This window comes from Carassius carassius, chromosome 36 (assembly GCF_963082965.1).
Source record: "Carassius carassius chromosome 36, fCarCar2.1, whole genome shotgun sequence".
In the NCBI taxonomy this organism is placed as follows: Eukaryota; Metazoa; Chordata; class Actinopteri; order Cypriniformes; family Cyprinidae; genus Carassius; species Carassius carassius.
In genome coordinates, this window is record NC_081790.1 from 18,909,086 (window position 1) to 19,053,264 (window position 144,179).

Consider the following 144,179-nt stretch of genomic DNA (forward strand, 5'->3'; position numbering starts at 1 on the left):
CGACTGATTCTGGGTTAAATTGTTATTAACAGATGTGGTGAAGTCATTACATAAATGACATTTACAACACACCTAAACTTCATGGTCATGTAAAAAAAAAAACCCAGGTCCAAGCTACACAAGTGTCTACTTTGTATAGGTGTTTAGGGATAGGCTTACTGATCAACACAAGCAAGCACACGTCATAGGATTTATGTGGTAAGTAATATCTCTAATGGATCTAATCCCAAACCACTTGATTGGCTCTATCTCTCTCTCCTATCCACCTGTAGCTGGTGTGTGGTGAGCGCACTGGTGCCGCCGTTGTCCTGTGGCTGCCGTCGCATCATCCAGGTGGATGCTGCACACTGGTGGTGGTTGAGGAAAGACCCCCCACCTCTACATGACTGTAAAGCACTTTGGGTGTACAACAATTCACAATAAAAAAGTGCTATATAAAATGCATCATTCATTCCTTAAAACCTGTTACAAATGTATTTATACTCAATGAACAAACTCAATGAAAGCAATCTAAATGTTGGGAGAAGAAACATACTTCCAAATCAATGGGACCATATTGTTTATATATTGGAGAATAGGCCATTCAAGGATGACCCACATGTTTTTAATATTAGTAGAATGTCCACCAACTCGTTCTTTTTGCCCAAAACCCTTTATCCATGAAATGTTTTATTAGGTTGTGCTTGATTTGATTGCCTTTATCTTGATTCCAAAAGCGTGGATTTCAGGAACAAAATGTAGTAAACTTTAAAACTGGCCAAATAATGTAACATTTGCATTATGTAGTATATGTGTTATTTATTTTTTGCATTTTATTTGTTGAACTATTACAGTGATAAAGTACACATTCTTTTGGACATCATACAGTACACACAATCCACCATTCACTGGATTGGATTATTAAAAAAAAAAGTTAATTCTGAGGACATTTACCCATTTCTTCATGTATGCAATAGTGGCCTCATATATAACATGAGGAAATTAAAGTCTTCGCCATTAGAAGTGCTTCTGCAAACTATATGATTTTGAGATACATCTATTCACACTGAGCACAACTGAGGGACTCAAACATTCACTGATGCTCCAGAAGGAAACAAGATGCATTAAGAGTTGGGGGGTGAAAACTTTTGAACACGATGAAGATGTGCACATTTTTCTTATTTTGTTGAAATATTTTTTTTTTTCATTTAGTTATGCCCTTTGTAAGCAACAGAAGATACTTGTATGTTTCCCGGAACACAAATTAAGTACAATTTACCTTGATCTTCAAATTCCAAAAGTTTTTTCAAAAAGCTCTTAATGCATCTTGTTTCCTTCTGGAGCATCAGTGAATGTTTGAACCTTTTTTAATAGTTGTGTTTGAGTCCCTCAGTTGTCCTCAGTGTAAAAACAAAACTCAAAATCATACAGTCAATGGTGGAAGGGGTTCAAATATGCAAAGATGCTGGAAAACTGAAGAATCTCCAGGACCTTAAAGATTTTTCTGAAGAACAGTGCTCAGTTTAACTGTTCAGAACAAACAAGCAACTCATGCAAAACCATCACAAAACAGAAAGACAGTCATGGATCATCCAGGTAACCACACACAGTATTAACTTTTAATGGGGTTATTTTAATAATTTCAGCAATTTTTTTTTGTCTTGTGGACTATATGCAACAATGTTTTATGTAAAATATCTTAGGACAATACTAAATAAAAAAATAACATGCATTTAGTATGATCTCTCTTATTTTTTGAAAATTATTCACATTTGCACAGATTCTGCAAGGGGTTCCTAAACTTCTGCATGCCACTGTACATTAATTACATCAATTACAAGCAAACAGCTTCTCCACATGAACTGCAATCTGGTCAGGCTGTCATGCACTTCCATGTGACATCTTTTTAAGGAGAATAAAATAAAATAAAAAAGTTGTTACTTCCGAAGAGTCTTAATATTGTTCGTTATTTTTCACCTTACAGTTTTACAATACAGTGAGCAAGTTTTAATATGCCACCATATATGGCTACACACCTTAACGAAATAGCCTACTTTTTAATAGCAAAACAGAGGAATATAGGACAATATTGTAACTATAAGCTACCTCTGGCAAATCAGTGGATGCAATTGTTGAATAAACATATAATACAGGAAAGCAAACTTCACCTTGACATTTTAATTGTGTGTTTGTGTGTGTGCATATATGATGAAAATCCGTGGGTCTGCCATCAACGAAGTGGAAAGAGCAAGTGTACGGAAATTTAGGTGGTTTCTTTAAGTTTAAGGTTTTTAGTTTTACCTAAGGCCGACGAGCTTGTCCCTTTGGAGGGGCGTGCATATCATAGGGTGCCCCATCCACATTCAGCTCTGGTAAATGGATTATAGTCAAAACAAATGTCTTGCAGGAAATCGGACACATTATGGTTCTAAAATGGCAGTGCCCGCGCTAACGTGAAAAATAAGGTGGATAAATTCTACGCACGCCTTAAAGCGCATTTTACATCCAGCCTAGTCTTACAACCGGGTGTTCATCCAGCTGGTTCATCCGGCCCCTGGTCTTGAAGAATTGTAAATTATTTGTCTGTTCTGAGTTCAATTGTGAACAAAGAAAAAAAAAATATATAAAAGTTGTTCAAAAATATTTTAATAAAAAAACAAATACTGATTCATTCACATATACATTTTTTCAGGTAATAATACTTCTTTACAGGCATATGTAAATGAATACACATCATTATCTTTATCAAGGTCTTCCACTTGAGAGATGCAACAGGTGCATTGGAAATGATTCACGGCCGATCACCACTACTCCATCTTTACCCTCTGGATTTTCCAGGCATTGAACAGAAGCCTGAAAGACATTACATTGGTTTTAATATGTAAAAACAACACTTAAGCTGCTCCTAACCATATTTATTTCATTCAAAGTTTTATAGTTGCCTATCACTTTTTTAAACTTTAGCCAGACCACAGCATTAGTACGATTACTACTAACTGTAATCTCGGGTCAAGCTTGTAGATCCTTTAAATTATATGAAAGCATAGCAGCATTATACATTACAAATAACCAATTGTGATCAATATGAGCAACTTCAGGCTGAATGAATTATCATAACATAGATTGTTGCACTTGAGACCATGCTGTGAATATAATATGACATGTAAGTATGATAAGGCTAATAATGTGATATATCATTCCAAAACTGTTTAGCCATGACTGTATTCACAATAAAGCATGACCTCTCATACCATATAAAATAATACAACTGAGCAAAATCAGGTTATGACTTACGTTTGGTTGACTGATGGAATGGAAATAACTGTGAAATGATTCAGAGTCAAACACCACTTGTCCATCTCGACCATCACGGTTGTCCACACACTGGACAGGATACTAAAACACAATAAAATGGATATCATGCAAAATAAAAACTTTTTAAAGATGTTTAATGATTGAATGGTTTGAATAAACCCGACTACCTTAAGCGGCAAAGTATCGACGACAGTTGGACACAACTCCACATCTTTCAAGCAGGAGAAGTTGTAGCATGTGTTCCCCTAATTTAAAAAAATATCATCATGTATATAATTAATGTAAAACCTCATGCCAAAAATACGAAGAACAAAAGAAATCTAATAGCAATGCAGTCTTTATCAGACTGAGGGCCTGGGCTCCAATGTTAACGTATTTGCATTCCAAACATTTTTCAATTTCTTTGCATTGTTAAAAGATAAAAGTAAAAGTTAAAATCTATTTTTAAAATCTCTGTATCCTAATTATTGAAAGAGACTAGTTATTAATTATTAAACCTTTACATTACAGGGAAGAGAAAAGATAACGATCATGAAATTGCTTCGTCACTTGGTAGCATGAAGCACTACTAGAGCCTCTATACAAATTACTTTTTTTTTAAAGATATGTTTAATAACTAAATTAATTTGCATTTATGACAGTATTATAAACTACAGCGTAAACAGTAGTTTATAATAAATATTTTAATATAAACTATTTTACATTTTGTTGTTTTCTTGTTGCCACTAGCATGCTAATCTCCATTTTATTCTTCCGGTCAGATGAAATGCTAGAGTTATAGCCACGGCAATCTTTTTAGGTTTATAAACCTTTGATAGGTATACGTGATTGCAAAATTATTTTTAGATTACGTACCATTGAAATGTCTTGTAGGTATGTTGCTGTTCTTAATTGTGTAGATTTTATCCTCGTAACAATACGATTAGCTTAGCTAGGTTTTAAACGCAAGCTCTCGATTGTTAGTATGTATAGAGATTTATTACGTAGTGCATACATTCATTCTGATTGGTGGAAAAATAAGACATATGATTGACATAAATATATAAGAGCTATAAATTTTGCAGCAAAATACACATGATGTTGACACATTATAAAAACAATGATTAATAATATGAACAGACATTATTATATTGCATAATGTTTGACAGATCAGTATTATATATTAAAATAATTAAACTAATTAAATACTTTAGAATTAAAATATGTTTTGATTGGAAGGTGTTTTTTAGCTGTCTTTATAATAAATGTCAATTGGCTTTATTAATTGACTTACAATGCAAAATCATTTATATATTTTTTAATTTGCATAAAGTGAGCTTCTTAAGTTACTTTTTAGGTCACATCACATTTAATGTCGAGTGTATTATTGTTAATTATGTAGACTTACTGTTTGAAGTAATTACAATATTGGAGTTATTACAAAATGTTAAGTTATTAGTAAAGTCATTGCCAGCCAGAACTACAAAAGAAGTCAACAGTGTAAAGCTTTCTAATAGTCATTCAAAGCAAAAAGTTCACATCACCTTTTTGTCCCTGGGTTCAACATGGTTAAATGAAGCCTCAACACTGTGAAATTCCTATTATCCAACTGCTCCACAATGTAGTCAAAAATCCAGAAAAATAACCCCTAATGGTAAAGCATACTTCCACAGGTAACTACTGACTTTGAATGAAAAACTTCGGAAAATAATGATCACACCTTAATGACTCCTGCTCAAAAATGTGAAAATACTTCATATTTTTCCAATTTTACTGACGTAATTGCTTACAAAAAAGAAAAAGAAAAAAGTTGACAGGCTTGGCAGGCTCCTCAACTTAAAGAATGCATTGCAAGATGTACCAGTATAAAAAACAATGATCCAGGTGGGGCTAGGCAAATAAAAGGAAAAGGAAATGCAAATATTCCATTGTTTGTACCATCAGTATGATTTAAATCCTTATAAGTCAAAGTTTTTCAGAGAAGAAAAGATACTAGGAGGTACATCTATTACTTCAGTAAACTAATTAATTACAAATACAATATCAGTACAATAATCATTCAACAAACTTGCTTGGGCATTAATGAAAGCTGGTCTACCACAGCCAACAGTGGATAAGGTTTTACATATAGGCTATTACCATATATGGCTATATTACATATATGGACTACTACCCACAACTACAAAACACAAACACAGTAGGAGTTCAGTCCCTAACTGTCTAGAAGCAGGAACCATTGATTAATGGCAGATTTTGTCTTTTGCACTCCTCCCATTATAGCTCCAAGGTATAATGTTTTTATTTTACTGGGCATCTGCATATGACTCCCCTAGCAAAAGAGTAATATATTCAAAATACATTTATTCCATACTAAGTATAGTTCAAATCTATTAACATAAATGCCAGATATTTAAAGTGTATCCCTGTAGTATACTTGCAATAGGTCCACTGTTGCACAATCAAATATGCTTCAGGATATATTGAAGGACAAGAACTCCAAGGCACTCGAATTGTAGTGAAAAGTTAAAAAGCCTTTATTGCATCACTGGCTTTATACGTTAAAACTCTAAAACCAAAAGAGTTTTAACGTATAAAGCCAGTGATGCAATAAAGGCTTTTTAACTTTTCACTACAATTCGAGTGCCTTGGAGTTCTTGTCCTTAAATATATTCTATCCCATACAACCAAAGAGCACCGAGATTTCATACCCCATGCAGCACTTCTTGATGCATTCAGTGCTTTGATGCTTCAGGATATGTTTAGTTTGACTTCAGCACTACTTCTGCACTGCATTAAGTACATGTACATAAGTAAATGTATTTGTAGTATACTTCACGGAAAATAAATGTATTTCAAATATATTTTTATACAACCCGAATTCCGGAAAAGTTGGGACGTTTTTTAAATTTTAATAAAATGAAAACTAAAGGAATTTCAAATCACATGAGCCAATATTTTATTCACAATAGAACATAGATAACGTAGCAAATGTTTAAACTGAGAAATTTTACACTTTTATCCACTTAATTAGCTCATTTAAAATTTAATGCCTGCTACAGGTCTCAAAAAAGTTGGCACGGGGGCAACAAATGGCTAAAAAGCAAGCAGTTTTGAAAAGATTCAGCTGGGAGAACATCTAGTGATTAATTAAGTTAATTGATATCAGGTCTGTAACATGATTAGCTATAAAAACTTTGTCTTAGAAAAGCAGAGTCTCTCAGAAGTAAAGATGGGCAGAGGCTCTCCAATCTGTGAAAGACTGCGTAAAAAAATTGTGGAAAACTTTAAAAACAATGTTCCTCAATGTCAAATTGCAAAGGCTTTGCAAATCTCATCATCTACAGTGCATAACATCATCAAAAGATTCAGAGAAACTGGAGAAATCTCTGTGCGTAAGGGACAAGGCCGGAGACCTTTATTGGATGCCCGTGGTCTTCGGGCTCTCAGACGACACTGCATCACTCATCGGCATGATTGTGTCAATGACATTACTAAATGGGCCCAGGAATACTTTCAGAAACCACTGTCGGTAAACACAATCCGCCGTGCCATCAGCAGATGCCAACTAAAGCTCTATCATGCAAAAAGGAAGCCATATGTGAACATGGTCCAGAAGCGCCGTCGTGTCCTGTGGGCCAAGGCTCATTTAAAATGGACTATTTCAAAGTGGAATAGTGTTTTATGGTCAGACGAGTCCAAATTTGACATTCTTGTTGGAAATCACGGACACCATGTCCTCCGGGCTAAAGAGGAGGGAGACCTTCCAGCATGTTATCAGCGTTCAGTTCAAAAGCCAGCATCTCTGATGGTATGGGGGTGCATAAGTGCATACGGTATGGGCAGCTTGCATGTTTTGGAAGGCTCTGTGAATGCTGAAAGATATATAAAGGTTTTAGAGCAACATATGCTTCCCTCCAAACAACGTCTATTTCAGGGAAGGCCTTGTTTATTTCAGAAGGACAATGCAAAACCACATACTGCAGCTATAACAACAGCATGGCTTCGTCGTAGAAGAGTCCGGGTGCTAACCTGGTCTAACCCCAGTCCAGATTTTTCACCTATAGAGAACATTTGGCGCATCATTAAACGAAAAATACGTCAAAGACGACCACGAACTCTTCAGCAGCTGGAAATCTATATAAGGCAAGAATGGGACCAAATTCCAACAGCAAAACTCCAGCAACTCATAGCCTCAATGCCCAGACGTCTTCAAACTGTTTTGAAAAGAAAAGGAGATGCTACACCATGGTAAACATGCCCCGTCCCAACTATTTTGAGACCTGTAGCAGAAATCAAAATTGAAATGAGCTCATTTTGTGCATAAAATTGTAAACTTTCTCAGTTTAAACATTTGCTATGTTATCTATGTTCTATTGTGAATAAAATATTGGCTCATGTGATTTGAAAGTCTTTTAGTTTTCATTTTATTAAAATTTAAAAAACGTCCCAACTTTTCCGGAATTCGGGTTGTATTTATTTTCACTAGGGTGTAGTCTTTTACCTGATCAACATTTTATGAAGTAATAGGGCTTGTGTTCAGCGGTTGGCTGCAGCAGTAACCCATCAGTCGGGATCATGGTTATTTGACTGGTTAAAGGGTTAATTCTCTTGAGAATGAAAATTTGTCCATCTTACCCTCGAAGCATCCAAGGTGTATGTGACTTTCTTCTTTCAGAATAATCCAATCAGAGTTATATTAAATATTGTCCTTGCTCTTCCAAGCCTTTCAATTGATGTAAGCGGGTGTTTGTAGTCAACAGTTCAGAAGATATGAAATAAAGTGTGCGCATCTATAATAAAACTTCTCTCACACAGCTCTGGGTGAATCCATAGCGAATCAAGGCATTTTTGTAAGATGAATATCCAGATTCAAACGTAATAAACACTTTTTCTCACTTTCGCTGACTGTTGGGAACCGGAAGACGTGCAGGCAGTTGTTGTAGTTCGTCAGAGATTCGTTTTTAATGACGAGCACGGAGAGAGAACAAGAGAAAAGCCGATCACTAATTAGCAGCACAAAACAAGGATTTGTAAAGAACAATGTCAGAGGATTTCGAAATAAGCAAAGAAGAGACTGGTTTTCGTTTTGCTAAAGTAAGGAAACTTAGTTTCCTTTGCTCCTACATTTCCCAGAGGCGCGCGCACAACGCATGTCTTCAATCTTCCACCTGCACTTCTTCTAAATCCCACAGTCAGCAGATGTTAGGAAAAAAGTTTGAAATTTGGATATTTATCTTACAAAAAGGCATGGATTTGCTACAGGGGACCTTTATTCACCCCCCGGAGGCATGTGAGGGACATTTTATTACATATGCGCACACTTTATTAAGCATATTCTGAACTGTTGACAACAAACATCCGCTTACCCAATTTGGAAGAGCAAGGACAATTTTTAATATAACTTCAACTGGTTTAAGAAGAAAGTCACATAAACCTAGGATACTTCGAGGGTGAGTAGCAGATGGGCAAAAAAAATAATATAATAAAATAAATAATAGATTCATTTGAATAGATGCGCAAATTTAAAAGCATGTATTTTCTTGCTGTGGGGTGGGTAGGGGATGTGTTAAATTTGGAGCTCAATATAGTGCTGCAGCCATGACATCAAAACCAAAGACTAATTTAAACATATGTTTGTATTAAGTAACTACATAAGCGTTTTGAGTTTGTGCAGTTTACATTGTAAATGTCACGGAGACGAACCCCGTGATTCCCTCTGCTCACCTGAATACTGACACACACGCATCCATCCATTCATTTACACTGACTACACTACATTTCCCACAAGCCCCGTCCTTGGACTCTGATCACCATCACAGGTGCAATTCATCAGGACTGTGTATATAAGCTGGACTATCACAACAGTTCAACGCGAAGTCTTGATTTGCTGTGTCTGTCATTTCTGAGCGTTACTACCCGTGTTTGTTTTCCTGTTGCCGATCCTGTTTGATATCCTTTACGTACCTTTGCTGCCTACCTACCGACCCTTGCTTGTTACTGGATTTTGATTCTCTGTTCTCCCTACATTGCTGATATTGCTGGTACTGACCATTGCCTGTACGACTACGAGTTTCTGCAATAAAGCCTGCATATGGATCCCATGTCAAGTTCTGGGTCATTACAGAAGACTTCGCCAACACCAGATCCAGCGGCTTATGAAGGTCTTCATACCACCATGGCGGCCCAAGCCAGTCAGACCGCTGCTAACCAGTTTCAGCTGAATCGACTGACGTCTATCACTGAGGAACTCGTCAAAGTCGTTCAGAGTCTCCATACAGCTCCCGCGGCCACACCAACGCAGAAGGCGTCCGCCATTGCCCACGCTGCAGGGACGCCGTCCCAGGTTAATTCCTGTCTCGCTTTCCCGGAGAAATTCAACGGTGACGCCAGCAAGTGTAAGGGATTTCTGTTACAATGCTCATTGTTTGTGGAACAGCAACCCACGCTGTATACTACTGATACTGGGAGAATCGCCTTTGTTTGTTCACTGCTGACTGAGAAAGCACTGGAATGGATTACTGCTGTATGGGGCTCCGATGGATCTGCATTCTCTTCCTTTCATGACTTCCTACATCAGTTCAGGGCAGTATTCGATCATCCTAAGGAGGGAAAGGGAGCTGGAGATCGCTTATTGGAATTATCGCAAGGCAGAATGACGGCGGCTGATTATGCTCTACGATTTTGCACACTGGTGGCACAAACCAACTGGGTGAACGACACGTTAAAGGTACTCTTCCGCAAGGGTCTAAATTATGATCTTCAAGCTGAGCTAGCATGCAGAGACGAGGGCAGAGATCTTAATAGCTTCATTGAGCTTACCATTTCCATTGACAATCTGCAACGTGCCCGACGATCCAGTTCTCGTCTGTTGAGGAGAGAGATCGACGCATCTCTAATAGACTATGCATGTACTGTGGCTTGCCTGGCCATCAACGTAACAACTGCCCTACTCGTGCATCTAAATCCTCACAAGGCTCGGTGAGTACTCCTCTCACCTCCATGTGTGATACCCAGTGTGTGAGCATTCCAGTAGAATTATGGATAAACGACAAACAAATTGTTACCTCTGCTTTACTCGATTCTGGGGCTGCTGGCAATTTCATTTCTGAGGAGTTTGCTAAGAGATATGACATTCGACTGATTTCATGCTCTACCTCTCTTTCAGTGAAGACAATAGATGGTCGGCCATTGGGTTCTGGATCCATCACCCACCTCACTTGCAAAATCTTGATGGCGGCTGGTTTACTTCACAAGAAGAGGCACATCTCACACTCCCGTGATTCTTGGATTACCCTGGTTACGTCTGCATAATCCACATATTTCCTGCAGAGAGGGCCACATCGTAAAATGGAGCAGTCATTGTCAACAGAACTGTCTTTCTCTGGTCAAACCCATTCCTGTCTGTTTCATGTCACACTCTCCAGCACGAGAGTCTATTCTCGACCTTCCAGAGGAATATGCTGATCTTATGGAGGCTTTCAGTAAGGAGCAAGCCAACACCTTACCTCCTCACCGCAAATATGACTGTGCAATCGATCTTCTGCCAGGGCATTCTCCTCCAAAGGGTCGCATCTTCCCCTTGTCTCAACCGGAGTCCGAAGCCATGAAGGATTACATCAATGAAGAACTCCAGAAAGGTTTCATTAGACCGTCCACATCCCCTGCTTCATCAGGGTTCTTCTTCGTGAAAAAGAAGGATGGTGGTCTCCGTCCTTGCATTGATTATCGTGGACTAAACGAAATGACTGTTAAATTCAGATACCCACTTCCGTTGGTTCCTTCAGCCCTTGAACAGCTTCGCACTGCCCAATACTACACCAAGCTGGATCTGAGGTGTGCTTACAATCTCATTCGCATTAGAGAGGGAGATGAATGGAAGACAGCCTTCTCCACAACCACTGGACACTACGAATATCTTGTGATGCCGTCCGGACTGGTCAATAGTCCATCTGTGTTTCAGTCATTCATCAACAAGGTCTTCAGGGACATGCTGAACAAATCTGTGATCGTGTATATTTACGACATCCTAATCTATTCCAACACACTCCTTGAACATGTACAACACGTCCGATCAGTTCTTCAGCGCCTCATCAAGTACCAGTTATATGCCAAGGTTGAGAAATGCGAATTCCACACGACTTCCACCACACTCTTTGGGTACATAATCAGCCCCGGAGGGGTGGCCATGGACGAGAGGAAGGTCAACGCCGTTCTTAACTGGCCTAAACCCGCAACCCTCAAGGAATTACAGCGATTTCTAGGATTCGCGAAATTCTACAGAAGGTTCATCAGAAACTTCAGTACGGTTGTCGCCCCACTTACTTCAATGGTCAAAAAAGGAACTCACCGACTACAATGGTCCGAACCCACTCACAAGGCATTTCAAACCCTGAAGCAACGATTCAGCAACGCGCCCATCCTCTGCCACCCTGACCCTTCATTACCTTTCGTTGTCAAGGTGGACGCATCAAACACCAGTATCGGAGCTATCCTGTCCCAACGTCCAGACCCCTCTGCTAAGCTCCATCCCTGTGCCTTCTACTCAAGGAAACTCAACTCAGCAGAACGCAATTACAGTGTCGGGGACCGGGAACTTCTTGCCATGAAGGCAGCCTTCGAGGAGTGGAGGCACTGGCTAGAGGGATCCACGCACCCGTTTACAGTACTGACAGATCATAAGAACCTGGAATACTTACGCATGGCCAAACGCCTCAACCCTCGCCAAGCTAGATGGTCCCTGTTCTTCACCCGATTCGACTTCTCTGTAACTTATCGACCCGGTTCCAAGAACACCAAAGCGGATGCTCTCTCACGTCAATTCGAGGAGGAGGACATTCCAATAGATCCAGAACCCATTCTGCCTTGTCATGTAGTAGTTGCCCCCATTCAATGGGATATCATGACTCTGCTGCAACAATACAGGGAGCAGAACGAAACCCCTGTGGCCTGCCCAGTCGACAGAATCTTCGTCCCTGAACATCTTCGTGATCAGGTCATCAGTCAAGTTCACTGCCATCCATCATCCGGTCATCCAGGTATCACAGCCACCACCATTAATCAGCTGGAGAATCACTTCTGGTGGGAATCACTACACAAGGACAAAACCAACTACATACAGCAGTGCAACAACTGTACCATCAACAAATCATCCAAACAATCTCCCGCCGGCCTCCTTCAACCACTCCCCATTCCACAAGGACCATGGTCTCACATTGCCATAGACTTCATTACGGATCTTCCCAATTCACAAGGCCACACTACCATACTTACCATCATTGATCGATTCTCGAAGGCCTGCAGACTCATTCCACTACCCAAACTACCCACAGCTCTCCAGATTGCAGAACATCTTTGCCATTGGGTCTTTCGGTTATACGGCTTACCCGAAGACATCGTGTCAGACCGAGGACCTCAATTCACCTCTCAACTATGGTCAGCCTTCTTCAAAGCCCTGAATGTCAATGTCAGTCTCCCCTCTGGTTATCATCCCCAGGTCAACGGACAAGTGGAGAGGCTCAACCAGGAATTGAATCGCTTCCTTAGAACCTACTGCAATCAGAATCAGGACGATTGGGCGCGATACTTACTATGGGCAGAATATGCACAGAACTCCCTTCTCAAACCCTCAACTGGTCTGACTCCCTTTAAATGTGTACTGGGGTTCCAACCGCCAATGTTCCCATGGTCAGGGGAGCCAACGGACGTGCCGGCCGTAAACGATTGGATGACGCGCAGTGAGGAGGTTTGGAATCGGGCTCATGTTCACCTTCAACATGCTGTTCGAAGGCAAAAGGAGCAAGCGGACCGCAGAAGGCGCCCAGGTCCCAACTACCAGCCGGGTCAATGGGTGTGGCTATCAACACGGGATCTTCGTCTCCGGCTTCCATGCCGCAAAAACTGAGTCCAAGGTACGTGGGTCCATTCCAGATCATCAGACAAATAAACCCAGTTTCCTACCGGTTAGCACTTCCTAACACATACCGTATTTCTCCTACTTTTCATGTATCCTTGCTCAAGGCTGCTGCTGGTCCCAGAGACGAGGGAGAGGGGAGGTCCCGTGAACAGGCCCCTCAACCCATCACCATTGAGGGCGAGGAGGCTTACCTAGTCCAGGAATTACTCGATTCCAGACGTCAGGGAAGAGTCCTGCAGTACCTGGTCGGGTGGGAGGGGTACGGTCCAGAGGAACGCTCTTGGGTAAATTCTGAGGATATTCTAGACCCCAATCTCATCGATGAATTTCATCGCTTACACCCTGAAAGACCGGCCCCTCGACCTCGTGGTAGACCCCGACATCGTTTGCCTCCTCGCGCCAGGAGTCGCTCGCAGAGGGGGGGCTCTGTCACGGAGACGAACCTCGTGATTCCCTCTGCTGGCCAGAATAATTATTTAGCATATTCCGAACTGTTGACAACAAACATCCGCTTACCCAATTTGGAAGAGCAAGGACAATTTTTAATATAACTTCAACTGGTTTAAGAAGAAAGTCACATAAACCTAGGATACTTCGAGGGTGAGTAGCAGATGGGTGAAAAAAATAATATAATAAAATAAATAATAGATTCATTAGAATAGATGAGCAAATTTAAAAGCATGTATTTTCTTGCTGCGGGAGTGGGTAGGGGATGTGTTAAATTTGGAGCTCAATATAGTGCTGCAGCCATGACATCAAAACCAAAGACTAATTTAAACATATGTTTGTAATAAGTAACTACATAAGCGTTGTGAGTTTGTGCAGTTTACATTGTAAATGTCACGGAGACGAACCCCGTGATTCCCTCTGCTCACCTGAATACTGACACACACGCATCCATCCATTCATTTACACTGACTACACTACATTTCCCACAAGCCCCGTCCTTGGACTCTGATCACCATCACAGGTGCAATGCATCAGGACTGTGTATATAAGCTGGACTATCACAACAGTTCAACGCGAAGTCTTGATTTGCTGTGTCTGTCATTTCTGAGCGTTACTACCCGTGTTTGTTCTCCCTACATTGCTGATATTGCTGGTACTGACCATTGCCTGTATGACTAAGAGTTTCTGCAATAAAGCCTGCATATGGATCCCATGTCGAGTTCTGGGTCATTACAGTAAAACAAAAAACCTAAGTATTATCAATTTATGTTAACCTTGTTTTACTTGTATATAAAAAAACATGGGAACCGATGGCAATTTAGTCTTCACAAGGATAAATAGAAAGAACATAGCATACAATAATATATTTAATAATACGTTTGATTGGGCCTACAGAGTATTTAAGTAACATGAAAAACCAACCTTTGCTCTTTTGCCTCGTCACAAGGGTCAGTATGACTGGCCAGTTATCAGTACAGGAGTAAAAGCAAAGGCTTGTCAAACATCTGGCGAGTGCAGCCAGTGCAAAGCCAAATGCACGGGACTCTAGACTAAAATCTCAACCATGGTGAACAGGAGGCGAAATGGGTCCCGTGCTAATGGCCGTGCTGCTCGAGGAGGGGTTCAAACACAGCAACAGCAGCAACGCAAACGGCCACCAATTAAGGTTAGTTTGAACAACTAACAATTTTATAATTTCAGAATTTGACCATGCAGCGTCTGTTTGGCTCTGAATAATGGACTTTCCTGGCCTTTCTAAAATATTTATGATTAAGAAAAACTATTAAGATTATGCTATAGCTGTCACTCACATTTTTGAACATAGACTTTATAGTACACGATCTAAACTTAAATTTTTTAATAATTCATGAATGAAAACATTTTGTAACATGATATTGATGTACCGTTTACATGGTAATGCAATGTCTGATTTTAAAATGGGTTTTAAAGGATGAATTTTGAGATTTTAAGTTTTCAGTCGATTTATAATTTCTGATGATTTCTAAAATGTGATAGAGAAAAAGGCAATGAAGATATATAGTTTGTCAAGATTAGATTCGATTTAATTGTAATATAGTGAAGTAAATGTAGGTGTCCCGTGTACGGGACGGGGTGACAGTTAAAGGGTTAAAAAGTTATTATTAAGCATAAAACTTCATGCAGTGATATATGTCAATTTTATATTAAGAAATTAAAAAATATGCATATATTTACAGACCCACTTAGGCAAAGATTTACATTAGTATAATATAGAGTAGTTTGATCACCCATGAATGCTTTAAAATACACTGAGGATGGAAATGATATGAAACAAGAAGAACAGCACATGGCTTTCCATTATTGGTAATTCTCTTATGTAACTCTGGAGTTTCTTATCTGAGTGCATGGTACAGATTCCAAGCACAATGCCTTCCTCTGCTTCCTCATGGCAATTATTATTTGTTTTATATGCAACTCATACTCATATCCACCATTTGATTTATCAAGCAGTGGTGTGGTGCTATTATAAATGTCTATATCTGTCTTACAGTGGCCTTCTGAGGTCTTCCCTCCTGAACAGGATGGTTCAAAGGGCAATTACAACATTATAGATAATTGGGAGTTTATCATATGCACACACTCATACATGCATGCTTATCGAACACCAGCATATTTACAGAGTGCTTATGTTCAGTGTCTCTTATCACCCTTCAGATAACTGAGAAAACAGTTCATTATTTCAACTTCGTTCAAGGAGGTGCCAAAAACTCATTGGACCTTCTGCGATTACATTTTTATACAGCATTTCAATAAAACATCTGATTACTTTTTCATTTTTATCAATACAGAAGGCTTCACCTGTTCTATTCCACAAAACGCCAGCATTCCACAGAGTACACATGCTTTATGCCAATAATTTTCTTATTATGCATCATAACAGACATTTCTCTCACAGGCTCTTAGAGAACCAGCCATCTTTGCGAAACGATCAGGCAGCGCCTCGGACACCCCTCATGACAAAGTGACTTTAGCCCAGGCTCGCCGTGGCACTCCAGGTAAGAGAAACAGATAAGTATTACTCCCAAGATTTTGGTGAATCCAAATTGCAAGTACAGTATGTTTGTTTTGATTTTGTGCAGCTCATCGACCGGTACGAGTGTACGCCGATGGAATCTATGACCTCTTCCATTCAGGCCATGCCCGGGCTCTGATGCAGGCCAAGAACTTGTTCCCAAATACACAACTGATTGTTGGCGGTGAGTCACACTGGCACACACTCGTGTCCAGTTTTGCAGGAAAACATACACATCTATGTCATCACCTTCAAAAGTGTCCAAAATCTGAAAAAGCCATTGTGTATGTACAATGCATTTTTGCATTATTTCAAACCATGTTTGATGACTGTTACATACCTTGATTGGCTCTTTTCAGTATGCAGTGATGCCCTGACACACAAGTATAAAGGCTATACAGTGATGACAGAGGATGAACGTTATGAAGCCCTTATACACTGTCGTTATGTGGACGAGGTGGTCCGTGATGCTCCTTGGACCATCACTTCTGAATTCCTGAAAAAACACAAGGTAAATTCATATTTAGTTAATTGTAATATATATATACACAAACACACACACATATACACTAACAGTCGAAAGTCTTTGGACAGTAATATTTTTAATGATTTTTGTGACTCCAGTCACATGATCCTTCAGAAATCAGTAATATTCTGATTTGATGCTCAAAAACAGTATTTTTTTTTTTCAGGTTAATTTTGATGAGTAAAAAGTTCAGAAGAAGAGCATTTATCTGAAATAAAAATCTTCTGTAACAGTACAAATGTCTTATTGTCACTTTTGAAAAATATTATGCACCCTTGCTGAATAAAAGTATTTAATTTCTAATTTGATTTTATACAAATTTTACATACATAAAATGTATTATTTAACCACAACCATTTTTGCGTGCAAACTTTTTATATTTAAAATTCTTTAAAATGTTGAAATCAAAGAAATAACATAATTTGGACTTGATGAGATGGGAGGACAACTAAATAATTTCATATTAACATTTTGTTTCAAATAGCAGCTAGCCACTCCTGAGTAAAACCTTAATTTAGGTTACATTTGTAACCCTGTTACCAGTGTTATTTTAGTATCTGATATATATATATACATTATATATATATTAAGAATTTTTATTTTTAGATTTTCTGTTTTCATTTTGTGTGTATTTTTGTAATGTTTATTTTCTATTTAATTTTAAAGTAATTTTGTTGAGCATTTTTGTCATTTTAGTACTTAGCAAAAAACTAAAAAGGTTAACTTGGCATTTAGCTGAAAAAAACAAAAAACAAATCTATTTTATTTTTATTTCTACTATTTAATGTTTATTTCATTTCATGTAATGAAGATGCTTTTATGGATTTAGCTTTGCTTAAAAAAAATAAAAATTGCAAATGACATCATAGAAAATAGAACAGCTCATATCAAAATTAATTTGCAGGGAAAAAAGAGGGTTATGCCCATTGAGAAGCTCAAAGGGATCACTGCAAAAAGGGTATGATCAGTGTCATGGTGTCACACCTGTTTATTTATTTTCCTATTGTCCTCAGATTGACTTTGTGGCACATGATGATATCCCATACACCTCTGCTGGATCAGAAGACGTCTATAAACATATCAAAGAAGCAGGTAAAGACTTAAATTCTAAATTAAATCCAAAGTGTACATTAATAGAACAAAGTCAAAGACTCAGTTATAAATATGAATTTCTGTTTGTAAGGAATGTTTGTGGCTACTCAAAGAACGGAGGGGATCTCTACCTCTGATCTCATCACACGTATTGTTCGAAACTATGACGTCTATGTCAGACGTAACCTACAGAGAGGATACACAGCACGGGAACTCAACGTTGGCTTCATCAAAGTAAGGAAGAATCAGTATGGCTTCAAAAGGCTTGGAATATAATGAAAATGGCATTAACTATTGTTACGCTCTTAAAAATAAAGGTTCCAAAAGAGGGATTTTGCAGTGATACTACGTACAGAATAACCATTCTGGGTTCCCAAAATAACCTTTGAGTGAATACTATAACACTACAAAGAACCTTTTGTCCAATGAAAAGTTTCCATTGATGTCAAATGTTCTTCATGGATATAAAGATGCCAATAAAGAACCTTTATTTGTATGGTAGTTTGGAGCACATCCCCAGCTCCCATTTGGTTTTATGATACAGAGAAGAGTTGCCAGGACATTCAAAAAAAAAAACAATGAAGACATTTATAAATGTATCTTTAAGTGAACTAGCTGTTTTTACTGACAGGAGAAGAAGTATCGTCTACAAGAGCAGGTGGACAGAATGAAGGAGACGGTGAGGACGGTGGAGGAGAAGTCCAAACATTTAGTGCACCGTGTCGAAGAGAAGAGCCACGACCTCATCTACAAATGGGAAGAAAAATCTCGCGAGTTCATCAGAAACTTCCTGGAGTTGTTTGGTCCAGATAAAGCCTGGGTAAATGAAGGACATTAACCAAAACTGATGCTTTACATGTACCAAGTTATTTTGCATTTCAAATTGATGTTCTTTTATGTTCTGCAGTACATGATCCAGGAGAGGAGTGGCCGTGTTCTCCAGGCTCTGTCTCCCTATCAGTCCCCAAGCACATCGCCCAGCTCCAGTCCCACCAGAGGACGCTCTACATCGCCCGTCACCCACTGGCCCCTGCTACGCTTCCGTTCACCACCGCCTAAAGGAGCTTCTGTCAGCAGCAGTGAGGGTGAAGAAGGGGAAATGTAGATGCCCTTAAATGAAGACACCCTTACGTTTAATTTTCTGTATTTTATGCATAATACAGATCTGCAAATGCATGCTGCTCAAAGTCAACACAGACTTTATAATTCTATAGAAGAAATTTTAAAAAAGCTATAATTTCGTATTCCCACAAAACTGAACACTTCATAACTCGTCTTGCGACTTAAAAGCCCATTCACGCCAAAAAATACAAATACCGCCAACTATATTTCACATCAACGTGTGACAACTTTGTGTGCACTACTTTCTCTATCGTTGTTATAGCTGTGATGTGAACTTCCCTATGCTCATAGAATTAGAAATATTATTAAAACTTAATAGTTATTGTTATAGTAATTGTCATTGTTGTGAGCAAATAAACATACTTGTCAGTATTTTATTAAACAGTATGTATTTTGATTGAAATTAAGGGTGTACCATTGACCTCATGTATTAAGACAAGAAATGTACACACATGCAACACAATGTTATTGATATATTACTCCATTCATGAGTCACATTCTATTACAAATGGGCTTTAATCCATAATACCATTGTGCTTACACTGGATCCAAAACTCACCTTTAAATAGTGCTATCAGTGCTTTTGCATCATGTGTTTCTTCAGAAGAATTTAGAAATGCACTGAAATGAAAATATCGTCCCGAAAAAATAGACTGGGTGGAAACCGAAACTAAAATCCATGTGCTGTTGTTTCATTAATCTGTCGAAATACTTGAAAAGTATTTTATAGTAGATTTAATTTCGTAATAATTTAGACGTCCATTCAAAATTAGGGGTCTCTTATGCCCAAGACTGCATTTTCATGCAAAGCACTTAGAGAACTTGGTAACACTTTCTATGAAGCCTGTATTTATAATACATTATAAGGGTATTCTTAAGGCGTTATAATGAATGCATAATGCATTATACAAAACCTTGTAATATGCTATATCAACTCATGAATAATCATAACAACAATTATAATACATCATAATACTTAACGTATATGTGGTTATAAGTTTATAAGTTTGATTATTTATAACACACAAGGAACACCATATTAAATCTATTTCATTTACAGTACAATGGACGGTATCATATCTTGACATTGTTTATTTAAGATCTGCACAGTATCTTACTACAGTTTGTGAGTGGTTAGATGTTGAATGATTCCTGAAGAGCTAATGTTAATTGATGTGAGCTTAATAATCCAACTGAAAAAAAATTCAATGTTTTATATGGTTACATTTTATTTTGATGGTCACTTTAATCAATCAACTATAAGCAACTTTGCAACTACATACCAATTAACTCTCATTAGAGTATTAGTATGCTCAAGAATGCTAGAATCTAGTATGATGGAATAAGTTGACGTACTTGCAAAGACACTTATATTCAGTTTATCTGTTGGTTGACCATCAAAATAAAGCATTAGCATACATTTATAGTAGCAGACACTCTAATGACTGCTAGTTGATATGTAGTTGCGGAGTTACTTATCAACAGCTGTCTAAAGGGTACCATCAAAATTAAACTGATATTACAATAAAAATAGTTTAAAGCAAATGTGTCATATTACACATTTATTTGATCTGTTATATGATCTTATGGCTGTTTGAGAGCAAAATTATTATTATTATTAATATTATTATTACTACTTATAAGTGGTCTTTGACCACTTTAAGTAGCATCAGAAAAATGCAAGATATGAGACTTATAATACATTATAACTATGAGAAATATAATCAATTGTAAAAGTGGATGCAACGCATTCATTGTGTTGTAAATCATCATACTCTTAAAAGCTATAACCACAAATAAGTAAATATTATATTAAAACTGTTCTTATTAATATTAATTAGATGATACAACATATTATATGTTTTATTATAATGCATTATGTATTCATTATAATGCTTTAAGAATACCCTTATAATGTATTATAAATACGGGCTTTATAGAAAGTGTTCCCGAAACATTTTCTAACATTATCGGTGTCTTTAATGATAATTTTGATCAACTAAATGTGTCCTTTTTAAATAAATAAATAAAAATAAACAAATGTCTCACTGACCCAAAAACTTAAAAAGTTATAGGCATTATAGGCATTTCTCCCCAAATAAACATAGCATACAAAAGCAAATTTAAAAAATGCCACATGGTACATCATACACTACTAACATTCTAGTTTACTAATGTTACTCCATATAACATTATTCCAACATCCTCCACACTCTCACTAATGTAAAACTATAATTTAGTAAGCAAGCCCTATAAAGGCCAAGAAAAAAATTCGGTAAATGCTTGGCGGCTGTAATTCCATCACTATTACTATAGTAGGTATAGTGAAGTCATCTGTTGGCTTTATACGTGGATGCATCTCGTGGGTCACTGCTCGGGTTACTCCAGTCATCAGCCTCGGGACCTGTCTGATAATGTCGCCATGCTGACTTATTGAAGACTGGAAGACGCTCAAAAGAATCACTAGAAAGAGCCTGGAGAGAGTGGGAAGAAAACCATTTCTAGTCGAAGCTAATGGTATTACTCAGTCTTATCTAAGTGTCTCACAGATAAAAACGTCAATGCAAATACCTTAAGATGAATTACTGCATCCGTCCCAAACCCTTCAATCGAGTACAGGCTCAATTCTCCCTGAAAGTAGCGTGCATAGAGTCTACAGATTGGCAGTCCGTAGCCAAAACCAGCCTGCATGGACAATATAAACAGGTGGCATGAATCTATGCATACAAATACAGACTTGTGCTGTCTGATGGGTCATTACCAGTGGCACAGCAGTTTGTGAAGGAACAAGATGTGGTGTTGGAGCAGTGGAATACGTGTAATTGAAGAGACGATCGATCTTTTGTAAGGGGACACCACCACCTTTGTCACTAATCTAGGAAGGCACATAAACATCAAATTAATAAAGTGCAGGTGTTACTATGAGCTTTTGTAATCGCCATAAGTATTCATGTTTTTGCTAAATAGTCTTGAATGGAACCTTTATTGAAAGATCCTCTTTTCCCAGAGTAACCATTGCTTTCACTGGAGGAAGCCCCTCACTGCTGTTTTCATAGAGCTCCACTGTTGCCCGCATGGAGTTCTGCACATGTACACATCAAATAGTAACTTACCCAGATGTATAGTAAGTAAAAGGAAGAAAATAGCTGGCAGAAGTCCTCATAAAACATCATTTGAGAAAGAGTTCATTGTGTTCCACTGTAAAGATCACCTAAGAATAAGAAAAAAACTTTTGGTGACACTTTAGGTTCAATTCATTAAAGGAATAGTTTACTCAAAAATTAAAATATTGTCATCATTTACTCACCCTCATGTCATTCCAAAGCTGTATACATTTCCATTTTTGGGTGAACTATCCTTTTAACTTCAGATACAATGAACTACCAATGAAAATACTTTTATAGCATTTGCTATTATCTAAGTTGATGGTAATTTCTACATACTGTATACTAATATTTGTATTTAAATAATAAATTAACATAGGTTATGTTATGTATTAAGAATTATTATCAGTGTTTTTAGTATCATTTAGTTACTATAACAGTTTTTACTAATAATTAGTTTTTATTTTTATATTTCAATAAAAAATACAGCAATTTTTTGTGATTGTCATTTTCATTCGTTTTTTAATGTCTATATAGTTTTAATTAAAATGTATTTCTGTTTTAGTGTTAGTTATTTTAGTACATAAAGTTGCATGCAATTAAAAAAGTCTGAAATTGTTTTTTATATTTCATTTAACATTTAATTATTTCAAACAACGATTTTTGATGGCTTAGTATGGGGTTACTTTTAGTTTTTCTTTACTATAACAATCCTGATGATTATTAATAATATTCAAACTTGCCTCCTTTTGATGAAAGTACACTTTGAAAAAAGATTAGTATAAAATGTTTGAAGAAATAATTTTTAAGTTTCCTTCTAAAATATAATGATTAAACAACAATTAACTAGGAATAATTGTTTATTTATAAATTAGCATTAAAGGGATTGTTCACCCAAAAATGAACAAGTGAACGAGTCATTATCTGGCTCGGCTCGGTGTTCATCTCTCTCTTCACAGCAGTTCAGTCAGTGTACTGTTTGAGTAAATGAATTACTCTGGGATATTGATTTGTTTGAACTCAGAGGAAGTGTCAGCCACATTAAAAAATTTAACAGCTTAAGTCATTTGCAGATTAATGCATATTGGAGATGCGAACAGTTTAAAACGATTCAGTTCGATTTGGTGAACTGTTTCAAAAAGATCCGGTTACATCGAATGATTCGTTCGCGAACCGGATATGACAAACTGCTGTGTTTTGAACTCTCTTACAAAAGACACGGAAGAGAAGACAATGCTGAATAAAGTCGTAGTTTTTGCTAGTTTTGGACCAAAATGTATTTTCGATGCTTCAAAAAATTCTAACTGACCCTCTGATGTCACATGGACTACTTTGATGATGTTTTTCTTACCTTTCTGGACATGGACAGTATACCGTACACACAGCTTCAATGGAGGGACTGAGAGCTCTCGGACTAAACCTAAAATATCTTAAACTGTGTTCCAAAAATAAACGGAGGTCTTACGGGTTTGGAACAACATGAGGGTGAGTTATTAATGACATAATTTTGCAAATTGGGCGAACTAACCCTTTAACCTAGATTATAAAATACTATAAAAAGTTGTTTGTGTTTGTTGTTTAATTTCTTCATTGTTTGTATCTGACGCATAAATTAATGCTTACAAATTAAACCTTATTGTAAAGTCTCACCCGGCCCTTCTTTCTCCTTTTAAATTAGCCAACTGTCTATTTTTCTTGCCTTGAAGAGCTCAAACAGCATGTGGAAAAGATGAGAGGGCACATAGACCACCTGTATAGGCTTCTTTGGAGCTTTGGCTAGAAGATGGGCAAGATGGAACAAGATAGGTAGGCGCATATACATTAAAAGAAAGTATAATTTCGACATATGTTATTAAGCACAAGTCTCACAGTTGATTTCCTCGATCTTCAGTTCAGGAGCTGTCATGTAGTACTTCTCACAGAGCATCTTTGCGCTCACATATGCATCTGAGATAAGAAATAAGAATCTTCAGAACCATGTTTATTTTATGTATCTGTGCATGTCTCTTTATCTCACCTCTCACCACCTCAGTGACATTGCACGCTGGGTCGATGCTTCCGATGTGTTTTGGTTGTCCAAGACAAGCGGTGTCACCAAACAGAAGAGCTGCAACAGAATGGAGAGCTGCTTAGACCCCAGTTCTAAAGACTATAAAGACATTCCTTCCATCAGATTTAATTCCTTAACATTAATCCAACATGAACATGATGTCACCCACTGTGCTGGTTGATGAGCATGCGGAAAGAAATGCGGTTGGTGTAGAAGCGGTCAAGAAAGTACTGCACATTGCTGGTGATGAAGGAGTCAAAACCAAACTTCTCTTTGTATTCGATGACACCCTGGGCCATAGTGGGCACCACGTCACTGTGCCTGTTCTGAATCTTAATCAGGATTTCTAGGAAGCTGAAGCCCACAATTATAAATCGTTTTGGGGTAAAAGACCATTTGGGTAAAAATAATAGAACATACATGCATTTTCTTTACAAATAACTATGTTTAAGGGAATAGTTCACCCAAAAATGAAAATTGGCTGAAATACTAACCCTCAGTCCATCCAAAAAACATGCAAATCTTCACTTAAAAAGACTGTCCCCATGAGGAAACAAACAAATCAATATCTTGGAGGGCCTGAGGGAAAGCACTAGGGTTGGGTATCGAGAATCGAGTATCGAGTGGAACTGGGACTAGCTTTGCGATTTTCCCGGTATCGTTCAAAAGTTTTAATTTCGATTCCTAGTTTCGATTCCTAAAGCTTAAAAGAAAGAGAAAAAAAAGTTTCGATTCACAGTCCGCCCGGCGCCGACCGGAAGAAGAAACCGCTGAACACCAACGAAGAAGCGTCCACCGGAAGATTTGGTATAACGAGCGATCGAACATGGACAGCGTGCGTCGGCGGTCCAAAGTGTGGCTTCAATTTTCGAAACAAAACGAAATCTCTGCAAAATGCAACATTTGCAGCAAGATTGTTTCGTGCATAGGAGGGTGCACGTCAAACATGATAAAGCACCTCCGATGTCATGGAGTGCAAGTAAATGTGTGCCCTGTATTTGACGCGCTGCGTGTACCTGCTGCTAATCTGGACTGAGTTTTAAAAGTTGTCTCTAATAGTTTATTTTCTATTCTGCACCAGGTTAGCCCATCAGTGGGAGCAAGGTAATGTTTAAGTACCTGCAGTATCATACACTGTCATGTGTAAATGTTTGTAAGGTTTTCAAAAATAAAGCTCTCTTGAGGAAAGTGTACCCCTGTGAAAATGTATTCATAATTAATAATATTTATATAATATTCAAGTTCATAGATTTGATATTTATATTGTAGTTGATAAAAAGTTAATAAAAAGTAAAAAGTTCATAGAATTCAAATCGATGGAGAAGGTCAGACTATTTTCTTCAGAAAGACAGTTGGTTAGCTAAGCTCATTTAAAAAATCTTAAACTTTTTTTGACCCTGTCTCTTAAAAGAATCGGAATCGAGAATCGTTGGGAACCGGAATCGAAACAAGGAATCGGAATCGGACTCGGAATCGTTCAAATTTAAACGATACCCAACCCTAGAAAGCACATTTTCATTTCTGGGTGAATAATTCCTTTAATGCTCATCCCTTCAAGAAAAATAAATAAAATAATTTTAGATTTTCCCTGGCAAAATTGTGTTAGTTGAAAAACAAGACAGTGTTTGCAAAGGTTGCAGACTCACTCTTTAAGGGTGCGGGGATCCTCCGGACTGCTTTTCTCATACTCTAACAGCTCTTCAAAGCTCTGGCTATACCTACGTAATACCACAGAAAGATATGTATTAAAGATGTTACAATAAATGGCAAAATGAATGTAATTCCTACTTACCCACTACAGCAAAAGACAGAAATAACAGATTTAAAACCATTTTCAAGCTGCTAAAAGTACAAGTGTTCTAATAATTTTGGCTACCACTACAATTGATACACAATGAATACAATGAATTATTACTATTTTTATACATTTTATTTTTTAGCTTTGGATGCTAAGTACTTCATAACAGTGTTGCATACAACAATTTTTTAATTATGGAATAATCAAGAAAATTCACCTTTATATAAATAGTGCTTTGTACAATACAGATTGTTTAAAAGCAGCTTCACTCTAATAAACAGAAAACTGACAACGTTGAATAAATGTGTGAATAAAACTGTGTTGATGTTGTAAATTCAGAAATTATGAAGAATTTCAATTTAGTTATGAAGCAGCGCTACCGAAGATAATATAGTCATTATTCAGCTCAATTCAGTTCAAGTTTTGTTCTTATCTGAAAGTGTCAGTGTACTGTAGAATGTATAATATTACTGAATAATAAGTGTCTTTTGAACCTCAACTAAGCAAAACAAAGTGCAACAGTGGCAAGGAGCCTAAACTCCATCAGATGAAATGGGGGAACAAAAAATAAAAAAAACCTTGAGACTGCAGGACTTCAGCTTCATTCTACATTTACATTCTGCTACATGATACTTCTTTGTATGCACACATTTCTTCAAAACAATCACTCTGTGCCCTTTACACCAAACCCAGTCACAGTTTACCCACAGCTCACACTCATCATCACACCTGACTTCCTCACCAGGACTCGAGCAGTTTGATGGATGGCTGGCTCTGAAGACTTGCGGGTAACAAGGAGACTTCCCTCATCGTGTTGGCCAACCTCACTGCTAGTTCTTTCCTCAGAAACATGTAGGAGGTTTTTTCACATGCATTGTCCCTGCCTGGTTAAACAAGAAGCAACAACAAAGTTATTCTTCGTTTTCCGATGCTGAGCCTGTTGAGTCTATGTATGCTATGCATGAGTGTGCACTTCTACTGCAGAATTACAACTATTGTATACTCAAAAAGATTATCAATCAAGATTATCAAAATAATTATCAATCAAGAGTACTTAAAAGGAATGTTACACCTCAGACATTAAATATCATACACTACCAGTCAAAGTATTATTATTACTTTCCATATTTTAGAATAATAATGAAGTCCTTAACAGTGAAATAACACAAATGCGGATATATTAAAAATATATAGGCTATATATATATTAAGCTTTTATTTTTATATAGGTAATTCAGATTACATATATATTTTTTATCTTCCCAAACTTTTGACTGGTACTGTCTGTTGGACATTATGCATAACATAACCACACATGGGGCTCTTTTGAGTTACATAAGTTGTGTAATAATGCATTTATTTATACCAAAAGCACATATTATCCTTTGCAAAACTGGACCAAGTTCGTTTAGTTATGACACAGGGTGATATGTAATGGAGAGTCTATTTTTATTCAGTTGATGGCAGTGCCAGCAGAGCTTTAGCGTTCCCTTGACTTAACAGTCAAGGTTGTTTATAAAGTATAAACATAGACGTGTTTATTTAATCGCAAGGAATATGTGGTGAGATAAAAAACTAAATGTTCAACATAAGACACAGTAGAAATCACTGAAGGCAGGTTCAGCACGAGAAAATTGTACATTAATAAAATATTATCTGTTGCAGCGGTTTATCACAATGTTTCATTACTCACCAAAATCCAGAAATTGCTTGATTGACATCGGTGAGGGCGAGAACCTTGAATAATATTCAATTTTGTGCGTGACATCTTTCAGTAAGTAGTTAAGCAGTTTCATGTTTAGAAAATAAGTCTGTCAACGACCATACAGCTCCAGTATAGCGCTCACTCCTGACTTTTATTGCGCTTGCTGTCACGCTGAATCTTGTGATCCTCATCACGTGACACGACAGCGCGTGCTATCACTTGTAGGGTCGATTACAACTGGTTGCCAGATTAGGGATGGAATGTAATATGCCAAATAGCTGCTTCCATTTTGTGCAAACTATTATACGATGCTAATGGGATATCAGCTAATAAAAAAATAAATCATATGTAGGCTAGCCTACTTCATTAGTGACCCTGGATTTGACTAGAAAAAATATTTAAGACAACACACAATCAGTAGAATCTGCAGTTGTTAGTAATAGACATTGCTTACATTGCTGTAGATCTATACCACAGCATATACTTAATTCAATTTTTCAAAGTTTTTGTGAACATTTTAAAAAGCTGCAAGTTCATTTTATAAACCAATCTGTGATCTAGAAGGAACATAAAAATAAACATTCAAAATAATATTTTCTGCAGAATAAATATTCTATTCAGTTACCAAATTAGATCAGATCACAGTGTACATACAGAATTATAAATTAATAGAACTAGGAGTTACTAATAAAGGAAGTGTTCTGTATTGTCATATTTGTAGTGTCAAATGTGGATTTAATGTTAAATAATTTTGTATGTAAACAGGTTAAAACTTATGTGAAACATATATTTGCTACATACTGTATGCTTAAAACACATATTTTAAGACTATTAAATTAATCCCAAGACTACATAAGCATCCTCCATATCCGTTTAGACAGTAACATGAGAGGTGATCTATAGGCAGTCTATAGAAATTAATGTACTGTTATCTGCAACCTCAGGAACTCTTAATCGCACAGTACAGAGATAAAAGTATACGGATCAGCTGTTATTTAGAAAGTTGATGGCCAGTGGAGGTGTTTGTAAACATTTGGAATCAATAACATTCTCCATTGTGATGTCTTATGGCAGGATAACAAATCATACTTGCATGCTTTTTCTTTTCATAAAAGTATACACATAAAAATGTACCTTTGTAACACACCCACTCCACAGTATTGTAGTTTAAATGTGGAGATCTCAAACAGTTGCAGACTTTTTCTGCTTTATCTTTTGTTTTTAGTTATCTCCAATCAATGCCTATGAAAAATATTTGTCTGTAATTAAGTTTAGTGCGACCTTCAGGTCAAATTGTGCTTTGTGATTCAAGCAGGTATGGCTCAATCCAATTTAAATTAAGAAATATTTCAGATTCTGTCAATAATCAAATAAATGTTCTATATTTGCCACCAGCAAGAATGCCTTGTAATTTTTGTACTTGTAATGACATGTAATTTTTCCATTAGGCTCTTTATGTCACGGTTGGTAAACCGTGATCTCGGGGTGTTTACACTTTGTGGTGAATTCTGTGTGCTCCGCGTCTGCACTGATTAGTTGTGGGCGTCTCCGTTAATTGTATCAGCAACAGCTGCCACTCATTACTCATCCATATAATGGCTCGTCTCACGTCTTGTGTTTGTGAGATCGTTGTCTAATGTTCGATGTGGTTCCCCTGTTCGTTTGGCTCTCAGTGTTGTTTTGCATTTGGATGTCTGTGTTTTCCCTAGAACCTCATCCACTCTCCGCACGTTCACTCAGCTACGGACACTTACCTTCGGCTCTGTTCACCGCAGTTCCTGTGCCACTCTCTCCTGCTGCCTTCACGCCGACGTCATCCGGATTACTCACCTTCTCTCCGCCCTCAACTGGATTCCTCACCTCTTCACCATCACCACGGATTATCGTTGTCTCATCGTCCCCGTTTGTTTGTGTACTCAGATTCATATCATCTCATTAAACTTGTTAACTCGCATTTGCTTCCAGACTGTCCTTTCACCCACCGTCACACTTTATAGCCTACATACTTTACATAATGCATCAATATATACATTTATTAAAAATAAAAAATACAAAAGGCAATCAAAAAGGGCACAATGTTAAGTCGTATATATAGAAGATATCATTTATAAAGTACACTGCAAAAATAAAACAATATTATTCAGATCTCTGAAATCTTTTACACGATCTCCCAAAGATACGTCTATTGTCTCTGAGTTATGAATTTACTTCCAGTTCAACGGAAGCAGCTTTAGAATAAGGAGGAGAAATATATTATGTGCATGGAAAATCTTACAATGTACCCATAATTTGGACCAAACCTAAACTTTGGTGTATTTAAATGAATAGGAGAAAGCAATATTATTGATAAACAACTCTTATTTTTGTCAGAACTTGCACAGCAACATGCAGCTTTTTACTTCCAAAGACGCTATTTGATGGACTGGAGTCATAGGGAGTACTTGTGGGTTTATCAGCTGTTTGGACTCTGATGGCACCCATTCATTGCAGAGGATCCATTTGTGAGCAAGTGATTCAATGCTACATTTCTCGAAATCTGTTCCTATGGAACAATAAACTCATCTTGAGTGACCAGTATTATTCACATAAACTTCTCAAATGTTAACATTTTACTGCATATGCTGTTTGCAATCACTCACCTATTCATTGTCAACAGTCTAACAAAATAACTTATTAAATCTATATGCTCACCTAAATTTAATGAACACAATCTGTCAAACACCACCTTACAGATACAATACACACACAAAATAAATACTGTATATAATTATTTCATTCAGGTGCAATAATGTTGTATAATTACATACTATATATAAAAGGAATCAAGAAAAAGTAGTTGTTGAAGCTATAGGGCTATGGCAAGAAATCTTGCACTTATATAATAACAAATAAACGATTACAAACAACACTTCTCACAACTAGCAAGATTTCACAATATCTCCTTCTACAGGATGAATCACAAATTGCTGTAAAGTTAAAGTAAAAACTGTAAAGAGAAAGAGTCCCCTTCATTTTTAAGAGAAATTGTTTGAGAATATGCAGCTTTATTTTTCACTTGATCTTATTTTGACAGATCATATTTTAGCAAGTAGCTAACTCAATGACAAAAAGAATGCCTGTCAACAATAAAGTAGGCTACATAGAAATATGTACGGATGTGTGGAGACTCATCTGTGTCAACCATAACAGATCTCAAGTTCATAAAACCAGTTTTGCCTGTCTGTCACATGTATGAGACAGCCCAGGCATGTTTTACATAGATATGGATACTTGTTATGCCACATTATATTGTACAGTGAAGCAGAAAGAAAAAGAAAGCAATGCTTTTTGGGTTAGGCTCTTTGAGTGGGCTATTATCTGGACAGTGTGGGAATATATGAATTTGGTGACCAGCGGGTGGCTTAGAGCTATTTGTGGAAACCAAGCCTTTATGTTAATCAGCTAAGAAGCTCAGCATACAACTGCAGCCTCTCACTCTCACCAGGATAAAAACAGTGAACAAGTACTCTGTTCTATACAAGACCAAACATTTCCTGCAAAACAGTGAGCAACGTCTAATAGCTTGGAGCACACTGATTACATTTATAACATGCACGATCTGGAAATACACTGTTTTTTCATGGACAGATTAATTGCTTAGAGCTTTTTATCTAAGCCTATCTATTCTGATTTTCCATGACAATAACGGTGCTGTAATAACTTAATACTACTGCAGTTACTACTGAAGAAGACAGCTCACCTCCAAAAGTTGTGAACGCCTCACTATAGTGATGTGAAGTCCGAATCATTCACACGAATCGGTTCTTTTGAACCGGTTCAAAAGAGTGATTCAGCGATCTTTTTTTTATTTTATTTTTTTTATCATGGCATCATGCATCTCTGACATCCCGGCGTTTCATGCTAAAAAAAATCCAAATAAAGCCACCAGCAGGCGCATACATATTTTTAATAAGTTTAATAGTAAGAGTGTTTATTTGGCCTAATTTCAAGTGTAGCTCACCATTTCAGTTTGCTATAGACATGCATCATAAATCAATTAGGGATTTAGAACCGTTTAAAATTTTATGTGAATGGTAATGCACTTTAGCATGTTTTAGCATGTTCAGACACATTTTTTTATTATTAAAATTCATGCCTGAGAAAAAAAAATGACAAAATGTAGTTGTATATTTCACTAGAATGTTAATATGTATTACATATAACACTGTAATTTTCAATAGAAATCCCCTATTCTGAAATTTCATGTGAGGCTGATTTCGCAACATTTACCAGCAAAAACATGCTGGGTTTGAAAGTGCCTTATGTAAATCGCTATTTTTTTAAATGGTGTTAATGTGACCGGACCATAATATTTCCACTAATCAGCTAATAAAGTAGTTTACTTCTCGCTTCAATATTAGGTATTATTATCAATTGATAGTTGATTTAAGATCCGCTCGAACCGATTTAGTCAGATTCGTTCAGACCGATTCAACTGATTCATCCAAAAGATCCGATTCAAAGGAACGATTGGTTCACGAATCGAACATCGCTACTACACTTGCGTTAACGGCCGCTGTGTTGTTTGGATTGCAGTAGGAGAGTGGCTAGGGCTAGAGAGAGAGTGAGAGGGAGGGAAGGAGAGAGAGATGAAAATCACTGCCCGGCCACACGACAGACACGCCACGCATGAAGAAATTCAACGGCCGTGGCGACACTGAAGGGCTGTCATATCTCGGGAGGTTGCGGGCAGCGTCCGTGGTGTAGAGAGCTAACGTTACCTTCAAAATTTCTCCCGTGTTTTCCACGAAGTGAAGGAGGTGAAAACTGCCCGCCGCCATTTTTTGGAAGTGACTGACTGGGAGTGAAGAGTTAGCTGTAAATTGTCCACAGCTGATTTAGTTTATATTTCCTGTGAGTCTTCACCTTCAACACTGTCAGCTCGGACGGCCTGGATACTGTACGTTAAATACACCGCTTCTTTTTCTCCAATATACGAGCTGCCGAATGTCCAAAGGAATAAACAAGAAGTGATTTTGTTTACACATTTCTCCTGAATTCTCACTAACTTAACTGTTCCTCCCAGGATAGCTGGTAATAGCACGCTGAGGTTTTCTTCTGGAGTCCACTCAAACCTGGCCTGGTGGACGGGTGAGTTCAACTAACGTTACACCCTCAAACGAGCCGTTTATCTGTTCTTGTCAGGACCTTACTGATGTCTCGCTGCGGTTGTGTCAGTATTTTGTCGTCGTAGGAAGTTGGCTATCATTCCACTAACTGCTCCGATCAATATATGGATAATATTGCTTGGGTTTGGTCTACAACTTTTGACGGTGTTTAATCTTGTGAAACAGACAGCCTACATACTTAAAACGTTTCTCGAATAGCTGTCACTAATGTTTGAGACTTCTGCTGCTTGGTAGGTAACTTAACGTTAAGCGTAATTTTATTTTGTGCCAGCATGTAGAATTGACAAACTTGGTTTAGGGTGATATTGGTTGGTTTATATTGGTAAATTTACTTTGACATTCATTAGTGTCGAATGGATTGCAAGTGTTTATATAAATATCAAAATCTTTAAACTTTGCAAGGTTGTTCCCTGCTTTGATGGATTAAACCAAGAGGTGAATGAAAACTATATAGTATAAATATCAACTAACCACATTGTTTTTACAACAACCTCCAGTAGGCTATGGCACATTATTGCAATGGCACTCCCTCCCAGTTTCACTGCACTGTTTTCAACAGCAGGCTTTGTTGACTAAACAAAAACAAGCATTTTAGGGCCTAGTAATTGTTACCTTCCTCATTATATAAATTAACTATCCACAGCTCTGTTATGCGAAGTAATCAGCTGATTAAAGCCCTGGTTTATCGAGCTGGGTATTCCCTTGTTGTGAGCTGCATTCGGTGACGCGCGCCGCATTCCTCATCTCAAGAGTGTTTACATTGCGTGACACACACTGGACTGGCCAGCAGCCCTTGTACTCTTCTCCATACCTAAAGCATAATTCATGATGGTCACCTGGCCTAGGGACAATACAGTTCACTTATTAGCTTAGCAATCGCTTTTTAATAGATCACTTCCGAACAGCATCGTCTCATTGCTGAAAGAAGCTAAGCCTGAATATTGATCGCCTATTGAGACTGCGCTGCTCTTCCCATTCTTTATTAATGTGGATCTATTGGTGTGCATACGAGATTCACTGTGCTTATATGGAGTTTGGCAACCGTTTGCATGTTAAAATGTCTTGAGATCTATCTCTGAATGATAAATATTTATTTTGTAGTTGTATCTTTTAACAAAGGGCACGTGCTTGTTTTTCTGTCTTGTTGCAAGGCCTTGTAATATGCATATTGCTTAAGCTGTGAATTAAATTCGTAGTTGTTGTTTTTTCTAATGATGTGATGACTAAATATTTTGATTAAAGCCCTGATTAAAGCCCTTATTTGATTAAAGTCAATTTTTGTGCACCTAAAATTTACTTTATTCCTCTGTTGTTTACCTTTTGTGGTGAAATGACAAAAGGGTGTGATTCATTTTGGTGTAATTTTACACCTTCATTTTAGGAACTATTATTACATATTTTACACTTTATAGACCAAGTTACATTTTATTATGCACATGCATATGAACAGCATCCTGCTATTATTATATTGTATAGTGTTATACAATGGTCATAAATTATTGATAAATGTAATCGGTTTAAGCTTTCAGGCACACATTTTCAGCCTATTGTCAGATAAGTTATAATGATTTATAATGGCATATTCAATAATATTTAAATGGGCTGCATCGCTGTAGGCTACCATCCAATCTAGTTATTGCAAAGGCATGACCAAGCAACACCAATTACTTCTCTAGATCACACATTATAAATCACTTCTTATTTGAACTCCTGTTCATCAGTTTTTTTTTTTTCATTTGAAAATTCGAAATGTTGATGTCTGTAATGGCCTCTTTTTCAGCTTTGTATTGTTGATGATGCATGCTATTCCTTTTGTCTTTTAATATTGTGACAGTTACTCTGATACTTGGATTGTGTTGAGTAGACTCATTTTTAGTTATTTATCTTGGTAATAAAAACAGAAGCCACCCTTCCTTGTCTAATATTCCAAGATTAATAGCCAATCAGAGCTGCAAATATTTTGCTTCATGTCAAGTGAAGATAATAATGCATGCCTATATCAGCCTATGTCTGCAGCACTGCTTTTGTACACAGAACTAATGGGACTGGGAGTATGACAGTCATTTATGAGAGAGAATGATCTTGCAGTGATTCGATTTACTCTATTTAACCATTTTGTGTTGAATGCACATAAATAAACGTCCTTGTATGGCGTGCACAGCATGTTTTAAACAACCTCACACAGGCTATTCTGAAATGCTATGGGTGGGTGGTTTTATTTATCTAGTCTCAGAACTTAAAACTAGTCATCAGCAATGAGTTTGTTTACCAACAACAAACTGTGTAAAATTAACTGTACTGTATGGAGAAGTCACCAATGATTGCTCGTTTTAGATTATCCATTCAACAATGTGTATATGACACGCATGTTTTTGGGATCAAAAGAAGATCCATCCACTAATATGCTTTTCATAATAGAATCCAGCAAAAACATTTTTTATTGAATTGTGCTGGTCTAATTTTAATGAGTCAACTCTGAATCAATGTTTTTTAATTTTTATCTTAAAATGTACAAATCCTATTAAGGGTTAATGGTTCTTTTATGCCATATGAATTTGTTAATCACCATGAAAATAGCCAAGGAATCTGGTATGGCATTAAAACCCCAACTAATGATTTGTCTAGCAGGTGGAAACTTGATTAGTGTGTGAGAATGTCACCTTTAGAGAATCAAACTGAAAACCTGTACCAGGAATGAGGAACCTTCTGTCATGTGAACAGTTTCAACAGCAGAGATCTCAATCAATACAGGAGACTTCCAGTGAAGGACAGTCATGCTTTTTTGCACAGACAAGCTGGAAAGAACACGTCTGGTGTTGTCTGGTATTTCTTTAACTCTTGAAGGCAGCTTCATCGTGACATTAGATGAGAAAATCTTTTCTTTGTCCAATAAATGGCAAAGAGATTTTGCAACATTGTCTGTCTGTAAAGATTTGTTCATGTGAATTTGATTGAAATCACCAATAATATATTGAATTGTACATGACAATACAGACAGTCTTCCACAAGTGATTCTTGTCCTTCCTGGTTAAAGGGATAGTTCACCCCAAAACAATCTGTTGTTCCTAAATCTTCTTGTTGTTTTGTGGAACAAAAAATGAGAAAATATAAAGAATGTATGTATTTCTCCCTGGGTAGAGAATGGTTAAGGTTTGGGGATTGACATGTCATGGACATTTGGTCGTCTGTTGACCAATTTAATGTACGTGTATTTCATGCTGTCCTGACAAAATGGCAATAAAAAAGATTGGAAATAAAAATATGACTGTACTGCACAAGTTGTATAAACTTTGCTTTTGGAGCTTGTCATGTCAGTCATGGTCACTAAACTGTCATTGATTGGAAGTAGCTGTTTCTGCAGCTTTTCTCCTACATGACATGAGGAAGGATGTTTGGAATGACTTGAATGGGAGTAAATAACAAACTATTCCTTTAAAGAATTAATCCAAGCATGTATAAGATGAGTTGGAATGCCATGGATAGTTAAAATACCTCTGTGATTGGAATGCCAATGGTACACACAGGAATGGCACAAAATTAACTTGAACTCTGCTTGATTTCACCCTTATTTTTTTGATTCTTTGGAGTTATTTTTTATTGTTTCAGCAAAATTCCTTCTTATCTTTGCTTGGTTTCTTACAGAACAACAGACAATTTAATTTAAACTATTTCATAACTTGCTGGCACAAACCTATGAACATTGATTGTGTCATTCAGCAGTTCATTCATTTACACTCCCTGGAAGTGTAATGTTGTCAATGTTTGTCAGTCAAGTTCTTTTTGTGTCTGTAACTCAAGGTAGGCTAGATGTGATGGATAATCTCTTTGCGCTTATAGAACTGTTTAATTTATACATTTCCTGTTTGTGCTGTCTGTAAGAATGTCAGTGTGCTTGCAATCATTCGGTATTAACGTGTCCTCAGAGTAAATGATATGCTCCAAAAAAATGTTTCTGTCCTAGTTGTTGTTTTGACAATTGGCCGAAAGGATTTATAAAATATGCTCTTCATGTCTGCTGTCCCCTGCCTGTGTCCTCTTGAGAAAGTAACAGTGTGTTATGTGACAGCGATTTAATCGTAGTGTGAATTCTTCACAGAGGTTAAGACCTGGAAAATTGAAACTTTTAATCACACTGCTTATCGAGAGATTAAGGCCCAACAGATCGCGCTCACTCATTTTTTCATGATTGTTGAAGGGAATTCCCACAGAGACTGACTGGAGAGATTATGGCCAAGTTCCTGTCTGTGTGTCACACTGGAGTTACTAGTCTGTGTCTCAGACTGTCTTGCTGAGCTTCTGTAATGTACAGCCCTGAAGCGCAACAAAATGTTGCTAATGCGAGACCCAGGCCCTAGTTGACAAAGAGCATTGACTGCTAGATAAAGGGATAGTTCACCCAAAAATGAAAATTTGATGTTTATCTGTTTACCCCCAGGAGAAACAAAGTCACTTACATCTTGGGGTAAAAGGATAAACATACAATTTTCATTTTTGGGAGAACATTCCTCTTAACCACAGTAAATATATACATTTGTTTCCTTGCATGCCTACTGTGCTCAGCTTTACTGAATAAATTTTTTTTTTTTTACGATATATTGTGCTTTAGTTACTATAATTTTCACTTCCATCTAGATCTCATCTGAAAAGCAATTCTTCAAATTACCACTTAAGTATAGTTTGTTATAGACGGTATCTATAAACGGATAAACCAGTATTTCTAATTCTAATGTAAGCAGTTTTGGGAAGTTGGAGTGCAAGCATACAGTGTTAAGATCAATATTGTACATTAGAAATATTCTCTGGTGCGTAAAAGCATTCCCCTTAGCCTAATGAATGCTGAGCTGTTTCAGTTTGGTCCCAGAGGAGCATCAGTAGTGAGTAATTCAGCAATTTTTCTCAGAGGCTACATGTTTTCTGTATGGAATAGGTTGATAGTGTTTGAAGTTTTTCATGAACCGAATCTTTCAATGAAGTCAACACAGTTAATTAAGCTTACTCAACCTTGTGAGGCAAGATTTTGCCCTGTGGGGTTTGTTAGTTTGATCTGAAAAAAGTAATTACTGTACATGAAAATATTGGGATTTATGTGAAATATTGACTTTCTGCTTTCAGCCAATTGCAACATGATAAAGTGTGCTTTTTATGCTGAAATAGCCTTATTTTTCTTAAAGGGGGGGGGGTAATCATTACTGAGTACACACATAATGTATTGACTGTAGGGTTGAGCCAATAGACGATGCCATCACAATGTTGCACAGGCATCGTGACCCGCCCCCCCCCCCACCTTAATGCATGATCACTTTTTAGTTTCACTATCACTTTCGAGATTTGCGATCACACATAGTCTATTTATACCAGTGGTTCTCAATTTCAGTGTGTGAAGACGTTGCGCAGTGCAAATCCGTGAATGCAAGTGCCGAAGTGAGGTAAACTTCAACAGATTTCCCCTGTAGTAGGGAGCAACGAACACTGTGTAGGGACCATGTCAATGGGAACACAGTTCATGCATGGAGCTAACTTCTAACGAGCAGATTATCTGAATAAGATGTGTTTACAAAGAGAGACATGCAAATTATTCCGAGCTGGGGAGCAGAGGACTGGAATTGAGAACCGCTGATTTATGGAGATGCAGTACTTAACAAAAGTTTTACAAGATTATATGTGTGTTAGTGTTATTGAGGGTCTGCAAATCATTCGCCATCTTCCTCAGTCATCTCTCCTTACACCGTGTCTACACCGGACGCGACAGTTGTCATGTTGTGCCGCGTCACATCTACTAAAGACTTCTTCACTGGACGCGACAAAGTTTGTGTCAGCACATCATAAATTGAACGCGTTTACTGACAGGGATTTGTGGTGTCACGCCGTGCCAAGCCGCATTTAGTGCAGACAGCATCACTGATTATATGTAGTTCTGTTGAGTTAACAACATATAACGAATCAATATTTTAGATAATCTATAGTATTTTGTCACACCACTCGCGTCCGGTGTAGAGACGGTGTTAGGAATCGTTAGTTGTTTTCCCTTATAAGGATTCACGCTTTGGGCAAAACTCCCCACCTCCCATTACATTGCCATGCTCCCCTAAAATGACTCGTTTCAAACACGCCCCCACTTCTAGGTCACTATGTGGAAATACTTTCGTAATGGCGCCCAAATATTCACGCAAGGAAAGAAGGTGTGGTTTCAGTAACCACAGTTAGTATTGAAGCTGCCATGTCAGGGAGATGCTGTGTGTATCTAGGCGACAGCAAATGCACTTTATTTGGCCTCTCGAAAGTAGATGCATTTAGGAATCTTTAAGATTACTTACAACAAAACAGCAACACATTTTATGGATTACCGTTTCGTGAACCTAGGAGAGAAGGTAATTCTGACTTTGCTACGACAATCTGGTGCTTCTGAATCAGCTACTGTAGTTATGTTTTGATATTAGTTTAAGTATTTGCTATTGAATGTTCCAATGTGGAGTTTTGTGCATCGCATGTGTGTGTGTGTGTGTGTGTGTGTGAGAGAGAGAGAGAGAGAGAGAGAAAGACAGGGTCACACAATGGAGTCAGCTGTCTTAACCATCCGTGGCTTGTGTACTGCAAACACATTAGGGCTGTCAAAATTGCTCAAAAATGACGTTCGAATATTCCCTCTAAAAAATACACGAATATTCGAACTATTCGAACATCTGGTTGCACATGTTGTCAATGACGCACATTACGTCAATAACAGGACAAAATAATACAAAGAGACATAACTACTTGTATAGATAGTCTATTTAAGTTAAACATATATGACAAAGTATTACATACACAAAAACAAGGAAATCAACTAATGGCCAAGACTGCAGACCTCAAGCTCTCTCACCCCTCACGTTCTCTGCGCATAATGGTTTAAATGAACAAACAAATTTTTGTGCAAGCAATTTAAGGTCGCGACTGTTGTCCCAAATATAGCAGGCTTCATTCAGTGATTGAAATAAATATTATTAATATTAATTGAAGTTTTACAGCATATAGAACTGACATTGAATGCTCCGAGCGAGCTGTGCTGTGGTAAACATGGAACTTTTCCTTGACATGAAACGATAAATAATCAAACCTCGGATCCATTGCTTGACAGAACTCCCCGAAGCCTGCCCCATCCGCGATACTGATCAGTATCTTATCAGTATCTATGACGAGTGCTTGTGGTGTTCGGCCAATCACAATGCACTGGTTCAGTTGGCCAATCTCAGCAGACTGCGCTTGTCGGAAGGAGGGACTTTGTAGAAAATGAGGACATAGAGGACCTACAATAATGTACAGTATTTGAAAAATAATGTGTTTTTTGAACATTATAGCTTGTCAAAAATTTTCTGTAGGCCAGAACTCGCAGTACACCAAAATACAATAGATTTCTATTGATTTCGCTCTCATTCGGTGGAGAATAGAACCCATTATAATTAGTGATGTTGTGTACACTGGATGCAGTAAACTGATGCCTCATTCTATTTATGACATGCCGACACAAAATTCTAAGTATTTTCAACAGTTGCATTGTCGCGTCCTGTTGCAGCACAGACACGGTGTCAGCATAGTCTGTAAGTACAGTCAGTAACATAGCAGAAAACGTGGACAAAATTGCGGAATCCAGTCATAAAAAAGGAATTTACTGAATAATGCAGAATTTCATGGAATTTATCTTATTTTTGATGAATAAAAAAAAAAAACAGGTCAGCACATATTGACTGTGTCTGTGAATATTAAACTGCTAAAAGACTTATTTAAATATGATTGTTCTGCACATTCATTTAATTACTAGAAAATCCACAACACAGAATTTGTGAAAAAAATATATATATATTATTCAATATTATTATTTATTCATTTTAGATGTTTACATTTGGAAAAGCTGTGCTTCCTGCATAAACCTGCCCCTGTTGGTTTGGCAGTAGCTTTTAAAGTTAATACTCATTTTTATAATAATGATGAATCACCAATGTATTCCTGAGGGCACTTCAGATGTTTCTCGCATTAAGAGTGCATGGATAAGTCACTGTTTTCACTCCAAATTTGGTTTAAAGGCAAGAGGGGCAGCGATCCTTGTACATAAGAACATTGATTTTGAACCAGAATCAGTGGTTTCATATCTGAATGTTCGTTATGTGATTGTGTCCGGAATTTTACAAACAATATATTTAGCATGTGTATATATGGCCCCAATTGGGACAATGATAAATTTTTGTTAATTTTTTTCTGTACTTTCTAATCTTGATAGTCACCACGTAATTATAGGGGGAGATTTTAATTTGGTTCAAAATACAACCTTAGATCAGTCTTCTTCAAAACAATCCACGTTGTCCAACTCTGCCAAGCTTTTAGAGTCTTATACTAAATAGATTGGTTTATCAGATCCCTGGAGATCAAGGTCTTTTTTTTTTTTTTTTTTTTTTATATATACATGTTCACCATTTATATTCACAAATCAATTTTTTTTTCTTTTAGATAATAGAATGATGTTCCCTGTCAATTCTTGAGGCTATCATAATATAGTCATCTCTGATCATGTCCCCTCCTCTCTGGATTTAATGTTTCCACAAGCCAGAACTTATTTTAAGCAATGGAGATTTAGTTCACATTTACTCTCTGATAACAATTTCAAATATTACCTCACATCTCATATAAACCTATATTTTGAAATAAATAACAACAATTCTGTTAGCAATAAAACATTATGGGAGGTATTTAAATCTTATATGCGAGGACAGATAATTACATGTCTTTCAGTTGAGGAGATCTGAGAACTCCAGGATGGCAGAGATATCGAACCACATTTCTTAACTAGACCTTCAATATTCTCTGACACCTTCACCCGCAATTTACAAAGAACGATTTCAATTTCTTTCAGAGTATCATTTACTTTTTGTTTTGAAAAACAACTGTTGAATGGTAAGCAACATTTTTTTTTTTGGTGAAAAAGCTGGCAAATTACTTGCATTTCAGTCTTGAACTGCCCACACATCTAGACTGATCTCCAAAATTAAATCTCCCAAGGATGACATGGAGGAAATTAATTAGATCTGATCTTTATTCCTCAGAATGCCCCAACCCCTTTGATTAAATAATATTCCCCTGTGTAAATGATGGATCCACAAATGATTTGGGCAGGCCTGTCTCTATCACAGAGGTACAAGAGGCAATTTGTTCTCTTCAAAATGGTAAATCTTCTGGCCCTGATGGCTTTACCATTGAGTTTTTTAACACTTTCTCTTCTGTTCTAGCCCCAATACTACAAAGATGATGCCTTTCTTTCAGGGCTGCTCCCAAAAACCATGTCTGAGGCATCCATTTCATTGTTGCTAAAGAAAGATAAAGATCCATTGCTCTGCAGTAGTTACAGGCCAATTTCTTTGTTAAATGTGGATTTTAAAATTGTATTTAAGATCCTTGCCCTTTGCCTTCAGCAAACTTTGCCTGCTGTTATTTCCTCTGACCAGACAGGCTTTATGGCTGGTAGGCACTCTTTTTATAACACCAGAAGATTATTTAATACCATCCTTCCTTCAAGTTCTGACACTGCAGAGGATATATTGTCCCTCAATGCCGAGAAGGCATTCGATAGGGTTGAGAATTTGTTTTTCATTTAAAATAAATTTGGTTTAAGCTCAAATTTTATAGCATGGATTTTGATTATTATATTCTTCCCCTGTAGCATCTGTGCACACCAATGCAACACATTCTAAAACCTTTCCCCTTCATCAAGGCACTCACCAAGGTTGCCCCCTCTCACCTCTATTATTTGCATTGGCTATAGAGCCATTAGCTATTTGTCAGCAGAGTGAGGAAAAGTTTGAAGACATTACTCTGTTTGGAACCTCTTATAAACCGTCTTTCTATGCAGATGACCTTCTTTTATATATAACTAACCCCACTTCATCATTGCCACAAATCCTCCAAATTTTTTATTAGTTTGGCAAATTTTATGGTTACAAATTGAATCTATAAAATAGCAAGCTGTTCCCAATCAATTTAGCAGCTGAGACACTTTCTCAATATTAGGGATGCACGATCATGATTTTTCATGGCCGATTCCGATACCGATTTTTTTTTATAAGCAAACTGGCCAAATCCGGTACCGATATCCGATTGTTTTTATTTTTTTATCTTTAAGCAACAAACAAGAAAGAAGGAAAGTATACATGAACAAGGTTTATTTGGTATTTAATAGGCCAAACTGGTTTATGGCTATTGAAAACAAAAACCGTAACCATCTGAAATTAACGGTAGTAACTGCACAGTAAGTAGCCTACATTCAATACAAACATAGATGGTACAGACATCAGCATTTAGCTTTTGTTTTTGAATTGGGTTGAGACTACAGAGAACTGGGCTTAAATTAAAAGATTAACTGTAACCATGTGAAATTAAAGGCAATAACTGCATAGTTCTACAATCCAAACAACACAATCAACACACATTCAATAAGAGGTTTCTTAATCGGCATTCAGTATTTGTATTCAGTATTTTAGTTTTTAAATTTGGTTTAAAAAAAAAAAGAAAAAAGGTCTTTACCAGTGAGACTAAATAAAAGTATGCTATATAAATAAATGATTCCAAAATGTTAAAATCAAATAATGTTGGTGCAAATAAAACAAACATGCAAAGTGTTTCATTCATCCATTTAAAAAAATAGGGTAATGATTCACATCTATATTTTTTTACTTGAGCCAATGAAAAATAAATAACTATTGTCTCAAGTTAAAAAAATATATAGATATGAATCATTACCCTAAAATGTTTTAATTGGATGAATGAAAACTTTTTTCAGTTTCCTACAGCAGGTGATTTTTAAATCAAATTAAGTCCATGTAATTTTAAGTAAAAATAAAAATAATCATCCTATACAGAACTGACGTTTACTTCTGGCTTTTCAAATGTGTATGCAAATTCTAATTTACAAAAAAACAAAATAAAACAAATTTCAGTTTTGTCACAGTTTAGTCCGTTTTGTTTCTTATCCAACACGCGAGAAGTTAAGCTGAACATCCTTCACTGTCTTCGCTTGTGGACAAATATATGTTTGCGCAGCTTCAGTGCGCGGTGCGCAGGAAAGACTTTTATTTGTGCACCAGTACACCAACGGCTGTTCGTTCGCTTCCTGCTATCTGTGCCTCAGACGTAGGTAGCTCTGCACTTTCAGCGCTGAACGGCTGTCCATGTCCTACGCACAGATTTCGAAATACTTCCACACAAACGACATGATAGCGAATGATTATGATGTAGTAGTGCACTACCGGACAAATCGGCCGGAAAAAGACCAAAACCGGCCGATCGCGTATTTTAAGCAAAAAACGGCCAGTTCCGATTTATGGCCGGTCAACCGGTGCGTCCCTACTCAATATCCTTTTTGCTTTAAGTGGGCTTAGGAAGGATTCATATATTTAGGTGTATTCATCACTAAATCAGTCAGTTTTTTTTTTCAGAAAAAAAATTAATTGCCTGCTAGATGCTTATAAAGAAGACTGTAATCTCTTCCAGTATCACTAATTGGCTGTATTAAATTGGTTAACACTACGATTTTTCCCAAATGCTTATATTTCTTTCAACATATACCCATTTATATTAACATGTCTGTTTTTGTTACTTTGAATCAGAAAACTAAAACTTTTCTGTGGGGCGGCCAAAATAAGAAAGGTTCTAGAACTTCCAAAGTCGAAAGGGGGCCTTGCCTTACCAAATTTTCAACAATATTACTGGGCCTGTAATATTACTAAGCTTTTGTATTGAACCAACACTTCAAGAGTTTGTGAAAAACCTATGTGGTCCCAAATAGAATTGTCATCCTCAAAATTTTCCCTTCATTCAATGATTTGCTCTCAGCTTCCTATAAATAGTAAAAATGTCTCAGACAGTTTAGTGGTGACCAATACTCTTAAAATATGGGGTCATTTCAGGAAGCACTTTGGATTAATCAGACTGTCAGCTCTTGTACCTATAGTTAACAGTATATCTTTTTTACCATCATGTTCTGATCCAGTTTTTCATGACTGGTTTTCTAGGGGTCTTAGGATTGTCAAGGACTTGTATGATAGATATATATTTTTCATTTTCAGAATTGTCAGAAAAGTTTAATCTTCCTAAAACCCATCTTTTTCGCTTCTTTCAGATCAGACATTTTGTACAAAAACATTTTGTTTCTCCTCAGCTTTCCTAATCTTCCTTCAGATTCAAAAATGGATACCATTCTTTCTCTTAGTCCAGATAGAAGAGGGCTAATCTCTGTAATTTATGAATCAATAGATTCTTAGAATTCTGACCCCTCTGAATCACTCAAGAATACTTGGGAACAAGAGCTGGGGTTAACTATAAGTGAAATAGAGTGGGATTATTAACTTGATTTAGTACATTCTTGTTCTATATGTGCCAGACACAGTTCGATGCAATGCAAGATTCTACACAGAGCACACTACACTAACGCTAGATTAGCCAAAATATACCCAGACAGAAGTAACACTTGCAGTAGGTGCAGACAATCTCCTGCAAATCACACTCACATGTTTTGGTCTTGCCCAAAACTGACAGTTTTTGTCTAAAATATTTGTTACTTTTGAAAAAAACCTTTAACATATCAGCCACTACAAACCCTTTTGCAGCTCTGTTTGGAATCTCTTTTAAGCCAAATTTGCCTTCAACAATACAATGTGCTATTGCTTTTACCACGCTATTGGCTAGGAGACTTATTCTCCTTAAGTGGAAACATGCATCCCCTCCTTCATATGGAGATGGATAAAATAAATTATTTTATGTTTAAAGCTGGAAAAACCTTTTATAAAACATAGAACCATTTGTTGAATTATATTGATACTATTGATCTGTCACTTGAAAATGCTGAAGAGTATTATGTTTTATTTATTTTTATTTATTTTTGTTATTTATTTATTTCCTTTGTACATTTATTGTATCATTTAATAGCTATACTTACAGTATTATTGTTATTTGCACTTGTTTCTGTTATGTGGTTGGGATATTAGGGGTGAAGGAGATGGGGGATTGGGAGGGAGAAAAGCAGAATTGTGGATTACTAATTTTGTATATGTAAAATGTTAAATGTCTGCACAAAACATCAATAAATACATTTGACAAAAAAAAATAAAAATTAAGTTCTTAAACGGAGATAAACCCAAAAATGAAAATTGTCATCATTTACTCAACATCTTGTCATTCCAAACATGTAAGAATTTCTTTGTTCTGTTCACCTAATTTGGAAATTTGAGAAACTTTTGTCCATACAGTAGAAATCAAGGGTAACCAAAATGGTTTGGTAACATTCTACAAAATCTTTTGTGTTCAACAGAAGAAAGTCACTTGGAACGACATGAGGGTGAAGAAATTATATTTATTAGCAGTAACTTTCCAGCAGTCTATCCTAAAAACAGTGCTTTACTGTCAAATGCGTTTCTATGTGAAAAAAATGCATTAAGTTGGTTGTATTTGTCATGAAATCAGTAATATCTGTCAGTATTCGTTTCTTAAATTTGTTTCTTATTCGTTTAAATACCACTGCTATGCTGATTACACTCAACTCTACCTCTCATTCCATCCTGATGATCCGATGATAGCTGATCCCATCTCAGTTTGTCTAACAGACATTTCTTGTTGGATGAAGGACCATCATCTTCAGCTCAACCCTGCCAAGACAGAGCTGCTTGTTTTCTTAAAAAAAAAAAAAAAAAAAAGGGAAAAAACCGACCTCGCTTAACAATCTTTTTATATTCTATGTTTTCTTTTCATTTATTTTACAATTAACAAAAGCAATAAAGATCTCTACACTAGCTTGCTCTATTCTTTTTCTTTTCTACCTGTATTATTTTTATTTATTATATGATTTAAAAAGCCCTTGCTATGTGTACTGCATTAAGCTGCATTAAACTGCATTAAGCCAACAAAAGAGCAATGATATATAAGTGCTATAACAAGTATCAGACTTGTAAGTTGCTTTGGATAAAAGCATCTGCTAAATGTGAATGTTTCTGTCCTATTTTATTTATTCATTCATTTACTCTAATTGAAGTCCCAATGCCCCATCAAAACGTTTAAGGGGGAATTTGTGGGCCAGATTGGCTCGATTTGTTACACAGTAACAAACATGTTAGTTTGCCATCAGCTATAGTCTGTGCAGTGTGTTCCAGCACAGCTTTTTGGTCCGACGCGAGGTGACAACACCATTGGCTTTTGTCACCGCTAGTTCTTTGAAGTGGGCTTGGTATGTCCGGGCATTAAGGGTAAGTTTAGGATTGGGGTAGGTCAGCGGTTCTCAATTCCAAAAATCGCTAAATTACCTCAAATGATTAGTATAAACAAATTGAAGAAAGTTATATTTTCTAATGCATGCGCGAATTGTATATATTCTATACAGCACTGCACGAGCTCGTGGTGCCAGGGTTCAAAGTCCAAAGCGTGAGGAAAATCTGCGTTAAACTTGTTACTCGTCAGTTGCTCAGTAACATTTTTGTGAATTTTTTTTAAAGGCATGTGACAGTGTGATACGTGTGACAAACATTTTCCCAAATTCATAATGAGAATCATTTATAAATCTTTATGCAGCTGTCAACAAAAAGAAGCACTGAGTCTGAGGTCTTCCTGTGGGTTTCTGCCAAAAAAAGCAGAGAAAAGCAACAACTCTATCGACATTCATAAATGATAGTATTTTAATTATACTGTTGTTCTGTAAAATAAAATAAAGACAATAATAATGATAATAACAATTACCCTACAACAGCTGTGTAATAACAAAATCTCCATAATCATCGGGAAGAAGGAGGCAGGAACCGGCGGACAATCAAAATGAAACTTTAATTACAAAATAAACACAAAACAGCGCATCAGCCCCTCACGGATGACTGATGCGCACAAAATAAAACCAAAACCTAAAATAAAGCCCAGGCCTGGTCCTCTCTCGTCCTTCACTGTCGTCGCTCCAGTTTTATATCCTTCCATCTCCTCTGTGGGACTCGAGACCGGTGGTGGGTCGCAGGTGTCGCTGATTTCCCAATCACTCCACCGGCCTCGCTCGTGTTCCCAAATCCCTCGGCCCCGCCCCACTCGTCACATACCCCCATCGCCCCTCGCAGGCCGGGGGGTACCCTCGAGACTGCGCTCTACTCCACCCCCCCCTCCCTCCGGGGGGGACCGCTCACGGAGACCTGTGGGAACCTGGGGGTAGGACAGACGAGGCAATAGAAAAGGAGATGGAAGGAGGAGCGACTGAGACGAGAGGGGAGAGAGAGGAAAAAAAAAAATTCCGGTTCCCAGACGCACTGCTGCTCGGCCCTCCAGCAACTGGGTGATCTCCTCCGCGGTGCCTGGCGGTGGCACTGGACGGCCCTCGGCGGATGGCACGACACTCCTCCGCCGCCCGGTTATCATCTGATCATGGGTGTATCTCTCTATTAGTTTTATTGGATCTTAGTCCTGAGTTTGACACAATTGACCACAACATTCTTTTGCATAGACTTGAACACTTTGTTGGCATCAGTGGAAGTGCATTAGCATGGTTTAAATCGTACTTATATGACCGCCATCAGTTCGTAGCAGTGAATGAAGATGTATCCTATCGATCACAAGTGCAGTATGGAGTACCTCAAGGCTCAGTACTAGGGCCGCTACTCTTCACGCTTTATATGTTACCCTTGGGAGATATCATCAGGAAACATGGTGTTAGCTTTCACTGTTATGCTGATGATACTCAGCTCTATATTTCTTCGCAGCCCGGTGAAACACACCAATTTGAAAAACTAATGGATTGCATAGTCGATATAAAAAACTGGATGACGAGTAATTTCTTACTGCTAAATTCTGAAAAAACAGAGGTGTTAATTATAGGACCTAAAAACTCTGCTTGTAATAACCTAGAACACTGTCTAAGACTTGATGGTTGCTCTGTCAATTCTTCGTCATCAGTTAGGAACCTAGGTGTGCTACTTGATCGCAATCTTTCCTTAGAAAGCCACGTTTCTAGCATTTGTAAAACTGCATTTTTCCATCTCAAAAATATATCTAAATTACGGCCTATGCTCTCAATGTCAAATGCAGAAATGTTAATCCATGCATTTATGACCTCTAGGTTAGATTATTGTAATGCTTTATTGGGTGGTTGTTCTGCACGCTTAGTAAACAAACTACAGCTAGTCCAAAATGCAGCAGCAAGAGTTCTTACTAGAACCAGGAAGTATGACCATATTAGCCCGGTCCTGTCAACACTGCACTGGCTCCCTATCAAGCATCGCATAGATTTTAAAATATTGCTTATTACTTATAAAGCCCTGAATGGTTTAGCACCTCAGTATTTGAATGAGCTCCTTTTACATTATAATCCTATACGTCCGCTACGTTCTCAAAACTCAGGCAATTTGATAATACCTAGAATATCAAAATCAACTGCAGGCGGCAGATCCTTTTCCTATTTGGCGCCCAAACTCTGGAATAACCTACCTAACATTGTTCGGGAGGCAGACACACTCTTGCAGTTTAAATCTAGATTAAAGAACCATCTCTTTAACCTGGCATACACATAACATACTAATATGCTTTTATTATCCAAATCTATTATAGGATTTTTAGGCTGCATTAATTAGGTAAACCGGAACCGGAAACACTTCCCATAACACCCTATGTACTTGCTACATCATTAGAAGAATGGCATCTACGCTAATATTTGTCTGTTTCTCTCTTGTTCCGAGGTCACCGTGGCCACCAGATCCAGTCTGTGTCCAGATCAGAGGGTCACTGCAGTCATCCGGATCTAGTACGTATCCAGACCAGATGCTGGATCAGCACCTAGAAAGGACCTCTACATCCCTGAAAGACAGCGGAGACCAGGACAACTAGAGCCCCAGATACAGATCCCCTGTAAAGACCTTGTCTCAGAGGAGCACCAGGACAAAACCACAGGAAACAGATGATTCTTCTGCACATCTGACTTTGCTGCAGCCTGGAATTGAACTACTGGTTTCGTCTGGTCAGAGGAGAACTGGCCCCCCAACTGAGCCTGGTTTCTCCCAAGGTTTTTTTCTCCATTCTGTCACCGATGGAGTTTCGGTTCCTTGCCGCTGTCGCCTCTGGCTTGCTTAGTTGGGGACACTTCATCTACAGCGATATCGTTGACTTGATTGCAAATAAATGCACAGACACTATTTAACTGAACAGAGATGACATAACTGAATCCAATGATGAACTGCCTTTAACTATCATTTTTGCATTATTGACACCGTTTCCCTAATGAATGTTGTTCAGTTGCTTTGACGCAATGTATTTTGTTTTAAGCGCTATATAAATAAAGGTGACTTTGACTTTGACGGCGACGGCTCCTCCGGTTTTGGGCAGCCGGCAGGAGTCCCCCGTTCCCTGCTCCTCCCCATTCAGGCGGACGGCAGCAGGCTCCGGCTCTCTGGCGAACGGCGCCGACTCCTCCACTCCCTCACGGATGGCAGCCGCCCCTCCACATCGCGGGCGGCCCGCAGCGAGCTCGCCCGTCCCCGGCAACTCACTCCAGCCCACCGCCTAGAGCGTCCATGGCGGCATCCTCCTCGCTGGCTCGATGGCACCGCGGATTCACCACAGCGGCGAGGGATCTTCAGCAGTGCGTCCCTCCTTCTCCCAGTTTTATATCCTTCCATCTCCTCTGTGGGACTCGAGACCGGTGGTGGGTCGCAGGTGTCGCTGATTTCCCAATCACTCCACCGGCCTCGCTCGTGTTCCCACATCCCTCGGCCCCGCCCCACTCGTCACAAGCTGTATTAATACATTTATTATAACCATCAGACAAATTGGGATCTGTAATATATTCTAATGTTTTAAAAGTCTCTTCTGCTCACCAAGGCTGCCTTTATTTGTAGAGTAAAAATACATGCCAGATTTTGTATTTTGTTTGTTTTGTAATTGATTTTTTTATTTTAAAAGCAGGACAAAACAGTAATTTAATTAATGAAATGGTGGAAAAATTGTGAAAAAGGGCTACATGGGGGGAGAACATTTCAAGTGGTTGGGCTTCGGCCTAGAATTTTCATTTTGGTGCATCCGTAAGAGAGACATGGAAATTACGCAGAGCTGGGGAGTGCGAAGACTGGATTGAGAACCGATGGGGTAGGTGTACATGTTAATAAAGGATTTTGCTTCTGAATTATGCTACCCTTTGATTTAATGGGAGGTACACAAATCGTCAGAACACTGGCGTGACGAGACAAAACCAATAAAACCCATTACAAATGAGGCATTTGTTGTATCGAGTGGGGACATAATTACGGATTTTAATGACTTGTACAGTTTTTTTATGCATTGCTTTGCATCTCGTCACGCAAACATAAAACCATGTCTGCATTTGTGTTTGGAGAAATGACAAACAACAAGCACTACTCTATACAGTGCTCAAAACTCATGTTTGCATTGTGTGGCAAATCCTTTAAATTTGAAAACATACTTAGTCTATGAGTCAGAACAGCCAGCATTTTAGAATACTGTAGCATTTTGATCAATCAGACACACAACTATTTGTTATATTTAACAAATAATATCTAATGCCCCCTCATCTAACCAAAGGGTCTATGGGCCCTTCCCCCAAAATGCAACTAACACCTTAAAAAGGCAGAACAGGCCTCTGGTTCCATAGTAACCAAAGACAAACTATCTGATAACACTAGTTTTATGGCTCCAAGGATGTGGGCAAAGCAACTCTTACCTAAAGTCTCTCTAAAACAGACACATAATGCCCATCATCTCTTTGAATGAACACACACGTCATTGTGTATATTATTGCTGTTCTTGTATATTGTCTGTTGAATTTGTTGTATGCATGCTTATGATAGAACCACTCATTCATGTAATTTTACCTATATGTAATCTAACCATGTTTAGTATCTATGAATTTGTCTGAATTCGATCTAAACGAGAGTGTATATTATATGTTAGTACAGAGGCAATATAGTCTACACCTTTCACACTCGGTCCCGGAAAATTGCCGGATTGCCTTCTGTGTGAACGCAAACATGTCCCAGGATTGATTCTGGGTAGCATTGCCGGGTTCAGTCCTGGAACGAGTGAGTGTGAACAAAAGCCAGAACCAATGCCGTAAAGGGTGTGTCATAGTGATTACACACATTATTGTGCAACTCTTTTACCGGGTGTTTTGAAGGCAGATCAATGTTTGCAAAGAATATTTATGTGCAAACTGTAATGAAGCAGAGATCAGTTAGCACCTCACTGGCAGTGTAAATGAACCAAAATCTAACGATCTGGGAACAATTGCCGGGACACATTACTCGTGTATTATCCGGAATCTTAGTGTGAAAGGCGCCCTGGTGTTCTAAGAATCTTTAGTAATTTTGCAACCCCCCCCCCACCCCGACTTGAGTTCCACTTGCAGATTACCATGCTTTCAGATAAAGGGTCGTAATCACGCACCTGATGGAATTTACCGCTGATTAGAGAACCGGCTTTACTGACGAGATGCGCATTAACGATCGGCCGATCGTGATCAGAGCACCCCTAGTGTGGAGAGCCTGAGTTGGTGTGGTTGTGTCCGGTGTCCACATAGCTCAGGCAGTCTGCTGTACTGTTCGCAGCACTATGACCTGGGAGAGTTTTCAGGAGTGATGATATTACTTTCCTGAGGTCAAAAGTGCTGCAAATTGCTCTTCCGCCATACATTATAGTCATAATTTTTATCCGCTTAGTAAATCGCCACTTTTTATTTTGTGTCACTATACTTACTCATGTAACTAGGGGTGTGCACGGATAGTCGAACATTCGAATATTCGTTCTGCTCTAATTATTCGATAAAAAAAATGATATTCGAATTTCGAAAAAAAAAGTTCACAATAAAACCTAACTTGGTCACTTTCTGTGATTCTTCACGGCATATTTGAAGATGTATGCAAGCAAAAAATAATGAATGAATAAGGGGCCGTTCACATATCGCGCCTAAAAACGTGTGGAAAACGCTAGGTGCGCCGCTTTCTCTTTCTTTCCAGAGCACTCAGGCAGAAGCGCTCCTGAGGCGTCTGCCGTTGCTAAGCAACAATGACGCGCTCTCTCCATGAAGACGCGGAAATTTCAGCAAAGGATAAATGGATTTGCAGCACAAAAAATTGCTTTCAGTAGCTCTGCTACTAAATTTATTTCAAAATGGCAATCCATATACAGCTATGATCTGCTGTTCCTTCATCTTGGCTGAGCTTTCAACGTTGTTACGGGAAAGGATGAAGCTGAATGTTTAGTTCTTGTCCCATGACCTGCTGTGCGCTTGCGGCATTCTGAAAAGTTGAGATGTTTTTAACTCGATGCGGTGCGCATCGTGACCGCGTCACTTCCATTATGAGCGCGCATACCGCGCGCCTACATTGGAAATAACGAACTTGAGCTCGCAAAAGACGCGATATGTGAACGGCCCCTAAGAACTAAGGTCTTCTACAGTACAGTACTTCAAATATGCCGTGGAGAATCACAGAAAGTGACCGAATTCAAGAACATTGTTGCGGCATCTCTCAAGCAACGAATAAACACCGCTAACGTGGAGAATGCAGTGAAAACGTACTCGGTTACTAACGTAACCTCGGTTCTCTCTAGAAGAGAGAACGAGTACTGCGTCTTAGCTAAGACGCTACGGGAAAAGTCTCTTTTCACGAAATACTGAAGCAAAAAATTATCCTTAATTTTGAATTGTTGTAAAGCGCATTTGCTTCGCGCCCTTCATGCCACTTACCGCCGAAACGGGTGTGGCCTTTCCCTATAAGGGGCTCGAAAAGGCTGACTCACCTGATTTATTTCAGCGCCGAAGCGAACCAGAGTGAATCGTACGCACGGCAGAGAACGCAGAACCGAGGTTACGTTAGTAACCGAGTATGTTCTCTTACGAGAGTTCTCTCGTACTGCGTCTTAGCTAAGACGCTACGGGAACCCCATGTAAAGCGCCGTGCGCACAGGGATCACACACCAATAAACCTGGAAGCAACGCCCAGGATTTACAGTACACAGTCACCCGAGGGACTCGCAGAGAGTCCAGGACAGGAGGGGGGGGGGCCCTCCATCCCATATCTAGCAGCGCCCGTAGACGCGGCAATATGACATCACACAGTCAAGGCAAGGCCTGACCAATGTGATAATGCGGGACTTACGCAATACTGCCCATATAACAGTCGGCAGCGCATAACGCTCGCGATCTCAGAGTTCCAATCAGGGCCCTGATTCGGCTATACCGACAACAGCCTTGCTTGCAAGGCGGGAACCTCCAGGTTATAGAACCTGATAAATGTAGACGGCGAGGCCCTACCTGCCGCCATACATATATCCTGCAAGGAGATCCCAGTAGACCACGCCCACGACAAGGCAACGCCTCTTGTGGAGTGTGCTCTGACGCCCAGTGGGCACTGAAGGCCCCTGGAAGCGTAAGCTAACGCTATGGCGTCAACTATCCATCTGGATAGGCTCTGTCTCGAAACAGCCATTCCTTTGGAACATCCACTGAACGAGACAAACAGCTGCTCAGTCCGTCTAAAGACAGCGGAGCGAGACACATAAACTCTTAAAGCCCTAACAGGGCAAAGAAGACTCGAGTCTCCATCCTCTCCTGACACCGACAGGGCAGACAGGGCAATAACCTGAGCCTGAAACGGCGTGTTGAGGGATTTCGGCACATAACCGTGCCTAGGTTTGAGTACGACCCTTGAGTCATTAGGCCCAAACTCCAAGCAAGCCGGGCTCACCGAGAGCGCGTGCAGATCACCCACACGCTTCACTGAAGCGAGAGCCAACAAGAACACTGTCTTGAACGACAGATGCTTGAGGCTAATTGTTAGGATAGACTCGAAAGGGGACCCTTTCATGGCCTCCAAAACCGTCGCGAGGTCCCATACAGGGACTGGCGGAGGTCTGGGAGGATTCAGCCTCCTAGCTCCTCTAAGGAAGAGGATGACCAAATCGTTCCTTCCTATTGACTGACCGAGCGCTGTCTCAGAAAACGCTGCGATAGCCGCCACGTAAACTTTGAGCGTGGAGGGGGCTCTGCCCTTATCCAACAGCTCCTGTAGGAAGGAGAGAACCTCCGTCACCTCACAACTAAGGGGTTAACATCCCCGAGCTGTGCACCAGCTGGAGAACACCCACCATTGCGAGGCATACAGCCGTCGTGTCGACGGAGCTCTAGCCTGAGTGATGGTATTTAGCACTCCCACTGAGAGATCAGCGGGTAACCGTTGAGCGCCCACACATGGAGGGACAACAACTCCGGCTGAGGGTGCCAAATCGAGCCGCCGGCCTGCGAGAGGAGATCCCTCCTCAACGGCTCTGGCCATGGGGCAGTGTCTGCTAACTGCATCAAATCTGGAAACCATGGTTGGTTCTTCCAAAATGGTGCTACAAGCAGTATTGAGCATCTCGTTTCCCTCACCCGTTCTATCACCTGCGGAAGGAGAGAGACGGGGGGGGGGGGAGCATAAAGCGGGCAGCACGGCCATCTCCGTGACAGCGCGCCTTCGTTCTTGGAAAAGAACGCGGGGCAGTGAGCGTTTTCGTGGGACGCGAATAGGTCCACTTCCGCCCTGCCAAATCTCTCCCACAACAGCTGGACTGTTTGCGGGTGTAGAGACCATTTGCCCATGGGAATGTTGTTTCTGGACAGCCTGTCTGGACCCAGATTCTTTAGCCCAGGCACATGAACTGCCCTCAGCGAGCGCAAGTTGCGCTGAGCCCAAACCAGGAGGCGTTCCGCCAACCTGTACAGGTTTCGGGACCCGAGACCGCCCTGGCGATTTATGTAGGACACCACAGACATGTTGTCCAAACGGACTAAGACGTGGTGGCCTTTGATTTGGGCACTGCCAGCATTTCCAGACAGTTGATATGTTGGAGCTTTTCCCGTTCTGACCACAGGCCAAAGAACGGTCTGCCCTCGAGCAGTGCTCTCCATCCCGAAGTGGAGGCGTCCGTCGACACCATCTTCACTTTCGAGGAAGTCCCCAGTCTTACACCTGATTGGTACCAGTCGTTCGCTGTAACGCAGCTCTGATTGACCCTGAGACGCAGCCGACCAGATATCCATGCTCCGCGCGGTACTCGCGCTCTCAGCCAGAACTGCAGGGGGCGCATGCGGAGCAGGCCCAACCGAAGAACTGGAGATGCTGAGGCCATGAGACCCAGCATCTTCTGAAATTCTCTGAGCGAGACGGTCGCGCCGCAGCGGAGAGAACTCGCTGCGCGCTGAATGCCCAACGCGCACTGTAGTGACAGCCGCGCCGTCATGGAACGTGAGTCCAGAGCTATACCCAAGAACAGTATCGTCTGACTGGGGTTCAGCGAACTCTTCGTCCAGTTGACACTGAGACCGAGTTTCTCGAGGTGATCGAGTAAAATGGCCCCGTGTTCCACGAGCTCTGATCGTGATTGAGCCAGAATCAGCCAGTCGTCCAAATAGTTCAGCACTCGCATGCCTCTGAGTCTGAGAGGAGCGAGCGCTGCGTCCATGCACCTCGTAAACGTACGAGGAGCCAAGGACAAGCCGAACGGCAGGACTGTAAACTGGTATGTCTGGCCCTCGAAGGCGAATCTCAAGTATCGCGTGTGACGTGACGCTATCTGTATTTGAAAATACGCGTCCTTCAGATCTATTGACATGAACCAGTCTCCTCTGCGAATATGCGCGAGGAGTTTCCTGGTCGTAAGCATTCTGAAACTGTGTTTCACCAATGCCTTGTTCAGCTGTCTTAGATCCAGTATGGGCCTGAGACCCCCGTCTTATCTTGGGTACTAGAAAGTATCTGCTGTACAGCCCCCCTTCGCTTTGAGCTTGAGATACAGGCTCCACAGCCCCTTTGCTCAACAGTTTTGATATTTCGGCCCGAAGTAGGTGTGCTACTTCTGTTTTGACCGTAGTTTCGACGCGCTGAAAAGCGCGGAGGGCGTTGAAAAAACTGTAGCGAGTAGCCTCTCTTTATAATGTCTAGCACCCAATCCGAAACCCCTGGAAGCGCTGACCATGCATCTGCATGAATGGCTAAGGGCTGGATGCAAAGCGCGCTCTGTTGACTGGGCAACGGCGGCGCTTCGATGTGCTGCACCATGGGCGTTATGCCTGTGGCATTTGAGGCGGGGAGCGCGCTGATCACAGCGGGCAGATCGCTCTTCCTCGACCCCGCCACGGTGCTTAACCGATTGAGGGAGGGCTGAGCAGGTCCCGTGGGACTCGTGATGTCTGAGAGTAACTGTGGGCTGTAAGCATGCACATTTACTGCTTTCGACTCGCTGTCTGCCTGGTCAGAGCGTACGTGCACGGGTTTAGTTTTTACAGAAACCGCGCGCCGTGTGTGACATAGTGTTTGTGGGCACTGAGGAGTGGGCATGTTTACTATGTAGCGCGCGACCGACCTGAGTCGATCTTATGGGCGCGAGCCCTGTGTGCAGAGCTGTGCTTATATGTGGAGATGGGCACTGAGGAGTGGGCATCGTCACTACATTAATAGCACCATCGGCCGTGGCCGGAACACCAGAAATAACACACTTTTCGGGAAATATCTGGGTAGCCGTGATAACGGCTTTTGTGTGCAGGCAAGCGGGCAACTGTGCAGGCTTGCGCGTTGCAGAAAACGCTGAGAGTCACAATTCCTAGAACTGCAACAGCGGCGCGCTTGGGTGAGAGCTCGGCCACAGCGGAACTTGTACACCGGCGCTTTCCTAGAAGTGCTAGGATGACTTCGGGGCTTCCGGCTTCACCGTAATCCTCTGCCGTGACTCCCGCGGCACGGGGCAACGGCTGGTAGAGCGAGAACGGGGTCCCGAGCTGCGTTGCTGACGCTGTCGCGATGAAGCAGCTGGAGGCGGGGGGCGTGACTGAGAGCTGTGTGGGGCCGGTCTAGCGAGACTCGCTGCAGAACCGGAGCGCTTCGGCAAGAAGTGCTTAAAGGCTTGTGACGCTTTCTGGTCCTCGAAGAATCTCTCGACAAACTCGTTGACAGACGATCCGAAGAGGCCAGCAGGAGTCAGCGGGGCGTCAAGGAACGCATCGCGCTCAGACTCTGCCATGTCCGAAAGCGTTAGCCACAAATGTCTCTCAGCCACCGTAGCGGAAGCCATAACCCGTCCCATGGCCTGTGCAGCTGACTTAGTAGCGCGGAGGGAGAGATCCGAAGCACTCCTCAGATCCGCGAGGCAGATAGCTTCAGGTCCCATCTCATCCAGCTTGCGGAGGAGATCGCCCTGGAAAATCTGCAGCGTGGCCATGGTGTGTAGCGCAGACGCAGCCTGCCCAGCAGCAGAAAAGACCCGTGCGAGCAGAGATGACGTCATGCGGCAGGCTTTCGATGGCAACGACACTTTCGTCCGCCGTCCAGCAGAGGGCGGGCAAAGGTGCGTTGCTATAGCCTGTTCCACCGGCAGAAGTGACTGGTAGCCTCTGTTTTTAGCATCGTCCAGTGTGGAGAATGCTGGTGAAACAGACAAACGAGTTCGTGCCGAGAATGGAGCGTTCCAAGCTTTTGCCACTTCTTCATGAAGCTCAGGAAGAAACGGGGCGGGCTTCGAGCTGGGAGAAATACGCTCATCCGGCAGAAAGCTACCATCCAGCCGGGAACGAGAGGGGGGCGCTGGTGCAGACCACTCGAGGCTCGCCGCGGCGAGCATGAGCACTCGCATCAGCTCTTTCTCGATATCAGCCCGTCTGCCGGGCCTCTGAGCAGAAGGCGCGAGATCCCCGGAGCTTGCCCAACCCTCACTGCCCGAAGCTAGCAGAGAGCACGTGTCCTCTTCCTCCGACGCGGCCCTGAGATCCACTTCCTCGGAAGACGCGGCAGCAGACAGCGGGCGCTGACCATCGGGAAGCAATGCAGGGGAGGCCGGTGAAGCAGGGAGAACCGGCGAGCTCGATAGAGCTGGAGGCGGTTCCGGTAATCGCTGGGAGCGGCGCTTTTTACGGCGCTGCGGCGCAGCGGAGGATGCAGGCTCGGAGAAGAATGCCAGGCGAGTCCTCAGAGTCCCCATCGGCAGTAGCTCGCAGTGAGGGCAGCCGCTGTCAGCGAGCGCGAGCACTGCATGATCCTCACCCAGGCAGGAGACACAGATGACGTGACGGTCTCCTTCGCTGAGCGGGGCTCTGCACGAGCCGCACGAGGGCATCTTTAAAAAGACGCAGCTCTTTTACGAGTGTGTGTCGCAGGGCGAACACACACAAGGATATAAAAGGATATAGGCGCCGGAGAGCGCAGCAGGAATGGCAGTGGAAGGCGGTGAAGGCCAGCGGCTTCAGAAGTGGCTCGTCCCGCTGAGATGCTTATCAGACGGCGCTTGCTTCCTTCGTGATCCAATGATGCGTGAGCTTCGCTGAAGAGATGAAAAATCAGGTGAGTCAGCCTTTTCGAGCTCCTTTTATAGGGTAAGGCCACATCCGTTTCTGCGGGAAGTGTTATGAAGGGCGTGGATGTTGAATCAGCCTGCGCTCGATAGGCTTGTGCAGTTGCCGCAGAGCAGCCAATGAGCGAGCAAGCCGTCTCACCTATGGCTGTTTGCTGCTGCAAATGCGCTTTACAACAATTCAAAATTAAGGATAATTTTTTGCTTCAGTATTTCGTGAAAAGAGACTTTTCCCATAGCATCTTAGCTAAGACGCAGTACGAGAGAACTCTCGTAAGAGAACTCCTCTTCTCGCATCTGCCCTAGACCCTCGGCACAAACATCTCAGGTTTACGATGAAAACATGAGAAGTAAGAAAAAACACTTTTTTGAACATTATCAGAACATTTTCCTTGATGCGAGTGGTGCGGATGCAGCCGCCGTCACCAACGATGAAGAGGATGCAATGCCCACTCGTCGGTAAAGGCTGAGCCAGTTCTTCAGCGATGATTACAGAGAGTCCAGCCGAGACGAGTGGGAACAGTTCTTGCTGGAGCCATGTATTCCACCAGATGAGGATCCCATTCAGTGGTGAAACGAAAACACTTCACTTCACACTTCACTACACTGCGCTTCACAAAACTTATTCGCTTAGCACACCGTTATTTGTGAGTCCCGACAACGTCTGTGCCATCAGAGTGCATTTCTCCGCGGCTGGCCTTACTGTTAACAGACTAAGGAGCCGACTTTCCCCCGATCATGTTTACATGCCCGTATTTCTTAACAAGAACATGTAAAACAATAAAAAAGCAAAAAAGGTTTGCTGACAGTTTAAAAGTTTCAAAGTTAAGTCTACGTTCTACAATAGCCTAATTGCTGCAGGCTGCTCTAAGTTTTTTCTTTGTTCACTTTTTTTTTTTTTGCTTTTTGCTTTTAATCTGTACTTTTGTTTGTTTGCACGCATCGTTAAAGGTTTTCAGCTACAAAACACGATGTGTAATGTTCAAGCTTATTGTGTGTAAGCTTGTTCAAAATGACGGAAACAAAAAATGTTGCTGAAAAATAACATCTCATTAAACTTAATTTAAATAAACGAATATTTGAATATTCATTTTTTTGTGAGCTCAAATATTCGAATGTGATATTTGCGGAAAACGCCCATCCCTAGTAACTACTCATGTAACAGTCTTTAAATAGGGAAAACATGGAAGTGTTTGGTGGGTTCTAAATTCATCCCTGTTTGGATCCTAAGGAATTAATGGTGCTAAACTAAACGCTAGCATAGTGGCGCCGCGCGCTACAGCAATTGAGTGCACACCCTGAGACGGAAGATGTATGTATCAACTAATCTAAGTTGAGGGAAAAACGTAGTGAAATATGGAAATTCTTTAATAAAGAATATCTCTTTGGGTTTGAGACTTTAGTCTTTGCATCTTCAGGAATCTTCTCTATTCATGAACAGTTTGCAACACTCCAAAGAGAAAGGAAAACTTGAAATCGCATCATATGACATCTTTTCTAAGACATCACATCTTTAAAGAAGTCAACACCACAACTATTAGGGTATTGTCACAGAGAAACGATATCGTTGGAATCACTTTCAAAAAGGATTTTTTCCATCTGATGAACAATACAAACACTGACATTCAATCAGAATCCATCCTGCTATCATGAGCTGGAGAGTTGAAAGCAGACAAGTTTGTGCTTAGTATAAACAGACAGATATTGTTCACTGGTGTGAATGCTAATATTGTTATCTTTATAGTTATCGTTCTTGGTGTGAACAGGGCTTAACTCTTTAAAAAAACAAAAAACAAAAAAAAAGGCCTACCTGAGAAAAGGTAGCTCACCAGTGTGCGATGTTTTGGATTCTGTGAACGGACAGGGTGCTAGACTTCCCAAACTGCAGAAAGCCAGATTTCGTGATGATATTATTGTGTACTAATGTCAAGCCCACTATAATATTGTAGTGAAATTGATATAGTGACATCCCTATTACATATGTTGACATTTATTTATTTGTTCCCTCTCAGGTCCCTATGCATACACTGCCTCCCTCTGGCAGATGAGTAACCAGCGGGGCACAGTCACACGGCCAGATAGTTCCCTGCGAGCGCGGCGCGTCCTCCGGCTCGCAGCATGCCCGTCACCAGCCGGGCAGGGAGCCTGAAGGACCCTGAGATCGCAGAACTGTTTTTTAAGGAGGACCCCGAGAAGCTCTTCACAGACCTTCGTGAGATCGGTCATGGCAGTTTTGGCGCAGTGTATTTTGTATGTATCAAATGTTGCAGTGTGTAGAATATGATTTATTATTTTGCTAAAGAACATAATGAGAGGTTTGGGAGACTACATTCTGAAATCTGATGTGAATCTTGTTTAGGCACGGGATGTGCGGACCGCAGAGGTGGTGGCCATTAAGAAGATGTCCTATAGTGGGAAACAGACTAATGAGGTCAGTTTTCCTACATTCCACAGTCATTACATACAGTCATGCAACAGTTTGGTTGTGGATTAAGCTTTTACTTCTAAAGGATGGGCAGAGTGATCGCATTATATCTCTTGTCCCATGGACTTGACTTTTCCACATTCACAACTGTGGCTTGGCTCTTAAATAATGACTTGGCACAGTAAAATTGAGCAAAATAAAAACAATTGCTGAGTCCATCCTTAAAAATATTTTGATTTGCAGTAACAGTAATTTTAAAAAAAAAGGGTCGGTAGGTCGGTCTATATTTTTTTTTCAAGTTTCAATGTAAAAAAAAAAAGTACATTTTTGTGATGCTGATGACGTAGGTATGAATTTAAACTAATTAGCATATCGTGACATCACTGACTGGGTCTTCAACCCGTGCCTTCGGGCGCATCATTGCAAACCTCATTTTGATGCAGGCTATATAGACCACAAACAAATTTGAATCTTTGTCAAAAACATGTTTATTGCATGAATTTAAGGTGAGAAAAAAAATGAGGTACTGTTTTACTTGCATCCACCGCTACGTGTCAATGCAACCTACAAATGAGAGACCGTTTACTTTGCTTTCTTGGGTTGTCACTTTTGTGAAAAAAGTTTTTCTCTGTTAGATTTCAGTGACAAGTGTTCATTGAATCGATTGTAAAATCGATTTTGCATGTCTTAATAAGTTTCATATGGCAAATAACACCAAATGTAGGTAAATCAACGGACAACAGGCAGGAGGAATGTAAAGATATAATATATTGGTAAAGACCAATATTTCTGATGATTTATTGGCGTGAAGTTATGTGCACAATGACAAACAGGAGTGCAACATTTTCGAAAAACAATAAGCAGAGTGGACTGCCATAATGCAAAACATTTACTGCAGGCTTCAACATGGCTGGGTTTATGATTAAATTTCAACAACAACAACAACAAATCGCATAGGCGATTTTTTAGGGCTGTTAAAAAAATCGTTTTTCGAATATTCGTCGAATTTAAAATAAAAATCCACATTCGAATGCAACGTTTTTGCATTCGAATGTGGATTTTTATTTTAAATTCGACGAATATTCGAAAAACGATTTTTAGGTGTAATTTTAGGTGTAATTAGGTGTGCATTAAGGAAGCTGCCTTATGAGCCCCGGTACTTCACAGTCCGTTTTCCATTCCATCTTGCCACACGCACAGCCGTGTTTACACAACTTTCAAAGGCGGACGAGCTCGACACGCAGTATCTGCGGTCTCATCTTTCACCTCGTGTACGCGCACCGTCCGCGGCCTCAAAAAATGCCCGCACGCGGATGACAAAAAGGACATAATGCAGACATTGTGCGGATGGTCGAAGTATACTTGATCTTTATCAGTGGCGCACGAGATGCGATGACGATGTATGTGTCATTGCATTATAAGGTTATGTTAGCCTATCCGGTTGAAGCCAATACAAAAAAAGGAAAAAAAAAAAAAAGAGAGAGAACATCAATGTGGAGATCATCTTGTTTACATCAAAACTGAAACCAAGCCGTTCACACAGAACGCATATTTCGCGCATTTTCTAGCCTTTAATCACTCTTTGGGGTCAAAATGACCCCAATGGACTTTTCCTTCATTTTTTAAAAGTGTTACCTTCATCGCAGGGGCATGAAACTCGGTGACATTTCCTAAATAATCTATCTAAACATGCACAAAAAAACTGGGCTTGATTTGGTTGTTCTAAAGGTGTGTAAAAAAAAATTAACCTTTTAAGGTCTTTGGGGTCAAAATGACCCCACATTGAAAATGAATGGGAAAATGCAAAAAATGACTTTTTAAAATTTTGTTTGTCAAAAAAATAAAACTAAATCCATTATAAATCTGAAAATTTCTACAAATAAACCAAGATCTGGTCCTAGAGCATAAATAAAAAGTAGAACGAACTTTGTATCTCATACACACACACACAAACACACACATGTATGTGACTGCAACAGAGAGCATTTTTACAGAAATTGGCAAATAAAATTAACTAAACTGGCATAAATCTAAAAATTTTTACATTTAATTCAAGATCTGGTCCTAGAGCATAAATAAAAAGTGGAACAAACTTTCTATCTCATACACACACACACACACAAACACACGTATGCCACTGCAACAGAGAGCATTTTAAAATCAACTAAACTGGCACAAATCTGAAAAATGTCACATATGCAACATGGAACAAGCTTGTCCCCCCCCCCCCCCCCCACACACACACACAGATAGAGAGAGAGAAAGAGAGGGAAAGGGCAGATACAAGAAAGATGAACTTTTGCACTCTGAGAAAGTTTACAGTTAGATGAAAGAGCTGCAGCAGCATTTTGAAAACATCCCAGTTAGAGTATAAAAGTGGCAGTCTGGTTCCCGCACACAGCTCATTCTGTGACAGCACTATGGCCAAAAGGTCTTTAGTTCATCCATCCACAAAAAGAAAGCGCTGTGAGGTGTGTCCACGCAGCAGAGACGTGGAGTTCAGATGGGACTGCACAAACTGGAAGAACATCTGCACTGCTCATACTGTCAACATCTGCCAGATGTGCATCGACTTTAGTTCATGATATGAAGTACCATTATCAGTGTTTTGCACTCTGCTTGTTCTTTCACATGTTTATTAGCCATGTGATTTATAAAAAAATTGTTCTGTGTACCCTTCACTCCTGTTCATTACAGTTTATTGGTGCTGTTGTTTTGTATTATATTGGTTTATTTACTTTTAAAATTCATCTTGTTCTAAAATCTCTTGTTCTAAAAAAATAAATAGTTGTTGATAAATAATTTTCTGAAATAAATAGTGTGTGATTACAATCATGTCATAGTGGTGACCTGTAATGTTTTTTTCAAATGTATGTATAATAATTTGCAAAAGCAGATAATTCAAAATATATTAGAAAACAAAAACAAATTCTAACTCTGACAAAACTACAGATTTTTTATGTATTTCAAAATGTTTAAATAAATATTCACAAAATATATATCATAAAGTTGTGAGGAGAAGTTGAAGCATCAAGAAAAATGAAGTGAAAATGAATGAGTCTCTATAGCACTCTAGTGGATACATGTGGCCATTGCACTTTAATTCCTAACCCATAAGAAATAAAGTTTTTTGACTAACCTTTTGATGGCAGTATTCTATCCCTAACACATAGAGCAATGTCCAGAAACTATTTAGATTTAATTAAGATCATCATTTAAGTGATTTTTTCTTTAAAAAATCATTTTTCATGAGCCAATTTATGGCATAGTTATGTAATTGTGCAGTAAATAGGTAAAAAACTTCAAAATTTCCACAAAAACACAGCATAAATGTATAGTTGAGAAGTAAATAAAAAAAAATGATATATAGTTTTCCATATAAAAAATGTATATTTCCTTATGCAATCGCTTTTTAAAAGTTTGGGGTCAAAATGACCCCAAAGACCTTAAGTGTTGTCCTTTTTTTGGAATGATTAAAGGCTAGAGGGACACCGTTGGACTCGCGTCTCGCACAAGAGCCGCATATTAAGAAAGACATGTAAAATGGATGTATTTAGTTTAATTTTCTAAAAATATCTCGAGACTTTATGTTGGGTTTTTGTTCCCCATCCCACTGCATCTCATGTTTTTAAAAGAAAAAATGTATTCTGTGTGACTGGTTTTCCGCCCTTTTTATTTATTTAACAATGCATGCATACATGACGCTGTTTTGCTGTTTATAGTTCTTTAAGCAACTTAATAATAATTGGTTCATAAAAATTATTTTAAATATTATGTTGTTTTTTCACAGTCATGTATTCTAATGCTTTGAATAAACGTGCAGTAATATTTTGCTCGATGCGCTATCTTGAGGCCTCAGAAGAGAAGCAAAAACCTTTTCTTCACCCTAACTGAAATTATGAATTTTAAATTCGAATACAATTCGAATTTTGATCATATTTAAGTAAAAAATTCGCATTTAGTTTTTCAGCTATTTTGACAGCCCTAGGCGATTCTAGCCCTAATCTGTATCTGTATGCATGAGACTGTCTGAATACCGGCAGAATTCACATTTCTGTTGTAAAAAGAGAAACATTGTGCTGAAGTATTTGCTGTTATGCGTGTGTGTCCTGGCTCAATAGAAAACTAAAGAGTGCCCAAGCTGCTTTTGCCCTGTGACGCCTGTTCAAAAAAACAAAAAAACACCTGGACGCGATCCAAGAGAAGGTTGTTAAAATAAATGTCCTATTTTCGTTTTCGAAACTTGTGTTGGTTGATTCGTGCAATCGATTTTCGAACATAAAGTGACAGTCGACACGACACGGTCACGGTTTTAGACTAGACATGAGAAGGGATGGGAAAAGATCTGGGCACAGTTTTTCCAGAACTTCGTGCCAAGTTAAAGCGGTATCGAGCTGTTTTAATTATTTTTTTTATATGTATTATGGTGCCCGAACCCGTATGACTTTGAACAGAGACCGGGAACATTTTGTTTACTGCAGCCGCAGCCATCTTTACCAAGCGCGAACCGTTGACTCTGACTGAGAGTATGAGACAAAGCGAACGCACAGGCCATAAGTGTGACATCCGTTAACCAATATTGTAAACATAGATGACGTCACGGGTTTTTTTTAATTAAAGAAGATAGCCTTCATTTGTATGTAGGACTAGGCAATTTATAGATTTACAATACTTAAATCTAATTAATAGTATTTTATTGCTTTTGTATTAGTTGTTTGAAGAGTAAAAAAAAATTGATCGGTCTTAACGCAAATTTACAATCGGCAAATCGGTCGGACAAAATTTGAGTCGGTGCTAAATTGACAGGGTCGGTCGGGTTACGGCAAACAAGAATATTTTTAAGGATGGCCTGAAGTCACATTAAGTCTTGTGTAACACCACAGATTGAAGTGAGGCACCACGGGCATTCATACTTTAGCTGGTGGCAGCGTTTCCTTTGTAATTTCAGATTAGCAGTAATCGGATTACACGTAATCTCTTTCAAAGAATCCTTCAGAAGCTTTTAGGACTGACTTTCCTTTTCAGGACCTGTACTAGTAAGTCAGTATGTCCTGTCTGCTCACGTCAGCAGTGGATGCAGTGATCTGGTGGAAAGGCTGTATGATTTAATGCTGTTTTGTCTTTACTTAGAAATGGCAGGATATCATTAAGGAAGTCAAGTTCCTCCAGAGAATACAACACCCAAACAGCATAGAGTATAAAGGATGCTACCTGCGGGAACACACGGCTTGGGTAAGATCTCTCTTTTTCTTTTCTAAATTCTTTATTCTTGCTCTCACTCTTTGGCATAACATGTTAATGAGTATATAAACAGTAACTATTTCATTTCTGTGAAAACAAGCTATATGAAACAAATCCTAGTGTAAGAATAATTTTATTTATTTTAAAGTTCCCATACTGTTAAAACTGAAATTTCCTGGATTTTTTCATGATAACTGATAATGATGATAATTCATGTCCGTCCACAGTAAAATGCACACAGCCTTTATGAAGTAGCTGTGACTTTTCACTTACTGTTGTGACTTTCGTAAAAAGCTGTCATCAGAACCACACAGTCACCGCCTTCAGTTACCACCTCGAGCTGCCCAACGTCCCACTCTACTTTTGTCAAACCCCCAGACAACATCACGTTCCTGCCATTGCTGAGCACTGAGCAACAACAACACTGAAACATGTCGAAAAGATTAACCTAAACCATGAAACCAGATCGGCAGACCTGTAACGTTATACTCTCAAAGGATGGACGATCTGACAGGATTGTTACTATGAGGTTGATCACATCTAACATTTCTAGATAAATTGTTAGTTTTTTTATTACACATGCACACAGACATTTTTTCATACATGACATAGTCGTGAGAAACATATGGCAAGAAATCTGTAGACTCGTCCATAACAACAAAAAACATACTTTATTGAACCTTTTATAATTTGTGTGCAATGAAGACGAGCATTTTTGATGATCGTTTCTGTCCAGTCCACTTGTTTTATCGTGTTTAACCACAGCTGTCTTTTTTTTTTTTTGACTGGCTGTGGCAGCAGATATGTGATCAAATTACAAATTTGAGGCTGTATTACGTTGATTCTGGCACCCAACATCACATCAAGATGATATTTTAAGCTGCTTACGTAGCCGAATCTGCGCTGGTTTGAATGGGCCGCCTCCAGTTTCCCCTTTGTTTTGCTGCCTAACCGCTAGCGCTGTGGTCGGCTGACCCTAGTGGTTGACCTGGCCGTGCGTCACTTAGAAAACAACAGGCCAATCAGAAGAGATTAATTAGACAGGCCAAAATCAACCTGTTCTTAGCAGACCTCCTGAGAAAGGAGCTGTAAAAATATAATGAGATGTTTTTTGGTACTTATACCACAAATATATATTCTTAAGGATGTCAAAACCTAAAATAAAACTCTGTAAAGTTCTACAATATGTGACCTTTAAATCTTGGTATGACCAAGTTGTTTTTACAAGGTGTCTTTTAGGTCATACAAGATTTAACCATGGATATTTATTAAAAGGTGAAGAATCACCATAATTTCTTACTTGTCAAACTAAAATTACTATGAAGCATATTTTATTGGATTGTAATTGTATACTTTGTAAAAATTATTTAGAGATCGCTATGAAAATAGCCTTGATTCTTGCATGGCATTAAAAGGTGAATAAATAATTAATTTCTTCTCTGTAAATCATCTTTTTTCATCTCTTTAGCTTGTCATGGAGTACTGTTTGGGCTCTGCCTCTGACCTTCTTGAGGGTAAGACACTAAACATTTACTTTCATTTGGAAGCAATATAAATATTTAATCCAAAATATGGGTTTTACTTATTGCAAAGATTTATGTGTATTATTTTTAAACAGTAGAATATGCCACTTGCAACACCAAGTTATGGGTTTGATTCCTAGGGAATGCATGAACTGACAAAATTTGTTTTCTGAATGCAGTGTGCATCACTTTACATGAAAGTGTCTGTCAAATGCATTAATGTAACTAATTGATTATCAGTTTGAAGAACATTCATCTTTGTCATTTTTGCTTAGTTCACAAGAAGCCCCTTCAGGAAATTGAGATTGCAGCAATTACCCATGGTGCTTTGCAGGGCCTTGCATACCTCCATTCTCATAACATGATTCACAGGTTTGTGGGTTTTTTGATGATTTTACATAGTGAGCACTTGCTCATTAAGTGTGGTGTTAGGAATCAAGAACAAGTTCCACTAGAACCAAATGATTTTCATGACACTGGTTCTGCTAACTGTTTTTGAACGTTTGCATTCTTGTGACCGAACAACTTGCATACTCTGACAAGGTTTTCTGCACCTTTATTCATTTGCGGCACAGTGTAGTGTCAAAGGAAGTTGTTAAAGCTTTAGTTGTAAGGTTGCAAGAATTAAATGCAGGAGACAACAAGCATACAGGCCACTTTATTCCAATTCACCAACATAGAGCTCTTAACATCCAATTCATTTGAATGAATTCTAAAAGACTTCTAGTTACAAAGACACACAGATATTTAACAATTATTAAGACACTGCCTGTGGAATCGAGGAAAACTACCTCTAATTTTGACTGTTGTGCATGTCATTTTCTTCACTCAGGGATATCAAAGCTGGGAACATCCTGCTGACCGAGCCTGGACAAGTCAAACTGGCAGATTTTGGTTCTGCCTCCATCGCCTCTCCAGCCAACTCTTTTGTGGGGACACCATATTGGTAAGCACACTGGTTATATCTGAGTAATAATGATTCCATTCACGCAGACTGGTTATTAACATGGCCACCTCCTTTCAGGATGGCCCCTGAAGTAATTTTAGCCATGGACGAGGGACAGTATGATGGAAAGGTTGACATCTGGTCTCTTGGGATCACCTGCATAGAACTAGGTGACAGAAGTTCTGCTCATTTTAAAATGAATTGTGCATCTTTCAGTTTCAAGTCAGTCTTACTTTTGCTTCTCCCTTTTGCTGTAGCCGAAAGGAAACCTCCTCTGTTTAACATGAATGCGATGAGTGCCTTATACCACATAGCACAGAATGAGAGCCCTATGCTGCAGTCAAGTGAATGGTGAGTCCACTAGTATATACACAAAAATAGCAGTTTGTATTACGGCTTGATAGTAAATAAAAAATTGGGGTGATTATTTCTTGTGTATTTTCTTTGCCCATTTCTCATTTGGTTAGCAAGTATACAAGAATTAAGAAAACTGTTTTAATCAAGTTTCTGATTCAAAGGGGTAGTTTACCCAAAAATGAAAATTCTGTCATTAATTACCAGTGTTTGGAATAACGGCGTTTAAAAGAACGGCGTTAGGTAACAACGTTATTTTTTCAGTAACGGGGTAATCTAACTAATTACTTTTCCCGTCGTTACAACGCCGTTAACTTTACTGAACGTTAAATGCGGTGCGTTATGCATTGATTTAATATGCAATCCGAACGCACCCCTGGCTCACACAGGTGAGCAGGTGGGTTAATAACGAGATAAGCGATTATGATTGGCTAAGGCAGAGTCATGTGTTTCATGGTAGCAATCAGAGCCAGTGTTTTTACACGCACGTGCCAGCGGCGCCCACAACACACACAGTCACACACACGCAGAGATTCGCAGCAGCAGCAGAAATGGCGAGTCAGGAGCAATCCGATGAAAAGTTGGCATTTTCAAGGTGGAGATATAAGCACTACTTCAAATTCATTGTAGTCAAAGGCAAGAACGTGCATGTAATGTGTACATGTAATGTGTTACACAGGCATCTACAAAGCTAGTGGCCAAAAACACTTTTCTTACAAAGAGTGCAGGATAAAACTCTTGCTGTCTGTTGACGAGCAATACATCTCGAAAGTTATGTACGAACGCCTGTCTGTTCTACTTATTTCAACTGACTTGTGAAAACTGCTAAAAAGAAAAAAAATTCTTTGACATATAGCAACTTTTTTTCTTTTTTTTTACAGTAACGCAAATAGTTACTTTCCCTGGTAACGAGTTAATTTTATTATAGAGTAATTTAGTTACTAACTCTGTTACTTTTTGGAACAAGTAGTGAGTAACTATGACTGATTACTTTTTTAAAGTAACGTTCCCAACAGTGTTAATTACCCATCCTCATGTCGTTCCAAACCTGTAAGACCTGTAAGAGAAAAACCTGTAAGATCTCTCAGACCCAGCAGCGCCATGCACAATTGTTGTTTACATAAACCAGAAGCCAGCAAATGTGATGTGATACTCTCTCCATAATGGCGGATTGCGCTGCAGACAGGATGAAGAATTGTTAAAGTTTTTTTAATTTGTTGTACGGTTGTACCTCTGATGTCACATGGACTATTTTACCGATGTCCTTGCTACGTTTCTGGACCTGGGAACATTGTAGTTATGTTGCTGACTAGAGAGTCTGAGAGCTCTCGGATTTAATCAGAAATATCTTAATTTGTGTTCTGAAGATTTACAAAGGTCTTACGGGCTTGGAACAACATGAGGGTGAGAAATTAATGAAACAATTTTCAATTGAAGTAACCCTTTAATTACTCACCCTCATTTCATTCCAAACCCACAAGACCTTCGTTCCTCTTCAGAACACAAATTAACATGATGAATTTTGATGAAATCTGAGAGCTTTCTGACCCTGCATAAACAGCAACGGAACTACCACGTTTAAGGCACAGAAAGGTAGTAAGGAAATCATTAAAATAGTCCATGTGACATCAGTGGTTCAAACTTAATTTAATGAAGCTACCAGAATACCTTTTTGTGTGCAAAGATAACCAAAAGAAGGACTATTTTCAACAATTTCTTCTCTTCCATGATAGTCTTCGACATGCATTTACGACAGTACCATGACATGGAATTTATTAATTTGTTCATTTTTTTTAATTAATTAAAAAGTAATGGAGATTGGTAGGAAGCTATATTTTCTTCAAACTTAGAATTTTTGCTAATAGAACAGATTGTGTGCTTCTAGACGTTTTAATTTAGAGAACATATTAATGTATTACGGTCCTTTAATTTATTGCTTAAATTTGCTTTACTTGATCTTAAATAGGTCTTATAAAATCCTTATTTTTAAAACTATTATTTTAGAAGAAATGCATGAAGATGTATATTATTGACAATTTCTGCATTAATGATGCTGTATCATTTCTTTCCTCAGGACGGATTATTTTAGAAATTTTGTTGACTCTTGCCTTCAGAAAATTCCCCAAGACAGACCACACTCTGAGGATCTGTTGCAGGTGTTTTCTTTGCACTGAATTATCAGCACATTTAAATAACCTTTTTGTTTGTTAGTCAAAATAATAATCCACCTGAATATTTACAATTGCTGTATATTCTGCACTCTTTACTTAAACTATAGCATGCCTTCGTCCTGCGAAAGAGACCAGAATCAGTTCTGATAGACTTAATTTTGCGGACAAAAGATGCGGTCCGAGAGCTGGACAACCTGCAGTACCGCAAAATGAAGAAGATTCTCTTCCAGGAGGCGCACAATGGGCCGACCACTGAGACCCAGGAGGGAGATGAGGTCAGATCTCAAGTCTTACCTAGTTCTTGTTTTAATATTGGCTAATATATAAAGTGGGAGTCAAAATCAGTGCATTCAAAATGTCCAATTTAAAATTGGACATTTTTAAAAAAAAAAATGTTTGTTCTTGGATCCTTATGAAGCACAATATTCTCAAATCTTGGTGTATAATATGACCATCAGGTTATTCACAAACTTCTGAAGTTTATGCAGCTTGAGTGCTGCTGTCAAACAAAAAACAAATGATGTGAAATCTATGTGCGTATTCCCACAAATCAATTTGAGTGATTTTTGATATTTATTGTTATGATGATTTTATAACTTGTAATAAATGTCTTTTCACTCTCAGAAAAAAAGGTACAAAAGCTGTCACTGGGGCGGAACCTTTTCGAAAGGCACACTTTTGTACCTCTTAGGTACTAATATGTTCACTTTAGGTACTAATATGTACCTTTAAGGTTCCAATATGGACTCTTTAGGTACTAACCTTTCTTTTCTGAGAGTGTTAGATCCCACTTCATTTCACTATGATTATCTTTGGTCTCTGAACTGCTGTTTTTGTGTATGTCTGTTTAGGAGCCAGAGCACGGTCCTGGTCGCACGGGCACAGTGAGCAGTGTGGGCAGTAATCAGTCCATTCCCAGCATGTCGATCAGCGCAAGCTCTCAGAGCAGCTCAGTGAACAGCATTCCTGATGCAGCTGATGACAAGAGTGACCTTGATCTAGAGAAAGACCATACTGTTATGTCTAATAGTTCGGTCATTCACCTGAAGCCTGTACGTTTACACACCTCTTGATAAAACATCTCCGAAATCTTCTGCCAAAAATCTGAGATTATTTACAGTATACTAAGTAACTGTGAACATTGAACTTCATGATACCTAATATATATTTCCTGCTTTTGTGTCCATCAGGAAGAAGAGGAGGTTTATCCTGAGGATCCTGAAACACGTCCTCGTCCCTCAGAAGCCCAGGCAGCACCCGCACAGCCCCCACAGCGCAAACACCACCGCAACCGCGAGCACTTTGCCACCATCCGCACAGCATCTCTGGTGAGCCTGTCACAGTGGACCTGTAGTGAAGTGTTTTTCAACCCTACAGATGTGTCAAAACTACATAACTCATTTGTAATCGATGAACCATGGCATTGGTTGCTTTCAGTGTAGACACGGTGTTAACTGAATGGCACCACAATATGTTTTTGTTCATTCTCAGTAATGTTCAAAATTCACAAGACGTCTCTTGATTATTTTTATTTCCTCTTCTTCACTTTCCTTCCATTTCCTTGTGTTCCTCCTCCTCTTTCTTTCAGGTGACACGCCAGATGCAGGAACATGAGCAGGATTCTGAGCTGAGGGAGCAGATGTCCGGTTACAAGCGCATGAGGCGGCAGCACCAGAAGCACCTTATGGCACTGGAGAACAAACTGAAAGCGGAGATGGATGAACACAGGCTGAGACTGGACAAAGAGCTGGAGGCCCAGAGGAATAGCTTTGCCGCTGAGATGGAGAAACTTGTGAAGAAAAACCAAGCATCCATAGAAAAAGATGTAAGTGTGCACAAGACATGTCACACAATCTGTTTAGACCCCAGGCACAATCAGTAATCATTTGTTAGGCAGCACAAAGATGCATTAAGTAATGTTGCTTATGAATTGGGTATTCCCCTCTTCCTTTATGCCATGGCCCTCAATTCCAGTGAAGACAAATCTTGATGTTATGTCATAAAATGACATTGTAAGGAATGATGTGCTTTCTACTTTGTCTGCTTCATTGTCTTTTATATTTTATTTATTTTATTTATTTATTCATTTGTTTATTTGTTTATTTTTGTCATTTTCATGAAGGCCAAGACATTTGCCAATGATGAGAAGAAATTCCAACAGCACATTCAAGCACAGCAAAAGAAAGAGCTTAGTAGCTTCCTGGAGTCACAGAAACGAGAGTACAAGCTAAGAAAGGAACAACTGAAAGAGGTAAACACATATGCAAGCATGGCTTTTTACCCATATATGAATATGCCAATTGTATTTTTCATCTCGGCATGATTCCACCTAAACTGACCTATGAGATCTGTGAGATTATTTTTGCTTGAACAGTGTAATTTATGAAGACAAAAAATAATACTAAAATTCCATGTATCTCTACTGTTCAGGCAGTTTACAGTTACACAGTTATACAAAAGGACAGTATACATTCCAGAGGAGGAGAGAAAACATCGTTAATAAGTTGATTCAAAATGTTTAAAGCAAAACAGTAAAAATGTACTTTAGTAAAAACCATCTTGTTAAAAACAGTGATGTTGAGTTTTTTGCTTAATGAATTTAAAAGAATGTTTATTAATTTAAAGCCTCCATGCAGCCACAAATTTAATTTGGCTTTGGTAATCAAAATTACATATTTAAACATTTTTCACATGAAAAATTCTGCATTATTCAAATTCTGAAAGGATTATAGCCTTGAGCTCATACAACCAGTACTCCCCTTATGATCACTCAAAAGTTTATCGCTCATCTTAGTTTATCTCAATCTAACAAAGTTTGTTTATAATCAGTAATGCTTTTTTGTACAGTTAAACGTTTTTTTTTACGTTGTGCTTAATCTTTCTTATAATGAGAGGATTCCAAAACGTGTAAAACTCAGTACTGAAACAAAAACTTAAATGTTTTGTGTTTTGAGTGGATTCTGACTGACTTAAACACCTCTGATTGGCCACTGCATTTAAGAACTCAACAGATAATGTCTGTGATTGGCTTAATTCCTCAGCACTGCAAAAACACATTGTAAATAGAAGCTTTCGACCAGGGGCTTGTAAAATGATGGTGGCTGAAAAAAGTTAAATTTTCAGTCTACAAAACCAAACCAATCCAATCCGGCTCCCACGTCACTCGCGCTAATGGCAATCCCCTTCACCATCTGCGTTTTGATTTCACCAAATCAGTTTGAGTGAATGCAAAGAAAGTGATTAATGATCATAAGCACAACATCCAGCTAGGCAAGAAAACATGCAATCTACCTGAGGGAAGACATCTTTAAGTTAATGTTGTTAAATAGAGAAACAAAATTACACATTTTTAAAATTGTAACTTCTAGCATATTCCTAAACCTGGACCACATTAATATTGAAGAACAAATTTAAGCATCAAAATCAGCCCACACACTCCAAGTTCTGTTTAATTGAAAAATATTCATTTTCATGAATTCATAGGCTACATGGTTGCAATAAACATTTTGTTTCATAGATGTTCAGTTGTTATACTTTCACATTTTATGCCATATTGTATGTCCTTTCACAGTATATTCACCTCCTAAATTACTACACCACTTGTGCAGTCACAATTCTATAGTGGTAAAATTTACTCAGGCCAATGCTTTGTATATAACATGCGTGACATTTTTTGTATGACATTAAACTTTATTTTTAGAATATTTGAACATAGGTTAAGCAAATGTGATTCTTTCTGAGAACCTTTTATACACAAAATTGGCTGTAGCCACGGAAATGACACTGTCACTGTAAAAAAAAAAAAAAAAAAAGTCCATAAAATGTACGTAAAAAAAAAACCTTCAGCTGTGGTTGCCAGAATTTTACCGTAATATGGTAGCAACATTTTAGGTTTTAAGGTTTTAGCTTAAATTTACAGTTAAATAATGCTAATAATAAATAATATAATGTTAATATGCCAACCTATAAGTACTGAAATCTTTTTTGTACCTTTGTAATACACTGATAACCACCAAATACAGGTGGTGATGAGAAAGTCACATGATGAACCATAGCCCATCAGTTTTTTAATACTAAGAAATATAGAAGCAGAAGCGGACAGAGCTTCATTACTTGTGTAAAAGTACAGATACTCATTGCTAAATTTTACTCAAGTACACGTACTACAGACAGTTGTCTACTTAAGTAAAAGTACTGAAGTACTTGGTTTTAAAAGTACTTGAGTATCAAGAGAACAAGAGTACATTTTCTAAATATTGCATTACTACTGCTACAGTGCTTCATTTATGTACAGAAATGTCCTACATAGAGTTATGAAAAATGTTAATACCTTGGAGAATGTAAAAGGAATTGAAAATAAAATCAAGTCATTTTTATCTTTTTACCATGTTGCTTTATTTAACATTTCTCACTTGCACACAAGGCAAAAGCACAATGGCAATTGTCTGACAAACCTCTGCTAGAGTTTTAATGGATTTTTTGCACCCACATTTGAACCTGACTGTGTTAAACACACCGCATACTCAAGAACATCAAAGCAAATGCTCAGCTTACATTAATGTGTAATATCAGAAAAGAAAATTCAGCTAACAATTGTGTGTACATGTGAGTTTCTCTGTTTTTTTATCAATAAAATCAATAAACCTAAACCAGCAAAGAAGGCAATATAGCAATGTTCTGACACACCTCTGAACCTGACCGTGTTATACACGCAGCATAGAAGAGAAAATAATAGTGATTAAAAAAAATCAGCTTATCAGCTGTGTTTAGGTCAGCTTATAAAGAAGGAAAAATAAAATTCAGCTCATTTGAGTGACAGTATTAAGCCCCTTCCTCTCACATTGACATACAGGCAAAGGCAGGAAAAAATACTTTCAGCTGAATAACACCAATCTCACACACACAATCTATGTGTGACAACTCTCTCTGTGTGTGTGAACTGTACTTCAATTCAATCAAATGTCATGAAGCCTTTGGCGGAAAGCTGAATGTGATTGCTGATAGGCTGTCCCAATCAGTGGCACCTGCACAATCCAATCATGTTTGAGAGGGAAACAACAAATTGAGGGTTTCCAAGATTTTTCTTTTTTTTTCGACCACACTGAGACGCGCACACATTTTTTATCGGATAGGCATTTCGTCCATACAGAATCCGGCGTTTTGGAAGAGTGAAACAGATATTTCTTTAAACTGGGTCCCAGAGTGGATACATTTGAAAACGGCGCTTTTGCGTTTTCGTGTGGACGGCGAATCCGTATATTTTCTGAAACGATGACGTCATCAGCCCATGGCTTGCCCCTAGTCAGACACCACTACGTCACGTAACAGCAACAAAAACATGAGCAAACACTGAACGATTGTCTTTTTATTAACTGACATTAACACAGATTAGTAAATGTATTGTTCCATGTTCATTTGTGTACCAGGCACAAGGTTTATGAGCATAGTCCATGTTTTCTTCTCCATTTTAAGTGTATCTCTGTGGCAGAATTACAGCGCCACATGCTGGTCTGGCATGTAAACTACATCCTTTTGTGGTTTCATGTGGACGCAGATATTTCTTGAGACGAGAAAAAGATCGGATTGGGGTAAGCTCCGTCTCTGTGTGGACGGGGACGAAGAACTAAAGGGTACCTACGGTTATGGATAGAAATGTAGTGGAGTAAAGAGTACAATATTTGCCCCTCAAATGTACTTGAGTAAAGTCATGAGTACTCCCCAAAAATGATACTCGAGTAAAGTACAGATCCCTCAAAATTGTACTTAAGTACTGTACTCAAGTAAATGTACTCCGTTACTGTCCGGCTCTGTATAGAAGTGCACAGTTTCATTCACACAAACACGAAATAACATCATGGTAATACACATGAAACTGAAATAATGCAATAAACATTCATTTAACAACATTAGGCGTAACACACAACCCTAATAAACAAAACTGATAAGAAAAAACTAAGAAGCAGCATAGTTATTTCAACAACAAAAAACATCAAATTTGAAATGTAACGCAGGGAATTCTGGGAAAGTCAATTTACGGTTACTCACTTTAAATTATACAGTCTTTTTCCCACTTCCAAAAAATGGTATACTACCATAAAATTACATGTACTGTCCAATACAGTTTTTCGCGTTTTCGTGTATATACTAGAGGAATTTACCATTATCCGTTTAACAGGTTTTTACTGTAGGGTTTTTACAGTTTTTTACTGTTAAATTCACTGTCATTTTTTACTGCATGGTACAGAAGAAAATATTTTGAGTGTCCCTTTTTCTGTCCCTTATTTTCTGTCCTTACAGTTGTCCCTTATTTTAATTTTCTGAAGTTAGCAACGCTAATATCAGTTAATTAGATCATTTTAGAATACAGTATAGGATGTTCCGAAAATCTCTCATAAGGCCAAAAATAAATGCAATTGTGATAGTTAGGGAAAATGTCTGTATTTCCCTTTACAACCTATTGATGTTTCCCATGCTGCATGTAGGAACTAAATGAGAACCAGTCCACCCCAAAGAAAGAGAAGCAGGAGAGGCTTTCGAAGCAGAAGGAGAACTTTCAGCACTACCAGGCAGAGGAGGAGGCCAACCTACTCCGTCGACAGCGGCAGTACCTGGAGCTGGAATGTCGTCGCTTTAAACGGCGAATCCTCATTGCAAAACACAATGTAGAGCAAGACCTTGTACGCGAGGTAACTTCACTTTTCCTCTAAGACATAACTAATGACTAGGGTTGTAATGGTATGCAAACATGAAGGGTTGGGTTTGTTTGGGGGTTACTAGATTTAAAAAATTGCTTTTTTAAATTTATTTTTATCAAACAGTGGTTTACAGAACAAATTGCTCCTTCTTTAAATAAATATAATTATAATAACATTTTCCTAGGGATAATAATAACTCAGCTTATGCTCTAAACTATAGGGAGCCCTTTACTATAAGGTTACAATTAACAACTGAGCCGAAACTTAAATTCATTAATATTTATTGTAAAAATCAACATTCAACTTAAAAAAAATTACGCATACATATAAATTACAGTTTTTTTATTAACTTAAAATTTTTGTTGAAATATATTAATTTACACAGTGGCTGTCATAACGGATTTATTTAAACACACATTAAATTACTAACAGTAAATTCAACTATAATGAGTATATAGTCTAATATTTTGCTAAATGCTCTTCTCGAGACTTGATTTCTCTAGTGAACTAACAAGCTGTGGACACTGATGACTTGCCCGAGGTAAAGAAATGCTACATGACATTTAGTTTACAAGCCGTTTTATTGACATCTTTCCGTGGTTAAAACACTGATTGAGCGATAACATGAGACATGAGATGTTCATTCATGTTTATTTTTATTTTCAAAGAGAACAAATATAAAGAAAAAGGTTTTCTTGATCCAGGAGCTAAATAAGCGGCAAACGCAGAAAGATCTGGAACATGCCATGCTGCTCCGCCATCACGAGTCCATGCAAGAGCTGGAGGTGAGACAGCTGGGCACCATCCAGAAGATGCGTACTGAGCTGATCCGCTTGCAGCATCAGACTGAACTCACCAACCAGCTAGAGTACAACAAACGCAGAGAGCGAGAGCTACGCCGCAAACACGTTATGGAGGTCCGGCAACAGCCCAAGAGCCTTAAAGTATGTAGCCTATGCTTGATTTTGTAACTACACAACTAGTATGTACTAGCTAGTATATGAGTCGGTAAGACTTTTCTCCTCTTTAGTCTAAAGAGCTGCAGATCAAGAAACAGTTCCAGGACACGTGTAAAATTCAGACACGGCAGTATAAGGCCCTGCGCAACCACCTCCTGGAGACCACACCAAAGTCTGACCACAAGGCTGTGCTGAAGAGATTGAAGGAGGAACAGACCCGGAAATTAGCCATCCTTGCTGAGCAGTACGACCATTCCATCAATGACATGCTGTCCACACAAGCTGTGAGTGACCTGCCATGTTTGGAGTAGGCATATGTATACGTCTTCCTATAAGCCATCAAAGAGTTTAGAACCAAGGTTCAGAAGGAGTTGAAACAGTTACTTTAACAATATTCAGTTGTAGGATAAGTAATGTACGAGGTGGAAAAACTGTTCTCCTAATTTAAATGTGGCATTCACTTTCTTGTTTTTAACACCATAATTTTAATTATAACTATGACTCGCATCTTGCCCTTCAGCTGCGATTGGATGAGGCACAGGAGGCCGCATGTCAGGTGCTAAAGATGCAGCTGCAGCAGGAGCTGGAGTTGCTAAATGCTTATCAGAGCAAGATCAAGATGCAGACGGATGCACAGCACGATCGTGAGAGGAAAGAGCTGGAGCAGAGGGTTTCGCTGAGGAGGGCTCTTCTTGAGCAGAAGGTATTTTATCTGATACAAACCACTACTAGAAACTACAGGACACAGCATTTTGTTTAAAAGAGTTTGAGTTTTTGACATTCCAGAATACGAATTATAGGTATAGCTCATACAAATATGAAACACAAACTTTTGAAGCATCTCCAAATTATGGATGGATGTTTAACCTAATTTTACATCTGAAAAAGACACATCATATTCACTTAATGCACAGGAACAAGTGTTTTGCCATTATGTTGACCCTCCAATTTAGAATTTGGATGCAATATTGAAAAAAGGCGGAGATTCCTCCAAAAATTTCTACTTTTGTGCTCAACAAAAATGTGCAAGCAGATTCAGAATGATGCAAAAGTGAAGTTTCCTGTTTGTATTCATGTAGTTCCCAGGATATTCTTCAATCATATCTTATATCTAATAAAATATACCATACTATCTCTGATTTTCATCAGCTAGCATTGATTCTTCCATACCTCAAATCTTGCCAAAAATCTTGTTGTGTGGTTCATTCTAGCCTTAGCCAAAACTACGTACAGTATCTTTGAAAAGGTAATGTCTTCAATGGTAATGTCACCTGATTCAATTTTGGTTTTTGGTTAGATTGAAGAGGAGATGGTTACCCTGCAAAATGAGCGTTCAGAGCGAATCCGCAGTCTATTAGAGAAGCAGGCCCGGGAGATCGAGGCGTTTGACTCTGAAAGCATGCGTCTGGGCTTCAGCAACATGGTGCTTTCTAGCCTGGCCTCATCCGACGGCCACAGCCACAGCTTCCCGGGGGCCCAGAGTAGCTGGGGCTCTCAGTACGGTGCAGGCTCTCAGGGGTCACACTGGGGAGGGCACCATAGCGGCAGCCAGCACGGCCACCACCACCACCCAAGCCACAGTGACTCTATCCAGCAGCCTTGGGGTCACGGCCTGCCTTCAGGGGGGCCACCTCCCTGGGGGCACCACGTGTCTGGGGGCAGTCAGCGCTCGAGCGGGGGAAGTGTTGGGCTACGGAACAGTCCCCAGGTGGTACGGCGGGCCACCTCAGGGGGCCGCAGTGAGCAGGGGATGAGCAGGAGTGCCAGCATCGCCTCTCAGATTTCCAATGGTTCGCACTTGTCCTACACATAAGACCACCCGCTGCTCTCCCACAACACCCATCTTGACCCAAAATGCCATAGGGGAAGGGACAAAGGGGCACCGTTTTTTTTTTTTTTTTTTTTTTTTTTAACACCCATTCCTTTATTTCTAATCCTCTACATTCATATGTTATACACATGTTAAGCACAAAATGCATCCATTGTAGTTTAAGTTCTAAGAATGTTAGCCGGAAGGGAACTGGCCAGTTGTATCAAACTACAGCTAGAATCCAGAATGTCATTTTCGCAATGATGTGAAAAAGTTTTGAATTCAGAGAAAATGCACTGCATATGTAGAGTGTGTTTATCTGATTTGAAAATGTTAGTGAGGGTGAGAATGAATATATGAATGCTGTGCATTACCTCTCACAGGTGAGACTGTAAGTCTTAATGCAGTGGGTTTTATCATGGTCTCATTAACAGCTGGTTTCGGTTGTATAGAGCAGGAGAGGAAAAACATTGATTCATAAGAAAACAATTGCCGAAATATATATAAATAGAGGGTATAAAGGTTGGATAGCAGATAGTGAAAGAATCAAGCTTTACAATGCACTTGATTTTGTCTAGCTTAGTATTTTATAAACAAGCACTAATTTTAATGTGTTATTAAACCATATGCTCTTTTTGTGCCAGAACAAATTTTAACTTTGAAAAGATACTGTGAAATTCCAAGATTTTGTTAGAAATATTTTGATTATTGAATTATCTTGATTTTGTTTTGTTTATGTTGCCATTGCCATCCTTCCACAGGTCCAAATAACCAAAAACTGCGTGGAGAGCAGGATGCCATTTTGCTTTTAAAACTTTGAAAACATAGCCTAAAATTGTGATAGTAGGTGTATGAACAGATGTGCTCGATTGCTATAGGCCAAAAGGACATAAGTTATAAGGTAGGTGAGGGATATGATATAACTATATTAACGTGGAGGTACTTTGGTGGTCTTGAAAGGTAGGGGTGTCTTGAACTGAATATGTAGAATGACACTTAAACAGGTTTTGCTGTGTGAATGTACGTAAGTGTTAAAGCATGCTGGCATGGTAAATCATCACTCCTGAATAACAGTATAAAAGCAGAAGCAGTTGAAGTATGTTAATGTTTGTTTTAGTCTTTTTATTTAGTGATGCCAAAGTTAATAATTGCAACTATGCAAAAGGATAATAGCCTGTCACATTCATGTCTTCTTTCACTAAGCTTAACATCACATAAAAGCACTTTACCATCCTTTTCTACTCTTAGTTGCTCACATACAAGCAGATCTCCTGGTCCTTGGGTGCCCCCTCCTCCCCTTTCTCAGGCTGGGTTTGACAAGAGCGTGTTGTGTGGATTTTAGGGGTGGGGAGGTCTGGGTTGGGTAGGCTTGAGACCGCTGAATGTTTTTGCTGGGCGGGTGGGTGCCGCTGCTGTCGTCCCTGCAATGCCTTTGTTTCTTCCATGCCCACCCCAGAGCTCCAGCGACTGCCGCCCACCCTCCAACTGAACACTTATCACAGCATGTAGAAAAAGTGATTAGAAATGCAATGAAAAAAGGTCAGATAGAATATAAAACGTGAAAACGTGTGTGTATATTGTATATTTAGAAATTTAAATCAATGAATAAATTGAAATCAATTTAAAGACCCAAGTTAAAACTAGACTAAAATTTATTTGCTTGAATGTGAAAATAAAAGAAAAAATAACTTGGTTTCTAATATTGATTATTTAAAAAGAGAAAAAATTCTATATATGTATACATGAAGCATATTCTCGGAGGTGTCAAGCTCAGCCAAAAAAAAAAAAAGAATATATAAATATATTTCCCCTGCAATTACACTTATACAGAGGATGTCACTTTCCTTAGTCCTCTCTTTGCTCCTTGCTTTCAAAAGTATGAATTACCATATTCACTAGTGCCAGTACTCATGTTCTGTTATCTGTGATCCAGCAGTGAACTTTCATTTTATAAAAGATAAAAGGCATAGGTTTTCATTCAAAAAAAGAGAGAGAGAAATGTCTGTCATGCCTATTTCAGAATGGCTTCAAAAACATTTTTCCAGTAAAAAAAAAAATTCTAGTTTGTAATATCAATGCTATCTATAATAACTATCAACTATGAACAGTATTTTGGCACATTTCTGGTATATGCATGGGATTGCAGATTTCATGAAGTTGCTTATCTCAGACTGACTAGCTAAAACCAACTGAGCCAATCCTAAAGATTTGGACCAAATGTAACAAATTAACAAGATTATTGACCCGGGTAAATGACTTATAACATGCCAATCACTTAATCACATTCAGTACTCTAATGGAATCACTGGACCAGAGGTACAGCCAAAGACTCAAAATGTGAGTTTACACTCGCAAACAGGGTCATGCAGTATTTTCCAAAGGTGAGAAGTGTGCCCTGTTATAAGAGAGCTGATTTCTTAAGCTCATAGCATCCTTGTTTTAATGACCCTTTTGACAAGTGTGAAAACAACAGGATGAAGAATAATCAAAGAAGGTGGTACATCTCTGTACAGTGTTTACCAGTATTTCAACCTTTTTCTTTTTTCTGGTTGTCTCGTTTTTTTTTTTTTTAGCTTCAACATTACCATAGCAATCCATATTTAGCCTGTATTAAAATGTATAGATTGTAAAAAACTGAATGTTGGAGAGATTACAAAAAATGTTATGGCTGTTCATAACAAAACACAAGTGAATTAAAATATACACAAATTATGAAATCCTAAGGGGACAAAGGTAATGTTTTGTTTGTAATTACTCCTTTTGTTGGCAGAGGGCTACTGGACAAACAAATCAACTGTAATAAAGTAATTTTAGTACATTTTGGTTTTGTCATTTGTATGCTTTAATATATTTGTCTGCAGGTGTAGTGTTAACTTTTATGAACATCCTTTTCATGAGGATTTTTTAATTGATTCCTTTTGAACATGGTACTTTTTGAATTTTGACAGAGCTTTTTATTTTTTGAGGGGGAAACTGTCTTGCACAGAGAGTTAGATCAACTTGTTGCAACTTGACTGAAAAAAAGGCTAAATATAGCATCTAATGCTATAGACCAAGCTGTCTACATAATTAAGCCCTTTACCAGTCAGTAGATGTCCCTTTTGTCTATCAACATGGTCTTTCCATTTTGTGGTGTCATGGTGTCATCATTTCTGCAAAACTGTGGTTTCCTAACTAAGGGCACCTTATATTTCTTAAACATGTGCTGGTAGGAAGCTTAGCACTGCCAATATGCTATGACCTTATGGTACCACCTGCTTCTCTCACTCAGCGTGTGTAGGATCTGTTCCAAGTAAAATCCTCCTGTTCCTCTTCAAATGTGAATTTGTCAGAGGGAGTTGAGATTTGCCGTCTTCGGATGGGTCTTTCTTTCCGGAGCAAAGTTGTTCTTCTTCTGGACAGCACAGCACTGGTGCTATGCCGCAGACTCTGGCCGCCACATTGTACAAAAACATCTTTGAAGCCTTTCTTATCCTCTACCCTGAAGAAATCGGCAACTACCCTAAAGTATTCCAGCACCACAGAATTACTCCAGGAAGTAGTACCTCCATGACCATCCTCGTGCATAAAGCTGCAGTGTCCTCCCTGTTGCGTCACAGCCAGCAGGAAGTAAGGGCTATTATGAAAAAGTCCCTCAGGTACAGTGGAGAGAGGTGGAAGAAGAGGGTCATCTTGGCTACACAAACAGAGTACTGGTACTGCCACTTCGTCTGCATCTCGTAAAGGTTCATTCCTCTCCCAGTAACTTGGCCAGTCAGGCTTCACTGATAATCTTGAATTGTCCTTTCCAACATTGTCCACTGAGTCTGATATTCTTTCTTCAGTCTGCTTAGGAGCACAGAACATGAGCTCTTCCATATCTCGCAAGGAGTTGCAATGTAGAATTTTTGCTACATCCATCTCAGAGCTCAAAGCAGTGGCGTACCTGTGGAAAGGGTTAAATGTATAAATTCATAGTTGCTTTTTTCAGATGGTAGTTTTGCACTGTGGCATCTTGTGATGCCCCAACTTGGAATGCAGTTTTTCTATTATCCCATTCACAAGATTCAGTTGACCCAAAAATGAAAATCTGGTTATCATTAACTCACCCTCGTAATTTTCAAGCCACAGACGTTCTTTTGTGAAACACTATAATGCTGCCTATACAGTACACTATACAATTTAATGTAGCCTGCAAAATATCTCTTGGGCAGGGCTGGCCCAGGCTCTGTTGGTGATCTACGCGAGATTTTAGATAATATAACACAACATAAATACTGACAAGTATTACCATAAGTAGTAAATAAATTGTGATAATATATAAATGGAGATGTTGAAGCACCTTGAGCAATATGAAATGCCTAAAATAGTCTTAACAGACAACAAAGGCAACAAAATAAAGGCTACATTTTGTAATATATTTGTAGATATTAGCCAGATATTTGGGGGAAGTCGTGGCCTAATGGTTAGAGAGTCTGACTCGCAATCAAAGGGTTGTGAGTTCGAGTCTCGGGCGGCAGGAATTGTAGGTGGAGGGAGTGCATGTACAGTTCTCTCTCCACCTTCAATACCACGACTTAGGTGCCCTTGAGCAAGGCATCGAACCCCCAACTGCTCTCCGGGCGCCGCAGCATAAATGGCTGCCCACTGCTCCGGGTGTGTGTTCACTGCTCTGTGTGTGTGCACTTCGGATGGGTTAAATGCAGAGCACGAATTCTGAGTATGGGTCACCATACTTGGCTGAATGTCACGTCATTTTCAGATAGTTAGCTATTTAGTCTAATTAGCATACCCATACCTTTAATTCAATAATTTCAATTTGTGAATGCTAGATTATAGTCCTAGTCATGGTCTTTTTTAAAAGACATTTAGACACTTTTTGGTGAATTAAAAGCAATTGGTAATGTTACTGAAATCAAAACAACATTACAGAAGCTTACATTTATTTTAAAGAAAATAAGGTCAAATAAAATCGGTTAACAAACAACCAGAAGATGTTCCCAGACCGCTACTTCAAAATACAACATAAACATCAAGAGCTAATACACGTCGTTAACTTGTGATTTTTACTTGTATATTGCTCTTGTATATTATATATCTGCTCTTCTTTGCATCGCTTCCTGCCTTATATCCCTGATAATTTCTTTTGATTGATGATTTCTTTTTTCACTCATTTAAATATCAAAAAAAAATTAACTGCATGTTAATAATTTATGATGTATTATAGTTACCTAATGACGCAGAAAGTTTTTAAATTAGTACAACATAACTATAATTACTTACCTTAAAATTAAGTTAACTGTCAGAAATTATTTTGCTTAATATATGGGTGTAGAAGCGCACGATTGTCACGAGGGTGCACTTCTGACCAAAAAAAAAAATATATATTTTGTGTGGTGCCCCCCAGTCATTTTGCGCCCTAGGCAACTGCCTATGTTGCCTATGACACGGGCCGGCCCTGCACTTGGGCATCAGGGACACTTTCAGGTCTTGTCTTTGAAAAGCTATACATAGTGAGTGTTACTCACATAAAAGAACACAGTGCCATGTGCAATTCAAAAATAGCTAAAACTAAAAATGTGTAGTTGGCAGCATAAAAGAAAAGGGATGGATTGGTGCTGTTGCTCTTCAAAAATGGCCATAAAGCACCACAAATGTCCATGTTGCTTGTGTGCCAAGTGATGGCAAGATTGAAATTAAGGCTTTTAAATGCAAACTGTCAATTTTAGCACAGGATATAAATTGCATAATCTAATTTAAATATGGGTTCTTTCATTTGTCATTTTTGGATTAACATATCTTTAACCCAGGGGTCTCCAGTGGGGGCTGTGTCCTGCAGAGTTTAGCTCCAACTTGCCTCAACGCACCTGCCTTTAAGTCCTGCCTGCCTGTTTAGCTCCAACCTCCAATTAAACACACCTAAACCAGCTAATCAAGGTCTTACTAAAGGCATACTTGAAACATCAAGGCAGGTATGTTGAGGTAAGTTGGAGCACAATATGCTGGACAGTGCCACTCCAGAACCGAATTTGGATACCCCTGCTTTAACTTGGACTTTCTATATCAGTAGGATTTTTTTACCTGTTTATTTGAAACTTGCGGTAGATGAGGGCTATCCACTGATAAAGCCAAGGTAGCTCATACTCAAACCACAGTTGTCCATGAAACACAGGAGAGATGCAAGCAGCGGCCGTCAGGTAGGATGAAGAGCCACATTCCCCCAAATAGGAGAGCAGTAGCCCTGATCCCGAGCTCTCACTTACTGCAAGCAAAGTTGAGGATGGATGATGATTCCGCAGGTATGCTACTGCTTGTGCAAGGTCAGAAGTATTTCCAAACTCCTGGTAGTGTGGAGTAGTCAGTGGGCAGCCACCATGACCACGTCGATGGAAAACCACTGGATAGAAACCCTGTTGCAAAACCTTGTGGCACAACATGAGCAAGTGTGGTGTTACTCTGCCTAGGGCATTGGGAATTATAACAACAATAGCAGGATTACTAGAGTGATGGCCCAGAAATCTTCCTCCAGGATGATGATCCCTTTTGCCCTGAGCTTGTTGATCCATTAGACTCACAGCCCAATCCAGGGCCACAATACCCCCATCCTTTAGGAGAAGGTTATCCCGTGTAAAGTGGACTCCTCCTTGCAGTTCAGCACGTTCCTTTGTGGGCCACATGAGATTGGTAATTATCTGAAAATGAGGGTCAGCCTGAGGCCATCTTGCCAGAGGAGGCTGGGCCAAAGTATAGCAGTGTTTCTTCAGGTGGCTGGCAAGGGCCGTGGATTTACAGATCAATCTGACTTCTGCCTGGCATTCTTCTGTGGATCCTGATACTGTAAAGCATGGCAGTTTCAAAAGTCTACAGGCAATAATCCACATACAGTGACCCAATTGCTGAACAGTGCTATCTGCAAGATGACGGATCCAGTTCCATCGACGCAATACTGTAACCAGGACCAGCAGCAAAGAAGGTAACAGGCTGAAGAATACGTTCCACATTGCTCTCAAATTGGTAACCTATAGGTCTAACCAAATGCACAAGGAACCTACCTTAACACTGAGGTTGGTAAGCAATGGTTTTCTCAAGTAAGCAAGTGGAAAAACTCAAAAGAATTTTAAACCAAATGATCTGTTCTACTGTCAGTAGCATGTCAGGCTAAATGGACTTGTACCTCCTCCCCTACCCACAGTAAACATCGCTGCTCCCCCTCTTTCAGAAATCATTAACAATACTTTAATCCACAGACCGTTGTTAGCTGCAGGAAAGCAGTCCAATAGCAGTCTAATGGAACTAATGGAGGTTTTGCCACTTGAAAGTCTAAGATTCAAGCACTTCTTTCTTTTACTGCATTCAAAATACACTTCAAGTACTAGGTGGAACACACTGAAAAAATGTAACATCTCACCATCTGACTAGGTAAGAGACCTTGAGGATATTGCACCCAAATTACTACCCTTTGTTCCTGTGTTGTTTATATAATAAAAATGTGCTAGCTGTATGGTCCTTATGCTATGTGCCTAGAAATAAATTTGCAGAGAGTAATTAACCATGGTGGACGTGTCGTGTGTCCATGCATTTTTATGAGCAAGTGACTGCGTACAACAATGGCAACTTTTTTTTTTTTTTGTACAAAAGGTTTTATTCAAACCATAATATCCTCTACATAAACATAAAACAATGTCTTTGGTTTTGATATTTTGCTTTTTTTTCATGTTTTTTAGAATAATATATACATTTTGAAGTGTTAATTTCAGAAGCCACATGAGTTTTAATTGTGTTGGTCAAAGCTGGAAATGCAGATGTGTGTAAAGTGAGAGGTTAGTAGCAATTTAAGAGTCAATAATGCAAGCAGTCTTACAAAGAGAGACAAATGGAGATAATCTTGTCTATGCAAACATACTTTGCTCATTAGATTTACATTTGATATCTTTATATAAAGATTTTCCCAGGAGCCACCTGCATCTGCCTTAAGGAATTGTTCACCCAAAGATGAAAATTAAGTTCTCATTTAAATACGTTTTAATCTAATCTAGAATTCAAGCTATTCAAGATGATTTTTTCCATGCATTGAAAGTGTGTTTTGATTCTGTAAATCTTCAAAATATCATATACAAAAAAAAAGATAGGTAACGCTTTATTTTAAGGTGTTCCTGTTACACTTTACATGTAGTTACTATTATAATAATAACCATAACAATAAATGATGCATAATTACATGCAAGTAACTCTAAACCAAACCCTAATCTTAACCCTTGCCATATTCTAAGTACATGTAGTTAATTAATATTACTCACTACTTAAATGTATAATTGCAATGTAACAAGGACACCTTAAAATAAAGTGTAACCAAAGTATAATACTAATACACACCAACAAACACATACACTATATGCCAAGTCTTCTGAAACTATGTGATCTATACATTTTCTATGAAAAACAGACCATTATTATTAATTCCTTCCGGTTTAGATCTCAAATAAATTTCATGTGCTTGCTTTGATTTAAAGATTTAAAGGTTTATATTTGTGAAATCTGCTGTGCAAGAACCAAATATCTTCCATGGCATTGATGGCATGATGCATCTTGTGATGCCATGTTTGTTCCCCACAAAATGTTATTGTAAGTCTTCAGAACATTTCGGAATATAGCGCACGAGTTTCATGTTCCACTTTTGTTACTTTTTTTGTTGTCACTTTTGATTACTCCACTTAACATTAATCAATCACATTCAGTGTATGGAAAACAGCAGCTTGGACATTTAGCAATAACTTTAATATTTTACCAAAAAACAAACTTTAATATTTTGGATCAATATGAGGATCAGTATATCAAGAAAAGTACATAATTTTTGGGTGAACTATTCCACTGTGATAAAATGGCAATAAGTTATGTGCAGAAATCACAAGCCGGATATACACTACAAGATTTTAGGACCTATTTTTTCTGGAGATCCCCAACAAGAAGGTTTTTCTGGAGGGCAGCCTTAAATCTGAGGCAAATTAATGCTTGTTCACATGAGTGACTATCATATAGTGCAAGGTAATAAAGTGGAGCAAGACACAATTTGAGAAAAGCACTAATGCCTGGGAATTAATTAGCAGGCTAAATATCTGGGCCACTATGAAATCTTGCAGTGTGAAATGTGTTTTGACAGGAAATGACATTAGCGATGACCTACAGCTAATGTGAGGAGAACAAAATATAGTGCAAGGGAAATATTGAGAAGTCATCTTCTCAACCAATCTCTTCTCCATATTCATATTTTTTTCAGTTTTTGTAGATTGCAAGCTTCTTGATAACCATTTTGATTTGAAGAAATACCAGTTACACGCCATAATTCCGTTCATGCATGATATTACGTGAGATCCTGTATCACTTCTCGCAAATGCATTTTGTAAATGAGAAATGGGGATTCTTCCTACTGAAATTGTTTGATGTGTGGCCCACAGTCACATATCTATTATGTTATGTGCAAAGCACAGCAACTTCATGATACCCCAAAAAGTTAGCGTAGTGTGAAAAGAACAGCACTGATTATTTCAAAATTGTGTAGTGAATTGGCAGCATTACTGAGCCCGCTACTGTCGCATGACATATTATAGTCATGCTATAGATGTTGCTTGTCCAGAGCTGACCAAATAAGAGCTACATATGCTACCATCTGATCCCAAGTCCTGGTTTTTACAATGAGGTATGTTCAGACAGAGACTACCAAAGACACTGTGACTGTTAACCACTACAGAAAGCTGTAGCTACATTTCTTCTGTCATTCTTTGTCAGCATTGAATAGTAAAAAGCAGTATGTACATTAAAGGATTTGTAAATCCTAAAATGAAGGTGGTTTTGCCTTACTTTTGCATAGCTGACATAAATTCTTCTTGGTATGATTCCTTAAGCATTTAAGGAATATGGCTAATATTGTGAGCTACTACACAATATATTTAAAAAAAAATCTACAAAGCATCAGCACGAGCATTATAAGTGCCTTTGCCAAATTAAATCACCTAATGAACTGAAATGTAACTAGTGTATATGTGGTTCATTCATATTTAGAAAAAGCCTGTGAAGTCAATTAGTCAAGTGGCGGTACAGCCAGTTGAACCGGAGTTACGGTGTTGATAAAAGCTGGGGTGAGCTGAGGTGGCTTGGCCTATCTGTGCTCATACTTTAGTTGTAAGGGGTTAGCAGTGAGTTGGGCAGTGTGCACAGGATGAGAACTTTATTCAGACTGTACCATTAGTGTATTTAGAGAGCTTATTCTCTAAGTCACAGATTCGTTTCTCCTGAGAAAGAACTGTGGCCTTCAGATTTTGGATCTCCTCAACAAGCTTCTCCAACAACTGAGGCTAGAGTTTGAAAGAGATTGAGAGAAAGCAAAGAAGAAGATGGCAGTTGGAAAGAGGAAATAGAAGAGAGAAGCGTAGTGACAGTAAGAGGAGGATGAACAGGAGCAAAAAAGAGAGGGAAAAAAGCAAAACAGCAAGTCAAGGACAGGCTTAATTTGGAAATGGAAAATAATGTTTAGCTTCTAGGGATGGGAATCGAAAGAAATTGAAATTGAAAAAAATGATCCAAAAAATATTAGGTAAAAGAGACAAGTCACTGACTGACTGATTCAGTGATAGAGTTGTGATACATTTGTGATTCAACCAGTTCAATTAAGTCATTCATTTGTGATTTGAATTGATACACTGTATGTTTTTTGTTCCAAGGACAAAGTATCAAAAAACTTGAATGATATAATTTAATGGTGCTTTTTCCTCATATTAGACATCAATTTACAGCTAAAACATTAATATGCCATAGCATTATAGATTCAAAACCGCGCCAAAAAACATTGTAAGGATTTGTTGTTATAATCTTATGTTGTTATAATGTTAATGTATTTTTTTTTTTAATGAATCCGATAAAATTCCCAGCCCTATTTGATTCTTAAGAAATGTAAGTAATAAAGTTGATGAAGGAACAAAGTTATGAAGAAGGTATTTTAAGGCCAAAGATAAGCAAGACATTCTACTTACGGGCAAACTACTTCCATCTACGGCAGACATGCTTCTACGTGTTGCAGGTCTGCTGTCTAGAACATTCTTCTTGGCCACCTTTAGCTCTCTAGTCTTTGGAGGAACATAACCATCCCTCATGGACACTAATAAGGGGTCTGCGTCTTGTCCTTGCATCCATTCTTCAGGTTCCAGAGCCGGCTCTGGGCCTGCTGTGTCTGGGTACAGATCATCCTGGAATAGGTCTGACTGGAATCATAACAACAGAAAGAGAATGATGTAACTGGACGCACAGATTTTACATACAGTGGAATGCGAAAGTTTGGAAACCCCTTGCAGAATCTGTGAAAATGTGAGTAATTTTAACAAAATAAGAGCGATCGTACAAAATGCATGTTATTTTTTCTATTTATAACTGTCCTAAGATATTTTACATAAAAGATGTTTACATATAGTCCACAAGACCAAAAAAAATCATGTTTATGTATGAGCTAATGTATTAAAGATTTATTAACATCGTAGTATGAAGCTGAAAGTCGTTGAAGCGAAACGAGGCTGTTGCTAATGAGAGACAAGCTTGACACACAGCTTGAAAGCAGCGGAGCTTTTACTAGATTTGACCGCTTCCGCTACTTCCGGTCGTGCATATGTGGGTTAAAGCAGCGCTGTTTTATCATACTAGATACATCTGAAAGTCCTGTTATAATGCTACTCTGTGCGCTTATTTCTCTGGATTTAAACATTCTTCAAAACATTTGGGATAATGTGTACACAAGTCAGCAAAATATACAACACTGTTGTAGTGGTTTTTGGTTATTTCAATTAAAAAATTGTACATATTGTACCTTTAAGAGTCGGGGGGAGAAAACTTTTTCAATTTTTTAAGATCAAGGTAAACTGTACTTAATTTGTCTTCCAGGAAACATGCAATTATCTTCTGTTGCTTCCGAAGGGCAGTACTAAATAGGAAAAAATATATATTTCAACAAAATAAGAAGAAAATTGGACATCTTCATCCTGTTCAAGCTCTTAATGCATCATGTTTCCTTCTGGAGGACCAGTACTGTATGTTTGAACCTTTTTTAAAAGTTGTCCTCAGTGTAAAAAGATTGATCTCAAAATCATACGGTCACTGCTGGAAAGGGTTCAAATATGCAAAAGATGCTGGAAAACTGAAGAATCTGCAGGACCTGGAGGATTTTTCTAAAGACCAGTGCTCAGTTTAACTGTTCAGAACAAACAAGGGACTCATAAACAGCCATCATAAAACTAAAAAAAAACAGTCATAGATCATCCAGGCAACCACACACAGTATTAAAGGGTTAGTTCACCCAAAAATATCCATAAACCGGATACGCTGTTTCCATTCAGATCAAATCACAACAACGTAGGAAATGGATCTGGCGTGATGCAGCTGACACAGAACAGCATATGTTTATGGATAATGGGTGATGCGGAGGACATGAATTGTTGAACAAAGGCATTTTTTTTTCTTTTGCACACCAAAAGTATTCTTTCAGCTTCGTATAATTGTGGTTGAGCCACTGATGTCACATGGATTATTTTACAAATCTCCTTACTATGTTTCTGGACTTGGGAACATTTCAGTTGCATTGCTGTCTATGAAGGGTCAGAGAGCTCTCAGATTCCATCAAAATATCTTAATTTGTGTTCCGAAGATGAACGAAGGTCTTATGGGTTTGAAACGACATGAGGGTGAATAATTAATGACAGAATTTTCATTTTTGGGTGAACTAACTCTTTAAGAACGAAGGGTTCCCAAACGTTTAAAGGGGGTTATTTGAATAATTTCAGCTGATTTGTTTTTTGTCTTGTAAAGTATATGTAAACATCTGGGCAGTACTAAATAAAACAATAACATGCATTTTGTATGATCATTATTTTGTTAACATTTTTCACATTTTCACAGATTCTGCAAGGGGTTCCCAAACTTCCGCATGCCGCTGTACTTCAGCATCATATAATCAATTTTTGGTTTTCAGTACTTTAATTTTATGTTCATAGTGGTTCAGGTTTGAAATAACCCTACACAAAGAGTATGTGCTTACCTTTCTGGGTACTGTCATCATAATAGGCTCACACTTTCTTTCATGGAGTTTATATAATCTATGAGAAATAATAAAGGTTCAGCTTCAGGAATGCTCAAAGCTCAAAGTTTAAAAGAACAGTATTTACTTGAAATAGAAATCTTTTGTGTAATCTAATGTGTCCCTGCTGAATAAAACTATAAATCACTGACCTCAAAAACTTTTTAATGGCAATGTAGATATATAGTATTTCTGTACACTGTACATATTAAAGTAACTAACACATATTCTAATCAACCAGTATAACCATGCAAAACTGACCTGGCAATCTCACACTTGCTGACGTCCACTCCTCTCTTGGGCATGAAGCCCATTCCTCTCTGTGGCTCCTTGCTACTGAATGTGCTGATGTAATGCACATAGGGAGGCTCCTCTGTGATCTCAAAATACCGAATACTGCTGTCACCCTGTGGGGACACAGAAGCAACTTTACAGTGCCAGCCTGAGTATGATAACAAATGAAGATGAAACATGAAGTCATACCTTGCCACTGAGATACACAATGTTAGTGTCTGGATCATAAAAAGGCAATAAAACTCCATTACTTGTGTCCAGCTCAAGTAGTGCTATGGGCTCTTCAAAATTAGTCTAAACAAAGACAGAAATGAACACCATCAGTGATTTGAAAGTTAACAAGGGAAATTAAATAAAACTGATTGAAATGAATAGAATGAATTCAATTACATTTGTTATTAATGAGTAAATGCCTAAATGAAATTCCTTTAAATGCCTAAATGAAATTCCTGTCACCATTTAATCACCCTCATATGTTTTGGTTACCTGCATCTTATTGGGACAAACGGTTCTCAGGATTCATTAAAAATATTTCAATTTGAACTGAAGATTTACCATAGCAAAATGGGTATGGAATAACATGAAGGTGAGTAAATATACTATCCATTACCGGATCCCACAGGCCAAGCTCTCTCTGGCTCATCTTGGTAAAACCTGTGGTGAAAATGTTTCCCTCTTTGGTAAAAATTGCTCTCATTGGCCGGATACCCTCATGTGGGCACAGTCTTTCCTACAGAAGAAAAAATGTCCATAATGTTCATGTTTACAAAGAGCTGTGAGGTTTTTCTTCTTTTCTCCGCTATAATACTTACCGCCACCACCTCGTTTTTCCGGGGATCGCACACTCGGAGGCGACGGTCCTTGCAGGTGGTGCAGAACAGGCTACCGTTGTAGTTCCAACTGACGTTATAGATGAGGTCAGGATGGTCATCCAGTGTCATCAAGGGTTCTCCAGTGCCCACATTCCAGATGATGATCAGATTATCACTGCCTGAGACAAATGCAAACTGAATGGAAACAAAGACTTTCCACTGCTCCAAATTTATTTTTCTACGAAATGAAGTAATCTTATTTTTATACACTTTTAATGTAAGAAGTTGGTGTCTATTGTACTGATCTTTACCTGCAGTGAGGAGTATGTTGCGGGCAGTGGGGTGCCATTTAATGATGCCCACGCGTTTAGAGTGACCCTCCAGCACCACAATGGGCTCGCTGATGGGACGAGAGGGAGTGTGGTCAGGGATCTGCCATACCTGAGTAAACACAATTCTATTAGAGCAATGGTTCTCAAACAGGGGGGCCTCAACAAACTTCAAAGTATTTAATATTTGATTATAATTAATTGTAAAAAAAAAAAAAAAAAAAGTTTAGACCATCCTGCAAGACTTTAACACTTTTATATTTATTAACATAATTATTCCAAATAAATTTAAAAACACATAAAAATACATATTGTAAGGCCATACATACATGCTCAACTGCTTTAAGCATGTTAGAATGTAGAAAAATCCCGCACACTACTCAAACTTCATCAAGTCTGTGGAAGGTTGATTGACCACAATGTTTTTAATAAAAAATGTTGTAATGATAGTAGTTGTATTTATTGCAAATTCTTTTTTGTTAATTTTGTTCTGTAGTATCCTAATAGTACTTAAACAAAAATAATCTTTCAGCCTAGACCAAAAAATTATATTATATATTATATATATTATTACAGTAAATGGATTAAACTATCTTATATATTGGCTTGCAGTGCATTGTAGCCAGAGTTCCTTTGGTAACCAGTGAGCACAGCAGCAATGCCAGCACAGATGACAGCTGCAGTTAACCTCCTCTAACAGCAGTGCATACAGTGCATGCCATTCATGTTTGTAATGTAATGAAACAGCACTAATATCCTTCATATATAATACCTCTATATCGTCTTGCTTAACTTTGGGCAAAAGCATCCTATATTTGTTTTCAGTAGACCGTATAATACTTTCAGCATTTATACTCACATTTAAAACGTGTGAATGCCACTGCAGTACTTGGATTACTTCTAGAGCTTTTCTCAGAAGCAGCTTCACTTTTCTGAACTGCACATGTGTTCTAAAAGTTGTAGTTTTATTTATCTTAATTTTTGAACAGTGACATACACTGAAAATAAATCTGGTGTAGGATTTACTATGATACAATTCTCTTTTTTTTCATAAACTACAAAAAAATGTTAATGTAAAAAGAAAATACTATTTCAGTCTATCTACTGTGTATTGTTTTATAATTTTAACTAGAAATTATTTTGTGTTACCTTTAACATAAATGTAACTTTGATTTTATTTATTTATTTTTATCTAATGCAATGACATTTATACACTTTTAAGTGTGGCTTAGGCGTCCAAATACTTCATGAGGTCACTGTATACAGAAATGTTTGCATATGTTTCAGTGTGTTCTGAAAATGAAATGACTCATCTCTATAGACAACTTAGACCCATCTTTCCTTGTCTGTCATTCCAGTGGCTTATTTGTGAACAGGTTTCTGGCCAAGAGTGCCTTTCTAACATGTTTATAAATACCAGCTCCAGTCCCATGCCTGAACCGTTAACTCCAGTCATCACCCTTCATATTAACACTATTGTCTGTCACCTTGATCGTTCCCTCCAGTGCGAGTAGGTATATATGGAGACATGCTTCATTTGTTTGTAAAAATGCAACCGAAACATGTTCATGACTACAAGGCTATTGGCTGGCAGGCAATGGAGATGTTTATGAATGTCTGTCAGGATGATTACCATGGCAGTGGTATCTTCAGAGCAGCTGGCCAGGATATTGTCATTGTGAGGACACCAGTCAATGTCTAGAACAGGCCCTGAGTGTCCAATCACTAGAGGATAGTTTTTGTCCACTCGACCCACCTATAGCATATTAAAACAAAGAATAAAAGATAATGTTAAGTATTGGGAGGCATATAAAGTCAGTATATAGGTTGGTAAGACTTTTTTCTTAGTCTGCATGTATTTGATCAAAAAGAAAAAAAATATAAAAACACCATTGTAAAATGCAGAAATTTTAAAATGACTGCTTTCTATTTCAATATATTTTAAAATGTAATTTATTCCTGTAATGAGAAAGCTGAATTTTCACTAGCCATTACTCAAGTCTTCAGTGTCACATGATCCTTCAGAAATCATTCAAATATGGTAATTTGATGCTCAAGAAACATTTTTTCTTATTTTAAATATTGAAGAGTTGCTTAATATTTTTTGAAAACCATATTATATATATATATATATGTATAATTATATATATATATATATATATAGTAATTTATTTTTTACCAGTGTCATCTTTTGTAATCCAAAAACTTTGAACTTTTTAGCTGCATGCATATTTAAATGCACATGCACAGCCCTGTCACTGTATAATTTCCCCCATATTAGAAAACATGGAAAATTATTTAAAAAGTGACACCCAGGAAGCAACACCCAGGCTCATTCCATTTTCTCAAATTTTACAGAAATTGAAAGCTATATTCAACCATGTTACCACTGTTTAAAAAATATCAAACAAGATTTAATTAATAGGAAATATTTATTTATTTAACAAATATTTATTTAATGTTTGGTGTTACAAAAACACATAAACCGGGGTTTTTTACGTAGATATATCCCATGATTTTTGTAATGTGAATAACATTGTCAATGTTGAAAAATAAATAGAAAATTAATTAATATTTATTTTGACCTTTTGAGGTTGACGAGCAATGTTTTCTGAAGGTTAAGCTCTGCTTTTCACTGACACAAATATTTAACTTCTTGTTTGTCCCTGGCATGTATTTGTAAACTGATGTTATCAAATCATAATTATTCTTTAGGGATTCTGATGTAACTTCTTCGAATGTTTTTTTGTTATTTGTGTGGAGCTGGTGTGAGCACGTGTTGGTTCTGTGTTCGGCTGCTCCTCCTCCAGTCCCTCCCGTCCTCATTCTCCTGGTGTGTATTTATAACTCTGTGATGAGGCGTTGAAAAGGGAGTTTTTCTTTTGGCCTGTTGAGACTGAGTGCAGAGGAGATGGCTACCTGGGTATTTATAGGGTATCTTTCAAAGCCTGCTGATATATGCTCGTGACTCGACAGAGGCTAAACTAAAAGGGCATTAACTGACCATGGACCCATAGAGAATCAAGACAAACTCACACACACACAAAAAATAATGATGTGATATACTGTGTGGCTCAATATATTATCAATATATTAAGGTCACACATGCATTAGCAACAACTAGAAGTAATTTAAGATGCTTTTTAATGCCAAACTAAATATTTCTACAATTGTTTCCATTATGGAAGACCTGTTTAAGTGTGTAACTTACATCAAAATTATATTTTTATAAGAACTTTAAGTTACACTTTATTTTAAGGTGTCCTTGTTACAGTGTAATTATACATTTAAGTACTGAGTAATATTAATTAACTAAATGTACTTACTATAAGGTTAGGGTTAGGATTAGGGTTTGTCTTAGGGTTACTTTCAAGTTATAATGTATAATTTATTGTTATTACAATAGAAGTACATGTAACATATCAAGGACACTTTAAAATAAAGCATTACCGATCTTTATACAGTAGTCCCAAACATAACTATTTTAAAGACAGTTAGCACACTCACAATTTTCAAGCAAAATATTAGACAAAATTACTCATTTTGTGTAATATAGGGGCCAAATAATATAGAATAGCTCATTCTATTTTCTCAAATGTTACAGAAAATAATAATAATAATAATAATATATAATATAAAAAAATAATATATATATATATATATATATATATATATATATATATAAATGTATATATACAATTTGGTATCAGGGTTGAATTTGATGAACACAACCTTATCAAATTAAATTAAATAGTTGCTCATTACACATAATCTAATCTATATGATAAGTGAAATCACATCAGAAATGTCATGGTTATGCTTAAATTTGTCAATGTCAGTTTAATGATGAGCCCATTATTGAGCCCAAAAACGCTTACTTATCATCTCTAAACTCAGCTTCGGTATGTCACAGAAGAAGATTTAGACAACATGCAAGTTGTGTACCCTGTTTCCATGGGGTTCAAAACTTTGCCTCTATGAGGATGAAATGGAAGCCCTGTGGGGGATGGGCCCCCTTAACATGAGCCACGGCTGAGGCTCTTGAACAAACATACCCATAAATATAGACCCATAAAGATGAAAGAGTAGACAAAGGCTGTAAGATTGTACATGTTTTAGTAGTTTTCTCCTCAAGCCACTCACCTTTGAGAGCGGCATAACCAGAAAGGCCCCGCCTCCACTGGACTCCACTATAACTGCCAGAAACTTTGGGTTAACTGCACAGAAGGAACTGTCCCATGTCACTTTGGAAACCCGGATGTCATCATAACTTTGATCCGCTTTCACCGATTGCCCAAAAACATGCCGGAATTTACTCTGGCGCACAATGCTGCGACTCATGGCTGTGAAAAACAGAGACACATATTGAATATGCATAAAATAGCCTAAATAACACATCATATTTAAGAATGATTTGGTGTACACACTGTGGAAAAGCTGCTTAGTAATCCCTATCAAACTGTTAAATGTATTTTAAATTTAATTAAATTTAATTAAATGTATATTTGACTGCAACTTGCTTAATAATGTATAATTCAATTGTAATTATCGATAATTTAATAAAAAACATATTTGTTAATGACATTGACAGTAAAATATTGCTTTGCTTTATTAATGAATAATCTATTTTCTATAATAATCTAATAATAATGAATTTTCTGGTATTAATTACTCCCTAAATAATGGCCTGTTTAAAGTTTTAAATATACATCTTCATATAAAGATACATGAATACACATCGCTATACACATTATGCATAGTTATAAACATTAATAATGGTAATCATAATTTGAAAATAATGAGGAAATTTTATGGTGACAGGTATAACTGTAATAAACATTAATGTACATTGTAGAGGAATTATTTCCTTTAAAAATCCTTTTCACAGTTGTAGAGATAATTATTTGTAGAAACAATAGATGACTGACACAAACAAACAGACACACAATCTGCTTCAACACAAAATGTCAATGTTGCAAAATAAATAGAAAATTAAGCAGCTTGTTTAATATTTATTTTGACTTTCTGAGGTTGACAATCAACATTTTCTTAAGGTTAAGCTCTGCCTTTCACTGACACAAAATATTTAAATGAAATATTTATAAAGTTTATAAAGACAGCAGAAGTTAATATAAAGGACAAAAAAACAATGCTGAGCTAAGAAAGTAAAACTTATAATTTGCAATCATGTTAATTAGTCACCCAAGTATGAGAGATCTTTGATAAAATCGTTGCATGGCAAACAATTACATGCAAATTTTCCTTAAAATATTTTTCAAGACAGATACTACATATATAGACTCTGACAGAACATTGCTATGCAACAAGAACAATGACAACATTTTTGGTGCTGCACAGTGACACAGCGAACAGGTGTTTCAAGCTGGAGCTGTCACTACATCACAAATTTAAGGAACAAAAATATCAATTTTTAATTAATGTTAACTAGAACTGGTATCATCTGATTCAGCCAGTTTTTGTTTAATTTGATATGTAACAGTCACATATGTTTCTTTGATTTACATGTTAAAGTATCATATTTTATCTGACATGTATTGCTTGGTTTTAAAGATTTTAGTGTATATTTATTTATTTTACATATTTCTATGTTTGTTTCCAATCTTGGCTGTTTTTGATTAAAATGTTTCCAATTTGTTTATCATTTTGGGGACATAATAAAATATGTTGAACAAGCATGTTTGTACTCAATTTAAAACATCCATACTTACTCTTAGTTTTACAATCCACGCGGTAGTGAAGTCAACTAACAACAAGGTTCTTTGCACTTATCTCTAATTTATACATCCACAAGTTAGAATTTTAACTAATTCATAGCAGATGAAAAGGTTAATATATAGTCTGAGACACATACATACATTTTGGATCCCCACGGCACAAAATTTGTGAAATCACAATTAACACTTATTATTCATTTTAAACTGACAAAACGCAATTGACACTGATACAACACCACATGGGTAGCTAGAGCTGTTAAATCCCCATCAGAATGCAGTATCTTTAAACCACACAATAGTTTGTCCCATGTGAGAAGGCCCCCCTCACTGTCTACAGACTCGATCACTTTCCAAATATAGTCATACCAAACTGCCCAAGTGTCTCCCCCTCTGTCCCCTCCAGACGTGATCCTTCCATATTTACAAAGGGACAGAATGGAAATATACACTGCCAACGTATACAGCGTGTGCTATTCTTCACAATAAGCTTTGCGCACACCTGGCCTTTAATTATATATAGTCCTACAGCAACTCACTGAACGAGCAGAACGTGCTGCACTGATACGTTATGATGATGTCACAGCCTGTTCCGAACAATGTCACAACACAACTTTACAAAAAATCTAAAAGCGCGTGTCGTCACAATGCAGCATTCTATCATGAGGAACTGCGTAACTGTCAATCAAATTAATCACTCACCGCTGTCTTTGGGGAATATACGTCTTTAAATCTGCTTTTCCCCTGTCTCTAGAAGGGTTAAGGCTCTTCTCGACGCTGCGCTTTTTAGAAGTCTCTCGTTTATTTCAAGTCACAAACTTGGTGTGGACTCGCAGAACTAGCGCGCGTTACTGCTCACTAGTCGTTCCTGAATATCGAGCGAGAAGAGAGAGAGAAAACGGTGAACAGGGGGCTGGAGAAGTGCGCAGACAGGGGTGTATATATGGCAAGCTATTTTAACAATTAGCCCTTAAAAACAAGTAGGCTACTACCTGGGTCATTCTACAGAAACGTCCATTTTTCTGTCCCAAGCCTTTACAGAAATATTACAATTGAAAAACACATTAGGGTTACAATTTTTCATATATTTTAAAATAAAACAATGTGTTATTTTAACAATTAGACGTTGTTTTGCCATAAATGTGGCATTATTTGTTTTTAATTAATTTATAAAGAATTCCAAGAACCATTAAACTGCTTGTCCCCACAGCCATGTGGAAAGTGCTTTATTTTGCAGTCAAAATCAGGGTTTTCTACCATTTAAATTACAAAAATTTATTCAGAACTATCAAATATATAATATAAATGACATAATAAAATAAAATGCTCAATAAATATTATAAAATATATAGTGAAAACAGTGGTCCTCTGGATTTGTGTCACTGGTGTTACCGTTTGACAAAAATCTGTCATTTTGTAAAAAAAAAAAAAAAAAAAAAAAAATCACACTGATGACATCACTTGACTTCCTCCTTCCTATTTTCTAAAGATCTATGAAAAAAGCCCATGTTAAGTCCACTGTTTCTTTTCAATTATCAGAAATTTTCTCATTTAACTCACGATTTCATATGAAGATTTTAGTTGACGTCACTGGTATGTCCTATTTATTGTTAGGCAATTTAGTTACTCAATTTAGTGAATATGCAATGATTGACAATATATGGTTTGATACCTTACAGCAGACATTTTGTAAAATGCTTTTTTCATGAAATTGTCACTGGTGTTACCTTCCTTATGGTTAACACCAGTGAAGATCATTATATCAGGTCTTATGTCACTGGTGATTCATTGTGTCACTGGTGTTACCGTACTGTTTTTTTTTTCTTTTAAATTAAATAAATAAAACAATCTCCTTATTTCTTGCATTTTCATTATTTTTCTGTAACTCTGACTACATGTGCTGAAAAACATATCAAGAAAAGATATTTAATAAAATCTTTTTTATATTGATAAAGAAGGTAACACCAGTGACAAAAAATAGTTCATGTGGTCTTGAAATAATTGTAAAAAAAGATAAAGAGAAAAATAATTAAGCTGTCATTTATATGTATTCATAAAGTCAAAAGGTAATCTAATAATGCGGTCTAAGTTTAAATGTTAGAAAAATAAATAAATTTTAAGACATTTTGCCATACCAAAAGTGGACGTTTCTGTAGAATGACCCACCTAAAATATTTAGGATACTAGTAAGAAGTCCAATAGTGTGTAACATCTGTCTTTAAATGTAATTTTTTAATTTTGTTTTTTTATTCGATTAAATCCTATCACTTACTACAGTAGTGAATAGCATCAATTCTATTTGTTACTAATACATATTATATAGTAGTACTTTTTCCTTATCTTCGAATACCTAATTAGTACTGTGTGATATAAATGCTAGTAACTATTTGAACATTACAGTATCTAAGTCAATAGTTAGTGCAGCGGTTAATTTTGTTATAACTGCTAGATAACAATGAGCAAGCCAAACAAAACAATGTTACAATAAAATTAAATGCATTTTTTATGGCATAATATTTTTGCAGATATTTATGAAAAAAGTTTATATACTTGTTTCTCTCTGAAAAACAATGTTACAGCTAGTTATTCTCTTTTGCAATTTGCATTCTGTGTTGGAATGTTAGTTTTTGTTTTGGTGTGTGTGATTACGCACATTGACATTTTACTCAAAAGCATTTCAACACATCAGGTTACCAGTAGGTGGAAAACACTGGGGACTGCAGCCATGGAACCCAAAAACCAACTAGGTAAAAGATAGCAGATACTACCTGACCCAAAAAGCCAAGAAATCCATGTTAATAAAAAAAAAATAATAATAATAATAATAAAAATAAAAAAGCTTGATGATGAGAAGAATAATAAAACATGGATAAAACATTTACATTACATTTAGTCATTTAGCAGACGCTTTTATCCAATGAGACAAGTGCTATATGATATGCAAGTGCCATAACAAGTCTAGCCGTAGCAAGGTTTTTTTTGTAATTATATAATAAACAGAAAATATGTAGAATAGAAAAAGAATAGAACAAGCGTGTTAGAGGCCTTTTTTTGCTTTTGTTAATTGTATAATAAATAAAAAGAAAACAAATCGATAGAATGCAAAAATACTAGTTTTTTTTAATTAAGAAAACAAGCAGTAAATGAACAGAGTGCAAGTCTAAAAGGAAAGTTTTTTTTCTTTCTTTTTTTTTAAGAATATAATTAAAATAGAGAGTGCTAGAGTTATGGGCAAAAAAATAAAAAACCTTGGAAGATATGTGTTTTCAGCCGTTTCTGGAAAATGGCTAAAGACTCGGATGGCTAAAGCTGCTCAGATTGAGTTGGGCAGGTCATTCCACCAGAAGGGAACATTTAATTTAAAAGTAAATTAAAAATGTTGTGTTTCTTTGCGATTGCACAACAAAGCGACGTTCACTTGCAGAATGCAAGCTTCTAGAGGGCACATAAGTCTGAATAATGAATTTAGGTAAAGGGGTGAAGAGCCAGTGGTGGTTTTGTAGGCAAACATTAATGCCTTAAATTTTATGCAAGCAGCTATTGGTAGAAAGTGCAAATTGATAAAGGGAGGTGTGACATGCATTCTTTTTGGCTCATTAAAAATATTGCTGACGCTGTCTTGATTCATTGTAAAGGTTTGATAGAACTGGCTGGAACACCTGCCAAGAGAGCATTGCAATAGTCCAGCCTGGACAGTACAAGAGGTTGAACAAGCAGTTGTGAAGCATGTTCCGAAAGAAAGGGCCTGATCTTCCTGATGTTGAATAAAGCAAATCTGCAGGACCGGACAGTTTTATCAATGTGGTCTGAGAAAAGTCAGCTGATCATCAATCATAACTCCAAGGTTTCAAAGTTTTTAAGGAGTTATGGTTGATGTGTCTAACTGGATGGTGAAATTGTGATGAAACGATGAGTATACATTCGAACCACAGGCAGTTCTGTACTGCCAAGGTTGAGTTGAAGGTGATGGTCCTTCATCCAGCATGAAATGTCTGTTAGACAAGCTGAGATGCAAGCAGCTATTGTCGGATCATCAATATGGAATGAGAGGTAGAGTTGAGTGTCATCAGCATAGCAGTGATATGAAAAGCCATGTTTCTGAATGACAGAACCTAGTGATGCCATGTAGACAGAGGAGAGAAGTGGTCCAAGAACTGAGCCCTGAGGCACCCCAGTAGTTAGATGTTGCGACTTGGACACCTCAACTCTCCAAGATAACTTGAAGGACCCACCCTTGAAGGAACTTGAAGCAAAATAGCATTTGCTTTTGCAGGAAATTAAAAAAGGAAGTCTGTGGTGAGATACAAAAACATGAAAAAAGGACCTGCTTTCTGTAGCCTGCAGAAAATAGCAGAGCTTGGGATGTTATAACAGACCAATCAGAATCAAGTATACCAGAGAACCATATAATATTGATTTATATATGATATAATATATATTAATCACTATAGGATTAATAACTAGAAATTCAAATTAATGTTAAATCATAATGTTAAATGTGAAATTGGCTTGCCATAGTGATGGGTAGGGGGGTCAAGGCGGTCTGATCTATTTTCGAAAAGGCTCTCAGTGTCGGGCTATTTCTCTCTGGTCGGTGACAGGGCTATAGATTGAAGTGAGAGCACACACTGAGGTCAGGTGGCCATAAGCACACAGTGTAAACCCCTGCATTTCACACCCTTGATTTAAGTATACATCAGTTGCATGGACGTTTAAAATATACAATCAATCCTACAAATAGTCAGGTGATACCTTTGCTATAGCCCCCCTGACATTTGTTGATGCTTCCTGAAGCTGGTTTGTTGTAACTCCCTTGCATTAATTTACACTGTAAAAATAGTTTTTTCAGGTTTAAGTTAAATTAAAGCTGCAAGCAGCGATCAAAAGGTCCTCGCACCCTTGCTCACCACCACTCTGTGGCTTTATGGAAAACAGCTAATGGTGGGCAACATGCATTCAAAGTGATAATTATCAATAAATTATTTATATCTGCCAGCTGGTGGCGCTATGACTAATAATAATGATAATGTGGTGCAGATTGAAAATGGTATATCGCATGGAATCGATCTTACTGCTATAGATATTGTACCCCAAAGTGATGATATTACAGACCATTTTCTTGTATCGTGCATGCTGCGTATAACTGATATTAACTATATGTCTCAGCGATACCGTCTGGGCAGAACGTACTCGGTTACTAACGTAACCTCGGTTCCCTGAGATGAGGGAACGAGTACTGCGTAAGCTAGCTTACGCTATGGGAAAGGTCCCCTTTTCTCGAGAATATGAAGCCAAAAATTATCCTTAATTTTTAAATAATGTAAAACGCAGTGCTGCAGCACAGCAGACCCAAGCGAAGCGGCTCGCGCGCTTATTGGCTGTGCTGCGGCAACTGCAGCAACCTATGGTGAGGCGGCGGAGAGTAACGAACCAATGGGGGCGCTTCGCGCCCATTGGACGTCAGAGCGCGCCAAAATAGGCGTGGCTGGAACTATATAAGCCACCGCTTCACCATAGGGATCAGGTTTTAAATCGACTGAAGCGATCACCCGGTCCGAGCACATAGCACGGCAGGTTACGCAGTACTCGTTCCCTCATCTCAGGGAACCGAGGTTACGTTAGTAACCGAGTACTTTCCCTTTCGAGAGTACTCTCGTACTGCGTAAGCTAGCTTACGCTATGGGAACACAATGTAAAACGCCGTGCGTGCTCGGGAACTTCGACCTGTCACAGCCCAAGGCGAGAGCTCGGGGCTTTATAGCAGGAGAAATCCCAGTCCCAACAGCCAACCTTAGTGAGCTTTATATAGGGAACGAAAAAAGGGGGACGTGATAAGGCTTAGCACGTCTATATAGAAAGTACCCTGGCCTGCAGGGCAGGGACTTGCAGATTATAGAATCTAATAAATGTGGACGGAGAGGCCCAGCCTGCCGCCGCACAGATATCATCCAGTGGTATCCCGCAGGACCACGCCCATGACGAGGCCATACCTCGGGTGGAATGGGCTCTGATGCCGAACGGGCAGTGAAGGCCCTTAGATTTGTAAGCCAGCGAGATAGTGTCTACTATCCATCGCGATAGGCTTTGCTTCGTGGTGGCGAGACCTCGGGTGCGCCCACCAAAGCATATGAAGAGCTGGTCCGACCTCCTGAATAAGGCGGAGCGCGCAATATAGGTTTTAAGAGCCCTGACGGGGCAGATGAAGCTCGCGTTGCTTTCGTCGCTTTGCGAGGAAAGGGCTGACAGCGAGATTACCTGCGCTCTGAACGGTGTTGAGAGCACCTTGGGGACATAGCCGTGTCTTGGTCTGAGAATGACTCTGGAGTCATTAGGCCCAAACTCGAGACAGTCAGCGCTTACAGATAGCGCATGTAAATCCCCCACTCGCTTGACTGAGGCCAGAGCCAGTAGAAAAGCGGTTTTGAACGAAAGAAGCTTCATATCGACAGACTGAAGCGGTTCAAAAGGGGGGCCCTTTAAGGCCTCTAGGACCGTGGACAGGTCCCAGGAAGGGATTGAAGGGGGTCGGGGAGGGTTCATCCGACGAGCTCCCTTAAGGAAACGAATGACCAGTTCGTTTTTTCCCAGTGATAGGCCGGCCACCGGAGCATGAGAAGCTGCAATGGCTGCCACATACACTTTGAGCGTAGACGGGGATCTGCCCGCATCTAAACGCTCCTGTAGGAAGGAGAGTATCTCCGACACGTCACATAAGTGAGGGTCTAGGTTCCGTGTCCCGCACCAGGTGGAGAACACTGACCATTTCTGCGCATATAGGCGCCTGGTTGAGGGCGCTCTGGCTTCCGTAATGGTCTTTAACACTCCCTCAGGGAGGTTCCCGGGTACCCGTTGAGGGGCCATACATGAAGGGCCCAAAGTTCGGGGTGGGGATGCCAGAGCGCGCCCTTCAGCTGCGTGAGGAGATCTTTCCGCAGCGGTATTGGCCATGGGGCTGTACTGGACAGCTGCATCAGCTCGGAGAACCAAGGTTGGGTCGTCCAGAGTGGGGCTACTAGCAGCATAGCGCATCTGCTCTTCCTGACCCGATCGATGACCTGCGGCAGCATCGCGACCGGTGGGAAGGCATAAAGCGGGCGTCTGGCCCAATCGAGGGCCAGCGCGTCCCTGCTCTTTGAAAAATATATTGGGCAATGAGCGTTGTCTTCTGAGGCGAAGAGGTCGACCTCTGCCCTGCCGAAGATGCTCCACATCAACTGAACCGTCTGTGGGTGAAGAGACCACTCCCCAGGGGGAACATTCGCCCTGGAAAGCATGTCCGGGCCCCGGTTCAGGATGCCAGGTACATGCGCTGCCTTTAGCGAGCGCAGATTGCAATGTGCCCATGTCAGAAGACGCTCGGTCAGGGTGTGCAAGGTTTCTGACCTGACACCACCCTGGCGATTTATGTAGGCCACCACTGACATGCTGTCTGATCTGACCAGAACGTGATGGCCCTTTAAAAATGGGAGGAAAGCTTTCAGGGATAGTTCGACCGCTATCATCTCCAGACAGTTTATGTGTAACAGTCGCTCCGGGCTCGACCAGAGGCCGGAGGCAGACCTGCCCTCGTACAGGGCGCCCCAACCGAGGTTGGATGCATCTGTCGAGACTACTTTCCATTTCGAGACAGCGCCCGTGCTTACGCCTAACTGATACCAGTTGGCTATTTTCCAAGGGGCCAGAGCTGCGATGCAGCCGTGGGTCACCCTGATGCACGCGCGGCCGGAAATCCAGGCGCGCGGTGGAACACGGTCTCTCAGCCAGCGCTGTAGTGGGCGCATGCGCAGCAGGCCCAGTTTGAGAACCGCAGAGGCTGATGCCATCAGACCTAGCATTTCCTGAAATCGTTTGAGCGGGTAAAGAGACCCGGCTTTGAACGACACGGCTAAATGCTGAATAGTGAGAGCGCGCTGTGACGTCAGACGCGCTGTACATGTCACAGAGTCTATGTCTATCCCCAAAAAGGAAATCCTCTGGCTGGGAGACAGAGCGCTCTTGACAGTGTTGATCGTGAGACCCAGGCATTCTAAATGGCTGAGGATCCAGGATCTGTGTGTCGTCAGTAGTTCTTCGGAATGGGCTAAAACTAGCCAGTCGTCGAGGTAGTTCAATACTCGCACTCCCCGCATTCTCAGGGGTGCGAGAGCGGCATCCATGCACCGCGTAAACGTACGGGGCGCTACGGAGAGGCCGAATGGAAGAACCATGTACTGATAAGTCTGCCCCTCGAAGGCGAATCTCAAGAATGGCCTGTGATGGGGTGCTATTTGAATGTGAAAGTAAGCGTCTTTCAGATCCACTGAGAAAAACCAATCCCTCGGGCGAATTTGCGCGAGTATTTGTTTGGTAGTTAACATTTTGAACGATCGCGTCATAAGCGCTTTGTTCAAACGTCTGAGATCTAGGATGGGTCTGAGACCGCCATCCTTTTTTGGTACGAGGAAGTAGCGGCTGTAAAAGCCTGACTCGCGCTGCGCAGGGGGGACAGTTTCTATCGCCCCTTTTGCAAGAAGGTTTATCAGTTCGGCGCGAAGGACGTGTGTCATTTCGCTTTTCACTTTCGTTTCGACCACGGCGCGAAAGCGCGGCGGTCTGCGAGGGAACTGGAGCGAGTAACCTCGTTTTATTATATTCAAAACCCAATCTGATATGCCGGGGATGGCCTGCCATGCAGCGGCTCGTGCGGCTATGGGTTGAATGTGCTTCGGGCACTGGCCGCCTGTTATGAGGGGACCAGTAGCTCGAGTATGCTGTGCTTGTGACACTGTGGTGACAGTGCTTATTTGTAGGGTTGCGCACTGAGAAGTGGGCACGCGCGCTACATTTAGAACACCTCCGGCGCGAGCGGGAAGGTGGGCATGAAAGGAGACCCGAGTGAGTCTTTGTGACACTTGGGGGAGTGTGTATACATGTAGGGGTGCGTACTGTGTAGTGGGCACACTGCCTACATAGAAAAAGCTCTTTTTGTGCTTTATTGAGGTCGCCGTGAAAATGGCGTTTGTGTGCAGGCGTGCGTGCATTGTAACAGGCTCGTTTACTGCAGTATAGACATCTCCAACCGCCTTTAGTGAGGGGATTGGAGGAAGCATGTGAGGTTTCTTGTGTGGTGGTCCGGCCGCAGCGGGACTTAACCACGGTCTTTTCAGCCTGAAGGTCAGGAGGGCTTCGGAGGCTCGGGGTTCAGCACAATCCTGGGCCGAGGTCCCCGTCTCTCTGGCGGTTTGCGGCTCGTAGAGCGAGAGCGGTGCTGGGTTTTGGTCGCTGGGCGAGACTGTAAGTCTGGCTGCGATGGCTTCGAGGTCTGAGGGGGCGGCGCGTTTCTACGGCGTCCCGCAGCAGAGCTAGAGCGTTTCGGCAGGAAGTGTCTCATTGCCTGCGACGTTTTCTGAGCCTCAGTGAAGCGTTCAGCGAAACCCTTAACCGACTGGCCAAAGAAGCCGGAAGGCGAGATAGGAGAGTCGAGAAAGGCGGATTTGTCGGCGTCTTTCATCTCCGTGAGCGTGAGCCAGAGGTGTCGCTCTAAAACAGCGAGGCTTGCCATGCTTCGGCCGATCGCTTGTGCTGTGGTCTTTGTCGCACGCAGGGCTAGATCAGTAGCGCTGCGGAGATCTTTAAAGTCATAGGTATCTGGGGCAGACTCGTCCAGGTTACGGAGAAGTCTGGCCCGAAAAACCTGCAGCACAGCCATGGTGTGTAGAGCCGAAGCGGCTTGACCAGCGGAGGTGTAAGCTCGGCCAGCGAGAGCTGAGGTGGTGCGGCACGGCTTGGATGGATGCACAGGCTTCGACCGCCATCCAGCGGCTGAGGGCGGGCAGAGGTGTGCAGCAATAGCCTCCTCGAGAGGGGGGGAGGCTCTCGTAACCGTGGTCTCGGGCGCCGTCGACAGAGGAGAGCGCTGACGAGACAGAAGTCTTCAAGCGTGCGGAGAATGGGGCTTTCCACGACTTCGTGAGTTCATTGTGAACTTCCGGGAAGAAGGGGGCGTTTCTTTGCGGAGGGGCCGAAGGGCGCCCCTGCAGGAACCATTCATCCAGCCTGCTTTTAGCGGGCTCGTCTGGAGGAGACCAGTCGAGCTGAAGGTCGCTGACAGCCCTTGTAAGCACGCGAGTAAGCTCCGCGTCGATATCGGCGCGTTGTCCGGTGCAGCTGGGTGCTGTAGAGGGGGGGGGGTCCACAATGGAGCCCGACCATTCCTCACTACTGGACGCGGCGAGAGAAAGTCTGTCGTGTCTGTCCTCTTCCGCCTCAGGCGCTCCGAAGGAGAAGGGGGTGCTGGTGAGCAGGGACTGGCGCTGCTCGTCCACGAAGAGGACAGGCGAAGGAGCGAGAGCGGGCGAGGCACGCGGGGAGTGTTCCGGCGTGAGCTCGCGTGTAACAGTATGCTCAGGCATTCTCTGATCGCGGCGTTTCTTACGCGGCACTTGAGAGAGAAGAGGCGGAGCGGGTGGAGCATCGTGGCTGGTTTGAGCTAATCGAGCCCGCAGGGTCGATATAGCCATGTCGTCGCACTCAGGGCAGCCGCCCTTGAAGAGTGCGCTCTCAGCATGCTCGCGGCCCAGGCAGGAGACACAGATGATGTGGCGGTCCTCGCCGGGCAGAGGGCCTCGGCAGGAAGCGCAGGCCCGAGGCATTTGAAACAACGCCTCGAATTCTGGAGGAAAAAAGTGTGATGCAGCTGCAAACACACTAGCTTTGAAAAGGATATAGTCACGCCGGATGGCGCAGCAGGAAGCGAGTGCTGAAGGCGGCGTCGAGATGAAGCACGAGCCGGCGTCCTCAGATCTGCGTTGCAGTGCTATCCCGCTGAGAGGCTTTTCGACGCCGTGTAGAGGCTTCTCCGGAGAAGACAGCGAAGTGCAGGTGAGATCGCTGAAGGAGATGAAATCTGATCCCTATGGTGAAGCGGTGGCTTATATAGTTCCAGCCACGCCTATTTTGGCGCGCTCTGACGTCCAATGGGCGCGAAGCGCCCCCATTGGTTCGTTACTCTCCGCCGCCTCACCATAGGTTGCTGCAGTTGCCGCAGAACAGCCAATAAGCGCGCGAGCCGCTTCGCTTGGGTCTGCTGTGCTGCAGCACTGCGTTTTACATTATTTAAAAATTAAGGATAATTTTTGGCTTCATATTCTCGAGAAAAGGGGACCTTTCCCATAGCGTAAGCTAGCTTACGCAGTACGAGAGTACTCTCGAAAGGGAACTATTGTTCCAGCCACCAAAGAAAGATTCGCAAATAACCTGCCTGATCTATCTCAACTGCTATTTGTACCCATAAATACACAGGAATTAGACAAAATTACTGACAACATGGGCACTATTTTCTCTAATACATTAGAAGCTGTTGCCCCCATCAAATTGAAAAAGGTTAGAGAAAAACGTACCATGCCATGGTATAACAGTAATACTCACTCTCTCAAGAAAGTAACTCGTAGTCTTGAACGCAAATGGAGAAAAACTAACTTGGAAGTTTTTAGAATTGCATGGAAAAACAGTATGTCCAGCTATAGACAGGCTCTAAAAACTGCTAGGGCAGAGCATATCCACAAACTCATAGAAAATAACCAAAACAATCCAAGGTTTTTATTTAGCACAGTGGCTAAGTTAACAAATTACCAGACGCCACCTGATTCAAATATTCCACCAACGTTAAATAGTAATGACTTTATGAATTTCTTCACTGATAAAATAGATAACATTAGAAATACAATAGCGAATGTAGATTCTACAGCGTCTAACACTTCAGTTTCATCCATCGCACCCAAAGATAAACTGCAGTGCTTTACAACTATAGGACAGGAAGAGCTAAATAAACTTATCACTGTATCTAAACCAACAACATGTTTATTAGATCCTGTACCCACTAAATTACTAAAAGAGCTGTTACCTGTAGCCGAAGAACCGCTTCTCAATATCATTAACTCGTCGTTGTCTTTAGGTCACGTCCCAAAACCATTCAAGCTGGCGGTTATCAAGCCTCTTATTAAGAAACCAAAACTAGATCCTAGTGTACTGGCAAATTATAGGCCTATTTCAAATCTTCCATTTATGTCTAAAATTTTAGAAAAAGTTGTGTCTGCTCAATTGAGCACCTTCCTGCATAAAAATGATCTGTATGAAGAATTTCAGTCGGGTTTTAGGCCCCACCATAGCACAGAAACTGCACTTGTTAAAATTACAAATGACCTGCTCCTTGCGTCAGATCAAGGCTGCATCTCATTTCTAGTCTTACTTGATCTTAGTGCTGCTTTCGACACCATAGATCATGACATACTCATAGATCGATTACAAAACTATACAGGTATTCAAGGGCAGGCTCTAAGATGGTTTAGATCCTACCTGTCCGATCGCTACCATTTTGTTTACTTAAATGGGGTGTCATCTCATTTATCATCAGTAAAATATGGAGTGCCACAAGGATCCGTCCTAGGTCCCCTTCTATTTTCAATATACATGTTGCCCCTTGGTAATATTATTAGAAAATACGGAATTAGCTTCCACTGTTATGCTGATGATACTCAGCTATATATCTCAACGAGACCACATGAAACTTCCCAATTATCTAAGCTAACAGAGTGTGTTAAAAATGTAAAAGATTGGATGACAAATAATTTTCTCCAATTAAATTCGGATAAGACAGAGATATTAATTATTGGACCAAAAAATACTACACAGAATCTTGTAGATTACAATCTGCAACTAGACGGATGTACTGTTACTTCCTCTACAGTCAGAAATCTGGGTGTTATATTAGACAGCAATTTGTCTTTTGAAAATCATATTTCCAATGTTACAAAAACTGCATTCTTCCATCTTAGAAACATTGCCAAGCTACGAAACATGTTATCTGTTTCTGATGCAGAAAAGCTAGTTCATGCATTCATGACCTCTAGACTGGACTATTGTAATGCACTTCTAGGTGGTTGTCCTGCATCTTCAATAAACAAGCTACAGGTAGTCCAAAATGCAGCAGCTAGAGTCCTTACGAAGTCAAGAAAATATGATCATATTACCCCAATTTTACAGTCTCTGCACTGGCTACCTATTAAGTTCCGAATCAGTTACAAATTATCATTACTTACCTATAAGGCCCTAAATGGTCTAGCTCCTGCGTACCTAACTAGCCTTCTACCACGTTACAACCCATCACGCTCCCTAAGGTCACAAAACGCTGGACTTTTGGTAGTTCCTAGGATAGCAAAGTCCACTAAAGGAGGTAGAGCTTTCTCACATTTGGCTCCCAAACTCTGGAATAGCCTTCCTGATAATGTTCGGGGTTCAGACACACTCTCTCTGTTTAAATCTAGATTAAAAACACATCTCTTTCGCCAAGCATATGAAAAATTTATCTTTTAAATTGTGAGTGTAGTTGCATCTGATCAAATGTGCATTTTTATTCTTTAGCTTGTGTTAAACTAATTTTACTTTGTTGGAACATCAGCTATGCTAATGATGTCTCTATTTTGTTTCTATGTTTCTAGGTAACTAGGATTTACACAAGCTCCAGTCTGGATCCAGAACACCTGAGAAGAGATGATGCTGACCCTCAGAGGACCCCAGATGATCCTAACCTTGAATCAACAACAGAACTAAATAATTATTGCTACATGTGTGACTGCATCATATGATAACTATTAATTAATAATATTGATAGTTCATGTCTAGCTGACTACGTCTTGTATTATTATTATTATTTTTTATTTTTTCTAAAATCCTGTCAAACGTGCACAAACTACTAGCTACTACTAAATATTGTAGAAACATAATTTTCTGTAAAGTTGCTTTGTAACGATTTGTATTGTAAAAAGCGCTATACAAATAAACTTGAATTGAATTGAATTGAATATGTTTGAGTTAGTGTAAAACATGAAATGTGCTGTTGCCAGCAGGTGGCGCTATACTTATAACTAAATATTGGCTTTTAGATTGTTCATGCCAGGACTCTTATTAAACGTGCAATTTGGGGCAGATAGGTCATTGTATAAGAGTTACAGCAACCTCCAGTTTCATGGCATTAAAAGCATGCTTTAGCACTTAGTAAGTGTTGCTATCCTGTTTGACCATATTTCTAGCATGTTTAGCACACAATGGCATATTTTACTTTATTGCTAATAGTGCATCACAGCATTAAGCATGTCAATTACTGTTGCCAGTAGGTGGTGCTATAACTATAACGGAAAACTTGATGCTAGCACTTCGTGGTCACCTTGTCTGATGCACTCAGCCAAACATTCTAACCACTACCTCGCCCCTCCCCACCCCCCAACCATTGCAATTTCTGTAGGTGGGATTTATTTTAATGATGCTCTAAAAGGCCGCTTTGTGACATCACAAAACCCAGAAAACAACACTGCAGTCCAAACGAGCTGTTCGTTGTAGTTCTTGAAAAGGGATTAAAAAAAAAAAATAAATAATGAAATATCTCCCTTTGGAGATTTGGAATTTTTGAGATTTGTAACTTTCAATATTTTTAATGCCCAAACATACACACTACACATGGACTAAAATAATTTTTTTTAAAAAGCATAATAGGATCCCTTTAACTATGTCCTGAGCAGTAAGAATAAGTACCGTAATACATTCAGAGTAATACAGGGCTCCCTCCCTGGGAGCAATAGACTGGACCAATAGAGTGGACTCACAAAGGGCAATTTCTACCTGACCAAATATTTCAGATTTTAGAGATAAAAATAACTAGAAATATATATATATATATATATATAAATATATATATATATAAATATATATATATATAAATATATATATATATATAAATATATATATATATAAATATATATATATATAAATATATATATAAATATATATATATATATATATATATATATATATATATATATATATATATATATAAATATATTTATATATATATATTATATATATATATATACACACCTCCAGAATCCAAAATATATATATATATATATATATATATATATATATACACACCTCCAGAATCCAAAATATATATATATATATATATATATATATATTTATATATATATATATATATATATATATATATATATATATATATATATATATATATATATAAATATATATAAATATATATATATATATATATTTTTTTTTTTTTTTTTTTTTACGGTGGGAACCTGGTAAAAAAAAAAAAAATTAAGTATTTTTGTCCATTTGAAATTTTCTTTAATTGTCACAGTTTAAGCACAATGAAAAGATATTTTTTTCCAGTCTGACGACAAACAGACATATTTCAGTTTTCTTTCTTTTTTGCACTGTACAAATTAACAAGCAACTCTAAATACATACTCTTGCGAACATGCTTCCAGAATACAAACCAGTTAAAAAAAACAAAACAAAACTTAAAACAATATTAAAAAGTGCATATTAAAATCCCCCATGTCTCTTTTTGTCTTCTTTCACAAAACAGAACATTAGGAAGGAAGAAACTGCACCGAAGTCGGAAACAGACAGAAAATGCACACACACCCATGGTAAAGTATACATATCATACACATCCACAAACTATACATACACAGACAGAGGCCCATAAACTCTACATTCTACAAGTATCACAGAACTGTTCCCATTCTCATTTAAACCACCTTGAACACACAAAATAATCTCACATCTGTAATAATTTTACACTCACAATTACATGTCATTCATTTCTGAATGCATTTAAACATCTATGCCTCTCCTTCAACCCTTAACTCTCTCTCTCTCTCTCACTATCACACACATACACACACACACCTCCAGAATCCAATTCAGTAGAGGACATTATGGTTTTCATTAATAGACTGATAATGTAAAGGATTAAATGGTAATGGGTTACCATAGTATGCAAAGAATGACCTGATAGACACTGTGCAAAAGGTTTATCAGTCATAACATTTCATTGTTCGTTAAGAGCAGCAATTGTTTTCTACTCAAATGATGGATCAGGATAACATGATTCCATTTTTATGGGCCATCAACCCCACCAAAAACATTCAAATCACATTGTGCTCTAAAATATCCACATTGTTTGATTTCCAGTTGGATAAGGTATGAGGTATGTGTGTTAAGTTAAACTGATAGTTCACCCAAACAATATAATTCTGTCATCATTTACCCACCCTCAGGTCAACCAAAACCCATATAACTTTGTGTTTCTTTTGTGGAAAAACAAAAGACATTTTGAAGAATGTTTTTGTCTACACAATGAAAGTCAATGGGGTCAATCTGGCCCGAACCGTTAATTTTAAGGGGAATTTTTTTTTCTTCCAAAATAAATTCTGTGTTCCACAACAGAAGAATTCATAAAGATCTGGACAGCCAAGAGACAAATGACAGAATTTTCATTTTTGGGTGAACCATCTCTTTAATCACAAACTCACACTGGCAGGAACAAACACACGTACACTCACACATACAGAATAAAAAAGTCACATAGTGTGGTAAGGGTCAATGGTCCGTTTCTTCAGCCTCTGCAGGGGATGTGTCCTCCCATACTGTTGGCGTGTTGCCACGGGTATCAAGGCAGGAGCAGGCAACGGGGCGTAACCTGCTGTCTCCTGTGCATTCTCCCTCCTCCAACACTGATTGGAGGGTGGGGAGAGTGGCAGTGGTATGGGCATGACATCACAGTCACTATATTCTGCCTCTTCAGTCTCATCATCATTCTCTGCATGTCCGAGCCTATGAGATCCAGCGGAAGGATCAAGAGAGGCAGAAGAGGAAGGGAGAGCAGGAGTGCAATGGGGCAAAATGCGTTTCTTTTTTGAGGTATCGTCACTAAACAAGTGGGAACGTGGCTTACTGGTGGGAGCAGAGAGTAAGGCAGGACTTAAGTCAAGCTCGCTCAGGTCAACAGGCGAGAGCTCCAAAGACCCCAGTTTGGCTAACGAGGCCGAGCGCTTCATCAATGAGGGTGGGGTCAGGCCAGCCTGCCGGATCCGAGCCTCCACCTCTTTGGTCCTCTGTCGCGCAGCCCGGCCCTTTCTTTGCTCCCTTCTGGACCATGGTTGGCTGAGCCATCTGTCCGAGCAGCCACTCACCTGCCAAAGGAACGCCCCGAGCTCTTTCAGGGTCTCCCAGGTTTCCCTCATGTCTTTCGGACAGCGTACCGGAGGAAAGTCGGAGTCTGTGTAACTCTCCTGCTCGGTGATTCCCTCCAGCTGTTGAACCATGGCCAGAGAGGAGCCAGATGAAATGGAATGGCTTTGTCTTGAGTGCGTGAGGTCGGTGTTCATGCACTCTCCCTCCCTGAGTGGTCTCTTGCTCTCTCTTCCTGTTCTGTCCTCATCAGCCAAAAGACTCTCGTCTTTGTCCACCTTGTCCGTGTTGTTCTGAGGCTGGTGATGGCGTGTTGACACAGTGCTTGGATCAGGTGTGAGGTGTGTGTGTAATGAGGTCTCCTCAGTTTTCTCTCTGCTGCTGGTGTTGACGGGGGAATGTCGTGTGGGACATGTGGGGACCGAGGATGCCGGTGTCACTGACGAGACCTTCTGCTTGATCTTCTGCTCAAGCTCCCTGGTAGCTCGGCGCACTGTGCCCTTTGGCCAGTCACTTTGCTGGTCCTTCCCATGCTCCACCTTCTGCTTTTCAGCTTCCGCTGATGTGGCTTGTGTGAACTCCTCTTCTTCAGTGCTGCTACTGGAAATAGGTTGGCAGGTAGGAGGGGGGGTAGGGGTTACACTGTGCAGTATGGTCTCCTTTTCTGAAACTGTGTTATGGACTGAGACACTGCAGATCTCCTATAGCAGAAAAACAGGAGCATAGGGTGGTTATTTGCATTGAATATATACCTTCATTATTTTGTGTTTAAAGGTGAAGTGTACAATTTCTATGCCTCAGGTGGCGAAAAGTGGAATTACACAAATGTGAGCGGTGCATGACTGTGCTAAACTCAAAGCCTTGATACTAGGGTGTTTGGTAGTTGCCAGTAAGTTACTGTGTAATTGCTATGGTACTCTGGGTGGTGGAATAAATTCCTAGATCGATACAAAAAAAGCCATAAGGTTTGTGTCAACGAGTCCTGTGACTGTATAGTTTGCTTAGAGAATAAAAGAAAACATGTTTATCGAGTCATTTTGAAATGCAAGAGCCAAAGCATGTCAAATGACTGGCCTCCCAGAAATGAACACAAGACACCTGCTGCCTAGAGCTAACAAGCAGGAAGTTCATCAGAGTGTTCTAAGCTGCAAGTAATTTATAACATTTTAAATGAATACATTTATTTTATTATTTAATTAAGGGCAACAGTGGGCTTTCTAGTGATTCCAACTTCAATTGGCAGCAATTATTATTATTAATATTATTACTAATATTTTTTTTTTGCTGCAATTTACCCAGAAGTAAACATTTTGTTCTCTTGAACACATCGGATGGAAATTCTTTTGATTATACATATATATATATATATATATATTACATTTGCAGAAAGGACGAAAAAATAACTAGTGCTAAAAGTTTATAGTAAGTCAATATATGTTTAGTGTACTTTTAGTTTAAACAAGGACATTAAACTGAAACTGTATGTTTTTTTACCATCAAAATATTACACACTTCACCTTTTACTTTAATTGTTTATGAAAACTGAATGCAACTGCAGCAGACTGAACAACACCATGACAGATGAAGGATCTCATGCAACATTTCTCGTCAACAGTGGGTGGCAGTGTGGGACATGACATGTTGTGAGACACAGTATGGCAACGGAACCTGATTTTAATAAAGTTTGGCACTTACTCTCAGGAACATTATTCCCTTGCTGCAGGATGATAACATAATATTAAGACAGATGCATGCAAAGCTTTGTCCTGCTGTCAAAATAAAGCATTTATAGTCACTCATAGAAGTTTCATTTATTTCATTGATAATTAACATACAAGTAAATAAACTCCTTTTGTTCATTTGTGCATTTTGGGTGAACTATCCTTTTAAGAAATTAGAAACAATTATAGCTTTGTAGGGTTAAACAGACATTCCACCCAAAATGCTGTCATGATTCACTCACCCTCGTGTTGTTCCAAACCTGCATTATTTAAATGTCCTTATTATTCAAGTATCTTTCATTTGTGTTCCACAGAAGAAAGTCATGCAGGTTTGGGATGACATGAGAGTGAATACATGATAAAATTATCAATCCCTATTAGGGAAGTTTCCAAAACTACACATTCCCATAATTTTTCAATACCACCTTACCTTTTTCTGTTCATCCTCTTTGACAGGGTTGTCAGGTAGTAGCCGTTTCGTCTCTACACTCGGGCTTTTGTCCCGAGGTGTCTGCAGCGCCGCCTGCTCAGAAGTCCCACGGATCTGACCCTCTTGAGAAAGACCCTGGAACTTCTCTCTGGCACTGAAGAAGTCAATGCGGTCTGTGCTTAGAGTCAAGGGAGGGGTGGTCGAGAGCCCAGCTCTGTGTAATGTAGCACTGGGGTGGTGGTCTTCATCACTGCTGTAACTAAGCCCCGCACAGTCCGTCCCCGTGTTAGGCACTTGCTGGCTGAGATCCTGCAGCCCTGAAGAGTCTGGGGTTTGCATGCATGGCTCAGGAGTCCTACTCCTAATGCTCACAGATGAGAGCACCTTTGGACTAGACTTCTCCAAAGGCACAAGATCGGATACCTGAAGCTGCTCAGAGAGACCTTGCTTGGCCTTTGCATCTGAGAAAAGCCTAGGGGAAGAGGGTGGGTTACGTACAGCGGCGGGTGGATGAGGATGACCTAACGTGACAGACTCTGCAACAGTCATGGAGGTTACATCGGATCTGGCTTCTGGGAGCACAGTGGCAGCCCTGGGTCTGGGGAGGGAAGGCGTCTCTGTGGGTTCATGAAGGTTGTCGTCTGGGTTCCCAAGGCCATTGTAAATGTGGGTATCTGGCCAGGACGTTGTATTGGGCTCTGTCCACTCCTTAGCTTCAGTAGCACTGGATGAGGTGGGTGTGAGAGTCTGCAGGTAGAGCTCCTGTATTGAGGGTGACGTCTGGCCGAAGGTATGGTTGCGGGAATTGGAGCGTCCGAGAGATTGTGCAGCAGTGGCTTTACAGAGTGGCTCGTGGTGGTCCGACAGATCACTATCCGAGTGGGAACGCCACAATTTATTGTGTCTCTGTTTGCTAGTAAGGAGAAAATGAAAGGTTGGGTAAAAAAAACATCCAGGAATCAGTATAACTGCTGAAAATATGAAGGTATAAAAGAACTAGAGGTTTAAATATATTTTTGTTGCCGATAAATAATTTGGTAATCATTTGGAAAAAACTGATTTTGATTATAAAAAGTAATCCAAGTAGAATAACTGATTGTGTGTTGAAATAAATTTGTTTTCTTTGTTTTTTCTTCTGTGCACTATTAATATTTTGGTGGTGAAAAAAAAAATCACTCACAGCACATTTGTCTTATTTCACACTCTCTGCTCTTATCAGCTAAGTGAACATTGACCGTAGTAACACATTATTTACAGTATATACATGTCGGCTTGTGGTATAAGACTGTAAAATGACAGAAATGTCAACTGTGGTATAAATAACTATCAAAAACTGACTGGGAGTTTTGTTCATCTTAAATTGTCCATTTCATGAAGAAAGGATTTTTCTTGCTTGTGCGTCTTCTTTTTAACATCACATATATTTATACTGTCACTTTTAATCAGTTGAATATATCCTTGTAATATACAAATATTAAAAGAGAAAAAAAAAATTGTATAGACCCAACAACTTTTGAATGGTAGTGTACTCATTTATTGCATAAACCTGCAAACCATTTATGCAAACTAAGCTACAAAAATGGGTCACTCTGAAATAGTCATAGTTATGATTTTAACATTAATATATTATCACTTAATTGCCTATATTTACACATTAAGTATTTAGCAACATGACCCGCCACCACTGTGTATGTCACAAATACAATTTTTGAACTTATAATGGGTCAGAAAGGCGATGGATCAGAGCTTGAGTGGTTTTGTCAGACCTAAAACACATGAATAATTCCATTCAGTGAATTTACAGGAAGTGCAAGTGCATTGTTGCGCATGCATAACCACCCACACCAGAGCCCACATGCACAGACCTACAACCTCAGAGACGCAAGAACACAATCAAAGACGCATAAGTTACTAAGTGGAATGTGGACAAACAGCCACTGTAACTTCTCAATGAGTACAATCAGAGCCCTGTAATCAACTGTGAAAAGAAACATGTCATTAAAATGCAAGTGAATGTGTCTGCGGTCATTAGAGTGAGTGACATACCTGCAGGTTTAAATATTTGAGTGCACACAGACATTTCCTGCTATTCACATAACTTCACGCATTCACATGGCGCATTTACCTGGCCTTCAGGATTCCCTGATACTCCTCCAGCTGTCTCATGAATGATGGGTTGGGTTTGGTGACAGCTCGCCGCTCTTTAACATACTCAAAGGCCTGCTCCAGATCCCAGCTGTACTCCTTCATGGCGTATGCAATCACAGTGGAGGCAGAACGACTAACGCCCATCTTACAATGCACCAGACACTTTGCCCCAGCTTTCCTGTAGGTATTATATTAGTCTTGTGTTAAAAGATAGATGAAGTGCTAGTACTGTCAATATGAAATTTTTTAGTGAAGCAAACCTAAAACACAGGTTAACAATTAAGACAATTAATTAATACTTCATCTGAAACCAAGGAGCACGGAAAAACAAAAAGAAACGTTGGTTCTTTTATACTAATACTAGTGTTCACATTGCATCAGAATTACATTAGTTTCAACTTTCTCACTGAAAAACTTGGAATGCCTTCGTTCAACCTGTAATTTTAACTGATGAAAATTCTGAGTTCGTCAGTATTCCTATTAATGTATCTTTATGAGTATTCCTTCATGTTGTGCACTGGATTTTATTTGAAGTTCTTAATCATTTGGATTTTCAGCAATTGTATTGTTCATTGGTTTCCTAATGTAAAATTCCTTGAAATCTGTTCAAATTCAAATTCAGATTTTTGTTTCACTTCACTGTTGTGACGTTATGTTAAAAGAACACCAGCAGCAAAATGGCAGCGGCCTCAACAGTAAAAGCTAGTTAGATACGATGGGGAAAATATTTATTTGATTCCCTGCTGATTTTGCAAGTTTGCCCACTCACAAAAAATTAAGGGTCTGTAATCGAAAATAAACGTATAGAGACAGAATACCAACCAAAAATCCAGAAAAAAACACATTGTATAAAGATTAAAAATTGATTTTCATTTCAGTGAGTGAAATAAGTATTTGATCCCCAAGCAAAACATGAATTAGTACTTGGTTCAGAAACCCTTGTTGGAAAGCACAGATGTAAGATGTTTTTGTAGTTGGTCACTAGGTTTGCACACATCTCAGGAGATGGGGTCATAGTTATATTTTCTCTCCCTCCAAAAACGGCGAGCCGAGTTAATGCCAAAGAGCTAAATTTTGGTCTCATCTGACCAGAGCACTTTCTCCCAAGCCTTCTCTGAATGATTTTGATGTTTATTGGCAAACTTTAAACAAGTCTGGACATGTGCCTTCTTGAGCAGTGGAACCTTGTGGGTGCTGCAGGATTTCAGTCCATTGCAGTGAAGTTTGCTACCAATGTTTTGCTTGGTGACTGTGGTCCAAACTGCCTTAAGATCATTAACAAGCTCCTCCTGTGTAGTTCTGGGCTGATTCCCCACCTTTCTCATCATCATCCTTACCCCATTAGGCAAGCTCTTGCACAGAGCTCCAGGCCGAGGCCAATTGATGGTTGTTTTGTATTTCTTCCATTTCTGAATAATCGCACCAACAGTTGTCTCCTTCTCACAAATCAAAAACATTCGCTCACTGAAATGCAAATCAATCTCTAACCTTTATATAATGTATTTTCTGTATTTTTTTGGTTGGTATTCTGTCTCTAACCGTTAAAATAAATGTACCATTAAATATTACAGACCCTTTATTTCTTTGTAAGTGGGCAAACTTAAAAAATCAGCAGGGGATGAAATAAATATTTTCCCAAATAAATTACCTCAAAGGTATCTAAAAAAAAATTTAACATGCAGATTTATTATAGTCAGTATTGCAAATGCATTTTGAGATGAATTAATTAAGCCTCTTTCATGCAGAAATTCCAGAAAATACACGGACAATGTGTCCCGGTATTTGTACCGGGATCGTTTGATTGTGGTTCATTCACACTGCCAGTGATTTTCCGGAATCTGTGTGCGTTCACACACATCCCATGAAGATCCGGTAAAGACATGTGACATTACGATGTGATGTGTATTATGTGACTGAGATGCTCTGTTTCACTTAAGCTGGCAAACGATCTCAGCTTTGTTGCGTTGTTCTCCAACCCATTATCGATCCCAAAATCAATTCCGGGAGTATCTGCATTCATACAGAAGACACTCTTGCCAATTTCAAGCAATTTTCCAGGACCAAAAGTTGTCCAAATTAATTATTAGCAATGCATATTACTAAATCAAAAATTACGTTTTTGTATATTTACTGTAGGAAATTTATGGAACACGATCTTTACTTAATATCCTAATCATTTTTGGCATAAAAGAAAAATCTATAATTTTGACCAATACAATGTTCTTTTGGCTATTGCGACTTAAGACTGGTTTTGTGGTCCAGTGTCACACATAATAAAAATTATTATAATTTTATTAGCTATCAGTTATATTTTATTGTCTTTTTGGTATCGGACAAAATTTGAATACATCCATATAATTAACGTACTGATAAAGTGTTTTCTTGAGATTAGGAACACAACCATAGATGGATCAATTTGCAGTTATTAGCGAAACCAAAATGATTGAGAGTAGAGTCTCACAAATGTGGTAATTCTTACATAACAAATGTATTTAAAGTATTTAAAGAGAGCACATCTTTGTATAACAATTACAGCTAGAAGACCAGAGTGTTTTACTCCAAAGTGAGCATTAGGTGGTTATTCTTACTCACTTGGCTCTAGAGATGAATTTATAAGTGTCATTCCAGTAAGCCAGCAAGTCTGTGGCCTCTTCATCATAAACCCGGATGTTGTGGTACTCAAATAGGCTTGGGAAGAAGTTATCGATCTCCCGCGTCACATTAAGGATGTATTGCACCCTGATTGTAAACACAGACATAAGCACAAATCTGTGTAATTATTAATGCCAAGAAGAGATTTCAAAGAGAATAATAAAGGATAACACAGGTTTATGGCTAAAACTCACCCGGTGTTTTGCAGCTCTTCCAGATTAGATGCATTCCATTCAGAACCCTATAATTATGTGCAATCCAAAAATCACTTATGGTACAACGTAACCGAAATGAATATTTGAAATGTATGTGACATAACTCTCACCAGGTAAACATGCTCAAAAATCTCTGTGGGCCTGTCCATCTGGCCCAAGATGACGATCATCTCATTATCAATGTACTCCTTAAATTCCCGTAGGTTACACACCATCTGCATCTCTAGCTCTGTGCGGATCTAAACAGAAGTGTGTGTGCAGGTACAACTTGTGAGGGAAGTACACATGAGAAGATTCTACTGAATTAATCATTCAGGAAGTGATTTTTAGGATGTGTATTTGGATCATACATCTTTAGAGGTGACGTTCTCAAGGTCCTTCTGCGTCATGATTTCTCTCAAACGAGTCTTGATGAGTCTCTCTGTTCTTTCTCTCTCAGTTGGCCTGGAGACACAAAGCAAAAACAACAACGAAAAAAAAAAAAATTATAATTTGTGCAAATCTAACTCATCATTTGGTACAACTTACAGCAAAAGATATATATTAGATTATCTTTTAACTGTATTTAAATAAAGTGTCTTGTTCTAAAATATAAAGTTCTATGATACATCAAAATTGGTGTTGGTTTGCTAAAATTGCTGGACCATTTACAAATTAGTACTCACACTTCAGAGAAGAGCACAGGTGAGTCTGCTCGGTGGGACTCCACGTCCTGCATGGCGTTCCACTCATTGATGCGGGCCTGATCTGAAGACACCCGGCTCTGGTAGTAACTCACCCAGGTCAGGAAGAGGCTGCCTGGGAAGTAGCTATGACAGCGGGCCACTTCACAGGCTTTATGAAGAGACTGCAGGGCAGACCTGAGAGAAGAAGGTGCTCCATATCAAAACATGCCACCATATCAGGGTTGGACAGATACTAAATGGTTTCTTAGGCACAATATGAGATCAAATATTTAATCAATATTAGATCAAAAGCTTAAGCAACAAATTAACAGCCTAAGGATGATAGATGACATGAAACTAGATTTAACAATAACTGATTTAACAATTCAATTATAATAAGCTCTCATATTGATAATTCTTTCTTTTTTTTTAACATGTAATTTAATTATACAATAATCTCTTTTTTTTTTCATTTTACCATAAATGCATACAGTTAGTTTTTATGAAAATAAAAATAACCAAATATGTGACAAAACATAAATAATAAAATGAAAATAAAAATAAATCAAATATGTAACAAACAATAAATAATACAAAAATAAGTTAGTGGAACAATACCATTTTTTTTAAAATAGAGGCCAAATAACTTTTTGACTATGACTTTTTTTTCCAATATGTAACAGTATCTGAACAAACATAATTATAATACTTTTCAGTAAAAATGTTCAAAATATTAACGCATCACAATTTCAGCAACTGAAAATGTCTGGCAGAAACATAAAACAAATCTCTTTATTTTCAATTTAAAAAACTGAAAGCTTTCATTTTATTTACAAAAACCTATTTAATCAATCTCAGGATATAAGGGAAAGGCACCCACCACATGGCTTGGACTGATACAGGCTTGAATACGTGTATCTTGTTATCTGTAGACACACTGAAACCCCTGTGAAGAAAATAGAAGAGTGAAGCACTCTGAACTACCTGCAGGAGAATCAGATGTGTTGGTTTTTAACAGATTTGTCACACATACCCGTCACCATCCAGGTGGATCAGCGTGTCACTCCACAAAGGAAGCACCATGCCTATGGAACAGGAACTGCAACAAACACAAAATGCAATTATTTGTAGTTACTATATGTGACACTGAATGACAAAACCAGTCTTAAGTCACTGGGGTATATTTTTAGCAATAGACAAAACAACATTGCATGGGTCAAAATGATCGATTTTTCTTTTATGCTAAAAATCATTAGAATATTAAATAAAGATCATGTTCCATGAAGATATTTTGTAAATTTCCTACCATAAATATATCAAAACTAAATTTTTGATAAGTAATATGCATTGCTAAGAATTCATTTGGACAATTTCAAAGGTGATTTTCTCAGTATTTTGATTTTCTTTGCACCCTCAGATTCCAGATTTTCAAATAGTTGTATTTCAGCCAAATGCTGTCCGATCCTAATAAACAATACATCAATGGAAAGCTTATTTATTCAGCTTTCGGGTACATAAATCTAAATTTGACACTTAAGATCCAGGGTCACATATTTGATTGGTTTAACTTAACAGTAAAAAGAAGCAGCTCATCCAAACCTGTCGGAGGGGCTGAAGTCCATGCCCAGCACCACACTCTCTTCTGTGTCCTGTCTGCCATTAGTGGAGACCACCACCATGTAACGGGTGCACTGTGGGAAAGCACTCTCCACCCGCACAGCCTGTAGGAAGAGAGCATTAATTTAGAAAAAACATTGCATCAGTATTTTAGATAAGGCTTTTGACGTTTTATGCTATGATTAACATTTTCCCCATTTTGGATTCTTCTTGTATGTAAAGGATTCAATTTAATGTGAGCTGATTTTGGTCATGCTGTTCCCAAAAATGTTGAAAAACTAGGCTGAGCTAGTTACTGTGTGTGTGTTAGGGGGGTACTCACCAGACGGATGTTGTCCTCTGGCCGCAGTAATGTGAACATCGTCTGTAGGTGCTGCTGAAGGTCTCCTGCTCCAAAAGTTCAAATTGTTCATTAACTATTAATATAAAAATTAATCAACATTCTTTTTATTGCCATTTTGCACATGTTATCTAACGGATTTCCTGACCTGCATGTTTGCTGCGCTGCGCTGTGATTCTGGAGGAGCAGGAGGAGGAGGAGGAGGAAGAGGAGCCATTTCCACGTGGAAGGAAAAGGGCAGCACCTTTTACTGTTAGGAAGCTTTCACTGATGCTGAGGACAGAGAAAGAGAAAGAAATTGAAATATAGTGTATATCTGAATATAAATACATTTCCGTAACAAAGCAAGGGGTCAGTATGCTTTTTGTTTAACAGTAAAGACATCCATAATGTCACAAAAGATTTTATATTTAAAATAAACAATGTTCTTTTTATATTTCTATTTATCAAACAATACTGAAAAGGGTGAATTTGAAACAAAAATATAAAGCAGTACAACAGTTTTCAACATTCATACTAAAATTCTTTAAAATCTGAGAAACATTCAATGTAAAATTAAGAGACAGAACATAAAAATCTACAGAACAGAAAAACAAATGCTTAAACTTATTTCATTATGCTGGTCCGTTTCGCAGAGGTTATTTTGTGAAATTTTAAAAAGTAGTTGCATTTAGAAATAAGTTAATTCTTCAACAAGCCAAGAGAGGAAGACATCAGTGTCTATTATGTGAAAGAAACACGGTGTTATTTCTATCTTTTCTATGAATTCTGATGGGTTTTACATCCCGAGCGGAACATGAGACACTGAGTTCAGTAAGGGAATATGGGAGGACTCCTTTTAGAGGGCATTAGCTCACACACCGAACTCTCTGTGCAGTACACAAACAAGAACACTCTGTTCCCCATCACTGCGACAGCTGGGGGATCTGTGTGTGCGACTTTCTGTTCTTTGAATAATCCCATGCAACATATCTCCCTTCAATCAAAGACATTCAGACTATGCAGACTGTAAAACAAGCGTGAATGTGAATAGCAGAGAGAACAGAGAGGTGAGAGAGGCACGGATTCTTTTAGAGCATGTGTGCCTGTTGTTTTGAGTCATGTGCGTAACCATTTCCCTTTTTATGAGTGTCTAAAGTCTGTCACATCTTTTTATTTATCTGTTTTGTTAATTATGAACCGGTTACGTTATTTTTTATAACTACTATAAAGGACTGTTTTTTTTATAAGATTTTGTTTTTGTAGGATATTTGGCCCAAGAGCTTTCTAAATATTAACAATATATCAAAACAAGTTTTTGTATTAAAAAAAAAAAATATATATATATATATATATATATATATGTATACATACATATGTATACACACATATTAACATCTTAAGTATAAAAAAAAATACAAAATATATAAATGACTATTTATTAGAACAAAACCCAAACCGTACTGTGAATATGTATTTTAACATGTTATCATATGAACCAGTCAGTAATCTAACAGGATAGTTTGTTTTTGTGATTTATTTATTTATTTGTGATTTAATTAGGGCTGCGTGAGAAATCGCAAGTGATATTTAATGTGCATTAAATGCGATCATATTTTGTGCATGTTTAGCGCAGCTTGTCAGTGAACCACGGCTCTGTGTAGTAAATCTCCTCGTGAAATCACACAGGTGATTGAGATTTACAACGGATTGCAGAACCGGCTTTACTGACAAGATGCACATTAAATATCGAATGCGATTTATCGTGCAGCCCTGAATTTAATATTATAAGTCCTTTTCTTCTGCATTCTGTACTTTGACAAGTAAAACTGATTATCAAAAAGAAAAATATTTAATGGGGTCTTGCCTCCATCCAACATCCACTGGTGTTGTTGACTGGATTGAGGCAGATATAAATGTGAGCTGTTAGAAGATCAAGTTGTGGCATTTTGATTTAAAAATCTTTATTTAAAGGTATTTAAAGGTCTTTAAATTTCTGATTGTTTTATCACACAAAACTAGCATACAAAACAAAGAAAACACAAAAATATAGATTTTTTTGTTGTTGTTATGTCATTTTGGAGCGGAACAGCTTTCTTCCCCTGTCATTATTGACAAAAAAGATTTACTTTCCTAATTAATGGAAGAAAGAAAGGTATACAGGTTAGTAAGAGCAGGACGGTGAATTAATGATGAAATATATTAGCTTCAAAAAGGAAACAAACACAGTAACTGTTATTGGCTTATTTGCAGTGGGACATCATATCCTGTGGTTCAGAGAGTGAGCAATCTGAAGAGACTCAATGAGAAAGTTCCCAGTTAAATCATAAAAATCCTTCTACCCTGGAAAACAATTTAGGAAATGTGCAAACTATTCCATGAATGGCCACCACAGTAACTAACAAACTCAGAATAGCACACAAATAAAGAAGCAGTTTGACAGGGGTCAAGAACTGTCCAACCACACTTCAATCTACGGTCCTTTCTATGCTCGCACAGTGCAACGACATAATAACACATGGTTTCATTTAAGCAGTGGTTTGTGTGTTACAGCAGGAAGAGGGAGGGGAAAGAAAGAAAGGCCAGATGACAAGCGTGTAATGGTGAACCCAACACTCCATCAATCTGTGTGCACTGACAACTCTGTCATTATTGAAAGCAGCCCCCACATTTCGGAATCAATTTTGATCTTGTTCATTTATATGAATCAAAACAGTCTGCATATTCAAAAAATAATTGTTGAGAGGGTTTCTGTATATATAACAACAATATATAACAACAATATAACAATAACAATATAACAACAATATTTATGTAAAGACATAAAAGCCCGAAATCACACTTTGCAACAGTGCTATCCTTATTTACGTATATATACACATTTTTTTTTCCACACTTAAAAAGAGATTTGTGGTCTGCAGTATGCTTGAATGGAATGAATGTATTGTTTTTGCATAATGATAAAAACGTGTGTGGCAAGGACTTCCTGTTTACTGAGAACAGGAAGATGAAGTAGGAGTGATGTAAGGTGAAAGACTATACTTTGTTTGTTTTGACTGTCTCAATCACCATGTGACAACATGCGCAACATACATGTAACATGCTTCACAGATTGAAAAATCATCTGAATATAGTTTATATTCAGGTCCTTGATAAACTGAACATCCTTCATTACAGGAAGTAACAGTACTTAGTCATCACAGATAAAGAGCTCAATGGAATCACAATATAACTGAACTGTGGAATAAGTGTGTGTGAAAGAGTAAAAAAAAAAGAAAAAGAAAGAACTGAAATGAATAAAACTATTAACTTAAAATTAAATTAATTTATTTTAATAAATAAATAAAAAAAAGAACTCCCAAAATAACCAAAATAAAATCAAAAGACAAAAGAGAATAATAAAAAAAAAAAGCATTTTTTTTTTTTTACTCACAATCGGCTGATGTTGTCCTGGTACACTAATGCGCTCTGCAGCAGTATTTGTTCTGTGGAGGTGCTTAAAGAAGTCGCCAAACCACCTAAAGTCATCCTTTATGTCAGAAAGTGGTGAGGAAACCCTCACTGAAGCGTTCCCATCCTTTTACCACATGCTGAAGAAACGGTTAAACACATGAGCAACTACTCAAGTTCCTCCGAGCAACACAGCGCTTGGATAAATGTATTCAGAGCAAATTCAGCGGTAACTCATTAAAAACTACATCATGTATTAACTAGTGCTGTTGTGTGTAGACTCTCTCAGTTCAGATCTCTGGTGTATCCATCTGCTCTGCGAGTAAATACAGGCAGACACTGAGATGGTGGGCGGAGTCAGGACACCTCCTTATCAACCCACAGAGTAAACACAAGTGAACTGGATTTAGAGCTTTATATTGCTTTATTGATTCCCATATAATAGAAACTGAAACAAATTTTAAATTTTCGCATGACAAAGTCTTTTAAAGTCATAAGTCTTTTTAAAGTGATTTGCTAAATGACTATTTATTAGTCTAACAGAATCATTATAGTGGTTGTGATAAACCTAAAATGTCTACTACAGTCTAAACTGCATTTGAATTAGTCTAAATAAATACATGAGACTAGGGACAATGTAATGTAATTATCTCAAACAACAAAGCGTATTTGATGTGAACAAAACACTGAATGATAATAGCCTCAAACTACATGAGCCCTACACATTGAAACACAGTTAAACAATGGGGGGAAGCTAGAAATAAAAGTGAGGAAACTGCAGTAAGTGCTTTTAAACAAACTATGAGCTCTATATGTGTTTGTTCGATCGAGGCTGTCCTATTTTTAAATAACACAGGAAAGATGATGGAATTTCCATTGGTAATGATAGCAATCATGGGAACCATTGGCAGGGGACAGGATAGTTCTTTTCCCATGGGTCGCCTTCGCCCTTTGTACTACCCAATTTCCTCTAAGCTACCGAAATCCTAAACCAAAGGTGAAGCATTTCGCCTGTCTAAACACTCAGGTCATGTGACAATGTGCTATGACAATGTATTTAAACCAGTACCGGTTGCTAGGGCCAACAAAACACAGATACCACTTTTCTCAGTGAAACTTGTATAAACAAACAAAAATAAATAAATAAATAAAATAAAAGATTAGCAAAGCATTATTTGTTGTCAATTCAAACATTCTGCTCTGAATTTTGATCACAAAATAATGATGTAGTTTTGTTCTGTAAAAACCTTGGTTGGAAATGAACAGGGACTCAAAATGAACTAAAATGAACAAATTTACAATAAAGAAAAAAAAATCCTCTTTACAATAAACAAATCTATTGCAGCTGTCCCAATTAAAGTAAAATGTGAAAATGAAAGAGAAACTTTGATTGCGTCATTGCATTTAGATCTGCTCTCCCTGCATCAAAGTTCTCTTTACGTGTTTTGCAGGGTTAAGCATTTTAAACAATCACATCTTTTTCTGACGAGCTTACGAATCTAATGGCCAATTAGAGGCATTTGGATGAGTCACCACTGTAAACAAATGACTGAATTTTGCACTTTTGTGAATTCTCTCATACATAGGGCTGGGCGATATGGCAAAAAATGTAAATCGAATTTTTTTTCTGAACATTTTACTGATTTTTGATTTTTTTTTTTTTTTTTTTTACCAATTTTTAACTAGCCAACTTGAAAACGTAACTACAACATGATTAAAGTAACTAAAAGGTTAATAAAGAAAAAGTTAAAGAAAATCTTTTGCAAGTGCACCACACATGAAATTGTCAACATGATACAAATGTTAAACAAATCACTTGTTAAATATCTTTGCAGAAAAAAAATCTATAAAATACAACTACATCTTGTACCAACTTGTCTTATATATGTTATATGTTCAGAAATAATACAAGGAGAATGCTTTGAATCTCAAAAGTCAAGTTAATTCAAATTAAAAATGGCATCTTCTTGCATGTTTTTTCCTATTCCACCCCGCGCGTCGTTTCTTTGTTAACACAAACTCGCGTTCCTAAACTCCAGTGGAAATGCAAACCGAGCCAAGCCGTACTGAGCCATACCGATGCAAATCATACCACGCAGGGGAAAAGCGCCATAATTATAATGCGTGGCAATATTTCTATTCAAAATTTCGATTCCTTGATTTAAAAACAAATAATAAATTGTGGCAAAGAACTGAATTCAAATTAATCTATAAAATCAGAAAAATCGCCCAGCCTTACTCATACACAACAAAGTGCAGATCAGATATAAGAGATTTATTTTGCAATACAGACAGCTTCAGTGATGACAGCAGGAGCTGTATGTTAACATTAATTAGCTAGGTGTAGGGGTGGTAAAATCTAAATTATTATTTATTTTTTTAATCAGCTGTACTAGTTGGTGTGTTGTCTGAATGACTTGTCAACTAAGTGGTCTTGAGGTATTCCTCAGTAATTTGCTGGTTTCAGGTTCATATCAGACATACTTCTTAAGAGTGTTTACACAGTATGTGTTCTTAAAGAAAATTATTCACAATTTAATGCATGTTGCAAGACTTTTCTATTATGGCCCATGCATAATTTAATTAGGTTGATTTTTTATCCAAATCATGGTAATCATGGGCTGACTTTGGCCCACTGCTTCTACTGAATAGGAATCAGTCTGATTATTTTGCATACAGCAGTTATGTTACGTTACGTATGTTACGAGACATCTACAATTTCGCAATTTTCATGGTTTGTGTGTGTGTGTGTGGAGGGGATTTTTCAGAAATTGTTGGGAATGCTATCAGTAGCACACATAAAACACAGCTGTTCATACAGGAAAATGTACAATATCACCTGTAGACTATCAAAAGGCTGTTCAACTGAAGGCTACAGCATGTTATCAGAACACACGTGACTGAACCTGTGTCAATATGTATTTTTCACAGTAGAAAGATTCTATTTATACACCTGAAATGAACTATTACAAAGTTTCGTACACTACTTTTTTACATGTTTTTTTTCTTTTCTTTTAGCTAATAAAGGCTGCATTTATTTGACCAAAAAATGGAATATTACAATTTACAAAAAACAACGAATAAAATATATATATATAAAATGTTTTCTGTTTTAAGATGTAGTGATGTGATGGCAAGCTGAATGTTCAACAGTCTTCAGTCACATGATCATTCTATGCTAATATTTTAACCTCCTTACGTAGCCGAATCTGCTCTGGTTTAAATGGAACGCCTCCAGTTTCCCCTTTGTTTTGCTGCCTTCAGCTGCAGCTTCAGATGTAGCTTATGTGTGATCTCTCCTCAGGACTCAAGGCCAGTAACACTAAAGTGAAGTAGCTTTACTTTTCTGTAGTTTGTCAATGACTCTCTGCTTCTTACCAAAGCCGTTACCTGAGCAGTCAAAAGCTGCATATTTATTGCATGGACGGAGCAGAAATGTAAGTGTCTAAATCATACGCACAGTTCCATTGAATGATAAATGTGTTTATAAACCGAATGTACGAAGGAAACTGTTAAAATAACCACAGCATTAACAACGACTTTGAAATAAAAGCGCAAGGTTTATCTGATAATCAGATGCATGAAAGTTGGGTTCGTTGCTTTAGCAAACAGACATTGGCACATTTCTCTCAGAATCATCATTTGCTGATGGAGAGGAAAAGCTAAAAAGCTACTATAGCTTTTTATTTTGTGAAAATGAGATAAAGTTTTCACACTGAAAGAGAATAGATCTTGCTCTCATAGACGTGCCAGGCTTTATCTGCAGCTAAACTGAATAAAAGCAGAATGAACTGATGAAACGCTAAGAAAAAAACCCACAAATAAATAAAATGTATAAATGTTGCAGTGCTAACTGACATCATTTATTAGAGTACAGAAACTATAAAGTATATTTTCTACCTTATTCTGAACAGAAAATTTAAATAATAGCTAATTAAATGTAGTAGCCTATATAAAACAATCATAAAATTGCCATTAGGAAAAAAAATTTCGATTACAAATGATTATTGTCAAGCAGTGTATTTTATTTCTTACAGCAAATTAAAAGTAATAAAAAAAGAAGGGAATTCACTGTAAATAATAATAATAATAATAATAATGATGATGATAATACATAGGCTACAAACATAAAATTATTTATTTTATGTTATGTATTTTATATTTCTGTCACTTCTTAAATGATGGCTACGCCCCTGGTGTGATGAAATGTTAGCTTATACATAATACTTTTAATGCTCTTTTTTAAAATCTTGCCTTACATACAGTTTTACATATGTCATATCGTGCCATAGCAACATTAAACTAGCATCTAACAATGGACAAAAGTTTTTTTTCTTTTCTAACCTATGGCCATAAAGGCTGCTGTAATTTGACCCCTGACTAAGCATTTAAATAATTTAAGGGAAGCATTTAAATAATCCTGTGAATGCCATTAAAGAGTGCAGAATCGAATCGTCTTAATCGAATCGAATCAAATTTATTTGCGAATCGAATCGTTCTAAATTTGCAAAAATCGTTCTCGAATTGAATCGAAAACTAATGAATCGTGAATTTAACCGAATCACTGCCTACCCAAAGATTCACAGCCCTAGGACACAGGCACAAGCTAAATTGACCTATAACATAATCTATTTTATTTTAGCTTATAGAAAGAGCTTGATTTACTCAGTATGTGTGTTTACTGACAATTCCAATTAAACACTCAATTCTGCAATGGAAGATGTTTTATTTTATTTTTATATTTTATCTTTATAAAATGTGTTATCTTTATCTTTAGGGAAATAATCCTCTTCTAAACCATTTATTAACACAGTTTCTCAGACTTGATTAAACAAGTCATATTTTTCTTCGGGCCAGTCTAATGTTTCCTGCTTAAAGACAGTAAGTAAGTACAACAGTCTCAAAGTAAATCTATAACGCTGACTTACACCTTTGCAAATACATTATATGCTAGATCAGTCATGAATGTACTTGTCTAATCTCTGTAATACCACAAACTAAATATTTAATCTACCAGTCTCACCCTGCTTCCTCACGTTTTCACTGACAACCGTCTCCATCTCTGTTTCGACTTGTTTTAAATGCAGCTCTACTCACCCTTCTGGTACCATTCATCAATGACTAATAAAACTATTTCAGTACATTGCTTGCAGTCCCATTCTTCATAAATCAGAATGTAATGGTCTGTTTCAAGTACCTCCAGACAGTAGAATATTGTTCTATGCCATGTAAGAAATATACTGACTGAAATAATTATGTTAATGAACCAGTAAGGCCAAATATTTAATAAAACTCCAGTGGTTTGGTTTTGTGTCAGCTTTAGTCAAACCCATCTATTACAGAATATATTCTGCTGCTACATTGAGTGGAATAATTAACATTTTTACAGTGATGTAAATATGCATGCACACAGTAATACTGTTGGGTTGGAGATAAATCATGTACTGTCAAACCAAAATATTCATACACCTTCAACATTTCTCACATTACCATTGTTTATTTGCTATAGTTTATAAATATGTTAAATTGTGTCAGAACAAATTAATCTTGATAATGTCAGATAACTTTATATATGGTATGTAATGAATTAGATTGAACAGCTTATAATTGGTTAATTTAAGTCCACATCAACCAATTACCAAGCAATGCTTAATTTGTCTGTGTCATTTTGGGGTATAATATGTCACAGTTTACTTAATTTTGCTATTCTCACTTACACAAATGAAGTATAGTGTCCTGCGCCCACTAGTAAACAATGTATCAACAATTATATCTGCTGTCTGAATAATTTTTTGTTTGCCTGTATATACTTTACTATTGTTGACTATGAAAGAAATGAGAAATATGGTGGGAAGCAGAAGCTCTAAATCACAACTTTTACGAAAACATGAGTAAAGGCAAAACTGGCTGTACTTGTTTGTTCTCTGTGATAAGCCAACACAAGAGGAAAGACCACATCAAGTTGTCGCAAAATAACTGTCAAACCTGACTAAATCACTGGATCTCAAAGAAGGTCTCGTGTGATATCACAGCTATCATCATGATGATAATGTCCATGAAAATTAGAGCTGAACTGCAATGATCTGTCAATTTACAGCATGTCTGTGTTTTTACAGTGGTCTGATAGCATATTCAATAACACTGACATATGAGAACTTCCTATCACATTCGATACTCTGCCAAAACTGGAAGTGCACTTTTATTCTTTTAGTCACATTTTAAGGATGTCTGATTAAAACGTCACCACAAAAAAACAATATGATGTGTGCATGAGACAAGAGCAAGCGGCGTCTCAGTTTAGGACAGAATGCTATTGATTTCTGACACAGCTACTGACTAAAGATCTGCGCTTCCATAGAGCTATGATATCTTTAGAGAAAATTATCTTGTAACATTGAAACCGCCTAGGGGAAAGATTTTGATACATAATTTCGACTTTTTAATGGCATCATGAAAGTGAGAGTTTCTTTACTCTCTGTCAATAAATGAAAGCAATGTATTCCCATTATGTAATAATGCAGGAGTCATTAGAAAGACATCCTTTAGTGGAGGATATCCTTGTTCTTGTGACTGCCTAAAGCTTGTGTTATACTTTCCGCATCCACAAGTCCTGTATTGTATGCTTGACAGAAAAAATCGGCATCGGAGAGTGTGTGCGGAGTCTCATTATTGAGTGCAACGTTGCTGATTGTGGCAACTTTCTTTGACTAAGTCTATGACTTTATAAAGCAATGGTTTTTATGACATCAAGGCTCCTTTGAGAAAGGTTTCAGAATGAGGTTTTCTTACCTTCTGGGCTGAGATCGGCGATCATCTTCCCCACTGCCAGACTCCTTTAAAACAATAAATAAAAGGAAACAGATTTATTATTTGTATTGATCTGCAGCCTAATATACTACTAAAATTTGATGAAACTGCAATGTAAAAATTTGCAGAAAATTAACCTTTAATATAGGGGTCTTAAAAAAAATCTGTTCACGCAGAGACAGAGCATCCACTATGAACGATGCATTAATATAACACTTTATTGTGTATTGTTGTAAACCCAAAGCACTTTACAATAATTTGGGGGGGGGGGGTCTCTCCTTGACCACAACCAGTGTGCTGCATCCATGAGATTTTTAATGACCACAGGGAGTCAGGACCAATAATTTTCAACGTCTTATCCAAAAAACTGTGCTTTATGACAGTATAGTGTCCTCATCACTACACTGGGGCATTATGACCCACACATGCTACAGGATGAGCACCCCCTTCTGGCCTCACTAACAACTCTTCCAACAGCAACCTAGTTTTCCCAGGAGGTCTCCCATCCTGGTACTGACCAGGCTCAACCCTGCTTGGCTTCAGTTGGCAACTGGTCTTGGGCTGCAGGGCGATAGGGCGATATGGCTGTGGCATATGTTGTATTGTAACTTCACTAGGTTAGCTTTAGTTGAATTTAACTTAATGTTGTATTTTTGCTTAAAAATATTTTTAATATCACAAAACTTAAATTGAGCTAAAAACAGTGATTGAAAGACGCCCTTCAGTACTACTGTGGTACTCCATTTATAACCCCTAGTTTATTATAAAATTTGTAATAAATGCACTTAACCTCCCAGTATGATAAAATTTCTCTTTTTTTTGCACAGTAATTATTTTGTTTGCAAAATACTGAAGAAGCCATCTTGCTTCATAAACTGAAAAATAACCCATAACTTGAACACATCCATTAACTGGTTTCTATATTTTGTTTGGGTATTGTCCTGTTCTGTGCTTCTACTATCGATCGCTCTAATAAATTAAAGCAGCGTTCTTGCCAGTGATCAATACATTTTTAAAGAAACAGTTCAGAGTAGCATAGCATCTTTATCCAGACAGTAGAACATAAACAGACAAAATAAGGCACAATATCATATTAAGAAATAGTTCGATAAAGGCTGACAGGATATTTGGAAGCTTGCTTTTCTCATGACACAACAAGCTCTCTAAAAACTGGAAATCTCCACCACAGCCTACTTGTGTGGAATAAAAATGATATTGCAAAAACAAGAGTCACATCAGTTTTAGGCCTAATTTAAAATGCACTGCATCTGTAAGACTTGGATTTGCCATGTTTGGAAATACACTGAATGCAAAAAGACGGGTTATCATCACAGAACAAATTATTTCAAGCAACTCATGACAGACATGACCCTAGATGGGAATGATTTTGCATAAACACAAATGAAAGCTCAGTGTTTTGCATTATGGAAATGTTATGCTGCACGAAATCTGCGTTTCAATCATTTAGTTTTGAGCAGCAAATGACTGTCAATTCAGACCTCCTAAATATTTGACTATCCAATGCATACCTTAGTCATAAGCACAGTTCACATAGGAGTCTAGCCCAGACTAGTATTAACCTTAGAAATCAAACTTCAGGAGACTCTCACATGAGATTTCTCACAGATATCACATGATACAAGATCTTAGAAAGACAACGAAATCACATATGAGAGACAATACTTGTCCACTGCTTAACAGAACATGTTTAGCAAACAGGTTGGAAGCCTTTTTGAAGCGTACTGCTCAAGAAGATAATAGTGAAAGTAGATATTGGATCCTAGAACAGCAACTGAATAGACAACACTGACATGTCATGCAACTCAGTAATGGTAAACTACTACTGCATATTATAATAGGTCTTGCCTTTTACCCTTACATACAAAATGACCTACAAATGCTAACATTCCTCTAGGCTAAGTGAATTAGACGGATGTCAAAGTTATTGTCTTAAACATTTATTAAATGTTTTGTCTAGTTGTCTGCTAGGAAATTATAGATAATTACAATGATTTTATTATATCAACAGGAACGGTTTTTAGTAGTGAGGAAACAGAATAAAAAAGTCATATCATTGAATGAATCTAGTATAAATTCTATAAAACAAAAATAGTTTGTATTCGTGTTTCTAAATTTGAAATTATATTTATTTTGAAGAGCCACACAAATAAATCTGAATTACTCTTTATGCTTGGACATCTAATAACAGGTAAAAGAAAGAAAGAAATATTAGGAAAAGACAAGCATATATATATATATAGGCTGCATGGAAAATAAATAGCACCTGGTGAGGGTGTGTCTGACAAGAAAATTATTAAATATTGAGGTTTTATCTATAAATTTACCTATTTACGTTAGTTTGAGCAAAAATGCTGTCTCCTGCTATGGAGTCTAGTTTTACACATTTATAATCCCATTTCACTATCCTACTGTTTACTATGATTGGATCAGTTTTCGAGGGGACAGCTGTGTTTACTTCCTGCTTCCAAAACGACTTTCGATTGAAGACCTATTACATCGTTATCGTCCAATTTGCATATGAATATGACATATTTGAAATATTGTCAAAAAGAAGCTTTGAGTCACAGCCTAGTCTTTGGAGTCATTTCAGCAATTATTACAAAACACTTCCTGATTGTGGCATGCCATTGCAAACCGGTAGATTTAGCAGAAAATCTCCACGATTGAGATACAGCCCATGTCTCACGCTCGCCAGATATTTGTTGAGCCATATGGACAACAACGTTATTCTGAGTCTATATTTCACGCATGCGTATTTCTATGGCGTCTGAGGACAAACGGAGTATATGAAAGAGCGGAAATGAACCCAAAAAGTAACGAGGCGGTAGAAGGTGTCGGAGAAAAAAAAGATGTGAGTCACTTACCGAAACGCACGGGCTGGAGGTTGCGCTTGGAGTAGGCGACCGCTGCACAGTTACCAACGCCATTCAGGCTCCGGTAAACGGATACCTGAGAGAAACTGGCGGTGGCGAGACAGACATAATTGTGTCAGGGGATATCAGCGGCAGCTCGTCCTTCTGTTGCTAGTGCTCTGTCGCGCTTCCTCTCTGCGACTGCTCTGCGCATGCGCCAAAACCGCCAGCTGTCAAGATTCAGTGGCCTCAAGCCATGGTTAACTGTGTAAAGAAGCAAGTGAAATTTTTAGTTAAACACCAATAATCATTAAAAATATTTAAGAAAAAAAATATTATAATAATTTTTTTTAAATAACTCTTGTATGTCCACTGCTATTAAATTAATAGTCCACCCAAAATTAACATTGTCATCATTTTCACGCCAAATGTAATTTTAAACTTGTATTACTTTATTTGTTCTGTTGAAGGTAAAATAATATATTTTGAAAAATGTCATGGTATGGACTAAAATACAATGGAAGTCAATGAGAATCAAAAAAAAAGTTTGATAAACAACATTCACAGACGAAATAAATTCATGCAGGTTTGGAACAACATGAGGGTGAGTAAATGGGGAGAGGATTCTTCATAAATTCATTAAATAGACCAAATAAATATAAGATATTCATACATACTATACAAACGTACATAACATCTCTGTTATTTCAGATGATGTGTGCAGACAGGAAATGGGTTTGCAGACAAGCTGTGTCTTTTCTTTTGCTTGTAACCTCCACTCCCACACTGCTGTTTCACAAATGCCAAAGAAAATCCAATGTAGTTCATGTGATACTTTCAAAGATGAACAGATAGTACACAGTGTTGCTTCATGGCTGTAAGCATCTGACACACACAGCTTTACCCAGTATGTTAGTGGAAACTTTCTCCTGCCTTCTTTTGCTCTATTTGCATCTAACCATTCAACCACATCCATGGATCCATTGTTTACCTAAGTCTCGCTAAATTGCATTAACAGTGAGAGTAGAGAAAATGAGATTAGGATTACGGCAGGTATAACAGAGCTTGGGTTAATGGTGGGATAAAATGGAAGGAATGCCGTCCAATGTATTTAACTTCTTTAAAATCATTTCAAATATTCAAATCAGTACATAGCACAACACACATTACAAAATGCATTTACAGAAAACCAGCACAAATGTAAACTCTTGTTTTAAAAGGGACAAAAATCACATCATGGACATCTACTCTAAATATGCCTGTATGTCTATACACATAAGACATAATAGAAATAAAGACTGTTGTACTCAATTACAAGCTACAACACAAACCACTAAACAATAGACAAACTTTCAATCAAATCAACCTCTGTAATATATGTATAGTATATGACATACAATAGGCCTGCTGTATATACATGGGCCTACTTATTAGAGAACAACATGAACAACATCTGTAGAATTCAAATATTGGTAACACTGTTTGTAATGTAAGACGGTTGCTAAATGAATAAAACGTGTGCTTTCTTTTTTACAAAAGCATGATCCTAACTTGTCTGGTGCTTGGTGATTTAGTGCAATACTAAAGAGTTGTCACCATCTGGTGGCAGCCCGTTTTCTTGGAAACGATTATTTATATTGTATGTCAGCTGTATATTAATAATTATTAATTCGAATAATTATTAACTATTTATCTTTAATTTTGCTTGAATTTTAAATTAAACATCTAACCATTTCATTAAAAATCGATTAAACTTTTAATTAGGAGCTTAATATTTATCAAATGGTGAAATCGTGGGGAGAAAATATGATGGTGCTGCAGTTAAAAACCTTATATTACTTTGAAATTAAAATAGCTAATAAAAAATGAAACAAATCATTCACATGTATAAACATGTTCCAGACGTATTACAGAAAAGGCATATCATGCAATTAACATATGGCACTTTCATAACAATGTAAGCGTAATCATTATGACTCATTTATAATCATGCAAAGAGTTATTTATATTTATAATTTGGTAAAATAATTGGATTAATTACCTTTCGTTTCTGTTTTGCTTTTTTTTTTAACGCTGCATCGATTTTAAATGATCGAATCTGCTAACGTTTTACGCCAGATATTTATCGAAGCAAGATGGCGACCGCTGGTAAACAGTAAGTATCTCATGTTAACATATTTTATCCAATTACACAAGACAGTTAAATACTTTATTGTGTATATCGACGGACGTTGCACAATGGCTGTGTAAGCATGTTGTAAAACAGTACTTTGATAAGAATGAGCTAATCGATATGGTCCGAGCCAATGAGCTAATACTGCTATCCCCAAAACACACGAGCATACAAACACGCTATCTAGATTATAAATCGTAAATAAACTGTGTTTACATGTTGCATTATACTAAACCTATTCATACATAAACTAAGTCTTAATTAACCATCCCATAATGTTCATTTTTAGGTATGGGCTCATTTTGTCCCGGAAGAGTGCATCAAAATCTGCCCCTCTCTCCCGGCCCTCTGTGTTTGGAGATGATTCTGATGATGAGGTGACCGCTCCTATGAATCTGCATGTTGCTTTCTCTAAACTCAATGAAGTACACTGTAATAAAACACAATCTCTTAAATTGTAGACCTCCGTTGGAGAGAGCTTGCAGAAGGAGTCAGTCAAAAAGAAGATGATGAAGCAGGTAAGAATGGAAGACATCCCAAGAACAGTTGCATAATTATGTAATTTGTGGTGTTGAAAATATATAT

General features: G+C 38.5%; 7 protein-coding genes and 1 long non-coding RNA gene across 10 annotated transcripts in view; 3 read left to right on the forward strand and 5 right to left on the reverse strand.

Annotated features, from left to right (window-relative positions):
- Window positions 1-2,339: 2,339 nt before the first annotated feature.
- Window positions 2,340-5,583, reverse strand: LOC132116757 (uncharacterized). The gene is made up of 4 exons (XR_009425684.1): window positions 4,818-5,583; window positions 3,462-3,539; window positions 3,274-3,375; window positions 2,340-2,832 (listed from the first exon to the last, which is right to left on the reverse strand). It is a non-coding gene; the product is annotated as an uncharacterized LOC132116757 (long non-coding RNA).
- Window positions 5,584-14,602: 9,019 nt separating this feature from the next.
- pcyt1bb (phosphate cytidylyltransferase 1B, choline b) lies at window positions 14,603-19,309 on the forward strand. Its single transcript, XM_059526651.1, has 8 exons — window positions 14,603-14,801; window positions 16,071-16,170; window positions 16,255-16,371; window positions 16,547-16,698; window positions 17,727-17,805; window positions 17,897-18,039; window positions 18,437-18,625; window positions 18,713-19,309. Exons 1-8 carry the CDS (start codon window positions 14,700-14,702, stop codon window positions 18,908-18,910), a joined length of 1,080 nt encoding a protein of 359 aa, XP_059382634.1. The 5' UTR covers window positions 14,603-14,699; the 3' UTR covers window positions 18,911-19,309.
- Window positions 19,310-20,138: 829 nt separating this feature from the next.
- pdk3b (pyruvate dehydrogenase kinase, isozyme 3b) lies at window positions 20,139-32,481 on the reverse strand. Of its 2 annotated transcripts, none has more exons than XM_059526650.1 (11): window positions 32,344-32,481; window positions 26,622-26,763; window positions 25,728-25,799; window positions 24,251-24,435; window positions 24,049-24,138; window positions 23,901-23,978; window positions 23,731-23,807; window positions 21,908-22,009; window positions 21,689-21,802; window positions 21,499-21,612; window positions 20,139-21,401 (listed from the first exon to the last, which is right to left on the reverse strand). In XM_059526650.1, exons 2-11 carry the CDS (start codon window positions 26,729-26,731, stop codon window positions 21,258-21,260), a joined length of 1,086 nt encoding a protein of 361 aa, XP_059382633.1. In that variant the 5' UTR covers window positions 26,732-26,763; window positions 32,344-32,481; the 3' UTR covers window positions 20,139-21,257. The 2 variants fall into 2 exon arrangements, with proteins under 2 accessions (XP_059382633.1, XP_059382632.1); XM_059526649.1 differs by lacking the exon at window positions 32,344-32,481 and adding an exon at window positions 27,572-27,745.
- Window positions 32,482-32,592: 111 nt separating this feature from the next.
- Window positions 32,593-84,054, forward strand: taok1b (TAO kinase 1b). Its single transcript, XM_059526647.1, has 20 exons — window positions 32,593-32,713; window positions 61,125-61,362; window positions 61,472-61,543; window positions 66,668-66,769; window positions 68,247-68,292; window positions 68,577-68,673; window positions 69,134-69,247; window positions 69,326-69,417; window positions 69,505-69,598; window positions 71,676-71,757; window positions 71,880-72,047; window positions 72,624-72,824; window positions 72,963-73,100; window positions 73,361-73,597; window positions 73,895-74,023; window positions 78,255-78,458; window positions 79,172-79,411; window positions 79,498-79,710; window positions 79,947-80,129; window positions 80,724-84,054. The coding sequence occupies exons 2-20, from the start codon at window positions 61,231-61,233 to the stop codon at window positions 81,237-81,239; spliced, it is 3,060 nt and encodes a 1,019-aa protein (XP_059382630.1). The 5' UTR covers window positions 32,593-32,713; window positions 61,125-61,230; the 3' UTR covers window positions 81,240-84,054.
- Window positions 84,044-88,409, reverse strand: LOC132117385 (protein ABHD15). Its single transcript, XM_059526648.1, has 2 exons — window positions 87,297-88,409; window positions 84,044-85,161 (listed from the first exon to the last, which is right to left on the reverse strand). The coding sequence occupies exons 1-2, from the start codon at window positions 88,214-88,216 to the stop codon at window positions 84,504-84,506; spliced, it is 1,578 nt and encodes a 525-aa protein (XP_059382631.1). The 5' UTR covers window positions 88,217-88,409; the 3' UTR covers window positions 84,044-84,503.
- Window positions 88,410-90,133: 1,724 nt separating this feature from the next.
- Window positions 90,134-102,383, reverse strand: coro6 (coronin 6). Its single transcript, XM_059526657.1, has 11 exons — window positions 102,196-102,383; window positions 99,905-100,104; window positions 97,395-97,517; window positions 95,744-95,873; window positions 95,433-95,611; window positions 95,231-95,350; window positions 94,810-94,914; window positions 94,588-94,733; window positions 94,288-94,345; window positions 92,240-92,467; window positions 90,134-91,564 (listed from the first exon to the last, which is right to left on the reverse strand). The coding sequence occupies exons 2-11, from the start codon at window positions 100,100-100,102 to the stop codon at window positions 91,442-91,444; spliced, it is 1,410 nt and encodes a 469-aa protein (XP_059382640.1). The 5' UTR covers window positions 100,103-100,104; window positions 102,196-102,383; the 3' UTR covers window positions 90,134-91,441.
- Window positions 102,384-116,645: 14,262 nt separating this feature from the next.
- On the reverse strand, window positions 116,646-141,655 carry ssh2b (slingshot protein phosphatase 2b). The gene is made up of 15 exons (XM_059526652.1): window positions 141,434-141,655; window positions 138,531-138,574; window positions 128,461-128,585; window positions 128,295-128,359; window positions 127,955-128,076; window positions 127,389-127,454; window positions 127,236-127,301; window positions 126,356-126,550; window positions 126,041-126,134; window positions 125,801-125,929; window positions 125,670-125,716; window positions 125,416-125,562; window positions 122,801-123,001; window positions 120,676-121,588; window positions 116,646-119,225 (listed from the first exon to the last, which is right to left on the reverse strand). Exons 1-15 carry the CDS (start codon window positions 141,494-141,496, stop codon window positions 117,915-117,917), a joined length of 3,588 nt encoding a protein of 1,195 aa, XP_059382635.1. The 5' UTR covers window positions 141,497-141,655; the 3' UTR covers window positions 116,646-117,914.
- Window positions 141,656-143,506: 1,851 nt separating this feature from the next.
- nsrp1 (nuclear speckle splicing regulatory protein 1) overlaps window positions 143,507-144,179 on the forward strand; it is a 3,848-nt gene continuing 3,175 nt past the window's right edge. Inside the window, exons 1-3 of one of the 2 annotated variants that reach the window (XM_059526654.1) lie at window positions 143,507-143,576; window positions 143,884-143,971; window positions 144,056-144,112. In XM_059526654.1, the coding sequence (XP_059382637.1) occupies window positions 143,557-143,576; window positions 143,884-143,971; window positions 144,056-144,112 (165 nt within the window). In that variant the 5' untranslated portion in view covers window positions 143,507-143,556. Of the gene's footprint in view, window positions 143,577-143,644; window positions 143,668-143,883; window positions 143,972-144,055; window positions 144,113-144,179 lie in introns of those variants that run through there. The other variant, XM_059526655.1, reaches the window with a different exon arrangement.

Bases quoted from the DNA above. Each gene is read 5' to 3' on its own strand.
- pcyt1bb (XM_059526651.1), top strand. From the start codon at position 14,700: ATGGTGAACAGGAGGCGAAATGGGTCCCGTGCTAATGGCCGTGCTGCT. The intron at 16,171-16,254 runs GTAAGAGAAACA...GATTTTGTGCAG, and splicing joins GGCTCGCCGTGGCACTCCAG to CTCATCGACCGGTACGAGTG. The intron at 16,372-16,546 runs GTGAGTCACACT...GGCTCTTTTCAG, and splicing joins TACACAACTGATTGTTGGCG to TATGCAGTGATGCCCTGACA.
- pdk3b (XM_059526649.1), bottom strand. From the start codon at position 27,674: ATGAAACTGCTTAACTACTTACTGAAAGATGTCACGCACAAAATTGAA. The intron at 24,139-24,250 runs GTGGGTGACATC...ATTCTGTTGCAG, and splicing joins CATGCTCATCAACCAGCACA to CTCTTCTGTTTGGTGACACC. The intron at 21,402-21,498 runs GTATTTGCATTG...CACTCTCTCCAG, and splicing joins ATGCAGTAATTCATCTTAAG to GCTCTTTCTAGTGATTCTTT.
- taok1b (XM_059526647.1), top strand. From the start codon at position 61,231: ATGCCCGTCACCAGCCGGGCAGGGAGCCTGAAGGACCCTGAGATCGCA. The intron at 61,363-61,471 runs GTATGTATCAAA...AATCTTGTTTAG, and splicing joins GTTTTGGCGCAGTGTATTTT to GCACGGGATGTGCGGACCGC. The intron at 79,711-79,946 runs GTGAGTGACCTG...CTTGCCCTTCAG, and splicing joins ACATGCTGTCCACACAAGCT to CTGCGATTGGATGAGGCACA.
- LOC132117385 (XM_059526648.1), bottom strand. From the start codon at position 88,216: ATGTGGAACGTATTCTTCAGCCTGTTACCTTCTTTGCTGCTGGTCCTG. The intron at 85,162-87,296 runs GTAAAAAAATCC...CCCTTTCCACAG, and splicing joins CGCAAGTTTCAAATAAACAG to GTACGCCACTGCTTTGAGCT.
- coro6 (XM_059526657.1), bottom strand. From the start codon at position 100,102: ATGAGTCGCAGCATTGTGCGCCAGAGTAAATTCCGGCATGTTTTTGGG. The intron at 94,915-95,230 runs GTAATGGATAGT...GTCTTTGTTTAG, and splicing joins AGCTTGGCCTGTGGGATCCG to ACTAATTTTGAAGAGCCCAT. The intron at 91,565-92,239 runs GTAAGTAGAATG...TTCAAACTCTAG, and splicing joins TAGATGGAAGTAGTTTGCCC to CCTCAGTTGTTGGAGAAGCT.
- ssh2b (XM_059526652.1), bottom strand. From the start codon at position 141,496: ATGGCGTTGGTAACTGTGCAGCGGTCGCCTACTCCAAGCGCAACCTCC. The intron at 128,586-138,530 runs GTAAGAAAACCT...CTCTGTCCTCAG, and splicing joins CGCCGATCTCAGCCCAGAAG to CATCAGTGAAAGCTTCCTAA. The intron at 128,360-128,460 runs GTCAGGAAATCC...CTTTTGGAGCAG, and splicing joins GCAGCGCAGCAAACATGCAG to GAGACCTTCAGCAGCACCTA.